General features: G+C 42.2%; 1 protein-coding gene, 1 long non-coding RNA gene and 2 gene segments (V, D, J or C); 3 read left to right on the top strand and 1 right to left on the bottom strand.

The window, feature by feature from the left end:
- Window positions 1-3,625: 3,625 nt before the first annotated feature.
- LOC117455500 (Ig kappa-b4 chain C region-like) lies at window positions 3,626-4,974 on the top strand. The segment is given in 2 exon segments: window positions 3,626-3,707; window positions 4,498-4,974. A coding segment is annotated over 1 exon segment (258 nt).
- An 8,505-nt stretch (window positions 4,975-13,479) lies between these two features.
- Window positions 13,480-15,263, top strand: LOC117455221 (Ig kappa-b4 chain C region-like). The segment is given in 2 exon segments: window positions 13,480-13,580; window positions 14,736-15,263. A coding segment is annotated over 1 exon segment (273 nt).
- A 2,678-nt stretch (window positions 15,264-17,941) lies between these two features.
- hivep1 (HIVEP zinc finger 1) lies at window positions 17,942-105,095 on the bottom strand. 4 transcript variants are annotated; one of them, XM_034094084.1, is made up of 9 exons: window positions 104,994-105,095; window positions 102,577-102,701; window positions 34,489-34,542; window positions 23,282-29,067; window positions 23,053-23,186; window positions 22,753-22,928; window positions 21,879-21,980; window positions 20,445-20,974; window positions 17,942-19,615 (listed from the first exon to the last, which is right to left on the bottom strand). In XM_034094084.1, the coding sequence occupies exons 2-9, from the start codon at window positions 102,614-102,616 to the stop codon at window positions 18,560-18,562; spliced, it is 7,878 nt and encodes a 2,625-aa protein (XP_033949975.1). In that variant the 5' UTR covers window positions 102,617-102,701; window positions 104,994-105,095; the 3' UTR covers window positions 17,942-18,559. The 4 variants fall into 4 exon arrangements, with proteins under 4 accessions (XP_033949975.1, XP_033949977.1, XP_033949976.1 ...); XM_034094086.2 differs by lacking the exon at window positions 104,994-105,095 and adding an exon at window positions 104,678-104,911; XM_034094085.1 differs by lacking the exon at window positions 104,994-105,095 and adding an exon at window positions 103,925-104,063.
- Window positions 105,096-123,497: 18,402 nt separating this feature from the next.
- On the top strand, window positions 123,498-125,793 carry LOC139434755 (uncharacterized). The gene is made up of 5 exons (XR_011644059.1): window positions 123,498-123,722; window positions 123,999-124,191; window positions 124,515-124,622; window positions 125,279-125,405; window positions 125,488-125,793. It is a non-coding gene; the product is annotated as an uncharacterized lncRNA (long non-coding RNA).
- The last annotated feature ends 18,386 nt before the right edge of the window (window positions 125,794-144,179 follow it).

Genomic DNA, 144,179 nt, shown 5'->3' on the forward strand with positions numbered 1-144,179 from the left:
TCACTGTTTCCTGTTTCACTCCATAATGGGCTCTCAAAGATTACTATGTCCAACACAAGTTCATTTGGTTCACACAAAGCAGCAAGTTGAGCCTGTTGGTGAGAATATTTTAAAGTGTAGAAATATATGTTGTTTAGCACACGTGAAAGAAACAAAGGTTATTGATACAGATTGTTAAAAGGTTTCACACCAGAATACAAATCCAGCGTTGCAAGTTTTCTTATACAGTAGCTACTTTAATTTACATGATTCATTTTGACAAAAATGTAAAGTCTGATGTCGGCAATTCGTCCTTTTTGTAAATCTAAAAGGAGAGTGGCATCAGACAGAATGATGTCTTTAACGGCTGATCACATTATGGTCATTAAGATGAAACAAGGCAGTTTTATATGATGTGAAGATGAATATCATTGGTGGGGAATATAATTGTATGATGAATATACTCAGAGAAGATAGCTGAGATGCTGATGCTTTTCTTTCATCTCCATAAAGTTGTATTATTAAAATTCTCAGAAGCTCCTTTTTCCTCATCTGTTCAAATGTACTGTCTGAAATAGGGCGAACACTTTAGATCAGACTGTTGAGCAGCATGAAGTGTTGGATTCACATCTGTTGTTTACCGTTTACATTATTTGTTAAGTTGAATCCCAATGTGCTTCAAGCTAAGCTGGAGATGATCATTTACAGATTGATTCGTCCATTTAAACTGTGTCTCTCCATTTCTTCTTTACTTTCACAGCCATCACTCACTGAAATGTCCAAAGGACTGTTACATCAACTTTGACCGGCTCTTTGAAAAGCTCTCATGTAACAGCTTGGTTTGTATTCATGGCTCCACATTAAATAGAGAATCCAGTTTAAGATACTTGGGATCCCTTTTAGAGCTCTGCATGGTCAGACAGCCTCCTTTATCTCTGACCTCCTACAGGGCTGTATCACTAGGAGGTCAGGAACGTCTCATGATCAGGGCTTGCTGGATTTACCTCACTACAGACTTTAAAGTGAAGGAACCTTTGATTTGAAGTCTGGTCTTTTGATCTTTGGGAGTCACTCCAGTTAGACAGAAGTGAACACTGTTCAAAAAAGAAGCTCCCAGAGCACTGGAGCATGGTGCTGCTGATGCAAAGTGTCTCTCTATGGAAAAGATTATACCTGGATTATTGATCACGAGGAAGAAGATAAGGAAGATGGACCTCCCCTGGGGAAAATTCTGTTTCCTCTCTGTTTTCTGTTTTCACACACACACACACACACACACACACACACACACACACACACACACACACACACACACACACACACACACACACACACACACACACACGCACACGCGCACACACACACACACACACACACACACACACACACACACACACACACACACACACACTACTACTCCTTTGAGTGAACAGGTAAAGGAGTTTTTATGTACAAATGACATCCTGTCTAAACATCAGTCAGGCTTCAGAAAGAAACACAGCACCATCACTGCCACAATGAAAGTGGTGAATGACATTACTACTATTTTAGATAATAAGCAGAGTTGTGCAGCTCTGTTTATTGACCTTTCCAAAGCGTTTGATACCGTCGATCATTGCATCTTAAAGCAGAGGCTACTCAGTATTGGCCTATCCAGCCTTGCAGTGGGGTGGTTTGTGAACTACCTCTCTGAAAGGTCCCAATGTGTTCATTTAGATGGACTGTCTTCTGAGTGGTTAAACATGTCTAATGGTGTACCACAAGGTTCTGTTTTAGGACCACTTTTATTCTCCATATATATTAACAGCGTAGGTGATAATGTGGATGAAGCTACTTTACATTTTTATGCGGATGATACTGTGATGTATTGTGCAGGTCCCTCCATTAAAGAGGCTGTTGTTAAATTACAGGCTGTTTTTAACACTATTCAGACTCAGCTCTCTGAATTAAAGCTTCTTTTAAATGTGGATAAAACCAAGGTAATGCTCTTTTCAAAAGCAAAAAAGAGACCAGAGCCTGTTTTAGATATTGTAACTACGCAAGGAACAAAACTTGAAGTTGTTGCCTGTTACAAATACCTTGGTATCTGGCTTGATGATTGTCTCTCTTTTAAACTTCATGTCAATAACCTGCTTAAAAGGCTGAGGGTTAGGCTAGGGTTCTTTATCAGAAACAAGTCCTGTTTCTCGCTTGAGGCCAGGAAAAGGCTCTGTGACCTTTTGACCTGTGCTGGACTATGGGGATCTGATGTATATGAATGCACCTGCCCATTGCCTGGTCAAGTTAGATGCTGCGTATCACAGCGCACTGAGATTTGTGACAAACTGTAAAGCATTAACCCATCACTGTACCCTGTATGCAAGGGCTGGTTTGCTTTCACTAACTGTACGGAGGCTCAGTCACTGGTACATTTTTATATACAAAGCCATGTTAGGGAAACTTCCATCTTACAGAAAATTGTAAGTGTCTACTGCCTGAGATCGAATGCTGTGGTTTTATTAAATGTGCCAACTGCTAGGACTTAGGGAAGACAGCTATTAGATGCGCAGCTCCTCTGTCTTGGAATAGTCTGCAAATTAAATGGAAACTGAACAATCTGGTGCCACTAAATGTTTTTAAAGCTCGGTTGGATACTAATCAATCGGAAGCTATTGGTACCTGTTTATGTGGATAGTTATGTAAATGATGCTGTCTGATGTCCTTTTGTTGTTCTGTTTATGTTTTTATGTTTCATGTGGAACTACTTGAGCAGGTCTCCCTTGAAAAAGAGATCAATGATCTCAATGGAATTTATCTGTATAAATAAAGGTTTGAAATTAAATGAAATGACTACAAGTACATAGGAACATACAGGAACATGTGCCAGGGATCACATGGGGGTTCGGTGCCCTGCTCAAGGGCACTGCCGTCCGGAATGGGTCAGGGGTCAGGGCTCACTTGTTCTTTCCAAAAAGTATTTTTCAATTTCATATAATTCACTCTCACTCAAATCAAAACTCTCTTCCTCCACCACAATCTAAAATAAAGCTTTATAAAATGACATTGATTTACATTTTGCCCGTTTGATTAGAGAGTTTTTCTTTAGAAATTGCGTGATTATATGTACTTCATTCAATATTTGTATTTTGCTTTTTAAATGTATAACAGCTCACACAAAAAGATTCAATACTTTTTTTGTGAATTTGTTTTAAAAAATGTAAGCAGTTATTATATAAACTGGGTAAACTGTGGATGTGTTTGGTGAGTTTGTTTGTGTCAAAGTCAGAGAGCCGTGTCTCTACAGTGAGAGGTTTTTGTACGGCGGCTCAATGACTTTGTATCACTGTGGTACACGTTCGGTGGAGGAACCAGACTGGATGTTGGAAGTAAGTCAAATGTTCATTTATAAGAGAAATTTCTCTTTTGTTGTACTTTTTATTTAGCAAAGATAAATAGTTGCCTCTCCATGTCATTGTATACATTCTTCTCAAATATTTTGCACTGAGAGGCTAACTTTACTCCAGCAAAACACTTTTAAATGTTTTCATGAGAGTTAAACATTGAACAGAAAATACATCCTTATTTCCTCCTTTAATGGTGAAGTAGCATCTTGAGGGCTGGTAGGTTTAGTTCAGTGAGTCAAAGTCAGAGAGCCGTGTCTCTACAGCGAGAGCTTTTTGTACGGCGGCTCAATGACTTTGTATCACTGTGGTTGACTTTTGGAGGAGGAACCAGACTGGATGTTGGAAGTAAGTTTCTGCACAAAAACTAAATATGATGTTAAGAGACGTTTTAATTCTGTGTTGGAATATTTGAGAGATAGATTTTTTTTAATTGTAACTTTTAAGTATATTAGTATTCACTTTTGTATTTCTCTTCATCTTTGAGCTTAAGTCGGAGAAGCTTTTCTTGAAATGTCTTTACACATTCCAAACATAATGTCATTTAAACAGCTTGGAATGTGAAAATATGAAACTGCTCATTTTTCCTTAACTTATTCTTATTTTTCCATCTCGGTTCTCCCTTCTGTTCTCAAATAAATTACGAATACAGTTTTTTATAAACAGTTGAACAGAGTAAAGATAACGATGGATATTAAAAAACGTGTTGAATTATTTCAGACATTATTCTAAAGTTTGTAAAACTGTGATTGAGATTCACATTGAGCACAATTGATTGCTCCATTTCCTGTATTTGTTCATTTATCTACTAAATAATTGAATAATGGTTTGTAGAGTTCAGGTTTTGGATGATTTGAACAACAACTACTTAAAATGTGTCCTAATGTTGTACTTTATTCCCAGTGTAGTCTGACATATTTCAGGTGATTCTGTGTGAAGTGTCTCTGTGCTGATTTGCATGAGAGGCTTCTTGAAGGGAAGTGAAACAATGTGTGAGTGAGAGACTGATGGAGCAGAACCAACATCTGACAGAAAGTCCTTAAAGGAGAAACGCTCTCACAGTAAAGGTGTCCCAGTGTCTGCTGGTTGATTGACAGCTGTGTGCTCCCTGTCCTCAAATCTGATTGGTGTATCCTAGGTGATGTCCGTCCCACCCTGACGGTGCTGCCCCCCTCCACAGAAGAGCTGCAGCAGGGGAAGGCCACGCTCATGTGCCTGGCCAACAAGGGCTTCCCCTCAGACTGGAGTCTGGCCTGGAAGGTGGACGGCAGCAGCAGCAGCAGCAGCTGGGAGGAGAGCAGGAGCCCCGGGGTGCTGGAGAAGGACGCCCACTACAGCTGGAGCAGCACCCTGAGGCTCCCTGCAGACCAGTGGAGGAAGGCGCGCTCTGTGACCTGTGAGGCCACCCAGGGCTCCCAGACTCCGCTCTCAGAGACACTGAGGAGAGACCAGTGTTCCCAGTCCTGAGCTGACTCACTGGGACTCTGCTTCCTCTCTCTCACTGCTCTCAGTCTGCTCTCTGGCTCTCAGGACATGTTTCAACATCTACCTGTTTTTGCTTTGTCGATGGTTTCAACATTTTAAAATAATAAAGATAAATGTGTGTATTTTAAAAGTGGTATGTCTTCTGATTCCCTTTCTCTAAAATATTATATAAAAGGAACCTCATTCACTTTAATTCACAAAAGATTCATCCTAGTTTTATATTTGTTAATCAAGATTGGTACCAATAACCATAGCATGAACATTTTAATGGTAAACCACAAAGCTCTCTCTCATCACTAATGTTAGAGTAAATCCATGTGTGATGTTCATGTGTTGTTAAACTTTACCTTGAATATATTCTCAAAATCTAAATCAAAAATATTTCCAGGGTTATAAATAAAAAGCAGTAAATGATCTGCATAAAGTTAAATAACATGAATCTAAATTGATATTTTACCTATCTAGATGAAACATTACATACAGTACTACAGTCTCTGTCTTTTAGCAGAATTAAAACGTTGATTTTTTCGGTACTCGAATTGAAACTAATATTATACTAAAACAAAGCTCCTATCGTCTTTTCCTAACCACTACTCCATGACGTCTGAGGGAAACGTCAGCGAGTTAATGAATAGTGGTTTTTATGGTGCTGTTTTATGATTTATGAACCTGGACAACAGTGAAAAATATATTATTCATTAGGTTGTAATTTAAGTATAAACGTAAATTGAAACTTGTTGTTGCTCACATGTATTAATCCAGATGAATCCTAATACGGATGATTCAACCCAGTCTCACGGCATTTCGTGTTCACCAACACGATTTTTAATCTATTGATTCGTGTTCACCAACACGATTTGCCCCTTTTTTTTAGTGTTGCACAGCACGATTTTAAAAGCAATGTATTTCTACTGCCTGCAGCACGTCTTTTTCTCCGGTCGGGTCGTGGGAGACCGGAAGCTGTGTGGTTCATAAACACATGTTCTTACTCAATATCAAGCCACAATTATTGCTTTTATTTTAAATCGTATAATTTCGGACTTTTGTTGCCGTCTGTGAGGAAAATAAATGGGGCTCAGACAATAAATGGGGCTCAGAGCCTCAGAATACGGATATCTGTATTTTTAAATATTTTTTTCCTTCTAATTCGTTATTCTTTTCAAAATAACACACTGTTATTTACTCACCAATAACACACAATTATCCTTGCTTTTATTTATTGGTTTAATTCCATAATCTCGGGCTTTTTTGGCGTCCGTCAGTAACTGAATTTCAAAATAAAAATAACCGGAAACAGACGTAGGCCTATAAGGGACATTTCGAGCATCATTGCGATTGTCAACATTTCTGAGTTTAGGATGGCCGAAGACACTACACTACCCATAATCCCCAGCTATCGTTTAGGACTACAGTCCCCGTAAGGTTAAGCAGAGCGTCAAACAGCTGTGGAATGGAATGGAACGAAACCACGCCAGACTATCCAAAACTGGAATCGAACACCCCCCCAGAACTACACATGCTGGCTATTGTGTTTCGCAAAATGTTCTATGGGACGTCTCTACTGAACGTATTCGTTTTTCCCACAATTAGAAGTTGCCAGTATTAAACACATTGGTGTTATCAAATGTAAAACATATAATTAATAAATGGGTGAAAATCGCTTGTGTCCATAATGCGCAGCATTAATATATACCCACATGACAGCTCATTGTTACTTTGTAATTCTACTCCACTACAATTCAGAGGTTAACCTGGTATTTTTACTCCACTGCATTTATTTGAGTTACTTTGCAGATTCTGATTAATTATGTGAAATATAAACAACCCTTAAATCAGACTTTAGTTACACCTGAGTAAAATTCAGGGAAGGTGATTGTCAAGTGCCAACAACCAGGAGAGATATTTGATTGTTGGTGCTTGAGAAGACTAAACATGTATCTGCAATTGACATGAATGGAAACGAGTAATAAAGTATATTCATTACTCGTTATTCTCTACTAATAGTTAATTAAAGACTGTATATTATGGCTATTTTGCACATCCCTTTCAATATTTCAAGATTTTCAAAGGTTTATTGACATATCATACACACAACTACGGTGTAGTTATGCAATGAATGAAACACTTGGGTCACAGGTTCCTCAACAGTGCATTACAAGACATCTATCAATATGTGTGTACCTCCACCATTAAACATATTCATATTCTGCACATTTCTTATGCTATCTACATACATAAGAGTATAATTCACATAATATCAGTTAAAATAAGTGCTTCAACATAGTTGACATTGCAGGAAAGCAATATATTAGACGTTAAGTACTTTGTCAGGCTTAATATTTATCTGTAGATAGATACCCCCAACGTTTTTTTCTTATTTAAAAGAAGACCTTAATCTGTTATTTAATGTTTAAATAAAGGTTAATTCGTTTTTCTGTTTTGCACCTCCTCCTATTAATATCTGTGTACATCCTGCACTAAACTGTTTTATTGTAGAGATCACTTATAGTATCTTCTTGATTTTTTATATTCTATATTTCTATCACAGACCTTCTACTTTCCCCCTATGAAAGTATGTACTCTTCATATTTGTATTCAAATAATATTTGATGAAAAAAATATTAACAAGTACATTATTGTTTTTATGTGTTATATTATAACTAGGGCTGTCAAACGATTAACATTTTTAATCAGATTAATCACAGTTTAAAATTAATTAATCATGATTAATCACCATTCGAACTATGTCCAAAATATGCCATTTATTTATGTATATTGTTGTGGGAATGGAAAGATAAATGAAAGCAGGCGGATATATCCATTTAACATACAGTATGTATGTTTATTATAACATTTTTCTGCATGTCAAAATGAAAGACAACCCACACACCTATCAATCATCAAACCGTGGGGTCTTAATTCATTACGTGTTGATTTCTATCAACGGGGGAGTACTTCAGGAAAGTCGACAGAGGGGGGGGGGGGGGGGGGCGCGCTAGTGGAGTACTTCGTGACCACAGAGTGTGAACGTTGTGCTCAGCTGTTTTAGCGCAGTTCTCCAGTGATGGGGGGGAGTCTCCCTCCGCAGCCGGTTGGCGTAGTTTTGGCACAGTTCCGTTGTACAGACCGACGTTAACAGCAGCCCTGTCTGTGCACACGGAGACCGACTCTGTCGTCCGGTGATCTAACCGCCTTCTGGAAAAGCTTCACAAGTACGTCGGTACGCAAATGCGCTTTGTGACACAAGTGACGGTACGCATTTCAGATTACGCACATAACCTGCGTACCAGTTATGTGTACCCCTGTACCAGAGCCATATTATTACTATTATATGGCTCTGCCCTGTACTACAGCAAGAGTATTCTCCGTCGGGACTTCCTGCAACAACACCACGCCGTTATCAAAGATGTTCTATTGAGAAGACGATCACTATGTGACAAAAGTTTTCAAAACCGTGGCTACTGAAATCAATCTTACTAACTGCTGTCTGTGCAATTTACTCCGCGCGAGTTGGCAGACTTTATTTTGCTTTCTTTAACATCATTTTTCATGGTGGGGCTAAGCCATTTCTTGGTATGGGTGTAGCCTACCCCAGCCATACCCTGGCGCTGCCACTGGTGGCACGTATGGGGCGGGCCATTCTGCACATGCGTTAAATGCGTTAAATATTTTAACGCAATTAATTCAAAAAATTAATTACCGCCGTTAACGCGATAATTTTGACAGCACTAATTATAACACATAAAAACAATAATTCAATAACGTGCTTTAACCACTAGGCGGTGCACACAAGGTACACACAGCCATAATAACTTTGTATTATTAGTGTAGGACACGTTTTATTCATGCTTTCACATAATTTTACAGCATATTGCTATACTATTTCAGACTCAGTATTTACATTCTTACATTCAAAGAAAATCAGTAATATCTTTAAAAACTACAGTCCTTTTATATCAGCTGTGCACCGTTATGGTGTAAATTTAACCTATCTGTGAATTAGATCAAATGTAAAAGTCAGCCGAATTAGTGTTGATACTGCAAGGAGACGTATTGTGTGAAGAGAAATTGAAGATGTTGTTTAATTGTTGATATATTTATGATCCACGTCAAGTATTCAGTTTCGGCGCCATTTCTTCCAGTTTTTCCAAAGGTCTTCTCATCAGGGCTCTATAAATAAAGAACTACGGCAGATCTGTAATATACAATGCAGCCGAACCGTGTATTACAATGCCGTTATGTGATGACTTTCAAAGAGAAAAGCAAGAACACTCGGAATTAAGTATTATTTTATTCTTTTAAAATGTTTTCCGGATTTTATATCATATAAACACCAAATCCCAGCATGCATTGCGGCTAAAACATCCAATAAGCGGGCTTAAAGCCATAGCTGAGGATCTTGGGTAATCGTTCGAAATGCCTACGTCTGTTTCCGTTTTTTTTTATTTTGAAATTCAGTTCCTGACGGACGCCAAAAAAGCCAGAGATTATGGAATTAAACCAATAAATAAAAGCAAGGATAATTGAGTGTTATTGGTGAGTAAATAACAGTGTGTTATTTTGAAAAGCATAACAAATTAGAAGGAAAAAAAGATTGAAAAAATACAGATTTCAGTATCCTGAGGCTCTGAGCCCCATTTATTTTCCTCACAGACGGCAACAAAAGTCTGAAATTATACGATTTCAAATAAAAGCAATAACTGTGGCTTGATATTGAGTAAGAACATGTTTTTATGAACCACACAGCTTCCGGTCTTCCTCGACCCGACCGGAGAAAAAGACGTGCTGCAGCCTGCAGGCACGAAACACGTTACCAGTAGAAATACATTGCTTTTAAAATCGTGCTGTGCAACACGAAAAAAAGGGGCAAATCGTGTTGGTGAACACGAATCAATAGATTACAAATCGTGTTGGTGAACACGAAATGCCGTGAGACTGGGTTGGATGATTGTATGAATATATTTTTAAGTAAATACAATTGTATTTATTATAAACTTGTTAGGCCACAATCTACCACTGTGTATATCACCAATCAAACGTGTTTGATAACGTTTAAGAACCCTCAACTCCGTAAAGACTGAGAAATGTTGACTTTATTTGATAATTTTACAGTTATAAAGTGACATTCATATTTTGTCTTTTGATTATTATAGTGTTGAACGTTCAAAAGCAATCCCTTGGGCAAGTTACAATATAACTTGTAAAATGTTTAATAAGCACCGTAACTTTCATGATATTTAGTTCTCGGTCACTGTCGGTTGTTTCCGTGAACGGCCGAATGTTGTGTCCAGGTTAATGTCGCGGCCGCAAGGTATTGTGGGACAACCTTTTCTGCTTTCCTTTCCTAAAGGAGTGTTTCCTAATCAAAGGAATGTTTCCTAAAGCTAAAGCCTTATGTTGTTAAATTAATGTACACTGAACTGTAAAACAACTTACCACTATTTACCTCTGTCAAGGATCTGATTAGAAGGATTGACTATACAGTGACGCGTCCTAAAACCCGGAAGTAAACTCCTTCCGGTTCCTTCGACAAAAAGCAATGCAATTTCTCCATAGGATTTTGGAAAATAGCTCGAAATAAGTTCTGTGGTTGACACAGATTTAAGAGACAGATCAGACAGCCGGATAATATCCACATGTCTACATACATTTATAATTTTCTAATCATAAATCTATCGATTAGATTTCAAGCAAACATGAAAAATTACAAATGAAGCATTCACTAAATATTTCTAAATGAATCTATATTAATGTATTGATTATCGGTCCAAATGTTAATTAGAATATACATTTGAATGGGACGGCATTAAAGAGTGGTAATTAAAGCTTTTAGCAAACTTATAATTACTCACAAACAACAAACAACAACAAATTACCTTAATAATAGCAATTGTTTGCAGGCTGAAAGTGTTATTTTGTTATTAGTTTAAAATTGTATATTAATCAAACATATATATATTTTTTTATTTCTATGCAGCTGTTCATTCAGATCACTTCCTCTTTATTTGAGGAGGTTTTTGTACGACGTTGTATCACTGTGTGAACGGGAAGCTGCTACCCTGCTGACAATAATAATCTCCTGCATCTACAGTCTGAACTCCAGTGACGGTGAGAGTGAAGACAGTCCCAGATCCACTTCCACTGAAACGATTTGAAACTCCAGACTGAAGATTTGTAGCAGAATAAACCAAGAGTTTAGGAGCTTCTCCAGGTTTCTGAAGGTACCAGTTAAGGTAAGTACTAACACTTGTACTGGCTGTGCATTTGATAGAAAGAGTCTGTCCTGGAACAACAGACAGAGATCCAGGAGACTGAGTCAGGAGGACTTCTCCTGATGAATCTGGAAAACATGAAAACAGCAGAAGGGTTATTGAGACAAACAGCGTGGAGAAAGATGATCAACACCCAAACAGAAGAGCATCCTCTCTTTAACATGGAGACCAGATGGAAGAAGGTGCATGCTGCTTGTCTCAGTGCTTCTCCATCACAGCAGATCATCATGTTGGGGAACCTGGTTGCATCCTGAAGCAAAGTTTTCAGAAGAGAGTCTCACCCTGAACAAGGAGCCCCAGGGTGGCCAGCAGTAGAGTCAGTGACATCATCATTGTGCTGCCGGCGTGTCAGTGGCTCTGAAAGGTCTGGACAGCCGCTGATCACCTCTGGCCTCTTAACGTCTGGGAGCAGAGAGGCAGGACCCATATGCAAACACACAGAGTCAGTGAAGTGTAGCTGTCCTCAAACAGCATGGTGTTCCCCCTCAGTGCTGACAGCATTCACTGTTTCCTGTTTCACTCCATAATGGGCTCTCAAAGATGACTATGTCGAATACAAGTTCATTTGGTTCACACAAAGCAGCAAGTTGAGCCTGTTGGTGAGAATATTTTAAAGTGTAGAAATATATGTTGTTTAGCACACGTGAAAGAAACAAAGGTTATTGATACAGATTGTTAAAAGGTTTCACACCAGAATACAAATCCAGCGTTGCAAGTTTTCTTATACAGTAGCTACTTTAATTTACATGATTCATTTTGACAAAAATGTAAAGTCTGATGTCGGCAATTCGTCCTTTTTGTAAATCTAAAAGGAGAGTGGCATCAGACAGAATACTTTCTTTAACGGCTGATCACATTATGGTCATTAAGATGAAACAAGGCAGTTTTATATGATGTGAAGATGAATATCATTGGTGGGGAATATAATTGTATGATGAATATACTCAGAGAAGATACCTGAGATGCTGATGCTTTTCTTTCATCTCCATAAAGTTGTATTATTAAAATTCTCAGAAGCTCCTTTTTCCTCATCTGTTCAAATGTACTGTCTGAAATAGGGCGAACACTTTAGATCAGACTGTTGAGCAGCATGAAGTGTTGGATTCACATCTGTTGTTTACCGTTTACATTATTTGTTAAGTTGAATCCCAATGTGCTTCAAGCTAAGCTGGAGAGGATCATTTACAGATTGATTCGTCCATTTAAACTGTGTCTCTCCATTTCTTCTTTACTTTCACAGCCATCACTCACTGAAATGTCCAAAGGACTGTTACAGGAACTTTGACCGGCTCTTTGAAAAGCTCTCATGTAACAGCTTGGTTTGTATTCATGGCTCCACATTAAATAAAGAATCCAGTTTAAGATACTTGGGATCCCTTTTAGAGCTCTGCATGGTCAGACAGCCTCCTTTATCTCTGACCTCCTACAGGGCTGTATCACTAGGAGGTCAGGAACGTCTCATGATCAGGGCTTGCTGGATTTACCTCACTACAGACTTTAAAGTGAAGGAACCTTTGATTTGAAGTCTGGTACTTTTGATCTTTGGGAGTCACTCCAGTTAGACAGAAGTGAACACTGTTCAAAAAGAAGCTCCCAGAGCACTGGAGCATGGTGCTGCTGATGCAAAGTGTCTCTCTATGGAAAAGCTCTGACTGACTCCAACAGGGACCTGGATTACTGATCACGAGGAAGAAGAGAAAGAAGATGGATCCTCCCCTGGAGAACAATTCTGTTTCCTCTCTGTTTTCCGTACACACACACACACACACACACACACACACACACACACACACACACACACACACACACACACACACACACACACACACACACACACACACACACACGCACGCACACACACACACACACACACACACACACACACACACACACACACACACACACACACACACACACACACACACACACACACATTACAAGTACATAGTGACATACAGGAACATGTGCCAGGGAGCACATGGGGGTTTGGTGCCCTGCTCAAGGGCACTGCCGCCCGGAATGGGTCAGGGCTAACTTGTTCTTTCCAAAGAGTATTTTTCTATTTCATATAATTCACTCCCACTCAAATCAAAGCTCTCTTCCTCCACAACAATCTAAAATAAAGCTTTATAAAATGACAATGATTTACATTTTGCCCGATTGATTAGAGAGTTTTTCTTAAAGAAATTGCGTAATTATATGTACTTAATTAAATATTTGTATTTTGCTTTTTAAATGTATAACAGCTCACAAAAAAAGATTCAATACTTTTTTTGTGAATTTGTTTTAAAAAATGTAAGCAGTTATTATATAAACTGGGTAAACTGTGGATGTGTTTGGTGAGTTTGTTTGTGTCAAAGTCAGAGAGCCGTGTCTCTACAGTGAGAGGTTTTTGTACGGCGGCTCAATGACTTTGTATCACTGTGGTACACGTTCGGTGGAGGAACCAGACTGGAGTTTGGAAGTAAGTCAAATGTTAATTTATAAGAGAAATGTCTCTTTTGTTGTACTTTTTATTTAGCAAACTAAGAGAAATAGTTGGCTCTCCGTGTCTTTTTATAAATTCTTCTCAAATATTTTGCACTGAGAGGCTAACTTTACTCCAGCAAAAGACGTTTAAATGTTTTCATGAGAGTTAAACAAAAAATACATCCTTATTTCCTCCTTTAGTGGTGAAGTAGCATCTTGAGGGCTGGTAGGTTTAGTTCAGTGTGTCAAAGTCAGAGAGCCGTGTCTCTACAGCGAGAGGTTTTTGTACGGCGGCTCAATGACTTTGTATCACTGTGGTTGACTTTTGGAGGAGGAACCAGACTGGATGTTGGAAGTAAGTTTCTGCACAAAAACTAAATATGATGTTAAGAGACGTTTCAATTCTGTGATAGAGTGTTTCAGAGATAGATTTATATTATTTTAATTGTAACTTTTAAGTATATTAGTATTCACTTTAGTATTTCTCTTCATCTTTGAGCTTAAGTCGGAGAAGCTTTTCTTGAAATGTCTTTACACATTCCAAACATAATGTCATTTAAACAGCTTGGAATGTGAAAATATGAAACTGCTGATTTTTCCTTAACTTATTCTTATTTTTCCATCTCGGTTCTCCCTTCTGTTCTCAAATAAATTACGAATACAGTTTTTTATAAACAGTTGAACAGAGTAAAGATAACGATGGATATAAAAAAATGTGTTGAATTATTTCAGACATTATTCTAAAGTCTGTAAAACTGTGATTGAGATTCACATTGAGCACAATTGATTGCTCCATTTCCTGTATTTGTTCATTTATCCACTAAATAATTGAATAATGGTTTGTAGAGTTCAGGTTTTGGATGATTTGAACAACAACTACTTACAATGTGTCCTAATGTTGTCCTTTATTTCCAGTGTAGTCTGACATATTTCAGGTGATTCTGTGTGAAGTGTCTCTGTGCTGATTTGCATGAGAGGCTTCTTAAAGGGAAGTGAAACAATGTGTGAGTGAGAGACTGATGGAGCAGAACCAACATCTGACAGAAAGTCCTTAAAGGAGAAACGCTCTCACAGTAAAGGTGTCCCAGTGTCTGCTGGTTGATTGACAGCTGTGTGCTCCCTGTCCTCTAATCTGATTGGTGTCTCCTAGGTGATGTCCGTCCCACCCTGACGGTGCTGCCCCCCTCCGCAGAAGAGCTGCAGCAGGGGAAGGCCACGCTCATGTGCCTGGCCAACAAGGGCTTCCCCTCAGACTGGAGTCTGGCCTGGAAGGTGGACGGCAGCAGCAGCAGCAGCAGCAGCAGCAGCAGCAGCTGGGAGGAGAGCAGGAGCCCCGGGGTGCTGGAGAAGGACGCCCACTACAGCTGGAGCAGCACCCTGAGGCTCCCTGCAGACCAGTGGAGGAAGGCGCGCTCTGTGACCTGTGAGGCCACCCAGGGCTCCCAGACTCCGCTCTCAGAGACACTGAGGAGAGACCAGTGTTCCCAGTCCTGATCTGACTCACTGGGACTCTGCTTCCTCTCTCACACTGCTCTCAGTCTGCTCTCTGGCCCTGGCTCTCTCTCTTCATCATTCATGATCAATTTTAATCAAATTCAATGATTGCAATACTTCAATTGTCATTATTGTAATTATGTGTATGCCATTAAAAAAATAAAGCAAATTAAATGTAAAATAATCAATGGACTTTTTTTATAGAAACCTTTGCTTTATCCCACATGTTAGAAATACAAGCTTTTAACAAATGTAGGATCTTACTCGTGGTTTTATTAATCCACTTTTGAATCACATCATCTGTTGCCATTTATCCACCGTTTGAGGCTATTTTCACCGAGCTAAGCTAAACAACTACATCAATATATTGGTTATAAAATGTTATTCTCTTTTGCAAAACAACATGCTATCTGGCGCCCTCTTCTGGTTAGTAAAACAGTCATAGTATAGTATGTTGAAAATATTGTAAAGTCATTAAAGTACGTTCTAAATGTAATTGATATGATTTATATAAGTATAAGGACAATTCCATGACAAATGTCATATGTCATAACAAGTACAAATATTGTATTCCATTAAAAAACATTGTTATTGTATGAAATGAAAAGTCACATTTCAAAAGAAATCCAATTATAGTTCGTCAAAACATTAATATAAAAGTCTACAAAGTGTTTGGATAAATGTGAAAATTATACTATAGTATGTCAAAAATATTTTTAAAAAACATAATCGGAAGTCAATCACAGAGTATAATTAGTTTACCGAAAATATCAGACGAAAAATATGCAAAAAACGACATAGTATAGCATTTCAAAAATAAGCTTAAAAACAACATTGTTCAGTTTGTCGAAAATATCATAAAAAAGGTTATGTCATAAATGTAAACAGTTTTAGAAAAAGTATAGTAATCTGTACATTTGCAGAATTTTTTTTTAGTTTTAATGTGTCAGAAAATAAGACATAGTACGTTTGACATTTCAGAGAAAACTACATACATGTTGAAAAGATGCAACATATATATATAGTCGACAGCAAAAATAAATAGATATAAAAAAGAAAAAATGCATGTCAAAAACGTTGCAAAGACGAAACAGAATAGTATCTAAAAAATATATGTTGAGTATGTCGAACATTTATTATTACAGGTCTCCCTTGAAAAAGAGATCGATAATCTCAATGGGACCACCTGGTTAAATAAAGGTTTAATACAATTAGAAAAAAAGTATACATGGTATATAATGTCAAACGTTTTAGAAAAAACTGCATAGTATAGTTAGTCGTACATTTGCAGAAAAAAGGTTTAAAAAATGTGATAGTATGTAAAAAAGTCACACTATGTCTTGAATATCAGAATAAACAACATAGTGTAGTATGGTGAAGATATTACAAACAATGTCATTGTGAAGTAAGTCAAAATGATCATGAACAAAAGTCATAGTGTATAGAATTTTGAAAGAATAATTTGTCAGAAAACAGTATAATATGATTATCTCATTATTGTGGACATTTACCCTCAGCTGGTTGAACCATGCAGCTGTGATGTGTGACTGGAGACTCTTGGTTTGCTCTTCACTTCAGCGGCCTGCAGTTTGTTCTGTCAGCACTAGCAGCTGTTGTCCTCTAGGGGTCTCTGTGGGCTTTGCAATAGCTTAAGCCTTACACCCACTGCCAGCCCTGCGGGGGAGGGGGCCTACTGTATCGAGAGGGATGAGTCACCCTCTGAAAGCTCTGAACACAGGAGGATATCACGGTAAAGCCTCTTGTGATTAGAGGGAACTTTCCCTCATTAAGGCCAGGTTGCTATGTTTGGTTCTGCTCCTCAGAGGCGCATTCTCCCTTCTTCAAAAATAAAATAAAACCCCCAAATAGAATCATTCATTAATCTGTGCCTCTTGTTTGAATGGCAGATAGTGATTTTTAATGAAGCGGTATTATTGTGAGGATGAGAGGATCCCGAGGTTGTTCCCTGAAGGATTTAGAGTGAATGATCTTCGCTAGTCACACTTTATTCCGGCTGCAATTAATATTATAGATTTATCTATAATAGATCTATAAATTGTTACCCAAACCCTGAGATGATGTTCTTAATCTTAATGTGTAGCTTTGTCCACAACACAAAAGGTATTCCGTTTATGAAACTGAAATATTCACATTTATGACGCTGTAATATGGTCATTTTGATATTGTTGTTTATTTAATTTCATTCAAACCTATACATTGATTATCCAACGAGCTGGCTTTTAGTCTAAACATAGACAACTTATCAATATCTCTTTGCTGCTACCCTTTATAATCATGATGATGATGATGAATATGCAGAAGTTTGGGGTTTTCAGATTGTACACAGCCGCTGCAGGTGAACACATTTTAGCTATATTAATATATCTGATTAAGTGTAGAGTTATCCGTCTTTTAACAAAAACAAATCTTAAAAATCTATCCAAAAATCTATAATCATAAATCGACCCAAATTATGGCTGCTTGGTTGCAGATCTTTTAGTCAAAAACATTTCTACTGTATGTATTTATTTAATTAAAACACAAAATATAAAATACTTTAATACTTCTCCTTTCATCCTATTTTTTTATTCTGGAAAATATCAGCAATAGTTATGAACAGAGATATTTTCAAATGCGTGTACTCATAATTATAAAAGCAGTAAGAACAATATTTACATTTAAGAAGCTGAAGCCGGTGATTTATTTTGTGCTGATTTTGTTTAAAATATTGGTAAATTATTTAAAATGGTTGCCGATACATTTTCTGTAGATATTTCATTGTTGCAGATCCATTTCTGATCAATCTGAAATGAGAAATGTGGCCCCCACAATATTAAATGTGAAATGTAATAAACAGCAAAATTGATAAAAAACACTTTATATAAAAACAAATATGGCGAGATGATATGTCAAAAGTACAGTGAAGAAACTTTAATGTTGTAAACAAATTTTTACTGATACAGTTAAGAATATTGATACAGCAATGTAAAGCTACCATAATGCACATACCTATGGACTTATGAATCACAATGGGCACTAGATGGATTTTAATAAATAGTTGAACACAACATCTGTACACAGAAACATTGCCCCATAATCCATAGAAATGTACATATACCAGTACAACATTTATAATTCCATACATTTACGAATGACAAACAAAATTGATATCCTCCATTTTTTGCCTCTCCTTACTTCTATTTGTTCAAATAAACACAAGCAACTACTGAATTTATAAGGAATTATGTACAGGTTCCTAAACAAGAAACTCCATAAAAGGCACAATTGTCTATACAACATTTACAACAAAAAAATGATTGGTCATTATTATAATTATATGATTGCACATACAATATGAATGTCAGCATCTGTGCTTTGAAAGGTGATTTGCAACAAAACAAACCCCTGAAAGTGTTTTCAGTCTTACAAAGTGACAAGAATTACAAAAAGAGAACAAGAAGAGCTTTCCACGTTGGGGTTTCAGGTGGCAATGACCAGTCTGTCTTCATCATCACTGGACACCTCATTATAGTCATCGATGACCTTCTGCCAGCTGGTCACTGGCGGAGGTCGTGGAGGTGCAAGATCACTAGCTCCCTCTACGGGCGACTCCTTACCACCTCTGGTCTGAGGAGCTGGTGAGCGCTGCTGCCGTGGGGACTTAACCCTTTCTTGCCTCTCGTCAGTCTGTGTGAGCTCTGCTCTGCTGCCGGGGGTCGCCCCTGGACAGCTGCTGCCCTTAAGAGGGGCGGGTTGTGACGCATGCATGCAGCCCCGCTCACCTCGAGATGGGTGTTCTCCCGGAGCTCCGGGGCTGCCCTGCCAGTCTGAGAGCCCAGGGAGAGGACTGAGGCTGGAGAGAGGGCTGAGAGAAGGAATGAGGGCAGGCAGGGCGATGTTAACGAACTGCAGACCTGGGACGTGTGTCTGGGGGCCGGTGCTGCTGTGGGAAGTGGGGTTGGCAGTTAAAACCTGCAGCCCCAGGGTGGCATTGAGGGTGAGCCCTTGCTGGGACATTAGCTGGGTGGATGCCAGGCCTGTGTTGGTCAGCCCCATGAGGTTTAGTGTCTCCAGACCTAAGGGCTGTATGGTTTGAGCCTGCAGGCCGGTGACCTGCCCCAAGGGGAAGCAGGGCAACACACTGCTGATTGGCTGGGTTGACTGGCCCTCTGGATGGTGAGGAGTGATGGGAGCTGGTAACGGGCTTGTGTTTCTGTGAATGACGCTCACTGCGGGGATGGTGAGCTGGACGGGGCCGGCCTGGATTGGTACAAAGGTGGAGTAAGCTGCCAGGCCAGCGGGCACCAGCTGGATCCCCCCAACTGGGACCATGCTGTAAGAGGAGTAGGAGGGCTGTTGGGAGTGCAGGGGCAGGTGGCTGAACAGGTGCGTCTGGGTCTGTGTTCCGTATGTTTGGGATAGACTCTGTGGGCGAAAGTGCATGAGACCTTGAGAGCCATAAGAGGAAGTCTGAGTGCCCCGGTCCACAGGAAAGCCCGATTCACTGGCAACAGCAGGAGGAGCAGAGGAGGCGTCCTGTTCAAAAGAGAGAAAGTTTAATATTTGGCTTAATTGTGGCTTAATTGAGGTATAAGTGATTAAAGAATTTGTTTGGATTTTTTCTAAATGTGGTTGTTTGAGGTTCTAATCCATATTCAGTGTATGGCCTACAGTAAATTGTGGTTGAGAACCCCGAGTTTGGAGAAACAAACGTAAGTGTAGCTTTGCTAAATTCTGAAAATCCTCACCGATTGACCTTGCTGTCAGACCACCCTTTCCGACGGGGAGCAAAAGTCGCTACAGCGCTCTATTCAAAGCCACCAAACCCCATTTAAATAACATGAATGTTACCTCGCGGAACAAGGTAACAAGATCAAAGACATTTTCGGTATTTCTTTTTACTAGGTTTCTTTCTTTGCCAAATTCAGTGTTTTCTTCTTCCTGACACTTGTCAATTGTTCTATTGGATTATGCTTTTTGTATTCTTTTCAACCTAAAATGATCATTTAATTCAGATGTCTGAACAGAAATGAACGGTATCCTGATATTAGGGCTAATGAACATGTTTACCCTGCTGGTAGTCCTTTTCCCCCCAACTCCTCTCAGGACCTACTGTCGCTTATACACTGCCCTTGGACCTCATTAAACCCCACTTTATAAATAAAAAACAGCCCTTTTTTATGAAATTGCATTCCCACCAAACCTTATCAGAATGCATACAAATATTCACCTTTTTTCAAGGCATTCACAGAAGCTTTGTAGAAGTGCCGCTCATGCAGGACTAAACGTAAGGGTATGGATAGGAAAGAAAGGAGGTGGGTGGAGAGCGGTGACGAGAGACACGATGAAAATACATGGGTCTCACCTGGCCTATCTTGGAGCCCTTGCTTGGCACTGGGGGACTAGGGGGGACATCAAAGTCAGGGTAGTCGATGGACATCTGCCTGCATGGCGACATCGGGCTCATCATGTGCACTGAGTCTGTGTCTGAGGTGTAGGAGTCTGATGTGATGGCAACAGGCGGAGGAGAGTAAGGGAGTGGCACTGAGCTGCAGCAGGACCCGGAGATGGATATATGCTTGCTCAGGGACACAGGGCTCATCATGGGGACAGAGTCTGATGTGGTGTGGGATTCAGGAGCGGGAGGCCGGGAGAGAGATAGGGAGATTGAGCTGATTGACATCTGGGCTAGGAGGTTGCTAGGAGGGACCTCGGCCTCCTTGGATGGGATGTGCTGAGGGCTGGCAGAGACGGATGGGTTGGTAGAAAGGCCAGACTCTGCCTGGCTGTCCTCCTCTTCCTCCTCGTTGTCATCATTGTCATCATCATCAGCACCGTCGGAGTCGTCACCATCGGAATCCTGTCGGTCGGCACTGCTCACTTGACTCCGGTCTCCTGCAGATGAGAGAATATGTAAGGTGGAAGACTATTCTTGGGTGGATTTACAGCACATATGAGTCATCATTTGAGTTGTTCTGAAAGAAAAGAAGCTATTTGGTATTTCTCCCCAAAATCTCCCTTGGAATATCAATTACTTCCTGTGGTACCTTGAAATTGTGGGGAAAATGTCACATTTGTATGTAAATGCACCCCTTATTGGATTCTTTATTCAGTATATAGGCAGACAAAACAAAAGTTAGCATTTTTAATTCAAGGTTACACAAGTGTGAGTAATTTATTCGCATATTTAGTTATTTTGGAGGTAAATTATCCCTTTATTTTTTCTTTATCATGGAGGTTTTTTTCACACAGTTAGAAAAATCCACCGCAATTCAGCGATGTTTCGAGCTGCTGCTGCAGTGCTGCACACCCGACACCACCACACGCCCCTGAGCTACATCGCAGGCAGAGGAGGAAAAACAAATATGCTCTTAAGAGACTGAGACCATAGAATGCTTTCCGGCAGCTCCTCTTTCTCTTTTTTCTAAAATTAGACGCAGCAATTTCCTCTTTCTAAACGCTGTGCATGCCGCCCACATGCGCTTTTAGTTAACAGAGGAAGAAGCTGCATTTAGAATTTCTAATTAGACCATGGTGAAGCTATCGATCGACATGGGCATGGCAAAACAACACAAGCGAGAGACACAAACTGTGTTTTATATCTCATACCACGGACAGGGGAACTATTTAAAGAAGGGCAATCCTGTTGTTTGACACTAAAGCAAATGGGGTAAACAAGTGTATTAAGGCAAGTTTATAACCGTAAAATATCACAGAAATTATTTCATTTGGTTCAGTGAGCTTTTGAGCATACAACAATCGGTATGTATCTCCTTTACAGATAAGCACTGTACAGTACCTGAGTCCTCTGCATCCTGATCATCAATGAGACCTGCAGGAACCCCCATCTCCATGCATTTCTTACTGTGGGCCTTGGATTTCATGTGCTTGGTCAGATTTCCTGCAAGAGGAGAGACAGGAAGATCTTACAGCTGGGTAGAGCTCGAACAATAGCACAGAAGGAGTTTATGTAAGAGAATGCGGTCTTTGGGCAAGCTGTACATACAGTACAGGGTGAGTAGCTGATAAAGACATTTTGAAATGAACGTGGGTTGCTCTGACATCGAGTACTGTTCTGCAGTGTGGCGTGGGTAGGCAAGTTCGATAGCAAACGGTGAATCATAGTGTCTTGGTTTGAGAGATGGTAAAACACTATCGTTAAATGTATAAAAGGGAAAGTTAAAATAACAGTTTAGGGAAATAACAATATACCGTCTCAAATGGGAATTGTGAGGAGACTAATTGTATGTTTAGATATACATTTTTTGTATTCATGTTAGCATGTTCATGAGGTTATATATGTACTCACTCAGTAATGTAGAACCACATCAAGTGCACTATATTAAAATTCAATAAAAGTAGGTTTAGAAAAATCCCATAGATGGTAAACATCTGACTATTACATGTATTGTACTTTATTCACATGAATTGAGAATACATTCAGAATTATTATATTGTATTATGTATTTGTTTGATTTTCCAGAATTTCGATACTGATATAGGTTCTGAGACTTTCATACCTCTTCGTTGCATTTAAGAAAGACAATTAATAAAGGAGATCAAACTTTTAGGTTGATGGGTTAATCGATAAAAGCATCTTTATCATATTATTACATATATATACACAAGTAAAGGAGCAGTGGCTTTAAACTGAATATCTGCTGACGTCTCACCTTTTGTCTTGAAGGAGAAATTGCAGTGGACACAGTGGTATGGCCGGACATCAGAGTGGGTGCGGATGTGTTTGCGTAGCATGCTTGGCTTCTTGCAGCGGATCCCACATTCCTCACAAATGTATTTACCGCGTCCACGCCCACGTACGTAAATATATTCTTCATTAGATTTGTATCTGGGGGTTGCAAAAGTACCAAGGATTACACATAAAACCAAGCAACTAACATTTCTTATTGCTGTATAATATAAAGTTAATTGTCAAATAATTTGAAAAACAATGTTTTGTTATTCAATCATACCCGCCATCGAATATTTTGACCCGTCTTGGTTCTGTTTTAGATGTTGCTTCTTTTTCTGAGTCGTTGCTGGCCTGAGATTCTGGTAGCACTTTACTTCTGGTTTCAACTGATAAAGACTTCTGGATTATTGGTACCTGCAGAAAGAGAAAAGTCATTGATTTCTTTTATTTAAGAAACACGGTAGCAAAATAAGAGAATCTAAAATAATAAAACTTGGAATAGTTCTTACCCTGGGCATGACATCCTTCAGCTTGGTTGAGTAAGACAAGATGTCAGATTTCCCGCTAGTTTTTATGGCCGAGGTGTAGTGTATTTTCTTGGATGTCTGCTTGGAGTCAAACAGAGACATGAGCACCTTGGTGGGCAACCCAAGTGGGTTATGGTTGTTGGGGCTGACAGTCCAGACAGCATATGCTGAAGTCTTCAGGTCAGTCTGTGGAACATGAAGAGGTTTCCTCTTCATCAAGAAACACCATGTGAAAGTGGTAGCAGTTTTCAGGCTGGGAAAAGACAGGCGATGACTGTCTTTTGTGTTAACCACAGACACAGATGTGGTCAGTTTCACCTGACCACCGTGGAAGCTGGAGGGCCTTATCAGGCATTTAGCAGGAGTCCATCTTTGTTCCTCAGCTTTCTCTTGAGGCTTCAGAGTGATATTCGCTGGGATGGAGGTTCGCTGGCCACCAGTCGTAGTATTCAGGGCAGGACCAGCCTCCTCATGAATAACAGTGGTTTTGTCTTTATTCAGTCCAACACTGTCAGGTGACATAGGCTTAACATCATCAGTAGCCTGTGAGTCTTTCTCCCCATTTGTTTTGTCCTGCAGCAGAGGTGGGGCCTCCGTTTCAATGGGACTGTCCACCGGTTCAGTTGTGCAAACCTGCCTAACAAGTGTTAGCTTCCGTTGCCGGGTAACCTCTGACATCTTGGAATTAAGATAATTGACTGACCTACCATCGGTTAGGCAGGCCACACCATGCTCATCCTTAGCCCGCTTTTGGTGCTTTTCCATGTAGATGTCCAAGCTGTTGGCCGGTGACAGCATTCGTTTACTGGAGGCAGTGGGTTCCTGCTGCGGGCATAGAGTCACTGATGCCAGTTTCTGTGTGCAATGCAAGGACCCAAGAGAAGGTGCTCGTTCTCCAGCATTTTTATGTGTGCTAACTATTTGAGTTTTAGAGGCATCCTTCTTTGCAGTTGTTACAGCATGAGTATCACTCTCTACACTGTGAGTGGATGAGAGGCAACTCTTATTGGACAAAGGGGGCGGATGATGAATCTGCTCATGAGTTATAAGGATCTGTGGCAACGGTATAGCACCAGCATGGGTCTGATCAAATGTGGCCCTGTGCTGTTCAACTGACAAAACAACAGCCTGTGTCTTAATCTCAGAGGCTTGTTGCTTGGGTTGACCAATGTATACATTTTGGAGTACATCTGTCGACTTTGTAATGCTCATAATTGGATTGGCAATGGGTATTGCTAAAAGTGGCATGGCTGTCTGAGTTCCCTGTGTGCTGGAGAATGGAAATGTTTGGCTTGCTCTCAGAGAGGGACACTGCAATTGGTATTTGGGCACAAAACTTTTATTTTCTTCAGAGTCGGCTGGTTTGTTTGGGATATTTTCCCGACAGACTAAGATCTGGCTCAACGGCTGTTGTAATTTATGGCATATTTGAACCCTTGATGTTTGGTGCCAAGGGTGTGGAAGGCCGTGGACTTGAGGCTGCTGAGTTGGGCTACCCAAATGAATACTTTGCACCACTTGCTCATTATTTTGCAAAGGTGCTTCTCCAGGATGCAAGACAAAAGGCTGAGCCATGATGCGCCTATTGGCAATGTGAATCTGCTGGGGTCTATTCTGAGTTAAAGAGCTAGCATTTGTAATGGGAGGTTTATCTAGAGGTAAGACAGCTTTTCGAACAGGTTGCTGACTTTCAGGGCTAATCTTTAAAGACATTTGGCGAACTAATGGCCCCCGTCTTCTTTCAATAAGTGGCACCTGGGTAACATGGGAGATTTGTCCAATTTTATGCTGGCCAGCAGGTGAAAGAGATCTCCTAGGAGATACATTGCCACAGTCAAACGACTTGCTACGGTATTCAGAGGAAATCTCCACAGAGGGTTGAGTACAAGTAATTTGTTCAGATACGGCACGCCTCATCATTCCAGGCACACCAAGGGTGTTGAAGGCTGTTGGCAAACCTTGAGAAGGCTCTGTGATTTTGCTGACACACTCCCCTCTAGAAGGGCTCTCTGACCTAGATGGCTCATCTCTTTCAAAAGAGGCAGATATGCTGGAACAACGAGAAAGACTACTGTCCCTGCTGAGGCTTCGCGATAGGCTGGACTCAAAACTGGATTCACCTGAGGAGTGTTCCATTTGAGCTAGACGAATCCTTTTCTTTTTTGGCGGGAGTTTCTCTGCTGGTACTTTGGACAAGCTCTCACTTCTCTGAGGCCAATTGAACTGATCATGAGGCTTTTCTGCTGGCTCAGTAGTCTGCGTGTCATGATCTCTGTCGGGTTCCTCTGTGACCAGAATCTCAGGAACTTGAATGTTATTTTGCCGAACCAGACGAGACTGATGGACAGGAGTAGAGTTTTCAACAACTGCTACTACTGCACCAACAGTGCATTGTTCCTTCATTTGTTTTCCATAGTCAACACTCTTGGAATTAGACATTTGGTCATGGTAGCCATCAGATGAAACATTTGTTATTGGATCTGTTTTGTGCTTGTTGAGGGGATCCTTCTCAATATCAACAGGAGAGGCCCTGTCAATAGATTCAGTCTCAAATGAATTTGGTCGGCTTAGAGAGTTTGTGTGTCTAATGACAGAAGTACCACTGCCCTGCCTTTGCAAGTCTCCTTTAGTAGAAGTGATGATTTGGGTTTCTCGAATTGGTGACAGTCTGGAATCTAAAGTGTTAATACCTCTTGCTATGAGCTGAATCTGAGGTAGCTTTGACTGGTTATTTTTGGGCTGTATGTCTACTATTACAGCATGCTGAGAAAAAGTCTGACTTGCCAGAGCTGTTGGTAGCTCAAAACTAACTGAACAAGGTGGATTGGTGTCAGTAGGAGATTGATCATCCTCATCTCCAACACTTTTCATTTTCCTTCTCTTCCTAATAGATGTCTGATGATCAAGTATTCCTGAGCCGCTAGTTGATCTGGGGACTATAGGCTGCATTATGTTACCATGAAAAACATCTTGATCAGCTTCTTTAACTGGGATTGGCTTGTTTTTTGGACCATGAAGCTCAGAGCAGTAGAATTTCTTGTGAGTTTCAAAATTCTCTAACTTTCTGTACCGATTACGACATGTTTCACATTCATACATTGTGCCTTTATTTTGTTGAGGCTTTCTGTTTCTGTCTTGACTGTGCTCGAAAGATCTGCTTCTTTGTATCAGCTCTATGGAACTGCTTTGACCATGATAGCCCTCATCCATGGAGCGAACAGTAGGGAGGGCATGCCCCTCACTTGTGGAAAAGTCCTCAACTGCTACTTGTCTGACTAAGGTACGAGAATGTATTGCTTGATTTGGGGTTGATGGGGCTGATGAAAATACATCATCACTATAAGAACTAATTTTGTCGTCAACTGACTGACAAATTCGCAGAGGGTGGGGGAGGGGGGCAACGTTAAGGGGAAGAGCCGAGTGCCCTGGTGTAGTAGGCATTGAGTTACTTCTTGTTATTGGCAAACAATCCATTGGCGGGTATTGGGAAGGTACAGAGAGGAGAAATACTGGCTTTGATTTATCTGTGGGAGTGAAGGGAGACTTGGGAATATCTGAGCTTGAACTTGACCTTCTTCCCATTGGTTTGAGATCAAACTGAAAAGAGTCTTTAAATATGTAAGATTTAGGAGAGTCTATGCTACCTCTCCTTGACAGAGATGTCCTCCTTGGCTTTACACTGTCCAGTTGCTTGTTGTCAACCACTGCCTCATTATCAGATATTAACTTTGAAATGCGTTCTTCAAGAGAGAGTGCCCTGACTTCTAATGGTGGACGCATCTGTCCTTCCGTTGCACGTGGCTTTTGCTCATTTGCTACATGCATTACTGTTGCAACCACAGGAGGGACATTGGGAAGAGTATTCTTCCCAATGTCGATGTCCACCGGTGGAGTTATCTTAACAAATGGGCTGGGTGGACTCATTGCCTGGTCAGCACTTTCAGAACGTGAGAAGTAGCCAGAATCGGTACTTCCCAAACTGCGAGGGCTTAGTAGACATTTGATCTGCTGCTGTTGTGAAAAGTCTGTTGCTTGTTGCCTCTGAAGCTGAGCGTGTCCACCTAACAGGGGAGACTTGCACTGGTGGTCTTCATCTTCACTCACAGTATCCAGTGAAAGATTTGTACCGTCCACCTCTTTGAGCGATGACAGGACTGTGATGCTTGATCTCATGTTGGCTATCTGGAACTCTCGTTGCCGTTGTAAGGCTGCTTGCTCAGGTGCTGCACATGTGACTCTTGGGCTATCTGCCCTCAGAGGGGAGACATTAACTGGGTATACAACAACTTTTGGAAGTGAAGCTGTTACTTTGGGCTCATGTGCCCTCTCACTGGAAGTCTGTTGAAATGACTCGAACAAAGCCGAGTCCTCCTCCCCGTGGCTTGCTTGGGTTGTACCTGCACTCTGTAAACTATTTTCGGACAAAGCTGCCACACTGCTCTGTGACGAGTCAGGGTCCAAGTCTGCAGTGCTACCATCCTCATCACTGTCCCCACTGTCTTCCGCCTCCGAATGTGTCCCTAGGGCTTTGTCAGATTCTTGAGAGAGCGAGCCACCTCCAGATTCAGAGCGTGCAATGAGACCCAGTTTTATAGCATGAGCGTGTGATTTCTTGTGCTTGTACAGGTTGCTCTTAGTTTTGAAAGAAAAGCCACAAGTAACACAGGGGTATGGCCTTTCTCCTGTGTGAGACCTGATGTGTTTGAGCAGCACGCTGGGTTTTGCACATGCCCGACTACAGTATTCACACACATACTTTCCGGGCTTCTTAAGCTTCTGGTCCTTGGAAACCTGGTCAGCACCAAAGTTCATCACAGTGGTCATCTGGAATTGGTTGCTGCCAGGCGTGACTGGGACCTGAATGGTGCTGGGAACTGTTGCTGAAAGGGACTGGCATGTGTGAACAACTGGTGGTTGGCTTTGTGGCAACGCATTAGAGCCTGAGGGAACAGGTGCATGGGTAATAGTGGAGGGTCCAGTATTAAAGCTCAAGTGCAAGCTGGGCTTTTCCGGATTTGAAGCAACAGGCATAAAATGCGGTGTAGCAAGTGGAGAGGACTGCATTGGAGTACCCTGTGTAGATGTCTGCACATTTCCCTGTATTGGTGCTGCAATGCCAATAAAGTTCCCTTGCTTATCAATATAATAAGTCTGCATATGGGAAGGTTGGCTCTGGACAGCAATATTAACTGCTGGCATTGTTGTTAAATCACCACTATATTGGGCATTAAGGATGGAAGGTTTTTCAATGGCTGTGACTTGCAAGGAGCTTTTCCTCTCAGCCAGTGTACTAAAGTCAGGCTCCATGGCCTGAAGTAGAACATCAAGCGAAGCACTGCTGTGGTAAGGATCTCCTTCAAAGCTGGGGTCTCTGCTGGTGCTGTCTTTGGATTGAGACACTTTAATCAACGAGCTCCCTACACCATCAACAGGCTCAAGCGATGAAGGCCTAGATGATGTTTCTTCCTGTTTTAGCTTTTCAGTGTCAGTGGAAGATGACCCCTTGTGAAGGGATGCTGCAACAGGTTGGGCATATTGTGGTTCTTTGTTCCCACCTGGCGATGCTGAAGGATCGTGGGAAGGACTGTTCGAGGAAGAGCAACAAGAAGAAGGCGTAGTTTCCTTTGACGATGTTTCAGGTGTTTTCAACTGCAGTGGCTTCTTCACGGGAGATTTTGGAATTTTCTCTAGCCGATTCTCTGCAACAACCTTTTTCCTCTTCAGGCCTTTTATATTATCTGCATTTCTCCGACTGCTTTCAGATATCCCTGTGGAAGAAAAAGACAAAGTTGGTTCAACATCATCTTTCTACAAACTTTTTCCAACAAATACGATATAGGCAGACTAAGCTCAAAACTCCCAAAGAGATAATGAATAATAATTCCTGTGCTGAGTTGTTGAAATGTCCTTATTATCTTCTGAAACCAATAACATTTAATTAAAAACTAGAGAGTGAGTATAAATCTAACATAATGTTTTTTATATGGGGATCAACATTTTTTTTAAATTGAATTTAAAAATAGTGCCTTTTTCCAAAAGACCGCCCAGCACTTAAAGGGAAGGAATGCTCATGACACGCATTTTTAAATAATTATCATCCGATAAAACAGACCAGTCTCTGCCAGTCTTTTTTTTAAACATTTTTTATCCGATGACGTTATCAGTGATTTTAAACTGATTAATTCAAGCGGTGGACAATCAACCCTGTGGGCGGCGCCATTTTACCGGAAGTGACGTAAACTATGCGTTTGGTGTCGAGGACAAATTGATGTTCATGTTATTTACTCTAGTTACTCTCTCAATTCTATAGAAATATGCCTCATTGTATCGCAAAACATTGCCACAATTCGGATTGGAACAATCCACGGAATGCTCGGTTCCATCTATTGCCAACGGGTAAGCGTAGGAAGTACGTTCGGAGGCAGTGGCTAGCGAAATGTGCTCGGCCCGAACCGAAAGATCCACAGGCGCATGTATGCAGCGAACATTTCAAGTTTCCGGACTACTACTCTGAGAGTATGATGAAACATAAAATGGGATTTATTAAACGAGATGCAGTGCCATCGGTCTTTCTGGTGTCATCACCGACCAGGACACCAGTTCGGCCAGTTGAGAAATCGCCCTCTGCAAGTGTGAAGCGACGGAGGACCAGAAGTAGTGCTAGGAGTAAGAATAAGGTATGTTATGGCGCATTTCCATTGCCGCGGGTAGCCCCGTTTAAACGTCCTTTAGCGTCCAGGCCAGGCCAGTTTTTGGTGGCCTTTCCATATAGCGTAGTACCGGCTAGCGGGTACTTTTCCCCAGTTTTTCCGGCCCCATAAAATCGTAGTTCTAGGGCCAGGGACAACGAGTCTGAGTATGCTAAACTAGAGAGAGAATCGCTAGCAAGGGTGGTACTACATGCATACATATCTAGTAATCAAAATCATTGTATCTACTAAGTAGGCCTACATTGGGGTTGTATTGTTTGCCTTTTTAGAAAACTTTATTTTATATTATTTGGGCAGTACATTATATACACAATTGTATTGTTTGCCTGTAGTTGGCCTTTTAATTAATAAAATATTTGAATTTGAAGTTTTGTAGATAGGGATCTTTTGGAATGATCTAGTCTTTGTAATTGTCCGGCGACGTTTCTCAGACTGTCCAGACTGCTTTAATTCTCTAGCTTAAATCAGTAAATGTTCTAAAATGTTTGCTGGGGACCTGACAATACATTAGCAGACAGGAATGTCAGTATTGCCATCATTTAGACGAGTCCGAACTCAAATACTCCGCCATGTTTTCGTGTGTTTACAAAGTGAACGCATGGATGACGTCACGACCATCACGTGACTATTGAAAATGGCCAAAATGGCAGCTGCCTGACGGAATATACAGGTTTGAATAAAAAAGAGCTATAAAATCATTATTTACCGGGGAATATCGCAGATTTCTGCAGGGTATGGTTTAAACATAATGTTTCACTAAATACTGAAGTTTTGATTAATTATCTAATGAGTGGAGCATTCCTTTAACAAAGGTATGGCATATATTGTTCATCTCTCATATTGAATTATATCTTTATAATACTTTTTTTAAACATGATTTTTTACTATGTAAAGACAAACTTAAAGATAAAAAGCATAACCTTCTCATTGAATTTCTGAATTTTTTTTGTAAAGTTGAACACCTTTAATCCTTATTTTTATCGTTATACTTAAAGTGGACCTATCATGCTATATTTGAAAAATATATTGTAGGGCCATACCTTCAGTATATAAAACATGTCTGTGAAGGTTTTTTTTCAAAATACCAAACAGATCCTGCATTTTAGCCATGCCTCATTTCGCTCTATTTGCTCTTTTCCAGCCCTGTTTTTGCAAGGGCTGATTCTGTGACGTAGCTTTAATGCAAATTAGCTGCAGCTGACCACGCCCCCCCTGCAGGAGAGGGGAGCGTGCTCTGATCAGCGGCTGGGCTCTCAGAAGAGGGGGAGGAAAAGAGAGGCTCCGTCCTCCGTGTACTATTCTTATATGATTATATAGAGTCGTTATTCATTTGTTTTAAGTAAGGGATAATGTGCAGCGACGCGGTCATTATGGGGAAAAGAACACCGACAGGCTGATCAGGAGTCCGACACGAAGCGGAGGGATCTTGATCTTCTTATTCTCCGTCCTCCGTGTATTGTTCTTATATGATTATATAGAGTCTTTATTCATTTGTTTTAAAGCTCAATAAATAACGAAGAAGACCGGCACTTTTCTAATTTTGTCCGGAAGATTTAAACTTTAACGGACATGTTGACCAGTGAGAAAAAATCTAACTGAAACTCTGCCGCACGGTCCCCTCGTCCCTTGGAAGAGGCGGAGAGGTGGGCGTTTGTCATCTGCTGGTGGACTACCGGAGAGCAGCAGGAGCAAACGTTTGCCTCGGGGAGGGAGAAAAAGAGCCAGAGCGTCCACAGCGGAGAATAAACAGAAGGGCAACCATGCGCGGGAAGTCTTCTTTGCTGCTTTTGTGGCAGGACTACAGTGCCACTTACAGGCCTGGCATATGTACTACAGCGTCTCCAGCTCTTTCGAGCGGTCTCGTGTGAACAACACTATTCCGGGCTGATGTGATGTCAGCTCGGATGGAATCTGTATCCGCGCGTTGCAGCCCCATTTTTAAAAGATTTGGGTACGGAGGAAAAGAGAGAGGGTTGTATTTTCTGACACTTGGTGAGTTCCCTGGAACACCGGGGACACATATTCATGTATAAAAGACATACAAAAGTGCATTTTGCATGATAGGTCCACTTGAACTTCTATTGTTAAAATTGGATCAAAATGTATTTAATAATTAAGACACATCATCCTTACTTTTTATTTATTTTCCGTTTGACTAACAGCACAGAGGCCCTCGCTTCATTACATGACATTGTTGACGTACGGAGGCTCCTCTGATCAGAAGTCCTTTCAAAACTGCATTCCAATTATAAAGTAGTATGTTTTTTTAAAATGGCGCACCCATACCATGCTGCCCCATTCGTCGGGTTGGCCCAGCATAATGATTCAGACATGTGTTTTTAAGGACATGTTGCATAAGGTTTTAACAGTGCCCTGTCACAGTTTCCTGGCTTGTGTAGGTATTTCCCAAGATGCGGTCAGGGTTCTTCCAAGGTCTCCAGTATAATTAGATTGAGGAACGCCTCGTCTTTACATAAATTAATCCATTCTCTACACAAACATGCAACTGTTTTAAAGCAGCAAACAACCAATATAACACACATTTAAAGCAAACCCTGTGATCTTTGATAACTCGTTTTAAAAAGAAAAACATTTGTATTAATTCATTCTGAAAAACGTGGGAGAAGGATTTATTTTCCTATCAGAGCTAAGCAAGTCTGAAAAAGAAGATGCCAGGAATTCCCCATGAATCTTCAATCATAAAAAGTACTTCAGTGCTTCCCATACATTGATTCATTTGTGGCGGGCCGCCACAATTAAATATGGTCCACCACAAATAGATCTCATAAAATAAAAAATAAATGAAAATGTTTTTTTTTTTGGTGGTCTAATGGATGGTGAGGTGGGCTGATGATCGGAAGGTTGCGAGTTCAAACCTCGCATTTATGTTGTTATTTGAGAGGGGGCGGGGGGTGGATGCGTGGGCCACCCGAATAGGTTAAGGGGCCTTTGGCTTTTCTGACGGGGTGCGGTGCCCCCACAAATAGAATCAAATTCTCTTGGAAACACTGTACTTCATAAACAAACTACATGTGTTGCTTTAACTTCTATCGTCAGATAAACAAAAAAAACATAAAATCAACAAATTCCCTCTTCTCTGATATAAGTGTAACTCCATTCTCTAATTAGTGAATAACAATATGAAGTTCGGGAAATTTAATGTAAAATCAAAACCGTGCCTGAAAGATTAAGCGAGAAAGGGCTACTGAAAGAATTAACCTCTTTTTTAAAAGCGGTTTTCAAAGGGATTAACCTTTTACTGGCAGGCCTTGAGAGAGGATTGAGATATTCTTATTTGTGCTACTTTCTATTTGGAGTCTCCACCCAATCTCAATTACAGTGGGTGATATAACCAAAGCTTGCACGTCCTTCGTATAGCCTGTTTTTCTTTGAGTAAGATGTTGCAGTGATATGTTTCACTAAGCTTGTACAGACATCATGAAGCTGCTTGGGTTTGAAAAAACTGGCTGTTAATTTAGTTACATAACAACCAACTTGACAACATAAAAACATCTATAAAGCAATGCAATATCTGTGAAGCAAATATTATCTGCAGTGTTATCATTTAACTTTCTGCACAAAATCAATGCCAAAAAATAAACACAAATATATTTTAAAAGGTCTGCCACAACAAGTCTAAAAACGTTGCTATATTAAATATTAGTGAAATTCAACTTTGATCTTGCACATAGTTTTACTGAAACAGAACAAAATCAAGGGAGATGGCTACTGCAAAGATCCAGATGCTACACAGCAACTAACTGTTATTATTAACTTTACTAATGTGTCAATTTAGCATTCTTTAAAGGGTGAAATACAAAAATCAATATAGAGTCCAGGACCTTTTTGATTAACCAATACTACAATACAATACTTGTGTCTTGCACAACTAACAAAAAAACGTTTTGGCTAGGGAATTACATTTATTTATTTTGTGCTTTTACTGAAAAGCCTATTTGTATTCCTTTTAAACAACCAGGTGATGAAAAACAAAACAAAAACATCTTTTGTATGAAAAAAACTACTTTTACTTACATTTACTTTATCAATCAATCAATCAATCAATCAATCAATCAATCAATCAATCAATCAATCAATCAATCAATCAATCAATCAATCAATCAATCAATCAATCAATCAATCAATGTTTATTTATATAGCCCAATATCACAAATGTTACATTTGTCTCAGTGGTCTTCACAGTGTGTACAGAATATCAGTATGACAATACGACACCCTCTGTCCTTAGACCCTCACATCGTACAAGGAAAAACTTCCAAAGAAAACCCAGTTTAAAGGGTAAAATGGGAGAAACCTCAGGGAGAGCAGCAGAGGAGGGATCCCTCTCCCAGGACGGACAGACGTGCAATAGATGCCGTGTGTAAATTGAAAAGATAATACATTTGCAACATAGGTAGTCCAAATGTTTGGAAATGCAGTACTTTAAATTGTTTAGTCATGAAATAGAGCATATCTTACCTTTCTGTGAGCCTTTGGGGTCTTTAAGTTCTTTCTGTGCCTCTTCAATTTTATCTGTAAAACAAGAAGAGAAACCATTTTCAGCACAGATGCACACAGACTCTTGCTGAACAGCGAAGGCAGCGCAGAATGTAACCAATGATACTGGGGATGCTTTCCACAAGGCTGTAGCAGGGTGAAGGTCTCTCAAATGAAAAACAGATATTCTTCCATAGCTGAGAGAGAGATTCCATTATGGAAAGTTCTGTAATTATGAGGGGGGGGGCAAGCCCTGTGTGCACACACAATAACACAAGCATGCACGCACACCCACGTACAGAAGTAACAGTGTGAGTAAGTATGAAATGCAGGTTAAAGTTAGCAAACTAGTCACTATGGAGGGTTCGTTTGAGCGCTAACCCACAGATTAATTTGCATATTTAAATGCCATTTACTTCCCTCGGGGGAAATTCTTCCATACTTCACAATCATCACCCACAATCCAGCAGGTGAAGAACTTGTTTCTGTACAAACCATACGGACGTGTGGGAGGTGACGCAGTATTCAGTGTGTGTTACTGCAATCAATATTTTTTATTCAGTTCAATGTTCACATTTATTTCTTTTTTTAAACTTGAAAATAATACTAAAACTTATTTAATTTTTTCATTTAAATAATGAAACATGCCATTTGTTGTGTTTTAGTAGTACTCTGGAAGGAGCATAAATAGCAGAACTCAGCACACTTACATTTTTTCTCAAATTCTGCAGCCATACCAGGTGCAAACTGTTATTAGTTTGTTGTTACAATAAAGAAAAACGTTTTCCTCACAATTACTTATTCATCGTCTAGTATGTGAAACATATTCAGCTCACCACAAGCTTTGTTTCCTGTTAACTGCATTAAATATTCAGGTTGATGTGCAAAGAAATCCACAAAATCTAGCCAATCTTTTTGTATGAATCCGTAAAAACAAACACACTGCACGCGATACAGTACGTCTTCATCACACTCAGAGGAAAAAGGGTGCTTACTAAAGAAGCCCTGCATGTCTCTGCCTCCTCCAACCATGGAAACTCAAAGGACAAATAAACCCTCTGTGGCTTCTCTGCCCTGCACATGACATTACAGTGCATGACGAGTCCTCGAGGACCAACGGTAACAATTTAGTCGAAGATTGCACAAACGTTAATGGAGGGTGAAAGAGGATGTTCTTCTGTGGTTCCCAAAAATCACAGAGCGATGCCGGGAATACTCGGAGGAGGGGGTGGACCCGAGCGGGCCAAGGAAGAGGTCAGTAGATTATGTCATCATATGTGTGTGTATGTGTTACTATAGTCACACCCTTCCCCATCTCTCTCTGTATCCCAGGCACACACCACAGATTGCATAATGCGTCCCCACCCCTCCCTGTGCTGCCGTGGAGCAAAACAAAGGCACCTGCCAGCAGAAACACAGCAACCGAGGCTCGTGAGGAGAGGGCAGAGTGTTTGTTTATGTTTTTGACGGAGAACGTTTGTTTATCGGGATCTATTTACATATACATGTTCATGTGAAAGCCCTTCAACAGAAGGAATCAGGTAGGTTGTGTTGTCCTGGCAGCGAAACACAGAGGATCCCGAAGCTCCCCTCGTAGTTTCCACGGCTCAACCTCACAGCTTCCTCAAGAAAATATCCGTTATTGCAAAACCGATTTGAGATAATACATGGTTATTTTAGTGGTTACAAGATTTGGAGGTGGATTTTCTACGAGCTAATGCTACATTAGTTGCACAGATTGACACACATGGCTTGTATTAGACCCACAGCCGCGGTCGATTACGGACAAACACAATTCCTATTAGCGGTTGTGTGCGGTAGGAGACTCGAGTGTAAGCTATCATAGATCGGATTGCTTTTCTTACGTAACAAGCCACAAAGAAGACCCCTCATGCTGAATGACATGGCATGGAAAATAACAAGAACAACCTAAATCAGTGGAAAGGGACAAGGCCGCCACAGAAAAGGAAAAAAATATATATTCCATGCACAGTGCCGCAGTTATTAAGACAGCAGGGAATGATTATAGGGTCGGTCATATTCCCTCATTATAGCTGTTGGGGTTTCTCATGGTGATATTACACTACATATTTTACTATGGAGGCGGTTAGACTCATGAAATCTGTGTAATTGTAGTGTAAGCACATGTCGCCGCTTTTGAAAACATGAGCACATGGATAAAAAACATGAGCATGACATTTGAGGGAAAACACAGTAGAGGGATACTAAACACAAGAAAGATCAGAGCTTAATGCTAAACTGTTTACAAGTGTGGTCTTGAACAAAAGAGGAGGACTTAATTGTGTACCGCAGACAAATTCCAATGCAAATGACACACAAATAAAAACATGAACATTGCCAGAGGGGTTTGAGACAGCTGTAAGCAAAACGCAAAGGAAGCGTCTCACTGTCGTTCATAATTCAGTAGAAAAAGAGTCACTAGTGTTACTGAACCATGTGCGTCTTACTTTATTCAGGAAAGAGATTCTGACCCTCCTTCTTACGTCCTTTATCTACCTGGAGATCCCAATAACTCTCATAATGTGTCGCTGCTCGTCCTACAAACGTGAGAGCCGAACAAAAATCTAAATTGCAGATAGAGGTTCATCTCAAGGTGGCCAACTCGTGATATGTGCAACGTGACATCCTGGGATGAGAGAGGATGAAGCTGGGAGGGGCCGGAGTGGGTTGGTACACGTCCATTAAGGCAGAGTTTGTGGGCAAGGGAGTCAGTCTCCTCGCTGGTCGCTGTCATGACAACCGCACATCTTTAATGCAACCCCCCCTCCACCTCCCTCCCTGCATCTTCCAGCCCACTCCTCTCTGCACTGCAGAGGATGGAATGTGATTATTTGCGCCCTGAGGGCCAAAGTCACGGCACAGGAAAACGTGCACGCTTTTAAATGCTGACGCTCGGGGTCGCACAGTGGGAGGGAATCCCATCTCAACTCCATTAAGGTTTCTGACAGACAATTATCAGTGAAGACGTAGCAGCAGGTTCAAACACATGCTGGAGCGCCAACCTGCCTCTAAGATGGAGCTGTTAAACCAAACTACTTTACAACATTACAGAGGGGGCAACTTTACGTACAGAAACAGCACAACTGCATTTCCCTGGCATTCCCCCCGAGCCCCCTTCTGCCAGTTGGCCGACAACCACCAGGCTCCACACACTCTCCTCCCCTCGCTGCCAGCCTTTAACACATTCATATTTTTCCTCGACAGCCTGCCCTGCTGGGCCTCAACATGCCAAATGGTGGCAATCAACAGCAGCTTTCCGTCCATATGCACAGCGTTCACGTGTTTCAGATGGCAGCCCCCCCCCCCCCCCCTGTCGGCAGGGCTCCAGCTTTGCCTGCTAGAAGCGAAGATGTATGTTTGAGGAGGGGGGAAGGACAAGTTGTTTTGCAAAAACAGCATCTGTGAGGGTTGAGGTGTCATCAGTATGCGCGACACTACGCCAGTTTACTGAACAATGCTGGTGGACCACAGCGCGGGCAGACGGCCTCCACCGGGGATCATGATGCAAATCATATTTTGGAAGAACATATTTACCGTCTAAGGATGAACAGCAGGTGCTAAGTGGAAACACAAAAGGTGAATGGGTTGAAAATGTAATTAATATCAACATGGCATCCCCAAGTTCCAAGTGTTTTTAATTATATGTTTAAATATGGAAAATAGTCCCCTTCTCAAAAAATAAGTGCTAATTTGCAAACGTCTTCAGAACATACATCTAAACATTGGATGAAGGATTTTAGATAAAGAGTTTTGTACACCTCTTTGTATCACTCAAAAAATACTCAAAAAATACTATCAAAAGCCATAACAACTCTAATCAATGTTCCCTTATTTTGAGGGAAAATATGTTTTATAAATCAGGCTATAAATAATAAATGAAGGCCTTTGTGAAGACAATCAGAAGATATTGAAGGTAACGGGCACGGTTCCCATTACCTTCAATATCTTCTAAAGATCATATGGTCGCGGCCATGTGCTAGTTAGCACAGCGGGCCGGGTTTGAATCAGACCCCCTGTCCTTTACTGCTCGTCATTTCCTCTCTCCCTATTTCCTATCCATCTATCTCTAGGCAAAATAAGCCAAAAAAAGAATCTTAAAAAAAAGGAAAAGAGAAAGGTATGAAACTGGAAAGTTTGTTGCTACTAAAGATGAGATTTCAGGCTCAGAGCATGAGAAAGAGACTCCTTTGAGACAACAGACTGTTAGATATGTATTGTCAAACTCCATACATTTTGCAGGACAAAGAAAGGGGGGACATCTTTTCTAAAGATATCAGCTTGTAAATTCTCCCCTGATTACTTGTATTAATGAGGCATATTCTAAAGCTGACCAGTGCATTTAGGAAGAATCACAAATAGACAAAGTAAGTCAAATAAACAACTAACTGCGTATTTTCTATACTTTCCACTAGTCTGAAAGAAAACGTGATAAAAGGTTCATATTATGCACATTTTCTGGTTCATATTTGTATTTTTTGTCTCTACTGTGACATTTATTTATTTTCCTCATACTGCCTGTGCTGCAGCACCTCTTTTCACCCTCTGTCTAAAACCAGAGCCCAGTCTGCTCTGATTGGTTAGCTGACCTGCTCAGTTGTGATTAGTCAACCCATTAAAGATGTCCCTCCCCTTAGCCTATCACTTACGAATCGTTGGAGCGCTAGTCAATAGAAGCGTGAGTGTTATATAGTGATGCCACTATGTAACGGAAGTAAATAAAGGACAATGGAAGCGTTTCAGGCATGGGGGGAGTGTGTGGGAGAGAAAATCCTTCAGGAGGGAATTCTGGGATTTTAGCCTTTGCAGACCATTTACATGCACAAACACCTACAGTATAACACACTACAGGAAAGGGACACCACAACAAGTCCTTTTAAGGAAGCAAAATAGCACAACTAGGGCTGTCAGTCGATTAAAATATGTAATCGCATGATGTCCATGGTTAATCACCATTAATTGCAAATTAATCGCACATTTTGTATCTGTTCTAAATGTACCTTAGAGCAATATTTTTTAAGTTTTTAACACTCTTATCAACATATGAGTGGACAAATATGCTTAATGCAAATGTTTGTTTATTATCATTGGAACAATGACAACTATTCTCCTGAATATTTTCAATACAACAACCTGGAACCTCTCTCTCTCTTCACTCTCTCCCAACCCCGTCTACTTCTTTGCACTGAGCCAGTGGCGGCGCCAGAGATTTTCTCTAGGGGGTGCTGTGGGGTAGCTTGATGTTTCATAGAGGGTGCTCAAACATTAAGGGTTTCCCATTAATGCACCAGCGCTACAGTTGAATTTTCTACTGCAACACTCCCCACACGCACACACAGTGCACCCGCGACTGTTACAATGAAGGCTCGATAATCAGCTCACGGCATATAGGTGTAAGCAGGGGTAAAGTGATATTTTTACAAGTGGGGGGTGGACCTCACCTCCTCTAGGAGGGTCCTTACCTCCTCTAGTGGGGTCCGGGGGCATGTTTTCCCGGGAAGATTTTTTTTAAATATTGAAGTTAAAAGCATCAATCTGGTGCACTTTGAGAGCAAGATTAAGAGATCTATGGATACATCTCTCAACACCCATATGAAATAGAACTGTAAACAGATTTTCTAGTTCTTTACAGATATTTTACAAATCACTCCCCTTTTAAAACAAACCGTTTGAGACCCACTGAGATAACTAGACTAAAGTTAACTATCTAAACACTGAGAGTCCTTTACTTCACCTGAGCTGAGGTTATCTGAGACTCTCAGTCTGACAGGAGATAGTTCTCCCTCCTGCTTGTTGTTGAAAAAGCTCCTTATCCAGGGCTGCCAACATTTGAGTTCAGCTTGGAGTGAGATTTTTTTTTTGGTGAACTGAAAAAAGAAACGTTCATGTGTACAGTGTTACAAATGTATTGAACATGTACAAACTAGGGTTTCCCATTCATGTACCAGGCGCTACAGTGGAATACGCACATACACAGTGTACCCGCGACTCTTACAATGAATGCTCGTTAATCAGCTCACAGCATATCAAATAGCATATAGGTGTAAGCAGAGGTAAAGTGCTATTTTATAAGTGGGGGGGGGGGTCCTCACCTCCTCTAGGGGGGTCCGGGGGCATGCTCTCGGGAAGATTTTTTTTTTAAATATTGAAGTTAAATGCATCAACCTGCACTTTGAGAGCAAAATTAATTTATGGTAAACAGATTTTCTTTTTCTTTATGGATATTTTACAAATCACTCACCTTTTAAACTGTATTCTTGTTTTATTGTTATATAGTATTTCATAACTGTTTTTCATTTATTCTCATAAATGGTGACCAAAACGTTTGAGACCCACTGAGATAACTAGACTTAAACACTCAGAGAGTCCCTTACCTCACTGAGCTGTAGTTATCTCTCTCAGTCTGACAGGAGAGAGCTCTCCCTCTCATTGTTTTAGAAACAGCTCATAATATCCGTTAGCGCAGCTAGCTAACCAGATGCTAACAACAACAATACAAATAGTGAGTTTGGTAGAAATATACTGTATAATAGTAAAGTTATTTAAGATGAAGCCATTATTGAAGATTTTACATTATAAATATTCCCCAAAAGTATTCAAAAGCATATTCTTCCAAACTCCTTGCTGTACTCATCTCTTTCGACTCCACTTCGAGCGATAGAATGACTAACAAAGAACTGCTAACAGAGCACTTATATACTAATAAAGGACTGGCTTATCTAAAGCCAGTTGAGTAGCACTTGAAATGATTGGCTCTATGAAACCTGATGTACTTATATGATTCTGTTTTCCTCAAGGTTGTGTCTTCCTGGTCAAATGTACTTATTGTAAGTCGCTTTGGATAAAAGCGTCAGCTAAATGCAAAGTAATGTAATGTAGTATGACACACAGGAGACTATTGATGTGTGTAGTGAGTTTGGTAGTAATACGCTGTATAATAGTGATTGAATATTATTGTATTCTCTTTTTTCGGAGTTGCACTTTGCAGACTGTCCCTGAGCATTCATTTCTTCTCCGGCTGCAGATAGAGACCAATGTAATGTGTCCAGCTCGGAGGACGGCGCGTATTGGCTTTTTTTGATCAAAATGTGATTGTAGTTCGTTGTCAACCTTACCACGGTACTTAGGAGACGTCATTGTGTCTGAATAACGTTTTGTTCATGAGTTATTGATCCATGAAATCAGAATCTCCCAATATCGTTCTAACTTTACTGAACTAAGCCACAAGAACGTCCCATTTCGTAGACCGCTCGGTTTGCTGTTCCTTCACTTTATTTGTATATTTATATACATTTATTTTGGACGAAAACTTAGCGTGAGGAAAGGCAAGTCTGGCGTGAGTGCGTGAGATATGGGTTAATTGCGTGACTTTCACCCTCAATGCGTGAGTGTTGGCAGCCCTGCCTTATATCCATTAGCTTGGCTAGCTAGCACCAGATGCTAACCACAACGATCTCCAGTAGATACCCACCGGTGCGCGAGCTCTCTCTCTCGTTCGCGCACGCACACAAAATGGCTCGTGCCACACACACACAGAGCAGAGCTTGAATGAAACACAGAGACCCAGAAGTAAGCTACTTGTACTCACGAGGCTATGCTATTATGTGCAGAATCCCTCTCGCTTTCAAGTGGTTTTGATTGAGTGTCCACGACTAAAAAACGATACATTTTTCACTTCGCTGTTAGAAAATAATTTGGCGCTCTAGCTAACAGGAAGTCAATCAAGTGTCACAAAGTAATTTAGCCTATGGGTAGGTCAAACATCGAATGGGTGCTGGCCATTGGCCTAATCATATCACCTGTGTTGGCTTTATGTTTTTGGTAAACAAATGTGTCTGTTTCACTGATTTTCATTGATGTAATCAATAATTTTTCTAATTTAATAAAAATAATAATAATTTTCGGGGGGAAAAAAACACATATTTCTTGGGGGTGCTTAGGGGGTGCTTTGGCAATCCTGGGGGGTGCTTCAATCATGCGCTGTGATGTGCAGTCGACACGTTGGATGCGATCCGAATTATCTCCCACCATCCAACTAACAACAACGTCAAGCCTTTGGGCTAAAACTACGGGTGGGCCGAGGACAAATACACATGCGTTAATCACACGTTAAAATAATTAGTGGTGTTAAAAAAAAATTGCGTTAACTAGGGCTGAACGATTAATCGATTTTAAATCGAAATCGCGATTTTAAATGATGCGATTAGCAAATCGCGAAGCCTGCGATTTTTTTTAACATGTTTTTTTTTTTACAATCTTTTTTTTTTTTTTACAATTTTTTTTTTCTTTCTTGTGTGTCAGTCATCCACACCAATCAGAAGTGCTGTGCTCCACATGTACTAGCCATTTGTAATCAATCAGAAGCGGCCCATGATAGAAGGTGATAGACAGATTGATCCAATCACCTGCCAAGTGAATTTGAAAGTACCTGCCCTTTCCAAATGGCTTCCAATGGAGCTCTCCTAGATGGTTTGGTGAAACAAACCATCTGAGTCAGGTTAGTAATGCTCCATCACATGTTTCCATTACAGTGAATCTTAAACTGAAGCTTGACTTTAAAGCAACCCAACGGAAGTTTCATGTAAGTTTAGTTCTTTCACTCGTAGCTGCGAAGGTGCTAGAGACGGGAGTACGTTCATACGACCTTCCTTGCCGGAGTTATGGCCGCATTTTACAATAAACTTACGTTGGGTCGCTTAAAAATAAATCGCTTAAAAATCGCAATTCAATTTTTTCCCAAAATCGTGCAGCCCTAGCGTTAAAGCTTTATTAATGCGTCATTAACTCGTTAACTTGACAGCCCTAAGCATAACATATACAATTGACCAGTGGATGAAAACACATTTTGTGAGTCTCTTTGCGTGGAGCCAGTAGTGGATATAACAAACCAACGTACCGAAGTTGATGTCTGGACTGCACAGTATAGCAAACTAAACAAAGGCAGTGTTTGGAGAGGGAGAGGAGGAGGAGATGCATCAGCAGGCTGAACATGACGAGATGGGAGCTGGCAGTTGCCCCCTTCTTCCCTGTCACTGTGTGGGGGGGAGATGGATATTATGTAACTCAAGCACCTCAACCAGCCTGCTGCACACGCACCAACATCAAACACACCCTCGCAGTGGCTGATGCATTCTTAGAACGATCACTAACAAGGAGTTTTTCCAGTTAACAAAGCCAGATGGAAACCTACGTCTACACAGGACATGATAAGTTAAATGTTGCTAATTGTTTGTCATTCTTTGGGAAACATGTGCAGACATTGCCTGGTTCCATATTCCAGATTTTGGAGGATTGACCACTTTTCGCCCTAAGCGATAGTCAACGGAAATGTTTTAGGGTTTGGTGGATAAAAATGACCTTGAGGGTATTTTCAACTTGTAGAGCCTGGCAGATTACTCAATATTCAAAGAAAATCTACTTGCACTGTTCATCAGAGCTTAAGCAACTAGTTGGATAAACAGTTAGTTATTTGACATTTTAATCATCTGCAAAAATAATTTAGGTCATTTTCAATCAAAAGTGTAACGCTTTGGTTTTGCATATGATGCTTCTCAGATAAAACAGGACATTTAAAGCCATATCAGGTTCTGGGAGCTTATTTTTCAGCCAAAGACGTTTAAATGTGTTTGCTATAACTGAACACAGATGGAGTTTAAACAATACATCACAAGAAGTAGTATTAATCTGCAACTGTTTTGATGTTGATTAATTGCTTAATTATTTACTCTTTTTTGACAGTAAATGTAATCTTTATTGGCTTGAAATGAAGAACAAGCAATCTATTATGCTGAGCTTGGAACTTTTGATGGGACTTTTAAATACGCCAACAATCTATGATAATAGGTAGTATCCAGATTAATCCAGAGCTGTTTTAACTTCTTTGTTCCTTCATATAATTACAGTTTTATATAACATGTAAAAGCAACAAGCTTCCCTTTCTTTGAGAGTGATTCATCATCAGTGTCACTCACCGAAAAAATGCAATCAGTCTTGTATGACGAGATTACTATTATTAAAAGGAAGACGTCTCCTCCTTTAATAGTCACAATAACAGCTGGGAGGTGTGTGAACTTTGCATAATACCCTGTCACCTTTGAGAGGAAAGTGTGTTTATCTTATTTTAGCTTTTTCTTCCTGCGGCCTGTGGAGGACACGCAGCATTTCTGCAGCCCTCAGCAGCCGACCCATGCAATAATTGGCCATAAGGGTGACCGTCAGCATCTGACACATTCTTCATCCTCACGGACACGCCCGTACAGAGAGACGGCCTTCAGGGAGAAGAACCGGTCTGAGAGCAGACACCCACAAGTGCTACAGGAAATCCCGCGGACAGACGATGATGCAGAGCAGAGGAATCCCCCCCCCCCCACCATACCGTGAGAGTGTCCCATTACCCTGCAGTCTATCATCATCAGCTGGCTGAGAGGGGAGAGCAAAGTGACTTCCTTCCCTCTCCTTCCTCACATTAGCCGGACTGAGTGAATCGCTCTATCAAATGTAATTGACACAAAAGGACGGAGGAGAGGATGAAGGATAAAGAGGGTGTAGAGGTGAAGAAATGGGCCGATAGCGAACAAGAGCATTTCGGTAATAGACTTTGTGTTAAGGTTACATCATTCATGCATCACAACAGCCTAGTTTGAACTCTAAAGTGTGGTTGTAGCTTAAAAAAAAGGTCCCAGAGACATTACCGAACAAACGTAGCTAATTTAGGGTGTTTAAATGGTGCGACTTCAATCTGAGTAACCTATTAATAATGTATTTTATCTGGAAAAAAACGTCATAAGCTAGTTAAAGTTTCTTAAGGGTTAGGGTTGTGAATGTGTTTTGGCTTTTCTATGTTACATGTTGCTGTACGTTTAATATCTTTAGTTAGTAGTTTAGTTTTTGGTCAAATAAAACCCTGTCAAAATTGAGACAGCATTTTCCAAATAATGAAGTCTGTCTCCACTTTTCTTCAGGGCAGGTAACGTGCGTGTTTGTCCAACCAACAGTCCAAACTAGATATTCCACTTTAGAAACGTTAGGCATGTTTGGCATATTGATAAATAACTTAAACAATTTAATTTCCAACTTAGTTAAGGATTTAAATAAGGCTTTATATTCTTCCTTTTTTGTGATTTCAATAAAACTTAATTTGTTTTCTTCAGTTTTTTTTTATTTACCGTTTTGTTGCATTTTGTTATGTATCTAATTGAAAGACACAATGACAAAAGAAGCTAGCATTGAACGTCTCCTTATGTCATTAATTGTTATTGTTTCTCATTAATAGTGTTGCAAATTTAAAAAAAAGTATTTGGTTGACAAGTTCTTTCGGAGTGTTATGACAACATGTCAATATGAAAAAGAACGTAATAGTAACATGAATATATCAAACTAAGTATGTTTATTGATGAGGCAACCATTACTAAAAACGATGCTGCATCTATATAGCATTTAAAAATAAAGCCTTTGAACTGAATGGAGAAAGAGGAAGAGGAAGAGGAGGGTTCGGTGTACCTTAGGACTTAAACAAAGCGTTCAAAGAAATCTTGCTCTCTCTCTCTCCAGCCTGCAGATCAGCTGCTGACTGCTGAGCATGAAGGCGAAGGGAGGCTGCAGCTGAGCTTGTTTACATGCAGCATGATGAATGGAGTATGGGCAGGTACGAGTTAAAAAAACACATTCTGCCTTAACTAGAGCTTCGAGGCGAGGCAACCTTTTAATAATGTATGCCTATAAACGGGCTGAGATGCCGATCGTGTACACAAGAACAAGAACAAATGTGGATTTACTTGCTTGAGATCCATTTTCCATAATAATAATAATAATAATAATAGAGGACATGTTTGGAGGAAAGGCCTGGACCCTTCCCTTGTAATAATTTGTGACAAAGCTGCAAACACCAAGTCGACAACTGAAATATTGATCAGACGCAGACAAAGACAGTGGTTTGGTATCTGTACAGTACTGCTGCCCCCACGTGAAACTGTAGGTGGAAGAAGCAGCAGTCTGAAGGCCACTGATCATTGGGACTGCGTGGGCACCCTTGCGAAACATTGTTATAAAAAGAACACTACTGGGTGGGTGTGTGTGTGTGTGTGTGTGTGTGTGTGTGTGTGTGTGTGTGTGTGTGTGTGTGTGTGTGTGTGTGTGTGTGTGTGTGTGTGTGTGTGTGTGTGTGTGTGTGTGTGTGTGTGTGTGTGTGTGTGGGGGGGGGGGGGGGGTTTAATGGTGCAGGCGGGGATGAACATGAATATTACCTCTTCGATCTTTTTCACAACAAACACACACAGACACACATTCCCCCCAAAAATCTGCCTGCACCAAAATAGAAGAGCAGGAGCCAGACTCTGAACACAACACAGAGAGAAGCTACAGCCAAGAAGCACAAACTAATTATGTCCTTCCTTTGGCAGTAAGAAATCATGAAAGGTGTGAAGCCTGTAAAGCTTGTTTTATTTAGGATGTAGTAAAGTAAATCACAAGCTGCCTAGGAGAATCTGGATTCTGCAGCTAACAATTATCTTCACCAGGGCAGTGCCCGTTTGGGATGTGCTTGTTTTTTTAAGTCAGTCTTTGCATGCATTTACAGGCGGAACGGGGTTTCACTGTTTTCTGCACAACTGCTGATCCAAATAGTTTCATAGCAACAGTTTCAGCAAGACACAAGTGATCAGTCCAAGGCTTGGAGACATAATCGAGAGATAGAAATGTTCACCTGTATATTTTACGTATTTTATCTACCAAAAAAATCTGTTCAATTGTACAATTTAGTTTGTTTTCACACCTTTACCTTGCCATCAGAGTGGGGACTGAAGCCAACATTTCAAATAACTTGTGCTTGCCTTTTTTAAACATAAATAAATATATATATATATATATATAGGCCTACTCTTATTCCTTTTACCTTTGCTGCTGTATCGCTGTCAAGTTCCCTGCTGCTGCACGAATAAAGCAATTCTGATTCTGGTTATCTATGTTTTCTATGAACCACCAGACTCCATTGACAAAAGCTGCGTTTTGACACACAGAAGTCCCTGGTCTAGTACAGCCTGTTTTTGTCAATGGAGTCTTCAAAGTGAACCCAGATAACTTCTTCCAGTGCCCTTCGAAAATGACTGTTTGACAGCACAGTCATTTGTTTGGATTGTGAAACAACATCAGAAATGTGTGAGAAATGCTCATCAGTTACGGCCTACTGCCCCAAATAATTCAATTCGCAAGTGAGAACAAAGAAAAACAACACATTTAAACATTTGGGAAGCAGTTCTAAGTAGTCACATATGAAATGTAGTGAAGAAGAAGAAGAAAATGTGGAGAAAATTGGAAAAACTGAAATATAAAGAACTATTTGTTAGAACATTTTCCTATGAAAATTAGCGATGAAATCATCTTTACAACTCTCCTACACTACTGCACTATAAAAGGTCCTAAATGGACTGGGAGCAACTTATCACCTCATATTCCTGTCTTTTTGAGCCTAACTGTTTCAGATAAGACATAAACACAGTCGCTGAAATTCACCAGCAAGTCCTCGACTGTACACAAACACCCACTTCTTTCTTTCTTAGCAGAGGCAACAAAAAGTGGAAGTAAAACAAGCTGCACGTCAAACTTTATCCAGTCAGCATCTCGAGTTCCCTTCTTGCTTGAAAAATTAACACTACTGACGGCCAGTGTTGACGGGCCTCGTGGGACAGGAAGCATGTTTCAGTCGTCTCCGTTCGAAAAACAAGTTTTGCAAACATACAGTAAGCTCTGTACAGTATGTCAATGATTAAGGAGGAGGCGGAGGGAGAAAGGAGGTCACATGCAGCTACGACTGTATTTAATAATCATGGTGATTAGGTGCGAAATGAATATTTGTCATTGGTTTATATCTTTGTGTTTCTGTTTCTTTGTGACACCCGGATACCCTAGCACTTCTTCAATACCACTTAAATGTAAAAGGTAGCATATTTGAGAAAATCTAATATAATTTTTTCAATTTTGAAACAACTTTGTGATTCCGTTTGTTCAGTAAGATTGTGTGAAACGATGAAAAGCTCCGAACAGATACTAAATGGAACTTGGGTGAAATTGTATATATATATATATATATATATATATATATATATATATACAATCTTGTTTAATTGGCAAATTTGAAGTCATTGTTTGAGTTTTTAGGAAAAACATTTACTCAATTTATTTAGAGATATAGATGAGAAGATCAATACTACATGTTCCCAAAAATGGAGCTAGCATCAGTTAGCTTAGCATTAAGACAGCAAACAGGTGGAATCACTTAGCCTGTCTCTGGTCAAAGGTACAAAACCAGCCTATCAGCACCTCTAAAGCTCACTGATAAACACTCCGTATTTATTAGTAGGAATTTAACTTGAAAAGACATTCCAGAAACCTACTTGTGATCAACAATAAGATGGACTACAAACAAACCACAATAAAAACAGAACCTCCTTTGCGGAGATAACATAAACCTAGGGCAGCCTGTGCCCCACATGGATTGTCAAATCAAAACTAAAAGCAGCGCTATCTTTAGTTTAAGGAACTGAAGTCTAAAAACACGCTCGGGTCCCGAAAGACCCACGGCCTGCTTTTTGTCGTTTACCGTGGCGCTACGGTTGACTGACGGCATGCTGACTGCTTCCTGTGTTGTGTCGTTCACCTTGACATCCCACTCAGTCTCACAAGAGCGGAGTTGTTTTTGCTGTGGACTTATAGTACGAGTCAAAAAACACGTCGAATGAAGAACATTTCTGCACCTGACACTGACATATTGTTCAGCACAGAACAAACTTAAAAATAGTAACTAATGCAGGGTGTTTTAACATGTCTATAGGACAAAATGTTTATTTCTTACCCTGCTGATGTTTCATGGAACAAACACTGAGGAGCTCCTTTTGTTCGAAGGCAACAAGTGCACACACACTCCAGTGTAAACACAAGTGTGTGTGTGTGTGTGTGTGTGTGTGTGTGTGTGTGTGTGTGTGTGTGTGTGCGTGTGTGTGTGTGTGTGTTTCCGCCCTATCAGCTGTGGCTGCGCGGGGCGTTTTCCTCTGAATAAAGTGACGAGGAGGGGAATTCCTGTAAGACCCAGGAAGAGAGAGGGGGGAGGGGTGAGGAGGGGAGGGCCTGCCCAAACAGAGCAGTCTGGGTGACGTCACTTAAACCGGCTCTGGCTCGCTCCAGGGGATCCTTCCCTTCGCTCTCCCTCCCTCTTTCCGTGTGTGTCAGAGGGGGAGGAATTTAGTGTGCCCTGCCAACTGCTGGTTGCCCAACAGCTTACTCACGGGTGAGGAGGACTTCCTTCTCTTCATCCTATCACTCTCTTTCTGTTCCCTCTAAATAATGAGGTTACATTTTAGAGTTGTATAGTTGTGTTAAAGCTGCGGTAATCAACAGAACATTTAAAGGCAACTATTTTGATGTCTTTTTTCTATTTTATGTAACTTTAAACTAAATAATAAGCAGGACATTTAAGATCATCATATTTCACTTTTTCTGACATCATTTATGGCACTTGGTTGCTACTTTTTGATGTCTTCGATAACTTTCCTCATGGAATACATATAAATATAACTGGACTGCATTAGTGTAAATAGCCAAGTAACAATAAGTCACAATAAGCATTTCAACTGGAAAAATGAACATGCTTTTACTTACCTATCTTTAGTTTTTAAAATGTCCATCTTTGATTAATAATTAAGTGGTTAATTTGATCCAAATTTGATTTCATGAGAAGAAGTAGAGTTTCCCATGCCATGCCTTAAAAAACCCAAACAAAGGGAGAGGAGGAAATCCGTGTTTAAAAGGATTCACCCTGCTCAGGGCAGACAGCCTGACAGCCGACAAGAGTTAGGCAAACACGACTAGCCGGCTGTTAAATGACAGAAGCATCTCCCTTGTCTGTTTGTTTAACCTCACTGTACTGGAAAAAAAGAGAAAGCAGCCTCTGCTTTACTTTTGTCTTGTCATTACTGGGATTTCTGAGGGTTTGGCCGCAAAAGAGGTTCAGAAAATCTGATTAATGTTTACCCAGGTCCAACAATAAACAAGCGTGACCCAGCAGTTTGTGCAGTGTCATCGCTGATGTACGGAAGACAAATAGTTCACGGGCAAAGACCTCCAAAATCAACATCGTACTCTGTAATTAGGCCGGCTAAAGCAACAGCATAGAGTTGGGGAAAAAATAAGCACCGAGTCACTGAGTCGGCCTTTACTGTTTTTAAAAATGACCTAAGGAGGGATCACTGTGCAAACACTGGCCCATAAGTGTTGGTGTGGAGAGCAGTGGAGGACACGACGCCTCATCCCTGTGGGAACATGTGAGATAATCACAGCTGAGCTGGGGATAATGCTCCAGGGCCTGAATGAAGTAATCCAGCTAGTATCCTCTAATACTCTGCCCTCTGTGTGTTAAAGAAGTCTCAATACATGCACATCCTCAGTCTGCTTGAAAATAGCTAAGAATTGAATTGTTTTTGTTATCCTTTGCATACAACCAGACGCCCACACTGACCCCTTCCTACTCTGAATACCAAACTGAAACCGATCCAAAACCACGTGGGGAGGAACCATGAAAAACAAACTCAGCGTTAGACTCTATTCAGAAAGTTGCTCCATAACCTTCTCTCACTTGGCGTAGAGTCGCGATTAGAACCGCTTTCAGGCAAACACAAAGGCCACATTCAGATGCTCTCTTGTTGGGAGTTTTTGGCCGAAAAGTAACTAACTTAACTTTTATCAAAATGTCAAACTGATGTCTGAAAACAGCATGTTCAAGTTCAAGTCTGAGATACATGTACTAGAGAGTTCAAACTCTGGACACTTTGGAAAAATAACATTATTGTATGTGCAATATTAGTTTTTACTATCAAATGCAATAACCATTAATAATCATGAGCAATATTACCTTTTACTAACATGTGAAATGTTACCTTTACACATCATGTGCTATACGGATTTTCAATATCATGTGCAATATTACGTTTTTATTTTAACTGATTCATCTTCACCTTTGTTCTTAAGGTACTGGTGTTACATTTGAGACACTTTATTTATTATCCTTTGTTTTCTTTCCTTCATGTACTACAATATGTATATTATATAATAATATATCAGTCCCATGGGTGGAATATTTTTTTGCTTTATGAACTATTAACCCGTTAAGCCCCATGCCTGTTTTTCAGGTTTCAGGCTCGAAAATGACATGCCCAGAACAAATGACTATATCTTCACTTCTAAAAAGGGGTAAATTAATAATTTATTTTCTCAAAGCAATGATACACCTGTGAATTTGATGTAGAAAAGTCAGAATCAATATAGATGTAAATTCAGATTGCACATAGTAAACATTTTTTAATTATGGTGTCCGTCCAAAGAAAAAACATTACTTATAGTGAAAACCACCCTTGAATGATGGGATAGTAGACAAAAATCTTTAGGAATCCAAACTATAACATATAATAAGTTCCCTGTATCAAGATTGATGCAAAACAATTGAAATTTGAACTTTAAAAAAAAAAAAACACTTCTGGGGTCATTTGGGTGTATTTGCCATATCTCTGGAACGGATCGGTCAATGTTGGTGTTTGAAACCACTTTTGAACCGTTAGAGCCATTAGAATCAAGGGGGAGTTCCTAAATCCATCTAAACATTACCATTGGTGAATGAGAGTGATGCGCAGCCAGCATGCCCAAAACCGGAAGTTGGGTTACAGCTCTCATACACTCTATATGAAAACTACTCTTATTGAAAAAAGATGTATGATGGATTATCAGTAATCATTTCAAAGTGACACAGAGACATTGGATTAACCTTCAGCAGCGTAAGCGTAAGACGTATTTGCCGCTTTGGCCCTGCAAAGTGAAGTAGTAAGTTGTCTTTCCTGGCCTCTTTTGGTCCCACAGTGAGGATATTATACCATTGGAATCTGTGGAATCTCAGCTTTCATATGTTATCTTGTTTGTGCAGATGAAGTATAGAAGATCGCTACCGTAAGTTATGTGTTAAGTGCGTTAGCACTCTTTTGCTTAGTGCTAATTCAGACGCTGGGCGTTAGAGTTGTGTTTTGTTTCGGTAAAAATGGTTCATATCGTCAGTTAGCTGAGTTTCTTCCCGTTAAGTGGGTATGACACATTAATAGGTTGTTAAATGTTAAGAAGCCCTGAGACACAGTATTACGGGCGGGGGCTATGGGGCTTAACAGGTTAAGTATATTTCACTTATGATATGTCTTTACTACTAGAGTTATTGCAGGAGTATGGTGCATTAAATGTTGGTCCTTGGTTAATGAATACATCCAAATACTTACACTGCTGCTACAATTCCAGAGAAGCCAGCACACGGCCACTTACCATCGGAGACACATTTATAACTCTGAGGCATTGACGCAACTGTGAGTCCAATCAGAGGAATCTAACACAATGCTGGCCAACAAGTTTAATCCGGTTGACAGATGTTGCTCTCATATCTCCGGATCTAATCACAGTGCCATCCTCGCTATGGAGGAGAGACTATTACAGCCGCTGAGCCTTCAAAGAAAAGAGACAACTCTTGATTAGATCTTAGATGAGTGCAGCGAGAGGCAGCGGGTGTAACAAAAGGCAGAGAGCCCATACAGGAAATAAGGATCTAAGAGGCATGTGAGGTCATTGATCACATAAAGAAAGCAGCAGGATCCTGCTCAGGATCAGCTTCTGGGTCTTGGCTGCCTCTCTTCTCCACCGTCTCCCTTCGCCTTTCTGCTGCTTCCATTGCCAAACAGCCGTCAGCCTCTCCTCCATCCGCTGCCTCCCACTGCTTGAGCCTCAGGGGGAGGAGCTGAGATGTTAATGAGGGCTGTTGTGATGGCTGTAAGTGTATGTGAAGTGTTGTGAAAGGAAACATGTGAGACGTGTTAACAGCATGAAACCCATTATGATTTCATTTAAACAAATGTCCTTTTTGCCTAGATTGTAGAATAATGACACAACGTCGGGCTGTACCTCGTTAATGTCCGAATCTTTTTTAATGATTAGACAAGCGGCAGCTATTTTAATATTCAGCTTATTGTCATACTGTAGATAGTATTACAGCGTGTTTTTACAGAGGGTTTCTGTAACATGTTTATTTTCTAGTTGAATTTGTTAACACAGCTATATCTAACTAGTTACTGTCCAACAGTGTTGTTTGAGTGTGTTGTTGCATTGTGTTGTTGCATTGTGTTGTTGCTGTGTGCTGATGCAGTGTGTTGTTGCATTGTGGTGTTGCTGTGTGCTGATGCAGTGTGTTGTTGCATTGTGTTGTTGCTGTGTGTTGTTGCTGTGATGTGATGCAGCGTATGCTATCGGTGTGTTGTTGCATTATGTTTCTGTTATTCAGTACATTGTTGCAGTGTGTTGCCACTGTGTGCTGTTGCAGTGTGTTTATCTCCTATAGTGTATTGTTGCAGTGTGTTGTTACAGTATGTTCTTATATTGTGTTACATTGTGTTGCTACAGTGTGCTGTGTGTTGCTACAGTGTGTTGCTACTGTGTGTTGCCACAGTGTGTTGCTACAGTGTGCTGTGTGTTGCTACAGTGTGTTGCTACAGTGTGTTGCTACAGTGTGCTGTGTGTTGCTCCAGTGTGTTGCTACAGTGTGCTGTGTGTTGCTACAGTGTGTTGTGTGTTGCTACAGTGTGTTGTGTGTTGCTACAGTGTGTTGTGTGTTGCTACAGTGTGCTGTGTGTTGCTACAGTGTGTTGCTACAGTGTGCTGTGTGTTGCTACAGTGTGTTGTGTGTTGCTACAGTGTGTTGTGTGTTGCTACAGTGTGTTGTGTGTTGCTACAGTGTGCTGTGTGTTGCTACAGTGTGTTGCTACAGTGTGTTGTGTGTTGCTACAGTGTGTTGTGTGTTGCTACAGTGTGTTGCTACAGTGTACTGTGTGTTGCTACAGTGTGTTGCTACAGTGTACTGTGTGTTGCTACAGTGTGTTGCTACAGTGTGCTGTGTGTTGCTACAGTGTGTTGTGCGTTGCTACAGTGTGTTGCTACAGTTTGTTGCTATAGTGTGTTGCTACAGTGTGTTGCTACAGTGTGTTGCTACAGTTTGTTGCTATAGTGTGTTGCTACAGTGTGCTGTGTGTTGCTACAGTGTGCTGTGTGTTGCTACAGTGTGTTGTGTGTTGCTACAGTGTGTTGTGTGTTGCAACAGTTTGTTGCTACAGTGTGTTGCTACAGTGTGCTGTGTGTTGCTACAGTGTGTTGTGTGTTGCTACAGTGTGTTGTGTGTTGCTACAGTGTGCTGTGTGTTGCTACAGTGTGTTGTGTGTTGCTACAGTGTGTTGTGTGTTGCTACAGTGTGTTGTGTGTTGCTTCAGTGTGCTGTGTGTTGCTACAGTCTGTTGTGTGTTGCTACAGTGTGTTGTGTGGTGCTACAGTGTGCTGTGTGTTGCTACAGTGTGTTGTGTGTTGCTACAGTGTGTTGTGTGGTGCAACAGTGTGCTGTGTGTTGCTATAGTGTGTTGTGTGTTGCTACAGTGTGTTGTGTGTTGCTACAGTGTGTTGCTACAGTGTGTTGTGTGGTGCAACAGTGTGCTGTGTGTTGCTACAGTGTGCTGTGTGTTGCTACAGTGTGTTGTGTGGTGCAACAGTGTGTTGTGTGGTGCAACAGTGTGCTGTGTGTTGCTACAGTGTGTTGCTACAGTGTGTTGCTACAGTGTGTTGTGTGGTGCAACAGTGTGCTGTGTGTTGCTACAGTGTGTTGTGTGTTGCTACAGTGTGTTGTGTGTTGCTACAGTGTGCTGTGTGTTGCTACAGTCTGTTGTGTGTTGCTACAGTGTGTTGTGTGGTGCTACAGTGTGCTGTGTGTTGCTACAGTGTGTTGTGTGTTGCTACAGTGTGTTGTGTGGTGCAACAGTGTGCTGTGTGTTGCTATAGTGTGTTGTGTGTTGCTACAGTGTGTTGTGTGTTGCTACAGTGTGTTGCTACAGTGTGTTGTGTGGTGCAACAGTGTGCTGTGTGTTGCTACAGTGTTCTGTGTGTTGCTACAGTGTGTTGTGTGGTGCAACAGTGTGTTGTGTGGTGCAACAGTGTGCTGTGTGTTGCTACAGTGTGTTGCTACAGTGTGTTGCTACAGTGTGTTGTGTGGTGCTACAGTGTGCTGTGTGTTGCTACAGTTTGTTGCTACAGTGTGCTGTGTGTTGTTACAGTTTGTTGCTACAGTGTGCTGTATGTTGCTACAGTGTGTTGTGTGTTGCTACAGTGTGTTGTGTGTTGCTACAGTGTGTTGCTACAGTGTGCTGTGTGTTGCTACAGTGTGGTGTGTGTTGCTACAGTGTGTTGTGTGTTGCTACAGTTTGTTGCTACAGTGTGTTGCCACTGTGTGCTGTTGCAGTGTGTTTATCTCCTATAGTGTATTGTTGCAGTGTGTTGTTACAGTATGTTCTTATATTGTGTTACATTGTGTTGCTACAGTGTGCTGTGTGTTGCTACAGTGTGTTGCTACTGTGTGTTGCCACAGTGTGTTGCTACAGTGTGCTGTGTGTTGCTACAGTGTGTTGCTACAGTGTGTTGCTACAGTGTGTTGCTACAGTGTGCCGTGTGTTGCTCCAGTGTGTGTTGTGTGTTGCTACAGTGTGCTGTGTGTTGCTACAGTGTGTTTCTACAGTGTGATGTGTGTTGCTACAGTGTGCTGTGTGTTGCTACAGTGTGTTGCTACAGTGTGCTGTGTGTTGCTACAGTGTGTTGTGTGTTGCTACAGTGTGGTGTGTGTTGCTAGAGTGTGTTGTGTGTTGCTACAGTGTGTTGTGTGTTGCTACAGTGTGCTGTGTGTTGCTACGGTGTGTTGCTACAGTGTGTTGTGTGTTGCTACAGTGTGTTGCTACAGTGTGTTGCTACAGTGTGTTGCTACAGTGTGCTGTGTGTTGCTACAGTGTGTTGTGTGTTGCTACAGTGTGTTGTGTGTTGCTACAGTGTGTTGCTACAGTGTGTTGTGTGTTGCTACTGTGTGTTGCTACAGTGTGTTGCTACAGTGTGCTGTGTGTTGCTACAGTGTGTTGCTACAGTGTGTTGCTACAGTGTGTTGTGTGTTGCTACAGTGTGTTGCTACAGTGTGTTGTGTGTTGCTACAGTGTGCTGTGTGTTGCTACAGTGTGTTGCTACAGTGTGTTGCTACAGTGTGCTGTGTGTTGCTACAGTGTGTTGCTACAGTGTGCTGTGTGTTGCAACAGTTTGTTGCTACAGTGTGTTGTGTGTTGCTACAGTGTGCTGTGTGTTGCTACAGTGTGTTGTGTGTTGCTACAGTGTGCTGTGTGTTGCTACAGTGTGTTGTGTGGTGCTACAGTGTGATGTGTGTTGCTACAGTGTGTTGCTACAGTGTGCTTTGTGTTGCTACAGTGTGCTGCTACAGTGTGTTGCTACTGTGTGTTGTGTGTTGCTACAGTGTGTTGCTACAGTTTGTTGCTACAGTGTGCTGTGTGTTGTTAAAGTGTGTTGCTACAGTGTGCTGTGTGTTGCAACAGTTTGTTGCTACAGTGTGTTGCTACAGTGTGCTGTGTGTTGCTACAGTGTGCTGTGTGTTGCTACAGTGTGTTGTGTGTTGCTACAGTGTGTTGTGTGGTGCTACAGTGTGCTGTGTGTTGCTACAGTGTGTTGCTACAGTGTGCTTTGTGTTGCTACAGTGTGCTGCTACAGTGTGTTGCTACTGTGTGTTGTGTGTTGCTACAGTGTGTTGCTACAGTGTGTTGTTAAAGTTTGTTGCTACAGTGTGCTGTGTGTTGCTACCGTTTGTTGCTACAGTGTGTTGCTACTGTGTGTTGTGTGTTGCTACAGTGTGTTGCTACAGTTTGTTGCTACAGTGTGCTGTGTGTTGCTACCGTTTGTTGCTACAGTGTGTTGCTACTGTGTGTTGCTACAGTTTGTTGTTACAGTTTGTTGCTACAGTGTGCTGTGTGTTGTTACAGTGTGTTGCTACAGTGTGTTGCTACAGTTTGTTGCTACAGTGTGTTGCTACAGTGTGCTGTGTGTTGCTACAGTTTGTTGCTACAGTGTGTTGCTACAGTGTGTTGCTACCGTTTGTTGCTACAGTGTGCTGTGTGTTGCTACAGTGTGTTGTGTGTTGCTACAGTTTGTTGCTACAGTGTGTTGCTACAGTGTGTTGCTACAGTGTGCTGTGTGTTGCTACAGTTTGTTGCTATAGTGTGTTGTGTGTTGCTACAGTGTGTTGCTACAGTGTGTTGCTACAGTGTGTTGTGTGTTGCTACAGTGTGTTGCTACAGATTGTTGCTACAGTGGGCTGTGTGTTGCTACAGTGTGTTGTGTGTTGCTACAGTGTGTTGTGTGTTGCTACAGTGTGTTGCTACAGTGTGTTGTGTGTTGCTACAGTGTGTTGCTACAGTGTGCAGTGTGTTGCTACAGTGTGTTGCTACAGTGTGCTGTGTGTTGCTACAGTTTGTTGCTATAGTGTGCTGTGTGTTGCTACAGTGTGTTGTGTGTTGCTACAGTGTGTTGCTACAGTGTGTTGTGTGTTGCTACAGTGTGTTGTGTGTTGCTACAGTGTGTTGCTACAGTGTGTTGTGTTCTACAGTGTGTTGCTACTGTGGTTGTGTGTTGCTACAGTGTGTTGCTACAGTTTGTTGCTACAGTGTGATGTTTGTTACAGTGTGCTGTGTGTTGTTACAGTTTGTTGCTACAGTGTGCTGTGGTGTTGCTACAGTGTTTGTGTGTTGCTACAGTTTGTTGCTACAGTGTGTTGTGTGTTGCTACAGTGTGTTGTGTGTTGCTACAGTGTGCTGTGTGTTGCTACATTGTGTTGTGTGGTGCTACAGTGTGCTGTGTGTTGCTACAGTGTGTTGCTACAGTGTGTTGTGTGTTGCTACAGTGTGTTGTGTGTTGCTACAGTGTGTTGCTACAGTGTGTTGTGTGTTGCTACAGTGTGTTGCTACAGTGTGTTGCTACAGTGTGTTGTGTGTTGCTACAGTGTGTTGCTACAGTTTGTTGCTACAGTGGGCTGTGTGTTGCTACAGTGTGTTGTGTGTTGCTACAGTGTGTTGCTACAGTGTGTTGTGTGTTGCTACAGTGTGTTGCTACACTGTGTTGCTACAGTGTGTTGTGTGTTGCTACAGTGTGTTGCTACAGTGTGCTGTGTGTTGCTACAGTGTGTTGCTACAGTGTGTTGCTACAGTGTGCTGTGTGTTGCTACAGTGTGTTGCTACAGTGTGTTGTGTGTTGCTACAGTGTGTTGTGTGTTGCTACAGTGTGTTGCTACAGTGTGTTGTGTGTTGCTACAGTGTGTTGATACAGTGTGTTGTGTGTTGCTACAGTGTGTTGCTACAGTGTGTTGTGTGTTGCTACAGTGTGTTGCTACAGTGTGTTGCTAGAGTGTGTTGTGTGTTGCTACAGTGTGTTGTGTGTTGCTACAGTGTGCTGTGTGTTGCTACAGTGTGTTGTGTGGTGCTACAGTGTGCTGTGTGTTGCTACAGTGGGTTGCTACAGTATGCTGTGTGTTGCTACAGTGTGTTGCTACAGTTTGTTGCTACAGTGTGCTGTGTGTTGCTACAGTGTGTTGCTACAGTGTGCTGTGTGTTGCTACAGTGTGTTGCTACATTGTGCTGTGTGTTGCTACAGTGTGTTGCTACAGTTTGTTGCTACAGTGTGCTGTGTGTTGCTACAGTGTGTTGCTACAGTGTGCTGTGTGTTGCTACAGTGTGTTGCTACATTGTGCTGTGTGTTGCTACAGTGTGTTGCTACAGTGTGCTGTGTGTTGCTACAGTGTGTTGCTACAGTGTGTTGCTACAGTGTGCTGTGTTTTGCTACAGTGTGTTGTGTGTTGCTACAGTGTGCTGTGTGTTGCTACAGTGTGTTGCTACTGTGTGTTGTGTGTTGCTACAGTGTGTTGCTACAGTTTGTTGCTACAGTGTGCTGTGTGTTGCTACAGTGTGTTGTGTGTTGCTACAGTTTGTTGCTACAGTGTGTTGTGTGTTGCTACAGTGTGTTGCTACAGTGTGTTGCTACAGTGTGTTGCTACAGTGTGTTGCTACAGTGTACTGTGTGTTGCTACAGTGTGCAGTGTGTTGCTACAGTGTGTTGCTACAGTGTGCTGTGTGTTGCTACAGTGTGTTGCTACAGTTTGTTGCTACAGTGTGTTGCTACAGTGTGTTGCTACAGTGTGCTGTGTGTTGCTACAGTGTGTTGCTACAGTGTGTTGTGTGTTGCTACAGTGTGCTGTGTGTTGCGACAGTTTGCTGTGTGTTGCTACATTGTGCTGTGTGTTGCTACATTTTGTTGCTACAGTGTGTTGTGTGTTGCTACAGTTTGTTGCTACAGTGTGCTGTGTGTTGCTACAGTGTGTTGCTAAAGTGTGTTGCTACAGTGTGTTGCTACAGTGTGTTGTGTGTTGCTACAATGTGTTGTGTGTTGCTACAGTGTGTTGCTACAGTGTGTTGTGTGTTGCTACAGTGTGCAGTGTGTTGCTACAGTGTGTTGCTACAGTGTGCTGTGTGTTGCTACAGTTTGTTGCTATAGTGTGTTGTGTGTTGCTACAGTGTGTTGTGTGTTGCTACAGTGTGTTGTGTGTTGCTACAGTGTGTTGTGTGTTGCTACAGTGTGTTGCTACAGTGTGTTGTGTGTTGCTACAGTGTGTTGCTACAGTGTGTTGCTACAGTGTGTTGTGTGTTGCTACAGTGTGTTGCTACAGTTTGTTGCTACAGTGGGCTGTGTGTTGCTACAGTGTGTTGTGTGTTGCTACAGTGTGTTGCTACAGTGTGGTGTGTGTTGCTACAGTGTGTTGCTATAGTGTGTTGCTACAGTGTGTTGTGTGTTGCTACAGTGTGTTGCTACAGTGTGCTGTGTGTTGCTACAGTGTGTTGCTACAGTGTGTTGCTACAGTGTGCTGTGTGTTGCTACAGTGTGTTGCTACCGTGTGTTGTGTGTTGCTACAGTGTGTTGTGTGTTGCTACAGTGTGTTGCTACAGTGTGTTGTGTGTTGCTACAGTGTGTTGCTACAGTGTGTTGTGTGTTGCTACAGTGTGTTGCTACAGTGTGTTGTGTGTTGCTACAGTGTGTTGCTACAGTGTGTTGCTAGAGTGTGTTGTGTGTTGCTACAGTGTGTTGTGTGTTGCTACAGTGTGCTGTGTGTTGCTACAGTGTGTTGTGTGGTGCTACAGTGTGCTGTGTGTTGCTACAGTGGGTTGCTACAGTGTGCTGTGTGTTGCTACAGTGTGTTGCTACAGTTTGTTGCTACAGTGTGCTGTGTGTTGCTACAGTGTGTTGCTACAGTGTGCTGTGTGTTGCTACAGTGTGTTGCTACATTGTGCTGTGTGTTGCTACAGTGTGTTGCTACAGTTTGTTGCTACAGTGTGCTGTGTGTTGCTACAGTGTGTTGCTACAGTGTGCTGTGTGTTGCTACAGTGTGTTGCTACATTGTGCTGTGTGTTGCTACAGTGTGTTGCTACAGTGTGCTGTGTGTTGCTACAGTGTGTTGCTACAGTGTGTTGCTACAGTGTGTTGCTACAGTGTGCTGTGTGTTGCTACAGTGTGTTGTGTGTTGCTACAGTGTGCTGTGTGTTGCTACAGTGTGTTGCTACTGTGTGTTGTGTGTTACTACAGTGTGTTGCTACAGTTTGTTGCTACAGTGTGATGTTTGTTGCTACAGTGTGCTGTGTGTTGTTACAGTTTGTTGCTACAGTGTGCTGTGTGTTGCTACAGTGTGTTGTGTGTTGCTACAGTTTGTTGCTACAGTGTGTTGTGTGTTGCTACAGTGTGTTGTGTGTTGCTACAGTGTGCTGTGTGTTGCTACATTGTGTTGTGTGGTGCTACAGTGTGCTGTGTGTTGCTACAGTGGGTTGCTACAGTGTGCTGTGTGTTGCTACAGTGTGTTGCTACAGTTTGTTGCTACAGTGTGCTGTGTGTTGCTACAGTGTGTTGCTACAGTGTGCTGTGTGTTGCTACAGTGTGTTGCTACATTGTGCTGTGTGTTGCTACAGTGTGTTGCTACAGTTTGTTGCTACAGTGTGCTGTGTGTTGCTACAGTGTGCTGTGTGTTGCTACAGTGTGTTGCTACATTGTGCTGTGTGTTGCTACAGTGTGTTGCTACAGTGTGCTGTGTGTTGCTACAGTGTGTTGCTACAGTGTGTTGCTACAGTGTGTTGCTACAGTGTGCTGTGTGTTGCTACAGTGTGTTGTGTGTTGCTACAGTGTGCTGTGTGTTGCTACAGTGTGTTGCTACTGTGTGTTGTGTGTTGCTACAGTGTGTTGCTACAGTTTGTTGCTACAGTGTGATGTTTGTTGCTACAGTGTGCTGTGTGTTGTTACAGTTTGTTGCTACAGTGTGCTGTGTGTTGCTACAGTGTGTTGTGTGTTGCTACAGTTTGTTGCTACAGTGTGTTGTGTGTTGCTACAGTGTGTTGCTACAGTGTGCTGTGTGTTGCTACAGTGTGCAGTGTGTTGCTACAGTGTGTTGCTACAGTGTGTTGCTACAGTTTGTTGCTACAGTGTGTTGCTACAGTTTGTTGCTACAGTGTGTTGCTACAGTGTGCTGTGTGTTGCTACAATGTGTTGCTACAGTGTGCTGTGTGTTGCTACAGTGTGTTGTGTGTTGCTACAGTGTGCTGTGTGTTGTGACAGTGTGCTGTGTGTTGCTACATTTTGTTGCTACAGTGTGTTGTGTGTTGCTACAGTTTGTTGCTACGGTGTGTTGCTACAGTGTGCTGTGTGTTGCTACAGTGTGTTGCTACAGTGTGTTGCTACAGTTTGTTGCTACAGTGTGCAGTGTTTCTCCTGCAGGGCGTGGCCAGCCCTGCAGACTCCCACAGGGCTTCCCTGCAGCTGCTCTGAGGTTCTTTCTGGTTTCTCTCCCTGTGGAGCTGCAACCAATTATTATTTTCATTACCGATTAATCTGCAGAATTAGTACATCCATTGTTTGGTCTGAAAATGTCGGATAATGAAGAACACCTGTTGGCATTTTTTAAATCCCAAATTGATGTCACCAAATTAATTATGTTGTCCAATCGATCAACCAGAAACCTCAATTCATCGATTAACTATCACATTTACGTGGAAGAAAAACAGGTTCCCAAAGTCTGGCGAACAAGACTGATAATCTTTAGCAGTTTGTATTCTGGGAATTACAGAAAGGTAATAGCAACGTTTGACCTTTGTTAGGGTTCTGATGGATACTGCCGCATGGATACTCTTCCTCCGTGCTGTTATTTTTGCCACCCACCTCCACGACATTCACTGCTGATACTCTGCGCTTTCCTCTGCCATCAGCAGAAGGTAGCGTTACATAACCACACGGAGCACAAGAGACATGTCGTTCCCTCATTGCCTTTTTATGTTTCTCCTCCTCCTCTGCATCCTCAATTACCCTACCTTGTCTTCCCTTTCTTTTCCTCCCTTTCTGCCTCTTGCCATCATTATCACCCTCTTTTTATTCACATTTTCTCCTTCTCTATCTTTTCAGCTTCCACCGCCCACTCCCGTCTCTTCTGTTTTCATCAAATCAGAGTTAAAAACAGTAAGGAAATGGTAGTCAAAAACATGTTTGTGTCTTATAAAAAACAAATGCTCTATTTACATGTTCAACCATGACTGTGGGAAACAGTATTTCGATCTTTCTGTGTGTACAAACATATTTTGAGATTGACAATAAAGTTGACTTTGACTTTGTATGGAAGCCCAAGAATACTAATGCTAGTCCCAATTAGGGTTGCAACTAGCGATCATTATCTTAATTTATTTATCATTTGGCCATCAAAACACCCATTACAACTTCCTAACCCTAGATAATTGAATCTTGTTTTATTGATCTGCAGCCCAAAACACAAGATTTTCAGTTTATAATAATGTAAGACAAACAGAAGCAGCTGATGCACAGCTAATTTTGACATTTAGGACCATCACATTTTGAGTATTTTTGCTTAAAAATGACTCAAAGAATCAGTCAAGCAACCAACAACAAATCTGTTTTTGCACGATTATAGTCAAGTTTCCATCCAAATTTAGCAACAATTCTAACCAAATACCAGAAAATTGGCAAAACTAAATAAGGACGTAAGACCAGTTTCATTTACTGCTGTTACTTGGTTCTATTTCGTCCCTACTGACCGCCAGAGGCGGTGCTTTAGCACTGGATATGTCCATCGCGCGCATGCGCAGCTCGAGTACCAATAACAACAAAGTCACCTGTGACCCACGTGACACCGGCTATATCAGCCGGTGTCGTCAGAGGATCTGTTCCTTTTCATCTTCTCGCTGCGCGAGGGTACCGTGGCTACGTTTTCGTAGCCTACAGCGTTCAGGCTTGAACGTTTGATCGGAGGGATTTCTCTGCAAACAGCTGGCCGCGTGAAGCTTCGCGACTGACAGTCGGAGCTACGGGTCGTTAGACGCGTCCTCCAGGAGCTGCGCCGGCTGTGCAGAGCCTCGACAGACAGGTTTGTGTCAGCTTGTTGCTAGTGATGGCTGTGTTTCCACACCCGCTCCCAGCCAAGTTGTCCTGATTACCGTCTTATTGTTTGTGGCTTAGACTTTCTGGTGACGACAGTGTTCCCGCTTCCTCTCCCATAAAGTTGCCCTTATGCTCTTTTGAAAGTTCTGCTTGTGGCGTTGTGCCCGAGCTATCATTAGCATTTGAGTCCCAGCTTTGGCTGCGTCCCTCATTCGATTTAGTATGGAAAGCCAAGAGTGTCATACTTTAAACCCGTTTTTCGTTTAGATGCAGAAAGTAAGGTAAGTACTTTCTATTTTCTAGAAGCTATTATCTGGTCTTAACATTTGTGTTCTGACTTGGTCGCTTGATTGTTAGCAGCAGCCGCTTGGCTAACACCTTGCTGTTGAGCTTAACTATTAACTCAGGGCAGTGCTCCCGCTCCCTGTAGCATAGGGTTTGATTGCAGTAGCGCTAGTTCGTTGTATTACTGCTCCTAGTACTAGACTCCTAGCACTAGGATGATATGCAGAGAACATCTTCACGACGGGTGCTGTGTGCTCGGCATGTGCGGTTACTACTGTAACCAGACACGGTTCTATGCGGGCTGTTCTCTTTCTTAGAAGCTAATTATCTGGTCTTAACATTGTGTTCTGACTTGGTTGCTTGATTGTTAGCAGCAGCCGCTTGGCTAACACCTTGCATGTACGGTTAAGCTTCATTATTTAACTCAGCCGGTGAGGGCAGTGCTCTCGCTGCTGCTCCCGGTAAACGCATGGTATGGTTGCAGTAGCGCTATATCGTGGTATTTACTGCTCCTAGTACTAGACTCCTAGCACTAGGACGATATGCAGAGAACAATCTTCACTGTGTGTGCTGTGTGCTCTGCATGTATGGCCATTAAGGAGGATTTCATCCTCCCAATATTATATTGTCTAGTGGGCAGCCGTTGGCTGACACTTTTAGGCACCGGCCACAGTTACTATTGTAACTAAGGTGCTAAGCCGTAAGTACTGGCCATAATTAGTACTGTAACTACGGTTCCAAGCTGTGTAAGTACTGGCCATAGTTAATACTGTAACTACGGGGTTAAGCCGTAAGTACTGGCCATAGTTACTACTGTAACTACGGTTCCAAGCCGTGCACGTACTGGCCATAGGCAATACCGTAACTACGGCTCTATGCCGTGTAATGGCCATAGTTACTACTGTAACTACGGTTCTAAACCATGTAAGTACTGGCCATAGTTACTACTGTAACTACGGTTCCAAGCCGTGCAAGTACTGGCCAGAGTTACTACTGTAACTACGGCTCTATGCTGTGTAAGTATCCAAGCCGTGCAAGTACTGGCCAGAGTTACGACTGTAACGACGGTGCTAAGCCGTGTAAGTACTGGCCATAGTTACTACTGTAACTACGGTTAGATGCCGTGTGAGCCCTGGCCATGGTTACTGCTGTAACTACGGCTTTGTGCTATTCTATTCTTTAGAAGCTAGTTATCTGGTCTTAAACATGTGTGTTATTTGACTTGATCTCGCTTGATCGTTAGCAGCAGCCGCTCGGCTAACGTCTTGCGTATACTGTTAGCTTCTTTATTTTACCCAGCTAGGTGAAGGCAGTGCGCTCGCTCCCGCTCCCTCTACCGGTAATGCGGATGTAGCTACATCCCTTTTTCTGTTCGGCGAGTAGTAGCACCGCTCTACTCTTCCCGTTCAGCAGGTAGCCGGTGAAGGCTGTGTTCCAGCTCCCAGTTACACTGCATCTGGCGTTCGACTCTAACTTAACCAGTGAAGACAGTTCTCGCCCCCACTCCTGGTAGACGCTAAACGGCCTCGTTTTTCCGTTAAGCAGGTAGCCAGTGAAGGCTGTGTTCCCGCACCCGCTCCCGGTTACACTGCATCTGGCATTCGTCTCTAACTCAACCAGTGAAGGCAGTTCTCGCCCCCACTCCTGGTAGACACCAAACCGCCTTGTTTTTTCTGTTAAGCAGGTAGCTGGTGAAGGCTGTGTTCCCGCACCCGCTCCCGGTTACGCTGCATCTGGCATTCGTCTCTAACTCGACCAGTGAAGGCAGTGTTCTCGCCCCCGCTCCTGGTAGACGCGGAACTGCCTTGTTTCTCCGTTAAGCAGGTAGCCGGTGAAGGCTGTGTTCCCGCACCCGCTCCCGGTTACACTGCATCTGGCATTCGTCTCTAACTCAACCAGTGAAGGCAGTTCTCGCCCCCGCTCCTGGTAGACGCCAAACTGCCTTGTTTTTCTGTTAAGCAGGTAGCTGGTGAAGGCTGTGTTCCCGCACCCGATCCCGGTTACACTGCATCTGGCATTCGTCTCTAACTCAACCAGTGAAGGCAGTTCTTGCCCCCGCTCCTGGTAGACGCCAAACTGCCTTGTTTTTCTGTTAAGCAGGTAGCTGGTGAAGGCTGTGTTCCCGCACCCGCTCCCGGTTACGCTGCATCTGGCATTCGTCTCTAACTCAACCAGTGAAGGCAGTGTTCTCGCCCCCACTCCTGGTAGACGCTAAACTGCCTTGTTTATTCTGTTAAGCAGGTAGCTGGTGAAGGCTGCGTTCCCGCACCCGCTCCCGGTTACGCTGCATCTGGCATTCGTCTTAATTTAACCAGTGAAGGCAGTGTTCTCGCCCCCGCTCCTGGTAGACGCTAAACTGCCTGGTTCCGTTAAGCAGGTAGCTGGTGAAGGCTGTGTTCCCGCTCCCGGTTACGCTGCATCTGGCACTCGCCTCTAGCTCAGCCAGTGAAGGCAGTGTTTTCGCCCCCGCTCTTGGTAAACTGCCTTATTTACTAATCCAGCTAGGTGAAGGCAGTGATCCCGCTCCCGCTCCCTCTGCTGTAACGTGGGTGTAATTACATCCCTCTTTCTGTTCGGCGAGTAGCAGCAACGCTCTACTCTTTCCATTAAGCAGGTAGCTGGTGAAGGCGTGTTCCCGCACCCGCTCCCGGCTACGCTGCATCTGGCTACCCACAGAATGGTTCATTCATGTAGCGCCTGTAGGGTTTCTCTTGAGCCCGAGGACGGCCACGACCGCTGCCCCTCCTGCCTCGGCCGCTTCTGGCGGTCAGTGGGGACGAAATTCGAGCATCTGAGGGAGGTTCTCACGGTAAACACCTGCATGAGCTGTAGCTGCATGCCTCGGGTGCTCAGAGTGGCTCGAATCACTGAGGTGGAACGTCTGGCAGCAGCCAACAGACACCTCTCCTTGTCACGTACTCCTCCAGATCAATTCGGCATAATTAGTACTGTAACTACGGTTCCAAGCTGTGTAAGTACTGGCCATAGTTAATACTGTAACTACGGGGTTAAGCCGTAAGTACTGGCCATAGTTACTACTGTAACTACGGTTCCAAGCCGTGCACGTACTGGCCATAGGCAATACCGTAACTACGGCTCTATGCCGTGTAATGGCCATAGTTACTACTGTAACTACGGTTCTAAACCATGTAAGTACTGGCCATAGTTACTACTGTAACTACGGTTCCAAGCCGTGCAAGTACTGGCCAGAGTTACTACTGTAACTACGGCTCTATGCTGTGTAAGTATCCAAGCCGTGCAAGTACTGGCCAGAGTTACGACTGTAACGACGGTGCTAAGCCGTGTAAGTACTGGCCATAGTTACTACTGTAACTACGGTTAGATGCCGTGTGAGCCCTGGCCATGGTTACTGCTGTAACTACGGCTTTGTGCTATTCTATTCTTTAGAAGCTAGTTATCTGGTCTTAAACATGTGTGTTATTTGACTTGATCTCGCTTGATCGTTAGCAGCAGCCGCTCGGCTAACGTCTTGCGTATACTGTTAGCTTCTTTATTTTACCCAGCTAGGTGAAGGCAGTGCGCTCGCTCCCGCTCCCTCTACCGGTAATGCGGATGTAGCTACATCCCTTTTTCTGTTCGGCGAGTAGTAGCACCGCTCTACTCTTCCCGTTCAGCAGGTAGCCGGTGAAGGCTGTGTTCCAGCTCCCAGTTACACTGCATCTGGCGTTCGACTCTAACTTAACCAGTGAAGACAGTTCTCGCCCCCACTCCTGGTAGACGCTAAACGGCCTCGTTTTTCCGTTAAGCAGGTAGCCAGTGAAGGCTGTGTTCCCGCACCCGCTCCCGGTTACACTGCATCTGGCATTCGTCTCTAACTCAACCAGTGAAGGCAGTTCTCGCCCCCACTCCTGGTAGACACCAAACCGCCTTGTTTTTTCTGTTAAGCAGGTAGCTGGTGAAGGCTGTGTTCCCGCACCCGCTCCCGGTTACGCTGCATCTGGCATTCGTCTCTAACTCGACCAGTGAAGGCAGTGTTCTCGCCCCCGCTCCTGGTAGACGCGGAACTGCCTTGTTTCTCCGTTAAGCAGGTAGCCGGTGAAGGCTGTGTTCCCGCACCCGCTCCCGGTTACACTGCATCTGGCATTCGTCTCTAACTCAACCAGTGAAGGCAGTTCTCGCCCCCGCTCCTGGTAGACGCCAAACTGCCTTGTTTTTCTGTTAAGCAGGTAGCTGGTGAAGGCTGTGTTCCCGCACCCGATCCCGGTTACACTGCATCTGGCATTCGTCTCTAACTCAACCAGTGAAGGCAGTTCTTGCCCCCGCTCCTGGTAGACGCCAAACTGCCTTGTTTTTCTGTTAAGCAGGTAGCTGGTGAAGGCTGTGTTCCCGCACCCGCTCCCGGTTACGCTGCATCTGGCATTCGTCTCTAACTCAACCAGTGAAGGCAGTGTTCTCGCCCCCACTCCTGGTAGACGCTAAACTGCCTTGTTTATTCTGTTAAGCAGGTAGCTGGTGAAGGCTGCGTTCCCGCACCCGCTCCCGGTTACGCTGCATCTGGCATTCGTCTTAATTTAACCAGTGAAGGCAGTGTTCTCGCCCCCGCTCCTGGTAGACGCTAAACTGCCTGGTTCCGTTAAGCAGGTAGCTGGTGAAGGCTGTGTTCCCGCTCCCGGTTACGCTGCATCTGGCACTCGCCTCTAGCTCAGCCAGTGAAGGCAGTGTTTTCGCCCCCGCTCTTGGTAAACTGCCTTATTTACTAATCCAGCTAGGTGAAGGCAGTGATCCCGCTCCCGCTCCCTCTGCTGTAACGTGGGTGTAATTACATCCCTCTTTCTGTTCGGCGAGTAGCAGCAACGCTCTACTCTTTCCATTAAGCAGGTAGCTGGTGAAGGCGTGTTCCCGCACCCGCTCCCGGCTACGCTGCATCTGGCTACCCACAGAATGGTTCATTCATGTAGCGCCTGTAGGGTTTCTCTTGAGCCCGAGGACGGCCACGACCGCTGCCCCTCCTGCCTCGGCCGCTTCTGGCGGTCAGTGGGGACGAAATTCGAGCATCTGAGGGAGGTTCTCACGGTAAACACCTGCATGAGCTGTAGCTGCATGCCTCGGGTGCTCAGAGTGGCTCGAATCACTGAGGTGGAACGTCTGGCAGCAGCCAACAGACACCTCTCCTTGTCACGTACTCCTCCAGATCAATTCGGCCGTTCCCGGCGACTTGAGGGAGCGATGGCTTTGTGTGCTCCCCCCAATAGAAGGACTAGAAATAGGCTGTCCTCTAAAGTGGATCGGCTAGCTGCCGATAGGGGCATGATGAAGTCGCCTCTTGGCCCTTCAGCCTGGGCCCGGTGTAGGGGCTGCTAACCCCCCCCCCCCCCTCCTTTGGTGGGCGCCCCTCCTTCGGTTGGCGCCCCTCCTTCGGCTGACGCACCTCCTCCGGTTGACGGAGAGTCCTCCGTCGCGGACCAGTCGAGCCAGGGGAGCTGTTTAGATCAGCTGCCCTCGGAGGCACTGGAGTGTGCCGCCCAAGCTAGGCAGACCAGGCAGCAGCACTCGGGTCCTCGCAGACCTGTGCCCACTCCCAGCAGGCCCAGGGGCCGCTCTAGCAGCCGCACTCAGCCGCTGGATTACAGGGGTGGTCTGCAGAGGTCTTAGCGGCCCACTCAACCGCCTCCCAATGACTTTCGTGCCCCATGTCGCCCGCCTTCCAGGCGGCCTCGTGCCCCAGAGCCTGACCGGAACCCCCCAAGAGGCTCCAGGGTCCGGGGGGCTGGGCTCTGAAATCCCGGGGGTGGTCGGCAGCTGCTTTCCCAGCAGCAGCTCAGTTTCTGGGCAGTCTGTACTTCCGTCCCTTGGGTGGTTTTCACCTTAACCCAGGGGTACGGACCGCAGCTCCGGCCCCTAGCCTTCGGCTGGGTCTAATTGACAGTCGTCAGCGATCCGGCAGGGGCCCTACCTCTGGGCCAAGAGTTGTCCGTCCTTTTGTCCAAGGACACAATTAACCCAGTAAGACCCTCTGCTTAGCCAGGGGGTTCTACTCGGCATACTTTCTCGTGAGCAAGAAAGTCGGCGGATTTCGCCCGATCTTGGACCTCAGAGGAATCAACAGATTCCTGAAGGTGCTGCCATTCTATATGCTGACTACTGCATACGCACAGGTGGAGTGGTTCCCAACCGAGGGATGCCTACTTCCACGTGGGCCGGGCAAGAGGGTGCCTTATATTCAGTTCCTCTGGCCCTTGGGCAGACTGGCAGCTGCCTCGGCCGCTGGGCCCTTAGGCCCGCTGTCGTTGTGCCCCATGCAGATGTGGCTGAACAGCCTTCACTTGGACGCCAAGTGGCACAGGCACAGTGAAGTCAGGGTGTCGCAGCATTGCTCCACTCTCCGTCACGCTGGAGGGGCAGGGCCTATCTCTGGTAGGCGTGCCCATGGGCGCCATCCCATCCCGCCAGGAGACCATCACCATAGGTGCATGTCTCTCAGGGTGGGGTGCAGTGCGGCAGGGCAGGACCGTTCAGGGTCAGTGGTCTGCCCAGCAGAGTGCGCGCCGGGTCAACGTGCTAGAGCTTCGGGCCGTGCAGCTTGCACTCACGCACTTTCTACCCCAACTGGGGGGCAAGAATGTGCGTGTTCCTTGGGGACAGCATGTACATTGTTGCTTAGACAACAGTCCCTTCTAGATAGTGGACGTTCTCACTCCACTCTGAATTTATGTGGCTGCGATTCTGCCCGACATGTTCGGGTCGACGGCGCCACGGCGGGGTGCCACAGGTCGGTGTCCCTCTTTATGAGAGGGGCTTTACGGCAGCGTCCCCCTTGCAACCCGAGGGCTCCGGCTTGGGACCTGCCCTTGCTGCCGGATGCCCTATCACCTCCTCCCTTCGAGCCCCTGGCCCAGGTGGGGCTTAGGTGGCTGCCCACAAAGGCAGCATTTCTGCTTGCCATAGCCTCAGGGAAGTGAGTCGGGGAGTTGCATGTCCTCTCCATAAACAATACATGCCCGAGGTGGGACTCTCATGCGTTGCCCTTTGGGCAAATGTGGCATTCCCGCCCGGGGTCCTTCCACAAACTCACTTCAATCAGCCTGCCCAGCTGGCACGCTTTGACATTCAGGAGTACGGCACATCGAAGTTGCTGTGCCCGGGGGGTGCCCAAAGGGCGTATATCAAGGCTACTGCCTGTATACGGCAGGAGGAGCAACTCTTGAGTTTGCCCTGGCGGCACTAAAGGAGGTTAGGCCCTCTAACCAGTGGCTTCCCCACTGGGTTGTCGATACCATCTCACAGGCTTACGGGGCCAGTGGTCGCCCCCTGCCACCAGGCTGAGATGCCACTCTACAAGGAGCATCTCAACATATTGGGCTGCCCTGAGAGGGGTGCCCCTGGAGACCATCTGCGCCGCGGCGTCGTGGGCGTCTTCTGGCACATTCTCCAGTTGTCATCAGGTCAATGTCGCCACTCCCCATTCTTTGGGCGTGGTCCTTTTGCCGAGCTCCGCTGCTTCCAGTGGTGAGCAAGGGCTTGGATTCTTCATGACATTGTTGGTATAGGTCATCCAGTGCTAAAGCACCGCCTCTGGCGGTCAGTAGGGACGAAATAGAACGATAGTTACGGCTGTAACTACGGTTCTATGAGTCCCGGATGACCGCCAGAGTTCCCTGTCACTCAGAATTCTTGTGTGCTCGCGAGAAGATTCGGGGAACAGATCCTCTGACAATACCGGCTGATATAGCCGGTGTCACGTGGGTCACAGGTGACTTTGTTGTTATTGGTACTCGAGCTGCGCATGCGCGCGCGATGGACATATCCAGTGCTAAAGCACCGCCTCTGGCGGTCATCCGGGACTCATAGAACCGTAGTTACAGCCGTAACTATCGTTATATATTGATGGTTGGTTCATCGAGATAAACAGTTTGTGGTGCTTAAAAAAGGACGTAATGAGATGACATGATTCATTATTAGTATGGCTTTCATGTTTGTCGTTCTTTTTTTCTTCTGGTGCTTACACTCAAATGTAAATTGAAATGTCCAAAAAACCAGGTGAACGGAAACTTAATCAGGAAATGAGAAGGAAGGGAAATCCTGCAGAAACGGAAGATTAACCCCATGCTGTGGTGGATCCTTCCAGGAAAGCTAACAAGATGACGCATTTAAAAACGGCGTAATGAAATTAGAGCAAGAAAAAGACAAAGGGGAACAAATTAAGGAAAAGAATGCTTACAAATGAATACAGCGATGAGTTCATTCACGGCTGACCTCATTGTGTTTCTTCTCGGTAATAGCTACATCTGCACATAGCTGGGGGGGGGGGGTTGCTAAGGGAGTCTGATGATCTCATGGTGTGTTGGAGAAGATGTCAGAAGTGTCTAAGTTCAGCTCTGCTCTATCTCTGGAACTGTTGCATAACACAAGCAGCTCATCCACAGGCTTATCCTGTCCTCATGTTGTACGTCAGCAGCCAGGAGGACGGACACGCCGCCGCAGAGGAGCGCTTGTTAGTGCCGGAGGGGTTAGAGAGCCGCGGAGCCGTGAACGCCTTGACTGCCACTGATGTTAGAAGAAGTGATGTAACTAGGAAATGCAGTGGATGGGCAGCCAGAAACTTTTTCGCAGTCACAATAACATCTTTATGACGAAAACCTCCATAGAAACCTGTACTTTATGACTTTGAGGGGTAAGGTTTTCTGTTGACTTCAAAATGGCCAAACAATTCATGGTTTTAATATTTCAAATATGATCATTTACAGCCGTTTTCTCTATTACATTACATATACATCAAGTTCTCTGATGTTAGGTCTTCTTTCAAGATTTTTGAGGGCGTCATTTTAAGGTGCACTTTTTAAATAATTTAAAAGACACTTTTGGCAGATTATTCAGAAAATTGTCCATCCCGATCCATAAAATGGATTTTGCCTCATCACAGCAGGGTCAACCCCTCTATGAACCAACACAAAAAAAAACAAGAAAAGCAGGAAGTGGAACAATAACAAACTTTGTCATAATTAAGAGGAAAATAAATGTTGTCCTGACATGGCAAGTGAAAGAGAGGAGGATCGTCAGACAAAAAACTGAGGAATACATCGAGGAATAACAAAAAACAAAGGCGAGCTCTCGCAGCACAATACCTGTTAGAGGCAGGAGTGAACCAAAGAAAGTCGACACTTTCTTGAGAGTAGCTGCTGCCGCCTGCGTTTCCCTCCCGGACTCAGTTGAGCTTACGGGGGAACACCTGACATTCCCGACACAGACTTTCCCAACCAATAACCGCTGACATTCCTGTGCCTCTCTGTCTCCCAGAAAAAAAGACAAAAAAGAAAGAAATGCCACTGCAGAGCGGAAAGCCGAGTCTAGCCGCCGTCTGTCCTCAAACACTTACACACAGCTGTGTCGCTGTGCTTTCACTTCTCACTTCTGCCTGTATTCTCCACTGTCAGTGTAGCAACGATTCTTCCTCCCTGCCTGCCTTTGTGTTCCTTCTCCCTCCCTCCCTCCCTTTCTCTCCTCTCCTCGCCTTCCTTTAAAAATATAAAATAAATCCCTACGCTAAATCAGGGAAAGCCCTCCCTGTAAGCGCTGACTTCCCCGAGCCGAGCAGCGGTGCTCTCTCCTTCTGTAAGGAAGCTAAACAAAGCAGGATGGAGGCTTTGGAAACAGCAGTAATTCCTCTGTAACTCACAGGCACACTGTCAACATCAGATTAGCAGCTAACCTACTTGTGGCGTACAACCTCCCACCCCCCCGCAGAGCCTATAAATACTCATCCATCCTTTCTGTGCATTGATCCCATCAGGCAAGCAGACGAGCAAGGGGAGAGCCGCGACGGAGAAACTAATGAAGGCGCTAATGGGAAGAAAGTGTGACGCAGAGGGTTAACATGCACCTGAACGCACCACAACTTCCAGATCATAACACAGACAAGAGATGAAGCAGAACAAGTACAAGACACGTTTATGCTGGGGATGTTTACTTTGATTATTGCTTTATCTGCAGATTATTTTAAATCATAAATCAATTACAAATCTAGCCTTGTATTATTTTGTTTGACTAACAGTAAGAAACAATAATTGTGGCAATTACATGAACACAGCTATTTTAATAATTGATGAATAGCTAGTATACTCATAATTTCAACTCTTCATTTGTCCATTTTATCAGGTACATCTGTCCAATCTAGTTTGTAATGTTGAAGTAGAATTCCTGTGACTCAAATTGGTATAACCTTGGTATAAAACGCCTCAAAACAGGTATTGTAGTCACTGGTATGGGCTGAAAAAAAAAGAAATAATGCCGTGTTTTGACACGTATTGTCTAAAATGTGAATACAACGACAAACAGAATGTCCCTGTTTAACCAAGTAGTCGTTTTTGTACAAGAAACAAAAGATGAGTAAATCTAAAATGACATCAAATAGTGAAAATGTTGCGAGATCTTCACATTTAACATTTTGTCAGTTATAAATAATGAAATGGTTTGATTAAGAAAAGGAAAAGTGTTACATCGGGGGTAATGTGTTTAATTTATTTCCAAGAAGAACATATACGAATCTGCTATTGACAATACTCCCTCTAAAAGATTTTATATTTTTGTTTGGATGTAATTTAACTGATCAAATATATATAATAATGAGTGTGCTTTAGAGGAGCTGGTGGAGTTGGATTTTCAAACGTAGGACCGAGCAAAACTAGCAACTGTTTCCAGCTAGCTCAATGCTAAGCTAATCACCTCGTAGCTGTAGCTGAGTAAGGTGTTCTAATTATCGTACTCTCAGAACGAAAGTCCTTTAAACAATTTTTAAAACTGCTGTGCTTTACTTTTCTGTCTCTATCAGCACGACAGGTGTTGGGGAATAATTTGCTTAGGTATTCAACCTTTGACACAGTTCATCGTTTTCTCCCTTCACTGTCTCTTTTCCCATGGCATAGGTCTACGGCCTTGGGTATTGCTGCTATCTCTCTTGAGGAGGGGCAGCTTGGGCGCATTGTTGTTGCCAGCTTATGACCGAGCACAAGCTGACATTAGATAGTTTATTGTTCAGGGACATCTAGAGGCCCTTCTTTTATCTGGAGCGTAGGTTCCCTGGCACACATTATTTTCCATGGACGACAGCTCTAGTTAGATTCAGGGTCCATATTTGTTTAGTCTCGCTGATAAAGAATGTTGATTATTACACTCTGAACTAGTTAAAACCTCGAGCTACAGAAGAGTTCTTCAGAATTGATTATGGCATCTCAACCCTGTGGTCAACTCGTGGCTTGTGATATGTCGTGTGAATTCTCCGGCTGAAACTCCAAATAAACCGTCAGTGTTTGCCATCAAAGCTCCAGCTCTCCTTGTATCTCTCTGAGTTCTGTCTCCAATTGCTTCAGAAGTTTCCCCCACAACAGGTGAGGGTTCACTTTGTCTTTATTGCTCAAGGCTGATAATAACACACACAACTGTCAGACACACACCTGCACACACGCTAAGACTCACTGTTAGTTATGCCTTTCACCTAGGAAATATGAAGAATTGTGGCTGTAATGAAATGTTTGTATTCCATTTAACAAGGCGCACCTGAACCAGAGTCACACTCGCCCTGCAGGTTCTCCCACACACACCCCCTTACAGTCTCTCCTGGCGGTAGCTTCCTTATTTATTTTAATATTAATGTGTTTTGGAGAAGAGGGCAGCTTCGCTTAGTGCTATGAATTGAAATCCCCAAGAAAGTTAAAACATTTAACCAGAGGATTTTTAAACCTTCCAGCTCTGCTTGAGGAGGGAAATGGCTCAGAATTCCCCAGTCTCTCCCGACGTGAGGCATTGGGAGCGCAGACCCCCCCCCCCCAAATATCTCTCCCCATGGCAACAGCGGCTAAAGGAAGAGACGGCCCGTGTTACGCAAGAGGATGAAGCTTTGCCAGCAGACGGGCTCCTCCTCCTCCTCCTCCTCCTCCTCCTCCTCCTCCTCCTCCTCCTCCTCCTCCTCCTCCTCCTCCCTATATTTTCACAGCCTCCCTATTAACCCTCCTTATATTTGTCCCTATTGCTCTCCTAACCTGACATCATTCCCCTTCTCTTTCACACCCTTAACTCTGGCGCTCTGCCATCTTCCCTCATCCTCATCTGCTACTTTTCCCCCCTTTTCATTTTCCCTTTTCGCCCTCTCCACCGGTCTTTCTCGGAGGCATTTATCTTTGTCTGTGGCCGAAGAAGCACCGTATCGCTGCTGCTGCTGCTGCTTCTGCTGCACGGCTGAGAGGATTTCCATTTAAAACAAAAGGAGCTATTTCTACAGTCAACTGACCCAATGGCTGGATGGACGCTCCATGTGACCGCTTGACCCTGCTGAGGAAAGCAGAGCGCAGGTTCGACATTGGAAAGCCTCCGTCAAAAATGTTAGCAGGCTTCATCATTTTTAAGACTTCTAAGATCATTTTAATGCCACATAAACTGAAATGTTATCACAATCATTTTAGCGAAAATGCCAAAGTATGAAGTACAAGAAAATGTCTCATATCTCAGTATTTTCCAGCGGTGTATAACAATCATTTATGATGATAAAATGTATTTATTGTAACTATAGGCTGCAGAAAAAGGATAGATGAATCAATTAAAAATTATTGATGAAAGTTAATTAAAGTTTTTCGACAGCCATTCAGCTTCCTACTGTCAAACAGTGGAAACTGGCACATGATTTTGATTTAGTTTTGGTCTTTTGATGAAAATGTATATGTATATATATATATATATATATATATATATATATATATATATATATATATATACCGTTTTTTGATATCCATAAGAAAACAATTGTGGATCAATGAATCTTTTCTTTCAAGAACATCAACGTTACATGAGATATTTTGGTCAGTGCAGGATTGTTTTACTGGTTAAAAAATATGTATTAATTGAATCGGAGTGAAAAATAGTTTGGAATATTTTTTTGTCAACAGAATGGACACTGTCGGTACGAGTTGATTCTGTGTACAGGACTTCCCATTGTTACGAACGCCCAATAGTCCAAAAATGTTTTGCCATTGGACCAAAAGCCCGATATCCTGTAAACAGGGTATATGCAGGAATCCTGAAGTCAAATGTAATCCCTTTTAAGACCTTTTTTTAAAGACCCTTTCCATACATTTTAAGACCTCATCGCCACTTTGAGTTTTAACCGGTTACATTGGCGACACACTTTACCTCACATTTACTAAGCGCTTTGAGCACCAGGAAAAGCGGTTTATAAATGTAATGTATTGTTATTATTACTATATACAGTATATATGTATATATGTATTGATTGTCCTTCCTCCTTTTCTTCCCACCATTTGGATGCAAACTTGCATTTCCCCATAACGATGTTGGTTAGCAACCGGCGTAAACGGAGCTTTGCGCGCTATCAAGCAGTGAGCGTGCAATGTCCTGTTCAGATGACGTCAAACCCAACGGGATGCCATCAATAAACTCCACAGAATCACACTACACACCTACGCCATGATTACATTCAGGCAGACTGTAGAACACAACCTCTTTGGACAATTTATATACTTATTGAAAACAAGCTACAAAATGTAATACCTTGGAAAATGCCATTTAATACTTTTTAATAGCCTTAATTTTCACTAAATTGATTTATCAACTTTTAATACTTTTTAAGACCCCGCGGACACCCTGGTAAACAAATGCCAATTGCTCCATAAAATAAACACTCTTCCTTCTAAATACTATGCAGAATGACAGCAACACACTTTGGCTTAACAGGTATTTGTTTGCTCCATTTAGAGACCTGATATATTTGATTCCCAAATTCGCATTATAGTTGTTAGAATCAACATTTCTGAGACCTGACCAATATGCAAGCTGACAATGTTGTCTCCCTTCAAAGTGTACAGTATCTGTTGTTGCAAACTAGTTTCAGGGAGAAAGAGTTCAGGGTTTCCTGGATGATCCATCACACAACTGTCACTACTGTCCTCACGATGGCCGTCAAGCTCCTGACCTTGCTCTAAATATGTGTGTGTGTGTGTGTGTGTGTGTAGTGTCTTTTAAATATTGACCTGACCTCACTGACCCCAATCAACCATCCTGATGACTCACACTTGGTGTCGGCTTTCAATCTTTCACCATCGACCCGCTGGAGTCCAAGGGGTCCTGGGCAGCCAAGGACAAACTCCTCACCCCTTACACTGACAGACTCTTCAGGGCATACACAACTCACTTCCTCCCACTCCTCCTCCGCATCCTCGCGCAGTCAATACCTGACCAACACACAAACCGCACTGATGAAAGATCACATTTCCTGCTGATGACAAGGCAACACAACAAAGAGCTTATGAATGAACGGGCTTCATGATATGGAGGAGGGGTTTTCTTAAAGAGGCCCTACAGAGGAAAGTTGTTTGCTGACACGCGAAGGGTCCGCTGAATCCTGTAAAACGCCCACAGTGGTGAGTTATATCGCTTCCAGCCCCATTATTCAGCGTCCTGCTTTCTGCTGACGGACTACTGAAGCCTGCTAGCCCGAGACTGAGTGAACGTTCACATGAATGTAGTAGGATTTTATAAAAAGGCAAAGCTCTTGCACAGCTGCTTGTGTTAAAGGGGCTTTATTAGGATTTGTTCTTTTACTGTTGTGTGTTGTATAGGATTGTGTGCATGTAAATGGTCTGCAAAGGCTGAATCCCATATTCCCCCCCTGCCTGAAACGCCTCCATAGGACTCCTTCGTTTTCTTCGGTAACATAGTGACATCATTATGTAACACTTGCGCTTCTTCTTCAAATAGCTAGAACTCCAACACATTTTACGTGATTGGTTTAGGGGCGGAACATCTCTAAGCATTTGACCAATCACAACAGCGCCGCAGAGCTAACCAATCAGAGCAGACTGGGCTCTGGTTTCAGACAGAGGGTGAAAAGAGGCGTTGCAGCACAGTATGAGAAAAATAAAGACCTTTTTTAACATTAAAACATGGAGAGGCACATGATACAAATACGAACCTGAACATTTGCTTAATAGGGCACCTTTAATAAAAAAAGAAAGGTGGTTTGTTATTTATTTCAAGTGTTGCTCGAACTAATATCTGATTTACAATCAAACCAATTCGTAATTGTTTTCCTCATTCCTCGTCATTTATCAATCAAATTAAGTCCAACACTTAGTTTCTCAAGATGCGCTGTGTCTTTCAGATTTATAACATTGTGAACTGAATATTATTCGATTTTTTACTTTTGGTCAAATATTCAAACATTTGAAATGTCACTTAAACACTTAGGCCTGGGCAATATTTTGATATTTAATTAATATTGTGATATGAAAGTAGATATTGTCTTGGATATCATAATATTCAAGGTTTGTCTTTTCCTGGTTTTAAAGGTTGCTATACATACGTGATGTGTTTTCCCCAATTTATAAGACTTAATGTTTTCTTAATTGTAATTACCCACAAGGTCACAAAATCCACATTATGCAGACGAGATGTTTTTGTAGCACCACTATCAGAAACTATTGTCACAGCAGTGTTGTACAAACAAACACAGAATATGCTCCACCGCGCACCACAGAATGGTTTCTGCAATTTGCTCTAATCATTGCAAATTGCTTGTTTTGCTGCTAAATGCAGAGCAATTCTTCAGGTGTTCCCTCTGATCTGCTCCACAGATCACCAAGTGTTTAAGGGGGAGGAGGACCAAAAAAGAGTGCTTAAAGAATCAGCGAGGTGAGGTGAAAGGATGATCTCTACTGGAGCAGAGAAGTGATGTGTGGTTGTTGTTTCTTTTTAAACAAATTAACACGTCTCCCAACAGTAAAGCGGGGGCTGTTTTATTTTGTCGCCTATAAGCAAGTTTCTGTTCACACAAGGCTTGAGAGTCTTCCCCCCTCCTGACGCATTTGACCCCACACGGCTGTGCTCTGATTGGCCCATGTGCTGCAGCGATGATGGCAGGCCTCCCACACAGCAGCAGAGAAAGTGTCAGTGTTGATAAATAAAGCCCACGGCATGACCTTAAGGAAGCCACACGGCTCACCTCCGCCTCCTCGCCCACCTGCCCTCAAACATCAGCAGAGACACTCCTGACTAGACTGACAAAAGCAAAACATTAACATGATCTATGATCTTAAATGTAACGCGTTTTAATCGCTGAAGAAAAAAAAATCACACCACGTCCCAGATGCTGTGAGAAGAATTAAGACGCTGACATTGATTTAATTATGACCTATTATGTCGCTGCAGCAAACTGCTCCCATTAATGCTAATAGCAGCAAAGCTTCAAAACATATATGTAAGGGAAATCAGAGTCAGCAGCTCTTCTAACAGCCTTATGAATCAATGCATGATGTGAACGCAGCCCTGACTGGAAGGATGACGAGCAGAGAGCAGAGAGCGGGGATTCACAGAGGAGCTTTTGTACCAGCGAGGAATGTCTGAGAGTTCCTCGAGGCTTGTTACTGACAGGAGGGGGAAAAGCAGAAACAAACTGACATGCACATATTCAGCCATTTTATTCCTCAAACCTCACCGCCAGGTAAACCGGTTGAATTGACAGAATTGTTTCCAACTCCTTCTCTTTGGAGCGGTTTTCGACCCTGAAAAGCGTTCTCAGACAGCCTGACTTTGGATACAGCCCTTGACTTAAAACCCATCTTTAAATGTAAAATACATAACGTAGCTAGCTTCATCCAGCTAGAAACGTGTTCGCTTTTATTGTAGAGTTTTCAATTATGAATAGTGTTGACACTCAGCAGAAATGTGTGTATCGATAAAATAAGAATGCAAGTTCAGCGGAACTGACTTAGTGACTAAAACATGATAAGCACGAAGCATACGACTAAAACGTTCCAGTCAATCCAAGTATTGATTATTAGTGAGCTATGAAATGTCATTAAAACTTTTGAAAAGTGCCCATCAAAGTGTCCCATAGCTCAAACATTCTGTTTACAATGATGTATGACAAACATAAGAAGCTCAAAATAGAGAATGTTCTTTTCACAATTTACGTAAAGAAATGACTCGCTGTCAATGGAAACATTGTTTCAGCTCAAGGGAAAACAAATTATCCTTATTGAAGAATTTTATAAAATAAGAATTGGCTTTTGCAGAGATTTTGGAAGGTGGTCCATATTTCTTTTTGAGTGTTTACCAACAAATATTTCATGAACAATGATATTGAAGACTCAGGTATCAATATCAGATTGATGTATTAGGTGCATGTATTTCACCATTCTTAAATCTGTCTATTGTCGGACTTTACAATTATAAAAATACAAACTTTCCCTGCTTTCTACCATTTGCTGTGTATCCCTGCCAGCTCTACTTTTACCAGTTTCCTGAACGCCCCAAAACCAAGAGTGCTTTCAGCCCTCCTTCGTCTCTGCACACTCGTAGGAGGTTCCAGCAGTCGGACACAAGGAACAGCACCTGCAGACCGAGCCTCATGCTGCTCTGTTTCCCTGGCAACCCCTACATCGGGCTTGCGTTTGCAAACCATTAAGCAATGCCAGCTCTGAACACACACACACACACACACACACATGCAGCTGCACACACACACACACAGAAACAAGCGCCCCCACACAACATCCCTTTTAAGGGTTTCCGGCATGCAGACTTTTCTTTTTCCAAAGCTTTTTTTATTTTATTTTTAAACTCCTGCAAGTTAACTGGCGTCACATTCTCTCTTCCCCCCCCCCCCCCCCCCCCGAATCATAAAAAAGGACCCCCTGAGTATGAGCAGCCCCTCGTCGAACAGAGGCAGGTTCTGTAAGGGCATTTCTCTGCAGATGACATACATCCTCTCCGCCCCTCATGAGCACGTTCCCAAATAATGTGACATCCAGCCTCGACATCGCTCCGGTGTCGAGAGAATTTCTTCCACTATTCTGAGTCTCTGTGCTGACGTGAGCAGAGGCATAGGCCCCCACCCTGTTTTTCCCCCCGTTCCTCGTCATTCACGCTCACCTCTGTGAGTTGCCAACATCAATGCTACTCAAAAAAGTTTCCAGGAAGTGGCTCCGCGGGCAACAAAAGCTCACCTGTGGAGGGAAAAGGTACTAACAAGAAGGAGAAGGTCAACGTTCGTTAGCTCCAATTTAAATCTGCTCGCCTGAGCCCTTCACTAACCCGCCAGTTTGAAAAGTTTAAGCCCAATTATTGGATTGATTGGGCTGCGGTTCTAGTTCTCGTTACACACACACGCGAGGCTGTAAACAGTCAGGTCATCTGTCTTCAGGGGGTCGTACGTAACTGGCTGAGTGGGTGGTGACACACGCACACACAAACAACTGGCTCAGCTGTGGACGTCTGCACAGCGACAGGTAAACAGGCTTTGGCAGGCTGCTAATGAATGATGCCTTGATCATTTGTAGAACATTTTGTCTCACAAGAAAATGCATCTCTGCCTCCACAGAGAGACGCTCGCAGCACAAGATGAGAAGGTGCACAATTTAACGAATGAACACGAAAAACACACACACACAAGACCTTTTCTGCACAGGCAGGCGGGTGGTGTTAGCTGTGGTATTAGTCACCAACGTCTGATAAACAGGCAGAGTTTTGACAGACATTCAAACTGAGAGTCTGCACGCAGCAAAGGGTTACAGCTGAGGTGGGAGGAGGAAACACAGGAGTTGGATAGAATTAAAATAGTTTTAATTTGTCTTGAGTGATAGTAAACTGAAGTTTGTTGGCTTTAAGACAATTATCAGGTAGATGCTTTTTTTAGAATCTAAAATGGAGATATTTTTGAGTTGCAGGGTAGAAAAACAGTCTTGGATTGTGTAGCTATCCAATCACTGCGCAAAAGCCAAAGTTTTAAGTAACTACAATAAATTAAATATGATAATTTGATCTAAATATCTATTATTACAAAGAAAGGAAAGGAATCATGGAAATATCTAAGGTTTTCTTGAAAGTTGAATCAAATCTATGAAAAAAAATATTTTCGGATGAATTGTTATCAATTTCCTAACAATCAGATTATGAATTAACCATGGTCTGATTCCTATAATGCAACAAAAAACATATACTAGAAGTTTTGTCTCTTCAACATCTTATTAAGTAAAAATAAGAAAAAGGCCATTTCCAATTAAATTATATAAACTGTTGTTCTTCTATAACTAACATCATTACTTGTATTTTCTGAATTCACAATGAGCACATAAACATTTGACCTGCAGTTACAAACATCAACAAGCTGCCATTGGAAACGCTACAATATGAGCCAGCTTACAGATTGGTTTCCTCTAAAGCAGATGTTGCCAGGTGTTTGGGTGGTGTGTGTCTTTACAGCCGCTGAGTACTGGTTACCCTGAAGGCTAGTCTGTAACGGAGGGACCGCCCTCCACTTAGCAAAAGGCCCGTGGTTATGAGAAACACCAGCATTTGCGGGACACACCTCGCAATTAAGAGTCCCTGATAATCACATTTTCCGCCATCAAAAAATGTATTTTGCAGAACTCCTGAACCATGAAAGCCAGCACATAGTGAAAAAGGATTAAAGTATATGCATTTTCCCTCCATTAAGAAGAAGGAATAGACATTAACCTACATTTTGGGATGACAAAGTGAGCTTTTTTTTTTACCAGATTAAATTTCATTCACACAAAATATGACCATAACAATTCTTCCCTCCCCACCCAAGCGCTGCCTCTCTGAATTAGCGGTAACCCCAGAGAAGCTTTCACTTTAACAAACAGACATCCCTGAACTGGTTTCTGCCCGTCTGTTGTAGTTACTGTTGCTAAAACCCCGGTTTATTCCTACCTCTGGGAGAGAAGTTCCCTTTGTGTGAATCTCGCTGCGTTCGAACACACACTGTAATTTAAAAGGGACCGTACGGAAACACTGGTTTGGCTGCCTAAGCATGACACAACATGTAAAAATCCATTTGCTCAGACCAAGATGTTAACTCTTTCTTTGCTCCTCCTCTTTTTGTCGCTGCTTTTAATTGAACTATTCATATCTTAAACTGCACTGTAACTTTTATCCATGTACTTTTTCTTGTAATGTTTAATTGAACTATTCATATTTTAGTCTGCACTGTAACTTTTATCCATGTATTTTTCCTTAATGTTTATTTTATTAGCTTTTCTTTTTTAATGCTTAATGCCTTTCATTTTTTTTTGTAAAGCACTTTGAATTGCCTTGCGTTGAAAAGTGCTATATAAATAAACTTGCCTTGCCTTGCCTTGAGGCATTTAAACTGGCAATATACAAGTTAAATGGTCATTATTAGGGATGCTCCGATCGATCGGCCGCCGATCAATATCGGCTGATACTCACTCTCTGCCGATCAATCGGTGCTCTCTAAAAATGCCGATCGCGAGAGCCGATCGCATGACGTAAAATGATGACGTAAAATACATGACACTTTTCTCTGTGCGCGGCCAAACAAGCTCGCCAAAATGGCTTCACCAGTCTGCCAGTATTTTAAGGTGTCCGAAAAAGACAGTAAAATAGCGGTATGCAACGTGTGTGTGAAGCAGAAATCCTGCAGCTCCGCCCGCTGTGACGGACCGGTGAGCGGAGCAACACACACTAAGAGTTAGACCTAACACACTTAGCTATTTTATCTACCTCTGGAACAAGCTAAACTAGTTATACATATATTTATTCTTCACTGTCGGGTCACTCATTACTGGATCAGTGAGCTGCATGAGACGATACTGACGGGCTGTCAGGAGAGAGAGAGAGAGAGAGAGAGAGAGAGAGAGAGAGAGAGAGAGAGAGAGAGAGAGAGAGAGAGAGAGAGAGAGAGAGAGAGCGCTTCTGCTCATTTCTCCCGTGTTATTATCCAAAGTGAATGTAAATTGAATAATGTACTTCATTTGAATTTAATAATTATGTTGGTTGTTGTTTGTGGAAGCTCCAGTGAATGAGCCCCATTAACTAAGTTTTAAACATCACTTTAAATGGAAGATCCCCATAGGCCCCGCCCACCCGATCGGATCGACGATCAGAATCGGCCGATACTGATTCCGGCGATCGGCCCCAAAATTGGCGATTGGAGCATCCCTAGTCATTATGAAGTAAACATTGATTGTAAAATATTTTTAAAATGACATACACTAATTTACATATCATTAGCTTGAAGCTAAGTGGTTGTGTCGATTGCAACAAAGCAGAGACTGCATTTACTACAAACATACAAAATAACGTACAAAGTAACAACGTACAAAGTAACAACGTACAAAGTAACAATGTACAAAGTAACAACGTACAAAGTTACGAACAAAGTCACGTACAAAGTTACGTACAAAGTCACGTACAAAGTCAAGTACAAAGTCACGTACAAAGTCACGTACAAAGTCACATACAAAGTCACGTACGGCGATGATTCACTGTCTGTCTTCTAGTGTATAAAGCCAATGTTTGCTGAAGAGGTGATGCAGTACGCAGGGAACCCTGACTATGGGTCTGACGGTGGGATTCAAAAGGAATAGGAAAGGAACTTAATGTTAGGTTTAAGACAAAGCACACAACCTCGGCTAAGTGCAGACAGGAAAACCATCACACACCTCTCTGACCTTCATTTTGAGACACTTCGGAGGGTTAAATGAACTTCAGAAAAGCCTGAATCACGAAGCTTTAAAAGCAACAAAAACAATTATCTCATCTCTCCGTATAGCTCTAGTGTAATGCCGATTATTCTGAACCTGGATATTGAACCACAGTCAGCGCTGAGGTCACCAGCACAGCTGATTATTAACAGGAAACTGTCATTTTGTTGCAAATTACTGAGTTGGTGACAAAATAAAAATAAATCTGAACAGCATTCATCCTTTCACATTTTGGCTTGTGAAGGCAATTTTGCGCCTGCTTAAAGCACAATAAATCCACCAAACATGAATCAGCCATCAGTGCTAATGTAATAAAACACACAGGCTTTATTTCGGTGCATAAACATCCCTGTCAGCACAGTGAAGGATGTTGGAGTGATGAGAAACTCCGTCTCCCGGCTTTGTAGGGTAAACATTTTCCACCTTGTTAAATGTACCCCCTTTCACTGCAGTTGTTCACCATTTATCACACAGTGTGTGCTCCACTAAAGACCTGTGGGGCTCTGGTGTGAGGAGCCTTTTTATAAGACGTGAGGAATGCAAGAGTCAGTTCTATAAACACTGGTGTTGCTAACAAGTCTGGGCATTTTCACGGGCACACCGACGGATGAAATCCACACAAAGCCACTGAAGGCACCGTCTGCATGAAGACACCGTTTAATATCACAATGTGAAAATACTCCACCACGAGTAAAAAACCTGCATTCAAAACATTACTAAAAGTATTATCAGCAAACTTAAAGCATGAAAAAAAGTACTAATGGTGCAGTTAAATGTGTACTGGCTATTGGTTTTATTATATACAAAGATATTGGATTAATATTACTACATCAATTATTTGCATGTTGTTTTTTCATAATGTAATTGGTGCTAAAATACTGTTGGGTAGATATTCTGCAGCCTTGCATCATATTCTTTAAGATAATAATATGAATGCAGATTTGTTGCTGTCCTGTGAGAACCAAGTACATCTAAAAGTCGACGTTTCTCAAAACAGCCCTGCCTTCAGCTCTGCGATGATGCATTTTCCAGAGTTTCTTTAGTTTAAGAATAAGGAGACTTATCATAATTCACATAGAGTAATCCATCGATATGTTACAAACAATCTCCTTCAAAAGTGCAATCTGAAATAAACCATACCAGACTCTGAGAGAGAGAGAGAGAGAGAGAGAGGTCACATTTTTCCATTGCAACTAACTAACTAGGCCACACATCCTACAGCACGCTGCACAACAGTGACTTCATTTGAACTTAAGGCACGCTCAAACACTTTAGCTATCCTTTGGGATCAACACAGTTAAGTGTGCACCATAGGAAAAACAATTATTTCATGCATTTACCTTAGGAACGTTAAGTATTTCGTTTTTCCATTCTCTTTCATTGTCTTTAAAACACTTGCTTACTCCAACCAAGTCATTAAAGGGACCCTGTAGTGCTTATTTTCAGGTCCAGATTTGTATTTTGTGTCTTTATATGAAATGTTTACATGGTTTAATTTTCAAAAGCTCTTTATTTGTCTCATACTGCCTGTGCTGCATCAGCTCTTTTCACCCTCTGTCTGAAACCAGAGCCCAGTCTGCTCTGATTGGTTAGCTGGCCGGCTCTGTTGTGATTGATCAACTGCTTAGAGTTGTGCCCCCCCCTTAGCCTATCATGTATAATTTGTTGGAGCGTAAGCCAATAGAAGCTGGAGTGTTAAGTAGTGATGTCACTATGTTACGGAAGTAAACAAAGGAGTCCAATGGAGGCATTGAGGCAGAGGGGGAGTGTGTGAGAGTGAAACTCCCTCTGGATTTTTAGTAATAGCAGTATTACAGTAAGTAGCAAGAAAACAAAAAGTAAAACTATGAAAAAGCACAATAATGCAGTGAAGAAGACTTCAGTGAGAAACAGAAAGTCTCTCAGGATGAACTATAAACTTACTTTTTGTTTGTTTTTTCACAGTTCCTACTGTAAACATAGAGAAAGAGTAATATCTCATGACTTCACAGTTTGCCTGACAGAAGTGAGTATTGTGTGTATTTCTGCTGCAGTTCACAGAGAGTGTGTCTGGAGGGGAAACTACTTTGTATCCCTGCTTAGAGACCAGCTGTTTGACAAAAAGTAAACAAAGACAAGAGGCTGGAGTTCCTAACTTCCTGCGTTGTTGCCCACAATCTGCGTCATAGGACACACAAACACGGCAGCACATGAACTATACACTGACGAGCCTCTGGCAGGTTGGAATCAGAGCATTTACTGCAAAACGTCTGTTCGGTTCATAAAACATCAGTGAAATTAAATTATAAGGGAGTGAAACTGGTTCCCACTGTGTCTATTTAACCTTGATCGCCTTTTGAAATTAAGTTGTTAAGTTTTATGAATGAATCTCACAAATGTCCCTCTAGGGTAAATGACTCATTGAGTGCCTGTAAGTGTTTTTCTTTCTTTGTTTGCCCTAGGTCATAAAATAAAGCTTATAAATGTGATTCCCTTTGTTACGATCCAGATACAAATAAAGCAAGGAATGTTCTCGCTAAGTTCCTCTCTGTCGTTTGTATCGATCTGTTGCTGTGTTTCAACATAAGAGTTTACATAGGACAGATTTCTTACTAGGGCAGGTGTTAAACCAATATTGGGATTTAGCAACTTTCAGCAAAAATCGTATTATGATTGATGATAGAAAAAAACTTTTTGAAGATTTTGACAAATTACTTTTATCCAAATGAATGAATCCAGGCAGGCTATAGATACAAACTTTTGTAATTTATTTTGAACATATGAGGGGTCGGTGGTCAAGTTATGCTTTGGTGCTTTCGACATGACTTTTTATATGAGTATTTAGTGATTTTGCATTAATTTGCTAATTATGTGTATAAATATCATGATAATAATAATAATACATGTAATTTATATAGCGCTTCTCATCTGCCAAGATAAATCTCGAAGCGCTTGATGATGTTCGTATTAACCCTTTTCTGCCCAATTAAGTATATCAGTCTGTGAATAACCCATCACATTTAATATATAAAATGAATACATTTATGATGTCATGGTTAAATAAAATGAAAGATACCAATTCAATGTTTATTTAAAACAGGGGTGGGGAACCTTTTTCCTCTCAAGGGCCATTTCAATTTTTTCAACATCCTCCGAGGGCCGTACAAATGATTGACCTCTGCTTAAAAAAACAAAAATCACAGCCCATTAATTTGGCCTTTCTTTCATGCTGTGCAAAGAAAAAGCAACCTCTTAATCCAGATATCTTACCATGACTCACACATTCACGTACACGGTTGTGGCATGACCACCAAAACAGAAAGATATGGACACAAGATGTGTGCAAATGTATTTAGTTTCCTATCTATGTGAACAAGATTTAAGTGGGGGGGACCTAACCTCCTCTGGGGGTTGGGGGCATGCTCCCCCGGGAAGTTTTTATTTTTATTTTTAAATGTTGAAGTTAAAAGCATCAATCTGGTGCACTTTGAGAGCAACATTAAGAGTTCTATTTCGTCCCTACTGACCGCCAGAGGCGGTGCTTTAGCACTGGATATGTCCATCGCGCGCATGCGCAGCTCGAGTACCAATAACAACAAAGTCACCTGTGACCCACGTGACACCGGCTATATCAGCCGGTGTCGTCAGAGGATCTGTTCCTTTCATCTTCTCGCTGCGCGAGGGTACTGTGGCTACATTTTTGTAGCCTACAACGTTCAGGTTTGAACGTTTGATCTGAGGGATTTCTCTGCAAGCAGCTGGCCGTGTGCAGCTTCGCGACTGACAGTCGGAGCTACGGGTCGTAACGCGTCCTCCAGGAGCTGTGGCCGGCTGTGCGCTGTGCAGAGCCTCGACAGACAGGTTTGTGTCAGCTTGTTGCTGGTGATGGCTGTGTTCCTGCACCCTCTCCCAGCCAAGTTGTCCTGATTACCGTCTTGTTTTTTGTGGCTTAGACTTTCTGGTGACGACAGTGTTCCCGCTTCCTCTCCCATAAAGTTGCCCTTATGCTCTTTTGAAAGTTCTGCTTGTGGCGTTGTGCCCGAGCTATCGGGACTCAGCTGGGCATTGAGTCCCAGCTTTGGCTGCGTCCCTCATTCAATTTAGTATGGAAGCCCAGAGGGTCATACTTTAAACCCGTTTTTCGTTTAGATGCAGAAAGTAAGGTAAGTACTTTCTATTTCTTAGAAGCTATTATCTGGTCTTAACATTTGTGTTCTGACTTGGTCGCTTGATTGTTAGCAGCAGCCGCTTGGCTAACACCTTGCTGTTGAGCTTAACTATTAACTCAGGGCAGTGCTCCCGCTCCCGGTAGCATAGGGTTTGATTGCAGTAGCGCTAGATCGTTGTATTACTGCTCCTAGTACTAGACTCCTAGCACTAGGATGATATGCAGAGAACATCTTCACGGTGGGTGCTGTGTGCTCTGCATGTGCTGTTACTACTGTAACCAGGCACGGTTCTATGCGGGCTGTTCTCTTTCTTAGAAGCTAATTATCTGGTCTTAACATTGTGTTCTGACTTGGTTGCTTGATTGTTAGCAGCAGCCGCTTGGCTAACACCTTGCATGTACGGTTAAGCTTCATTATTTAACTCAGCCGGTGAGGGCAGTGCTCTCGCTCCCGCTCCCGGTAAACGCATGGTATGGTTGCAGTAGCGCTATATCGTTGTATTTACTGCTCCTAGTACTAGACTCCTAGCACTAGGACGATATGCAGAGATCAATGTTCACTGTGTGTGCTGTGTGCTCTGTATGTATGGCCATTAAAGAGGATTTCATCCTCCCAATATTATATTGTCTAGTGGGCAGCCGTTGGCTGACACTTTTAGGCACCGGCCACAGTTACTATTGTAACTAAGGTTCTAAGCCGTAAGTACTGGCCATAATTACTACTGTAACTACGGTGCCAAGCCGTGTAAGTACTGGCCATAGTCAATACCGTTTATTAATCCAGCCAGGTGAAGGCAGTGCTCTCGCTCTCGCTCCCGCTCCCTCTGCCGGTAACGTGGGTGTAATTACATCCCTCTTTCTGTTCGGCGAGTAGCAGCAACGCTCTACTCTTTCCATTAAGCAGGTAGCTGGTGAAGGCTGTGTTCCCGCACCCGCTCCCGGCTACGCTGCATCTGGCTACCTACAGAATGGTTCATTCATGTAGCGCCTGTATGGCTTCTCTTGAGCCCGAGGACGGCCACGACCGCTGCCCCTCCTGCCTCGGGCCGCCTCTGGCGGTCAGTGGGGACAAAATTCGAGCATCTGAGGGAGGTTCTCACGGTAAACGCCTGCATGAGCTGTAGCTGCATGCCTCGGGTGCTCACAGTGGCTAGAATCACTGAGGTGGAACGTCTGGCAGCAGCCAACAGACACCTCTCCTTGTCACATCCTCCTCCAGATCAATTTGGCCGTTCCCGGCGACTTGAGGGAGCGAAGGCTATGTGTGCTCCCCCCAATAGAAGGACTAGAAACAGGCTGTCCTCTAAAGTGGATCGGCTAGCTGCCGATAGGGGCATGATGAAGTGCCCTTCAGCCTGGGCCCGGTGTAGGGGCTGCTAGCGGGCCGCCTGTCCCCCCCCCCCCCCTTCGGTTGGGGTGTAGCGTACCAGTCGAGCCAGGGGAGCTGTTTAGGTCAGCTGCCCTGGAGACACTGGAGCGTGCCGCCCAAGCTAGGCAGACCAGGCAGCAGCACTCGGGTCCTCGCAGACCTGTGCCCACTCCCAGCAGGCCCAGGGGCTGCTCTAGCAGCCGCACTCAGCCGGATTACAGGGGTGGTCTGCAGAGGTCTTAGCGGCCCACTCAACCGCCTCCCAATGACTTTCGTGCCCCATGTCGCCTGCCTTCCAGGCGGCCTCATGCCCCAGAGCCTTACCGGAGCCCCCCAAGAGGCTCCAGGGTCCGGGGGGCTGGGCCCTTAAATCCCGGGGGTGGTCGGCGGCTGCTTTCCCAGCAGCAGCTCAGTTTCTGGGCAGTCTGTACTTCCGTCCCTTGGGTGGTTGTCACCTTAACCCAGGGGTACGGACCGCAGCTCCGGCCCCTAGCCTTCGGCTGGGTCTAATTGACAGTCGTCAGCGATCCGGCAGGGGCCCTACCTCTGGGCCAAGAGTTGTCCGTCCTTCTGTCCAAGGACGCAATCAACCCAGTAAGACCCTCTGCTTAGCCAGGGGGTTCTACTCGGCATACTTTCTCGTGAGCAAGAAAGTCGGCGGATTTCGCCCGATCTTGGACCTCAGAGGAATCAACAGATTCCTGAAGGTGCTGCCATTCTATATGCTGACTACTGCATACGCACAGGTGGAGTGGTTCTCAACCGAGGGATGCCTACTTCCACGTGGGCCGGGCAAGAGGGTGCCTTATATTCAGTTCCTCCGGCCTTTGGGCAGACTGGCAGCTGCCTCGGCCGCTGGGCCCTTAGGCCCGCTGTCGTTGCGCCCCATGCAGATGTGGCTGAATAGCCTTCACTTGGACGCCAAGTGGCACAGGCACAGGGAAGTCAGGGTGTCGCAGCATTGCTCCACTCTCTGTCACGCTGGAGGGGCCTATCTCCTGGTAGGCGTGCCCATGGGCGCCATCCCATCCCGCCAGGAGACCATCACCATAGGTGCATGCCTCTCAGGATGGGGTGCAGTGCGGCAGGGCAGGACCGTTCAGTGTCAGCAGTCTGCCCAGCAGAGTGCGCGCCAGGTCAACGTGCTAGAGCTTCGGGCCGTGCAGCTTGCACTCACGCACTTTCTACCCCAACTGGGGAGCAAAAATGTGCGTGTTCCTTGGGGACAGCATGTACATTGTTGCTTAGACAACAGTCCCTTCTAGATAGTGGACGTTCTCACTCCACTCTGAATTTATGTGGCTGCGATTTCTGCCCGACATGTTCGGGTCGACGGCGCCACGGCGGGGTGCCACAGGTCGGTGTCCCTCTTTATGAGAGGGGCTTTACGGCAGCGTCCCCCTTGCACCACGAGGGCTCCGGCTTGGGACCTGCCCTTGCTGCCGGATGCCCCATCATCTACCTATGTTGCAAATGTATTATCTTTTCAATTTACCCACGGCATCTATTGCACGTCTGTCCGTCCTGGGAGAGGGATCCCTCCTCTGTTGCTCTCCCTGAGGTTTCTCCCATTTTTCCCTTTAAACTGGGTTTTCTTCGGAAGTTTTTCCTTGTACGATGTGAGGGTCTAAGGACAGAGGGTGTCATATTGTCATACTGATATTCTGTACACACTGTGAAGACCACTGAGACAAATGTAACATTTGTGATATTGGGCTATATAAATAAACATTGATTGATTGATTGATTGATTGATTGATTGATTGATTGATTGATTGATCTCCTCCCTTCGAGCCCCTGGCCCGGGTGGGGCTTAGGTGGCTGCCCACGAAGGCAGCATTTCTGCTTGCCATAGCCTCAGGGAAGCGAGTCGGGGAGTTGCATGTCCTCTCCATAAACAATACATGCCCGAGGTGAGACTCTCAGGCGTTGCCCTTTGGGCAAATGTGGCATTCCCGCCCGGGGTCCTTCCACAAACCCACTTCAGTCAGCCTGCCCAGCTGGCACGCTTTGACATTCAGGAGTACGGCACGTCGAAGTTGCTGTGCCCTGGGGGTGCCCAAAGGGCGTATATCAAGGCTACTGCCTGTATACGGCAGGAGGAGCAACTCTTGATTTTGCCCTGGCGGCACTAAAGGAGGTTAGGCCCTCTAACCAGTGGCTGCCCCACTGGGTTGTCGATACCATCTCACAGGCTTACGGGGCCAGTGGCCGCCCCCTGCCATCAGGCTGAGATGTCAGTCTACAAGGAGCATCTCAACATATTGGGCTGCCCTGAGAGGGGTGCCCCTGGAGACCATCTGCGCCGCGGCTTCGTGGGCGTCTTCTGGCACATTCTCCAGTTGTCATCAGGTCAATGTCGCCACTCCCCATTCTTTGGGCGTGGTCCTTTTGCCGAGCTCCGCTGCTTCCAGTGGTGAGCAAGGGCTTGGATTCTTCATGACATTGTTGGTATAAGTCATCCAGTGCTAAAGCACCGCCTCTGGCGGTCAGTAGGGACGAAATAGAACGATAGTTACGGCTGTAACTACGGTCCTATGAGTCCCGGATGACCGCCAGAGTTCCCTGTCACTCAGAATTCTTGTGTGCTCGGGAGAAGATTCGGGGAACAGATCCTCTGACGACACCGGCTGATAAAGCCGGTGTCACGTGGGTCACAGGTGACTTTGTTGTTATTGGTACTCGAGCTGCGCATGCGCGCGATGGACATATCCAGTGCTAAAGCACCGTCTATGGCGGTCATCCGGGACTCATAGAACCGTAGTTACAGCCGTAACTATCGATCTATGGATACATCTCTCAACATCCATCCAAACAGAACTGTAAAACAGATTTTCTTTTTCTTTATGGATGTTTTACAAATCACTCTCCTTTCAAACTGTATTCTTGTTTATTAATAACAACTTGTTTTATTGTCATATAGTATTTTATACCCGTTTACTTTATTCTCTTATTTTATCATCTATAATGATCATATAAAGATGTGCCTTTACCTCACTGGTTGTAGAAAAAGCTTCTTATATTCGTTAGCATAGCTAGTTAACAAGATGCTAATAACAACAAAGTTATTGACTGTATGATCAGTATGACAGATGAACAGATCGCCACTGGGCTTACAACCAGGGGCGGACTGGCCATTGGGAATACCGGGAGTTTTCCCGGTGGGCCGGTAATGTGCGGGTTTGGCAGGGAAACAGGGTTCAGGGGGAGTGGCTGTACCCGTAGGATAGAAAAGGGGGAAGTGACGTCTGACTCAGAGGTCGTGAGAACGTGTTGCCCACATTCTGTTACTGAGTTTAGGCTAGTTAGCTAGCAGGTTTATTGTTTTGGGTGCAGTCACTTTTGCCTCCACTTGCTGTTCAAATAAATGTTGAAAGATTGATGCATTTAACTCTACTAACTAAACAAATCTTCCCGTGGGAGCATGCCCCCGGACCCCCCTAGAGGAGGTTAGGTCCACCACCTGCCCACACCCCCTGTTAAATTGTCTCATCCACATTGAGGATGCTTCCTACTGTACGCCCATGTTTTATTCCATGTGTCAAGTCAGGCAAATTGGGTCCAAATGTTATTGCATCAATGATCTGTTAACATTAAAATCACTAAATATATGCTGTAACTATTTTTCTCTAGGCAACTCAAGGGCTCAGGTAATGTGATTACTATATGAATAATGGTCCATAGGGTTTTTTGTTAAGTAACATACTTTCGTCGCAGGCCGGCCGATACATGCCGAACATTAAGTGGGCCTGTCTGTCAATTAATCCCCGGGCCACTTTTTCCCCCCAGTCCGCCCCTGCTTACAACTAAAGACACAGCCACGTAAAAACTGCGGAATGTGTACGACTCCTTATGGGTACTGCAATTTTTGAAGTGCCGGAGCAGCGTTCTGGTGCTCTCCGTCAGCACTACACCCCTGTCAGACGAGACATATACCACGTGATGACACGTTAGGCTCGTGTTGTGTTCAAGGACCCTGACCTTGGCCAGGAAAAACAGGCACTCCCTTGTTTAATTCTTTTGCGGTCTAGATCTCTTTAATTTTTTTCTTTTTTGCGTGTGTTTATAAATTACCTCGAGGGCCGTACCAAATGGTCTCGCAGGCCGTATACGGCCCGGGGGCCGGAGGTTCCCCAGCCCTGATTTAAAAGCTGACAAGTTGAAACTTTATCCTCAGGAATTCAATGGTTGAGTCATCGTTGGAATACCTTTTTAGGCAGGAGTGGAAAACTGTTTCCAATGCTCCTTTTCTTTTGTTTTGTGGGTGAAGTATCACTTTTATTTGTTTACAGTCAATACGATAAGAAAAGAGAAACTCGAAGAATGTGGAAGAGGTCAGGAAGCCGTGTGCTTATGAGATAGACCTACAATCAACCTACAAAATATAATTAAGCCTCGATAAACTTTAAGATGTTTATAGGAAGTGTTTATTCATTTCCTAAGGTATTGGGTCTGACATTTAACTAAGATGAATTACCACAGTCAGCCGGGGTCGAGACAGTGGTAATAAAACAATTAATTCGTTGTGTCCCACAACAGGACAAACTTTGTGAAATAAAGCCAAAAGGGAATTTTTTTAAGTGGTTTTCTTTCCTACCAGAGTCAGACTGCTGCCAAGCCTCTGAGGCAGGAGTGACCCGAGAAGAGCCAAGCTTCCCGTCATCCAGCCGAAACTCTGAATACTGAATTAAATACCCTGTGTGTATCTTTGTGAGATTAATTACTGCTTGGTTATGAAGCAATACAGAAAAAAAGTCTAATTTTGCTTCGAGCCCAGACTTTTAAAGCTACTCTTGGGCATTAATACTCATAATGTGATGGCTTTAGGGCAGTGTGAGGTGCGATCCAAGGAAAATACATTCTCCACAGCAGAGTTTAAGCATGTGATAGCATGCCACGCCATTATCGTTTCCTGTCTGATGAAGGAAAAGGCTTGCGTGCAGGAGGAGAGGTGAGTAACTCAGTCAGAAGGCAAAACAAGAAGCCAAACAAAATGTCTCAACAAGTAATCTGAGGAGGAGGAAGTGAGCGGGTACTCCCCCACAGCATGTTGACTAGAACTAGAACTGGGGATGCCAAGTTACGAGTCACCAAAAACAAGCTGTACAGAATTCAAATATAGATTTGCTGTTGCGATTTACACACAGGCTTTGTAGGAACATGCCTGGGGCCTCCTTGAAAACATAAATGCCAACAGGTTGTTTTTTTTAACGTTGTAGGCGAAATACATATTTTTACGGATCAGAACATTTCATACATATAAAAAAGGGGTTTATGAAGAGAGAAAAAATTGCTACAAAAAGGCACAAAACAAGTTAAACAACTACAACACAATGCATAAAACAACTGATCTGGGGTTCTTGCTCTGATGTCACATTATCAGTCCATGACTTCTTAAATGTACAAATAGTAGTTACTTATCTATTTATTTACTTATTAGAATATTTTTTACAATAAATAGGCAATGTATTTCTTAATATTGGCCTACTGTTTTTAATTGTTGAGAATAACAGTTTTAAAAGGAAATCTTGACACATTTTTTCGATCCAATTTGTTATTATAATTAAAGAGATTAAAGAGGCACTAATTTTTTTATGTTTTTTTCCCATTTCCTTTAGGGTGTTATATAGGTTTTTGTGCAGTTAAATGGTCTGCAAATGCTAAAATCCCAGAGTTACCTCCAGAGGGAGTTTCTCTCCCACACACTCCCCCGCTGCCTGAAATGCCTTGATTCCTTTGTTTACGTTCATGACATAGTGACATCACTATGTAACATCTGCGTTCTTATTGGCTAGCGCACCAACACATTGTTCGTGATAAGCATTAAACATGTCACAGTAGCGGCACAAAATACAAATATGAACTTAAAAAAAGAGCATAATAGGTCTCATTTAAGTGAAATGTGTAAATGTTAATTGAACAGATATCAGCAACATCACTTATGAATGACCTTTAAAAATAAAGCCATTAAGTCTGCGAGAAGAACTCACCAGCCATTTCAATATTTGGATAAATATGTTAATTAGATGGATACAAATGTGTCTTAACACATTTTTTATTACTTTTATAAATGTGCCCCTTGTTCTTCACCTGCCCTTGAATTAAGGATGTTCAATTCCAATCAAATTGCTATCATTTATACTCTTTACACGTACCGATCTTTTCCCTTTAAGTACAAAAACACCAAAACACTGCAGCAACCCGCAGCTCTGTTGTCTGCATCGTGAGAAACAGTGAGAGAGCAGTCGCCATTAAAAATAGAATCAAGTAACATTTGGCCGCTGTCTCTATCATCCTCTATTGGATGATGTACTGTTCTAAAACTTAATTATTTATGTTGTTTGGCCAAGTAATCTTAATGGAGGGAAAAAAAAGGAAGTGTTTGTATGATAAATAAACAGAGGGACGGACATGAGGAGATCTGCCATGTGGATCTGCTGCTGGGGAATGGCAGAGATGCACATTTTCACACCCAGCATGGAACACTGCAGATTTGTAGATCTGTGAACTGCAAACGTCTGTTGACACAGAAATCTGTCAATTCTCAACATAACATGAAATCTTTCAAGCCAATTGATGTTCTGTGTTAGCTTGGGAAGATGCTGCAACTTCACTCTCAGCCCTGTTATCTTTAATATGAACTATGATTGCATTTTCTTTGCTGCACGGGGATGCATCTCATCTCAAAAGATATCTCATTTTCTCACACTGCGACACATTCATTCTCACCACACACTGTTTGAAAAAATACTTTGTCTACTACACGTTGGTCTCATCAGATACGAGCCAATATCATCGGCACTGAGGGAAATCAAATGTAAACTATGCAGCCACTGACTCTTTCTTTCCCACACAATCCCCCCCCCCCTGCCTGAAACGCCTCCATTGGACTCATGTGTTTACTTCTCTAACATATTGACTTCACTTTGTAACACTCGTGCTTGAAATGGCTAGCACTCCAACACATTGTACATGATAGTCTAAGGAGCTGGACATCTGGAGGCAGTTGACCAATCACAACAGAGCTGGCCAGCTAACCAATCAGAGCAGACCCATAAATGAACAGACTTATAATTGTTAGTAAGTTGCATCGAAAGATTATTACTCATTCACCATGGAGGCGTGTGAGAAAAAGAACATTTTCTTCAAGAGTTCAAGAAGGTAAAGGGGTGAGTAATGGATTTCCAAAAGAGAATGTTGTGGGTGAAGTATCACCCACAAGATTACACTCAATACAATAAGAAAAGAGAAACTAGAAGAATGTGGAAGAGGTCAGGAAGCCGTGTGCTTATGAGATAGACCAGGGATGCCCAACCAGTCGATCGCGATCGACCAGATTCCCAGTCGATCGCGAGATGTGTCTAAAAATAGAACAATATTCTGTTTTATCGTTAATGTCCTATAACATAATCTTCCTGTGCCAGAAAAATGCACTTGAACGCATCAAAGCTTTGTGATTGGCCGGCGTGACCCCATATTGCGCTGACGTTGTCCGTGTTAACAGGAGTGCAGTCCGCACACACACAAGACCGCAATTATGGCAGAAGCAAAAAAGCCCAACATATATAATTTTCACTCCGAGTGGGAGGATGATTATTTTTGTATCTATTCCAATTCAAAGTCCATCTGTCTCATCTGCAATGCGAGCGTGGCTTTATCGAAGAAGGGTAATTTAGGAGCGGCATTTCAAAACAGTGCACAAACGCTACGAGACGGAATTCCCTCCTAATTCTGCCCTACGCTCCCAAAAGGGGAGGGGCCTGAAAGGACAGCTAAATGCACGAGAGGGGTCTGCCTGCAGACCTCCACTCTCAGGACAGTTCCGGTGCAGACCTCCACTCTCAGGACACCTCCACGCTAAGAATTCCAAAATAAAATCACCACTATCAGTACAGTGCCACTTTCCAAACAGGAAATGCACGCAAATACAAAATAAAATCGGATCGTGACGGATCGTGACACTTATTATATACATATGTATATATATAGATATATACGGACACCTTGTATTGTTGTTACTATCAGTACAGCCGCAGCGCCACTTTCCAACAGAAAATGCACGCAAATACAAAATAAAATCGTACTGACACTTATTATCTATATATATCTATATATATATAGATATATATTTATATAAATACGACATCTTGTATTTTAGTTACACCCGCTAGACAACAGTGGACGGTTCGAGAAACAACCGTGTTTGCCGGGTGCACCGCGGCGGAGGTGGGGAGGTTCCAGCTGGGAACCTTCACCCCGTTGCGGGACCCCTGGACGGTGCGTCTTGGTGACGCTTCATATCGGCCGGCCCGGGAAGGAAGAGACACGCAGAGTGGGGGAAGTCCCCCACCCCAACGCAGCACACCCTCCCGGCCATCAGAGTCGAACCCACAGTTCGGAGGAACCGACCGCCAGAGCACCGGCACTAGGCCGGGCCGGCGCGGAGGCCCTCCGACAGTGGGTCGCGTTTGCCATTCGATCAGTGAGAGGAGAGGAGAAAAATGCATCAAAAATTGTCAAAATCCGTTAATATATGGATGAGTGGGGGGACACACACCCGAGACCAGGAAAATAGGCACTCGTGAGGCGGGCCGAGTCCCCTGTCAACTCCCGTTACATTCCTCCATGGTGTCATTTGAGCGGGGGGGTCAAAAGGGCTTGACCCAAAGTGCACGGTGGGCGGACTCATCACCTCCGTGATGAGTCTCCATTGTGATTTGAAAACTTCCATCAAACGAGTCCCTCGGTGAGCGGGGGGGAAAAAAGCATCAGAATCGTCACTTCCTGTACTGACAGTGGAGGTGTCCTGAGAGTGGAGGTCTGCACCGGAACTGTCCTGAGAGTGGAGGTCTGCAGGCAGGCTCCCATGAAATGCACAGCAGTCCATTTTCACCAGGCCCAACAACAAGAGCAAGGCTGCTCCAGAGCATCTTATCGTGTCAGTCACGTTCTTGCGAAACAAATGAAGTCTTTCAAAGATGGCGAAGTTGTGAAAGAATCATTCCTGGAGGCTGCCGACGCGCTTTTGGGGGACAGTAAAAATAACAGTAGCATTTCAACAGGTTTTTGATATAATAAAAACTCAAGTTAGATACTGTTATTAATCAGCTGTAAGTTTTAGTTTGTTTGAACTTATTAATTATAATTATTGTACAAAATGGTCTAAGAATGCAAACTTAAATTGATTATAGTCTATTATCAATTCAGGTTAAGAAACTAGTGTTGCTTGCATCCTATTTTAAAAGGCATTTCTTTTTATACTCTACTAAAAGGCAATAAAAAAGGGTTTGAATCTATTAATGTTGTCTCTTTTATTGCACTTTGGCAGCAGATTCCTGTGTAGCTTCAGATCTGAGTTGTCTTATTAGTAAGCCTAATTTATACTTTTGTAGCAACACTATTTTTATATAATGGCAAAGAAAGGGTTCAGAGTCTTTTCTTTTTTTCCTGTGTCATATGTGGCAGCACTGTTCAATGTCTCTTGAAAACATTACCCACTGTAGTGACGTGTGAATAAACTCCAACTCTGTTGTGTAACTTCAGTTAAATACTTGTATGTGTGTAGATTAGAAAGAGGTAAGATAAAGGATAGTATTTTATGAAGTATTAATCGTACAAAGGTCAGTTTTATACAAGTAGAAGTGTGTATTCACCTGGTAGTAGGCTGTCAGTAATGGCTACGCCTCTCTATTTGGACTGGTAGATCTCGGCAGACTGGCAACTTTAAAAGGAGCTCTCGGTTCAAAAAAGGTTGGGCACCCCTGAGATAGACCTACAACCAACCTATAAAATATAATTAAGCCTTGATAAACGTTAAGATGTTTATAGGAAGTGTTTAATATTCATTCAGTTAGGGTTAACCAATCAGAGCAGACTGGGCTCTGGTTTCAGACAGAGGGTGAAAAAAGGTGCTGCAGCACAAGCAGTATGAGAAAAATAAACTGCTTCGAACCTTAAAGCCATATCATGTCATAGTAGAGGCACAAAATAAAAATATGAACCTGAAAATAAACATTATAGGGCCCCTTTAAGAGAAACTCGCTTTTAGCAGATAAAAGTATAAACAGCTTTTACTGTCGCACATTCATCATTCTGCGCAGTGAAGGTCACATTAAATTACAGTAGCAAAAAGGAAAGCACAGTTTGGATTAAAGAAAAGTATGTCCATCCAATCGGATAATGTTGAATTAAGAGAGAAATCTGCCTCTTCTCTTCCTAAACCTCAGGTCTCCCTTGAAAAAGAGATCTATGATCTCAATGGGACCAATCTGGTTAAATAAAGGTTTGAAATGAAATGAAATGAAATAGTTTAAGTTTGAATCGGGGAACCAATCCAAACCATGTTTACTCACTTAATCAAACAAACAGCCACCACTTTTGGAGGGAACGCTGGTTGACTCCAACAAAAGGAGCAACTCCAGTGGAAACGGTTTGGTTACACAGCTAAAGGTCAGATATACAACAGGGCAGAGTCACGTGCAGTGTGAGAACCCTCTCTTGCAGGAAGAAGCAACAATTGAGGAAAGAAAAGTCAAAGATCACATGATCATCGCTGTCCTATGAATACATGCATCTGCCCTGCTGTCAGCTTAATGCTCTTTGATCAGATAGTGGATCTTTCATTTTGGCAGCGATATTTTTACATAAAATGTAGTATTTTCCTCCAATTCCTCCTAGTTTGAAACACTTAATACAACAAATAATTGTCTTATAATCAACTGGGGATGTTTCGAGGCGATATTTAATGGTTATTAAAAATAATCGTTTTTTGTGCAAAATGTATAGAATGTTACAATACATCTTTAAAGCAACATTATGTAAGTGTTTTATCACAAGAAAATATATTCTAGGTCACTCATCGACCAATGTTAACTGTGAGTGAACTGCACTCGTTGTCGTATAAAAATACTGTATTATGTTGCTTTAAAGGTCGTTTCTGCTACTCTGAACTAGAACATCTCCACTTCAGTAGAACTAACATAAAATAAATTCCTATCTCTATTTTGAAGGTTTTTTACAGCGGCCTTTGTCCTCGTCTTTTGAGATATATAGGTTTCAATGGAAAGCAACAATGAAGGTTTTCTCAGTATGTTATCATTATGCCATGAATGGATCATGTAATCATTTTAAAGCTTTATCACCAAACCGGACCATCTACTCTTACCAAGAACTGTATCCATGACTCAAATCTTTCCGTATTTTACTCATGGGATGGAAATAATCACAATATTTTGAGCCAAACATCTCAGACCAACATGATTTAGACACAACTGAGCAGTTCCTCTTTATGCTTTGAAAAAAAACAAAACAAGAGAAGCATCAGCTGACAGGAAACGCAGCAGCCAGCAGTGTGAACTCACCTTTTAAGTTTTTCGGGTTGTTTTGCTTGGTGCGCGGCATCTTTTCCGCCCTCAGTTCACAGGTGCATCATGGGGAATGTTGGACCTTGAGAGGAGCTGACTCCTATTCCACAGTGTGGGTACATCTACAGAAAACACACACATATATATTGAGTCAGAATCAGCTAAACATGAGCTCCACAGATCAATAAGGCACTTTGCTTGGCCTTGTAGAGTCCTCCGCTCTCACTAGGCAGCCGAAGACGAAGCGGATGGAGTTTATTCCATGAACAGGTGCCCCAAACACGGCTGGACCTTTCATTTCAGGCCTCTGAGCCACTGTGTAATAATGTGCAGTGTGGTTCAAGCTACTGTCAGTGGGAGGAGGTGTGAATAAGTTCCCCTCATATCAATATAACCTCTGCAGCAGCTGCCATCTGCCACTCTGATCTCACACAAAAGGCAGAGAGGTGGAGGATCGCCTGTTTGTTGGGGAAATGTCTGACATGGCAGCGGCTGATACCCGCTCCTCACGTTGATGAATGTCAGCGCGGATGACGAATGATGCAAACAATCAGGTCCTGTGTGTGCCGGTGATGAGCCCTCGGGGCAGCTGGACGGCCACACAGAGGTCACTATCTGTGTGTGGACGTTAGATCACCGCAGAAAGTCACAACATCAAGAGACTGAGCCCACCTCTCACAGGGGGGGTGTTGTTTTCATTCTGATGCCCTTTCACAAAATGTAAGATCAAAAGCTTGATATAGGTTGAATGGTGATTCTGTGTTAGGTGGTTAAATGTTACCAAACCCAGCAGAAGGTTTTGTATGCCCCACGATGCGCAGACAATCTCTCCTCTCCTCTGGATAGACACAATCATAACATCATGAATAAAAGACCTCATTAATCATATTTAAAAAGCTCTCCCTTTCCCTTGCATCACCTCCAACATGTCCCCATGTAACACCTCCACCAGGAGCAATGCACGTTTCAGAGCAGCAGTGGTCCAGGAATCAGCCTTTGTTTCCCTCCACACCGATATTACATAACACTTACTACAACTGGATGATGGTTTTTTTGCTCCATACAGTTACATGTGGCGCTGGCGCAATGACATCATCTCACTGTGGATTTTCGGTTATATAGAGTCGTGTGTGTGTGTGTGTGTGTGTGTGTGTGTGTGTGTGTGTGTGTGTGTGTGTGTGTGTGTGTGTGTGTGGTGTGTGTGTGTGTGTGTGTGTGTGTGTGTGTGTGTGTGTGTGTGTGGTGTGTGTGTGTGTGTGTGTGTGTGTGTGTGTGTGTGTGTGTGTGTGTGTGTGTGTGCAGCAGGTCGCTTGAAAAAAAAACCGTAACATAAGGTGCGTCTCACCTGCGATGCACGGTTTGGTTTCAGTCCAGGATAGACGGAGCGGACGCTGAGGCGGAGGAGAGGAACCTGCACTTGTTCTCTGGCGTGTCTGTCAGTCCGTCTGCGTGCTTCTGTGTGAGAGCGTGCGCGCCAGTGTGTGTTCGTGTGTACGTGTGTGTGCAGATATTTGGGGAAACACCCTGATAGGGAAAAAACAAAACATTGGTGGTTCAAGCGCTGCGCTGTAACGGCTGTAACGCTATGTCTTTAACACAGGCGGGCTGGAATGCACTAACAGGTGACTAATGATGATTTCCGTTCACACCTGAGGATCTACAGGAGGTGTGTTATGTAAATAACGGAGAGTTATTGGCGATGTTATAATTAATACAATTATCATTAAAAAATGTAATTTTAAAGTGATGCACAGATTATTTTTGTGTGCAAGGGTCGCCTACTTCACCAATCAAACGCAGCAGGGTGAAAGGAATAATTGGGATTTAAGTGCATGCAATGAAGTCAGCAAAAACAATGCGTGGGAATAGCGTGTTTTGTGCCTGTTGCAACACGTGAACGCCCTGTAAGAGAGGGAGGAGCCAGGGAAAACCCCTCGCCGTCTAGCTGCAACAGCGCTCGAATGGGACACTTCCCCCTTATATCCAACAAAACCCCGCCGCGGCCAAAAACCTCACACACATGCCCATGTATCACAACACTGGCCATGGCAGTGAACACATGAACACAGTGCAGGGACGGAAATAGCTTGTGGCTTACCTACAGTGCAACAAAGAGCGCTGCGTAGACCGGGGAGCTCAAGTTGTCTCCTCCCAGAGCACGGTTTGCTGCAGGAGTCCCAAACAACACTGCGCCAAAAAAGACAGCACCTGCCTCTTCCTGACACTTAACAGAGCCTGTAAAGTTCACAGCAGGCTGAAACCGGACAGAGCGATAGAAGCATGTCCGACTCTCTCAGGCTGCAGCTACCGACAGCGACCTATATCACATTGACAGAACCCCGCTCAGGCAGCGGCTCCAGCGGCAAAAAGACACAGGGAAACAATCAAGCGCACTCAAAATGTGTAATACTCACAGGTGCAGGGTTGAAACACACCTTTAGTGTAAGGAGGAGGAGGAAGAGGGGGGGTACAGCTCTGTATTTTCTCCCTTCACCTTCTCTCTCACTTTCTATTGCAGGAAACAGACAGGCCCTCTGACGTCATCGGGGGGTCCCGTCTCCGCCTCCCAGCTACGGGGTGTCCTCGCCGTGCAGCAGGGGGGTCACGACGGCCGCTCCACCACCGCAAGGCCGATGACAGTGAAGCCAACATTCAAAGGTGGAAGTAAATGTAATAAGTACAGTAGCCGATTTAAGTATAATTTTGTAGTATTTGTGCAATACTTAGAATCTTCTTGTATGTCTCTTTCTACTATGAATACACCACAGTTCAGAGGAATATATATTGTACATTTTACTACGTGTACTGTTTATTTGACAGCTTAACAATTTTGCACAGAAAAAATATTATGATTGGGAAGGAAAGTTTTTCTTGTAAAAGATATATAAGTTGATTTTCACTTTAATTATTTTGATAATTTCAAAAGTAAATATGTGTACTATTGGTTGCAAGCAACCAATGTGAAAGTGTCACTTCATACACTGGGTAATTGTGAGGGGATTTCTTACTATTTCTACCAACAACACACACTCTCAATCGAATAGTCCAGAAAATACTAAGCAGTAAGCACCTTATGCATCAATAATTGTGAGTTCCAGTCTGGTACAACATGGCTCCACTTGTGCTATTCTTCAACCAACTGCAACAGTAGGCCTACCATCCAGTAAAATGGAAGCATACAACTTAGGCTACTTATTTAATAGTATTTGCTAGATTTGTAGCCTACTAGTGGTTATTAATTAAAATACGTGAGTAGGCCAATTTCAACCGTATTATTCCGTATTTGTGAGGCTCCACCACCTCCTCTTCTCGCGGTAGAATTGTATTATCGACTTTGGTCGCTTCTGGAGGATACGGAGCTCGAGTTGTTTGTCGTAGCCCCCCTTGGTGGACCCCCACCCACCCTCTCTTCTGCACATACTTTAGGACTGACGGTTTTTCCCGGAGGTTCCTTGTTGTCAGGTCACGTTGTGCCCCTCCGCCACTACCGACCGGGCTTTCCCATGTACAAACCCGCAAGCGGGCTCATAACACAGGGCCTTTCTGCTATAGGACCTGTAAGGTAGGCTATATCAAATCTGGATACAAGGTGGCCGTTGCTACAAATCAAATAAATACATGTTGATACTATTCAAATGAAATATTAGTTTATGAGGTCTGTCTTCCGAAATGACCAATGTTCTTGACCTGTAATCTTCACCAGCCTGGCCTTATTAATAGTGTTTAAAGAAGATAGATAGCCTTATTCAGGTGGATTGGGGTTCCCCAAGTAGCCTATAGGTTACGAAAACAATACAATTATGTTTACTTTTAACAACGAATAGTTCAATCCACTGGTGAATTTGATAGCCTCCTAAGTGGAACTACAAATATAGGACTTTTTTTCTACATTGAACAGTTAGACTGAAGGATTATTCTGTAATTTAACATAAACCACGTTTAGCATCAAAAACCTTGAGGCAGGGAAAGATCTGGGTTCAATCTAAAAAAAATTGTGCATATGTTACCTTTTAAGTATTTTTTATTTTTTATAAATAAGGCAAAGATATGTTTCGGTGCAAAGGCATGTTTTGATGTAAGATCATGCATGCATGCCTTTCCTATGGTCCAGGGGCGGACTGGGAGGAAAAAGTGGCCCAGAGGATTAATTGACAGACAGGCCACTTAATGCGCGGCATGTTATCGGCCGGCAGGTGATTGAAAGTATGTTACTTAACAAAAAAACCTATGCATTTAATGTTATTTTGGACCATTATTCATATAGTAATCCACATTACCTGAGCCCTTGAGTTGCCTAGAGCAAAATAGTTACAGCATATATTTAGTGATTTTAATGTTAACAGATCACAATAACATTTGGACCCAATTTGCCTAACTTGACGCATGGAATAAAACATGAGCGTAGGAAGCATCTTCAATGTGGGGGTGAGACAATTAACAGGGTGTGTGGGCAGGTGGTGGACCTCACCTCCTCTATGGGGGGTCCGGGGGCATGCTCCCCCGGGAAGATTTTTTTTTTTAAATGTTGAAGTTTAAATGCATCAATCTGGTGCACGTTGAGAGCAAAATTAGGGACTAAATCTATGGATACATCTCTCAACACCCATATGAACAGATTTACTTTTTCTTTCAACATTTATTTGAACAGCAAGTGGAGGCAAAAGTGACTGCACCCAAAACAATAAACCTAAACTCAGTAACAGAATGTGGGCAAACACGTTCTCACGACCTCTGAGTCAGACGTCACTTCCCCCTTTTCTATCCTACGGGTACAGCCACACCCCTTGAACCAGTTTCCCTGCCACCGGAACACTTACAAATGTGGGCTGGTAGGATTTAGGTAAGGAAAAAAAAAACTAAAAAGGGAGTGGCCGGAACACTTACAAATGTGGGCCGGTAATATTTAGGCAAAAACACGTGGGTTTGCTATCCTGGCTCCAAAATGGTGAATGAGCTCCCCATTGAAATCAGGACCGCAGAAAGCTTTACACACCTTCCGGCGCAGACTGAAAACTCATCTCTTTCGACTCCACTTCGAGCGATAGAATGACTAACAAAGAACTGCTAACAGAGCACTTATATACTAATAAAGGACTGGCTTATCTAAAGCCAGTTGAGTAGCACTTGAAACGATTGGCTCTTTGAAACCTGATGTTCGTATATGATTCTGTTTCTTCAAGGTTGTGTCTTCCTGGTCGAATGTACTTATTGTAAGTCGCTTTGGATAAAAGCGTCAGCTAAATGCAATGTAATGTAATGTAATGTAATGCAAAGAAAAAATATATAAATATAATTTGTGGCCCTCCGGCCCACGCACAGCACCGGCCCACCGGGAAAACTCCCGGTATTCCCAATGGCCAGTCCCGCCCCTGCTATTGGTCCCACTATGTTTTAAATAGAACACATGCATAAATCCTCCTTCTCCTCACTACCACAATTTTGCGTTGTATGTTGCGATAGATATGCCCTTGATTTATTCACCTTTTAATTTGTGTCCGTTTGTCTTCATTCAAAATCTATAACACAATTTAAATGGAAAAAAAAAATAAATTAGGTGAATATGGCATTATTTGTCAGGAAGGGGTTTATATTTGTACAATGTACCGAGACAATACGTTTAATACAACTACAGAAAACTATGATGGGATGACTCCAGATATGAAGCCAAATCATATCTTCAAACTCAGCATTCAATTGAATTGTAAACTTTGACTACATCTTAAATAATCTTATCTGGAATGGCTTCAAAATGGCTTCTCAGGTAGTTTTTGCCACAGCAGATGTCTCCAGGATCACATTTTGCCATGATGACACACACAAGACTGACAAAGTGAAAACAGTAAGCGTCTCTGTTGTGGCTGGTAATAAATACAAACATAATAAAAGTGTCTACGAGCAGCTGGTTTGCCATTGGTTACCTATCCACAAAAGGTATTTAGACACTTGACTTTCAACTTAATTCGCATTAAGTGACTTAACTTTCCGGCTCTATTTGTGAGGAAGCCTTGCTAACTTACAGTCAACAACCAGTCTAATTACAAACACTAAACACCAGTGAACTGAAATGATCAAACATAACATCTCTAACCCATTTTGATTCTCAAACATAGGCATATAGAATATACTAGCACTATAAGTAAAGGAAAGGACGAAGCTAATGTCATTTGGCAGACTAGCTAGCAATGAGCTATGTGGCACATTGTAAACGGCTTGAGAAGTACCTACCATTATACGTTCGTAGATAGCCCTAATGGAAAGTGTGAAACATGTTCTTCAGTATATTCATCAACAAAGGGTTAGCAGGGCAGGTTTGGTTAGTCAACTGTCAATTAAAAAAGGAGGCTAAAGGAGCTAGCTAGTTAACCCAAGTGAAGAAATGTGTTCTCCCTCTAAAAGTCAAATAGTATTTCCCAATTATGCTAGAGATCAAGCTACATCAATTATATTGTATAAAATAAGCCAATTATTATTATTTTTTGATCAGGCTAAATTTCACTGTGTATGCTGTGTAGTGCTGCGTACCTGGACTCACATTCAGGATCAGGTCGGACTCAAGTCCAGAGGTTCAGGTTCAGGTCCGGACTTATAAGTCCGGACCTGAACCCATGTCTTGTGTCAAGTTGTGTGAGTAACTAAAGTGAACTTATTGTGAGCTAATTATCAATTTAAAATTAACAATAATCAACTCAAATTCAAACTCAGGTTTATTGTGCTCCCATCTAACTTGTGTCCACATTTCTCTACAAAGTACAAATGTAGAAAAAACACTTTTTGCCACTTAGTCTACAAATGACTTATGACAGCAACTACAGTGAACTACTACAAAGTTCAAACATTTATTTCATTTACCAAACTAAAGTAACCAAACAGTCCCTGAGCTGACTGAGCCTAAATCCCTAAAACGTTGCTGAAAGGTAGAGTGTAGAGAGACTATACGCATTACACTGTTACCTACTATACAGTATAGGCTAAACTGTAGTGACTGTACAGTCAGAGTGTACTGTACTGTCTGTACTCTACATGTGTACATTATACAGTACATACTACATACATAGTGATGTACATACATACTGTTAGAAATTAAAATCAATGTTGATATGGCGTAATTTTGAATTAAATACACTATTTAATTTAAATCAGTTTTATTCTGAAAAAACCGGAAGTTCACACTATTAACTTAACTAATACTTTTATTCTGAAAATTCTTCACTTCCGGTTAGCATTAGCATGTGGCGAAAGGCTACGTTTTCAAACCGTGAATCGAAGGTGAAATGACATGTGGTTGTACACTGAGCACACTGGGATTAGCACTCATTTATTGACGCTGAATAACGTTTATCAGGGAATGTTTAAATAACAACAGACACCAGAATATACGTAAGTGCTAGTTTTTGTGCGAGTCCAAGTACCGGTTCCCGACGTTCCGGTTTTAACCGGACTTGAACCGAAACTTTTTACAAGTCCAGTACCGGTTCTAACAACTGATCTGGGGTTCTTGCTCTGATGTCACATTATCAGTCCATGACTTCTTAAATGTACAAATAGTAGTTACTTATCTATTTATTTACTTATTAGAATATTTTTTACAATAAATAGGCAATGTATTTCTTAATATTGGCCTACTGTTTTTAATTGTTGAGAATAACAGTTTTAAAAGGAAATCTTGACACATTTTTTCGATCCAATTTGTTATTATAATTAAAGAGATTAAAGAGGCACTAATTTTTTTATGTTTTTTTCCCATTTCCTTTAGGGTGTTATATAGGTTTTTGTGCAGTTAAATGGTCTGCAAATGCTAAAATCCCAGAGTTACCTCCAGAGGGAGTTTCTCTCCCACACACTCCCCCGCTGCCTGAAATGCCTTGATTCCTTTGTTTACGTTCATGACATAGTGACATCACTATGTAACATCTGCGTTCTTATTGGCTAGCGCACCAACACATTGTTCGTGATAAGCATTAAACATGTCACAGTAGCGGCACAAAATACAAATATGAACTTAAAAAAAGAGCATAATAGGTCTCATTTAAGTGAAATGTGTAAATGTTAATTGAACAGATATCAGCAACATCACTTATGAATGACCTTTAAAAATAAAGCCATTAAGTCTGCGAGAAGAACTCACCAGCCATTTCAATATTTGGATAAATATGTTAATTAGATGGATACAAATGTGTCTTAACACATTTTTTATTACTTTTATAAATGTGCCCCTTGTTCTTCACCTGCCCTTGAATTAAGGATGTTCAATTCCAATCAAATTGCTATCATTTATACTCTTTACACGTACCGATCTTTTCCCTTTAAGTACAAAAACACCAAAACACTGCAGCAACCCGCAGCTCTGTTGTCTGCATCGTGAGAAACAGTGAGAGAGCAGTCGCCATTAAAAATAGAATCAAGTAACATTTGGCCGCTGTCTCTATCATCCTCTATTGGATGATGTACTGTTCTAAAACTTAATTATTTATGTTGTTTGGCCAAGTAATCTTAATGGAGGGAAAAAAAAGGAAGTGTTTGTATGATAAATAAACAGAGGGACGGACATGAGGAGATCTGCCATGTGGATCTGCTGCTGGGGAATGGCAGAGATGCACATTTTCACACCCAGCATGGAACACTGCAGATTTGTAGATCTGTGAACTGCAAACGTCTGTTGACACGGAAATCTGTCAATTCTCAACATAACATGAAATCTTTCAAGCCAATTGATGTTCTGTGTTAGCTTGGGAAGATGCTGCAACTTCACTCTCAGCCCTGTTATCTTTAATATGAACTATGATTGCATTTTCTTTGCTGCACGGGGATGCATCTCATCTCAAAAGATATCTCATTTTCTCACACTGCGACACATTCATTCTCACCACACACTGTTTGAAAAAATACTTTGTCTACTACACGTTGGTCTCATCAGATACGAGCCAATATCATCGGCACTGAGGGAAATCAAATGTAAACTATGCAGCCACTGACTCTTTCTTTCCCACACAATCCCCCCCCCCCTGCCTGAAACGCCTCCATTGGACTCATGTGTTTACTTCTCTAACATAATGACTTCACTTTGTAACACTCGTGCTTGAAATGGCTAGCACTCCAACACATTGTACATGATAGTCTAAGGAGCTGGACATCTGGAGGCAGTTGACCAATCACAACAGAGCTGGCCAGCTAACCAATCAGAGCAGACCCATAAATGAACAGACTTATAATTGTTAGTAAGTTGCATCGAAAGATTATTACTCATTCACCATGGAGGCGTGTGAGAAAAAGAACATTTTCTTCAAGAGTTCAAGAAGGTAAAGGGGTGAGTAATGGATTTCCAAAAGAGAATGTTGTGGGTGAAGTATCACCCACAAGATTACACTCAATACAATAAGAAAAGAGAAACTAGAAGAATGTGGAAGAGGTCAGGAAGCCGTGTGCTTATGAGATAGACCAGGGATGCCCAACCAGTCGATCGCGATCGACCAGATTCCCAGTCGATCGCGAGATGTGTCTAAAAATAGAACAATATTCTGTTTTATCGTTAATGTCCTAAACATAATCTTCCTGTGCCAGAAAAATGCACTTGAACGCATCAAAGCTTTGTGATTGGCCGGCGTGACCCCATATTGCGCTGACGTTGTCCGTGTTAACAGGAGTGCAGTCCGCACACACACAAGACCGCAATTATGGCAGAAGCAAAAAAGCCCAACATATAATTTTCACTCCGAGTGGGAGGATGATTATTTTTGTATCTATTCCAATTCAAAGTCCATCTGTCTCATCTGCAATGCGAGCGTGGCTTTATCGAAGAAGGGTAATTTAGGAGCGGCATTTCAAAACAGTGCACAAACGCTACGAGACGGAATTCCCTCCTAATTCTGCCCTACGCTCCCAAAAGGGGAGGGGCCTGAAAGGACAGCTAAATGCACGAGAGGGGTCTGCCTGCAGACCTCCACTCTCAGGACAGTTCCGGTGCAGACCTCCACTCTCAGGACACCTCCACGCTAAGAATTCCAAAATAAAATCACCACTATCAGTACAGTGCCACTTTCCAAACAGGAAATGCACGCAAATACAAAATAAAATCGGATCGTGACGGATCGTGACACTTATTATATACATATGTATATATATAGATATATACGGACACCTTGTATTGTTGTTACTATCAGTACAGCCGCAGCGCCACTTTCCAACAGAAAATGCACGCAAATACAAAATAAAATCGTACTGACACTTATTATCTATATATATCTATATATATTAGATATATTTATATAAATACGACATCTTGTATTTTAGTTACACCCGCTAGACAACAGTGGACGGTTCGAGAAACAACCGTGTTTGCCGGGTGCACCGCGGCGGAGGTGGGGAGGTTCCAGCTGGGAACCTTCACCCCGTTGCGGGACCCCTGGACGGTGCGTCTTGGTGACGCTTCATATCGGCCGGCCCGGGAAGGAAGAGACACGCAGAGTGGGGGAAGTCCCCCACCCCAACGCAGCACACCCTCCCGGCCATCAGAGTCGAACCCACAGTTCGGAGGAACCGACCGCCAGAGCACCGGCACTAGGCCGGGCCGGCGCGGAGGCCCTCCGACAGTGGGTCGCGTTTGCCATTCGATCAGTGAGAGGAGAGGAGAAAAATGCATCAAAAATTGTCAAAATCCGTTAATATATGGATGAGTGGGGGGACACACACCCGAGACCAGGAAAATAGGCACTCGTGAGGCGGGCCGAGTCCCCTGTCAACTCCCGTTACATTCCTCCATGGTGTCATTTGAGGGGGGGGTCAAAAGGGCTTGACCCAAAGTGCACGGTGGGCGGACTCATCACCTCCGTGATGAGTCTCCATTGTGATTTGAAAACTTCCATCAAACGAGTCCCTCGGTGAGCGGGGGGGAAAAAAGCATCAGAATCGTCACTTCCTGTACTGACAGTGGAGGTGTCCTGAGAGTGGAGGTCTGCACCGGAACTGTCCTGAGGTGGAGGTCTGCAGGCAGGCTCCCATGAAATGCACAGCAGTCCATTTTCACCAGGCCCAACAACAAGAGCAAGGCTGCTCCAGAGCATCTTATCGTGTCAGTCACGTTCTTGCGAAACAAATGAAGTCTTTCAAAGATGGCGAAGTTGTGAAAGAATCATTCCTGGAGGCTGCCGACGCGCTTTTGGGGGACAGTAAAAATAACAGTAGCATTTCAACAGGTTTTTGATATAATAAAAACTCAAGTTAGATACTGTTATTAATCAGCTGTAAGTTTTAGTTTGTTTGAACTTATTAATTATAATTATTGTACAAAATGGTCTAAGAATGCAAACTTAAATTGATTATAGTCTATTATCAATTCAGGTTAAGAAACTAGTGTTGCTTGCATCCTATTTTAAAAGGCATTTCTTTTTATTACTCTACTAAAAGGCAATAAAAAAGGGTTTGAATCTATTAATGTTGTCTCTTTTATTGCACTTTGGCAGCAGATTCCTGTGTAGCTTCAGATCTGAGTTGTCTTATTAGTAAGCCTAATTTATACTTTTGTAGCAACACTATTTTTATATAATGGCAAAGAAAGGGTTCAGAGGTCTTTCTTTTTTTCCTGTGTCATATGTGGCAGCACTGTTCAATGTCTCTTGAAAACATTACCCACTGTAGTGACGTGTGAATAAACTCCAACTCTGTAGTGTAACTTCAGTTAAATACTTGTAGATTAGAAAGAGGTGAGATAAAGGATCTGCAGTACTTTATGAAGTACTCATCGTACAAAGGTCAGTTCTATTCGAGTAGAAGTGTGTATTCACCGGGCAGCAGGCTGTCCGTAACTATGTGGGCCGGTAGATCTCGGCAGACTGGCAGCTTTGAAGCAGCTCTCGGTTCAGAACAGGTTGGGCGCCCCTGAGATAGACCTACAACCAACCTATAAAATATAATTAAGCCTTGATAAACGTTAAGATGTTTATAGGAAGTGTTTAATATTCATTCAGTTAGGGTTAACCAATCAGAGCAGACTGGGCTCTGGTTTCAGACAGAGGGTGAAAAAGGTGCTGCAGCACAAGCAGTATGAGAAAAATAAACTGCTTCGAACCTTAAAGCCATATCATGTCATAGTAGAGGCACAAAATAAAAATATGAACCTGAAAATAAACAGTTATAGGGCCCCTTTAAGAGAAACTCGCTTTTAGCAGATAAAAGTATAAACAAGCTTTTTACTGTCGCACATTCATTCATTCTGCGCAGTGAAGGTCACATTAAATTACAGTAGCAAAAAGGAAAGCACAGTTTGGATTAAAGAAAAGTATGTCCATCCAATCGGATAGATGTTGAATTAAGAGAGAAATCTGCCTCTTCTCTTCCTAAACCTCAGGTCTCCCTTGAAAAAGAGATCTATGATCTCAATGGGACCAATCTGGTTAAATAAGGTTTGAAATGAAATGAACTGAAATAGTTTAAGTTTGAATCGGGGAACCAATCCAAACCATGTTTACTCACTTAATCAAACAAACAGCCACCACTTTTGGAGGGAACGCTGGTTGACTCCAACAAAGGAGCAAACTCCAGTGGAAACGGTTTGGTTACACAGCTAAAGGTCAGATATACAACAGGGCAGAGTCACGTGCAGTGTGAGAACCCTCTCTTGCAGGAAGAAGCAACAATTGAGGAAAGAAAAGTCAAAGATCACATGATCATCGCTGTCCTATGAATACATGCATCTGCCCTGCTGTCAGCTTAATGCTCTTTGATCAGATAGTGGATCTTTCATTTTGGCAGCGATATTTTTACATAAAATGTAGTATTTTCCTCCAATTCCTCCTAGTTTGAAACACTTAATACAACAAATAATTGTCTTATAATCAACTGGGGATGTTTCGAGGCGATATTTAATGGTTATTAAAAATAATCGTTTTTTGTGCAAAATGTATAGAATGTTACAATACATCTTTAAAGCAACATTTGTAAGTGTTTTATCACAAGAAAATATATTCTAGGTCACTCATCGACCAATGTTAACTGTGAGTGAACTGCACTCGTTGTCGTATAAAAAATACTGTATTATGTTGCTTTAAAGGTCGTTTCTGCTACTCTGAACTAGAACATCTCCACTTCAGTAGAACTAACATAAAATAAATTCCTATCTCTATTTTGAAGGTTTTTACAGCGGCCTTGTCCTCGTCTTTTGAGATATATAGGTTTCAATGGAAAGCAACAATGAAGGTTTTCTCAGTATGTTATCATTATGCCATGAATGGATCATGTAATCATTTTAAAGCTTTATCACCAAACCGGACCATCTACTCTTACCAAGAACTGTATCCATGACTCAAATCTTTCCGTATTTTACTCATGGGATGGAAATAATCACAATATTTTGAGCCAAACATCTCAGACCAACATGATTTAGACACAACTGAGCAGTTCCTCTTTATGCTTTGAAAAAAAACAAAACAAGAGAAGCATCAGCTGACAGGAAACGCAGCAGCCAGCAGTGTGAACTCACCTTTAAGTTTTTCGGGTTGTTTTGCTTGGTGCGCGGCATCTTTTCCGCCCTCAGTTCACAGGTGCATCATGGGGAATGTTGGACCTTGAGAGGAGCTGACTCCTATTCCACAGTGTGGGTACATCTACAGAAAACACACACATATATATTGAGTCAGAATCAGCTAAACATGAGCTCCACAGATCAATAAGGCACTTTGCTTGGCCTTGTAGAGTCCTCCGCTCTCACTAGGCAGCCGAAGACGAAGCGGATGGAGTTTATTCCATGAACAGGTGCCCCAAACACGGCTGGACCTTTCATTTCAGGCCTCTGAGCCACTGTGTAATAATGTGCAGTGTGGTTCAAGCTACTGTCAGTGGGAGGAGGTGTGAATAAGTTCCCCTCATATCAATATAACCTCTGCAGCAGCTGCCATCTGCCACTCTGATCTCACACAAAAGGCAGAGAGGTGGAGGATCGCCTGTTTGTTGGGGGAAATGTCTGACATGGCAGCGGCTGATACCCGCTCCTCACGTTGATGAATGTCAGCGCGGATGACGAATGATGCAAACAATCAGGTCCTGTGTGTGCCGGTGATGAGCGCTCGGGGCAGCTGGACGGCCACACAGAGGTCACTATCTGTGTGTGGACGTTAGATCACCGCAGAAAGTCACAACATCAAGAGACTGAGCCCACCTCTCACAGGGGGGGTGTTGTTTTCATTCTGATGCCCTTTCACAAAATGTAAGATCAAAAGCTTGATATAGGTTGAATGGTGATTCTGTGTTAGGTGGTTAAATGTTACAAACCCAGCAGAAGGTTTTGTATGCCCCACGATGCGCAGACAATCTCTCCTCTCCTCTGGATAGACACAATCATAACATCATGAATAAAGACCTCATTAATCATATTTAAAAAGCTCTCCCTTTCCCTTGCATCACCTCCAACATGTCCCCATGTAACACCTCCACCAGGAGCAATGCACGTTTCAGAGCAGCAGTGGTCCAGGAATCAGCCTTTGTTTCCCTCCACACCGATATTACATAACACTTACTACAACTGGATGATGGTTTTTTTGCTCCATACAGTTACATGTGGCGCTGGCGCAATGACATCATCTCACTGTGGATTTTCGGTTATATAGAGTCGTGTGTGTGTGTGTGGTGTGTGTGTGTGTGTGTGTGTGTTGTGTGTGGTGTGTGTGTGTGTGTGTTGTGTGTGTGTGTGTGTGTGTGTGTGTGTGTGTGTGTGTGTGTGTGTGTGTGTGTGTGTGTGTGTGTGTGTGTGTGTGTGTGTGTGTGTGTGTGTGTGTGGTGTGCAGCAGGTCGCTTGAAAAAAAAACCGTAACATAAGGTGCGTCTCACCTGCGATGCACGGTTTGGTTTCAGTCCAGGATAGACGGAGCGGACGCTGAGGCGGAGGAGAGGAACCTGCACTTGTTCTCTGGCGTGTCTGTCAGTCCGTCTGCGTGCTTCTGTGTGAGAGCGTGCGCGCCAGTGTGTGTTCGTGTGTACGTGTGTGTGCAGATATTTGGGGAAACACCCTGATAGGGAAAAAACAAAACATTGGTGGTTCAAGCGCTGCGCTGTAACGGCTGTAACGCTATGTCTTTAACACAGGCGGGCTGGAATGCACTAACAGGTGACTAATGATGATTTCCGTTCACACCTGAGGATCTACAGGAGGTGTGTTATGTAAATAACGGAGAGTTATTGGCGATGTTATAATTAATACAATTATCATTAAAAAATGTAATTTTAAAGTGATGCACAGATTATTTTTGTGTGCAAGGGTCGCCTACTTCACCAATCAAACGCAGCAGGGTGAAAAGGGAATAATTGGGATTTAAGTGCATGCAATGAAGTCAGCAAAAACAATGCGTGGGAATAGCGTGTTTTGTGCCTGTTGCAACACGTGAACGCCCTGTAAGAGAGGGAGGAGCCAGGGAAAACCCCTCGCCGTCTAGCTGCAACAGCGCTCGAATGGGACACTTCCCCTTATATCCAACAAAACCCCGCCGCGGCCAAAAACCTCACACACATGCCCATGTATCACAACACTGGCCATGGCAGTGAACACATGAACACAGTGCAGGGACGGAAATAGCTTGTGGCTTACCTACAGTGCAACAAAGAGCGCTGCGTAGACCGGGGAGCTCAAGTTGTCTCCTCCCAGAGCACGGTTTGCTGCAGGAGTCCCAAACAACACTGCGCCAAAAAAGACAGCACCTGCCTCTTCCTGACACTTAACAGAGCCTGTAAAGTTCACAGCAGGCTGAAACCGGACAGAGCGATAGAAGCATGTCCGACTCTCTCAGGCTGCAGCTACCGACAGCGACCTATATCACATTGACAGAACCCCGCTCAGGCAGCGGCTCCAGCGGCAAAAAGACACAGGGAAACAAATCAAGCGCACTCAAAATGTGTAATACTCACAGGTGCAGGGTTGAAACACACCTTTAGTGTAAGGAGGAGGAGGAAGAGGGGGGGTACAGCTCTGTATTTTCTCCCTTCACCTTCTCTCTCACTTTCTATTGCAGGAAACAGACAGGCCCTCTGACGTCATCGGGGGTCCCGTCTCCGCCTCCCAGCTACGGGGTGTCCTCGCCGTGCAGCAGGGGGGTCACGACGGCCGCTCCACCACCGCAAGGCCGATGACAGTGAAGCCAACATTCAAAGGTGGAAGTAAATGTAATAAGTACAGTAGCCGATTTAAGTATAATTTTGTAGTATTTGTGCAATACTTAGAATCTTCTTTGTATGTCTCTTTCTACTATGAATACACCACAGTTCAGAGGAATATATATTGTACATTTTACTACGTGTACTGTTTATTTGACAGCTTAACAATTTTGCACAGAAAAAATATTATGATTGGGAAGGAAAGTTTTTCTTGTAAAAGATATATAAGTTGATTTTCACTTTAATTATTTTGATAATTTCAAAAGTAAATATGTGTACTATTGGTTGCAAGCAACCAATGTGAAAGTGTCACTTCATACACTGGGTAATTGTGAGGGGATTTCTTACTATTTCTACCAACAACACACACTCTCAATCGAATAGTCCAGAAAATACTAAGCAGTAAGCACCTTATGCATCAATAATTGTGAGTTCCAGTCTGGTACAACATGGCTCCACTTGTGCTATTCTTCAACCAACTGCAACAGTAGGCCTACCATCCAGTAAAATGGAAGCATACAACTTAGGCTACTTATTTAATAGTATTTGCTAGATTTGTAGCCTACTAGTGGTTATTAATTAAAATACGTGAGTAGGCCAATTTCAACCGTATTATTCCGTATTTGTGAGGCTCCACCACCTCCTCTTCTCGCGGTAGAATTGTATTATCGACTTTGGTCGCTTCTGGAGGATACGGAGCTCGAGTTGTTTGTCGTAGCCCCCCTTGGTGGACCCCCACCCACCCTCTCTTCTGCACATACTTTAGGACTGACGGTTTTCCCGGAGGTTCCTTGTTGTCAGGTCACGTTGTGCCCCTCCGCCACTACCGACCGGGCTTTCCCATGTACAAACCCGCAGCGGGCTCATAACACAGGGCCTTTCTGCTATAGGACCTGTAAGGTAGGCTATATCAAATCTGGATACAAGGTGGCCGTTGCTACAAATCAAATAAATACATGTTGATACTATTCAAATGAAATATTAGTTTATGAGGTCTGTCTTCCGAAATGACCAATGTTCTTGACCTGTAATCTTCACCAGCCTGGCCTTATTAATAGTGTTTAAAGAAGATAGATAGCCTTATTCAGGTGGATTGGGGTTCCCCAAGTAGCCTATAGGTTACGAAAACAATACAATTATGTTTACTTTTAACAACGAATAGTTCAATCCACTGGTGAATTTGATAGCCTCCTAAGTGGAACTACAAATATAGGACTTTTTTTCTACATTGAACAGTTAGACTGAAGGATTATTCTGTAATTTAACATAAACACGTTTAGCATCAAAAACCTTGAGGCAGGGAAAGATCTGGGTTCAATCTAAAAAAAATTGTGCATATGTTACCTTTTAAGTATTTTTTTATTTTTTATAAATAAAGGCAAAGATATGTTTCGGTGCAAAGCATGTTTTGATGTAAGATCATGCATGCATGCTTTCCTATGGTCCAGGGGCGGACTGGGAGGAAAAAGTGGCCCGAGGATTAATTGACAGACAGGCCCACTTAATGCGCGGCATGTATCGGCCGGCAGGTGATGAAAGTATGTTACTTAACAAAAAAACCTATGCATTTAATGTTATTTTGGACCATTATTCATATAGTAATCACATTACCTGAGCCCTTGAGTTGCCTAGAGCAAAATAGTTACAGCATATATTTAGTGATTTTAATGTTAACAGATCACAATAACATTTGGACCCAATTTGCCTAACTTGACGCATGGAATAAAACATGAGCGTAGGAAGCATCTTCAATGTGGGTGAGACAATTTAACAGGGTGTGTGGGCAGGTGGTGGACCTCACCTCCTCTATGGGGGGTCCGGGGGCATGCTCCCCCGGGAAGATTTTTTTTTTTAAATGTTGAAGTTAAATGCATCAATCTGGTGCACGTTGAGAGCAAAATTAGGGACTAAATCTATGGATACATCTCTCAACACCCATATGAACAGATTTACTTTTTCTTTCAACATTTATTTGAACAGCAAGTGGAGGCAAAAGTGACTGCACCCAAAACAATAAACCTAAACTCAGTAACAGAATGTGGGCAACACGTTCTCACGACCTCTGAGTCAGACGTCACTTCCCCCTTTTCTATCCTACGGGTACAGCCACACCCCTTGAACCCAGTTTCCCTGCCACCGGAACACTTACAAATGTGGGCTGGTAGGATTTAGGTAAGGAAAAAAAAACTAAAAAGGGAGTGGCCGGAACACTTACAAATGTGGGCCGGTAATATTTAGGCAAAAACACGTGGGTTTGCTATCCTGGCTCCAAAATGGTGGAATGAGCTCCCCATTGAAATCAGGACCGCAGAAAGCTTACACACCTTCCGGCGCAGACTGAAAACTCATCTCTTTCGACTCCACTTCGAGCGATAGAATGACTAACAAAGAACTGCTAACAGAGCACTTATATACTAATAAAGGACTGGCTTATCTAAAGCCAGTTGAGTAGCACTTGAAACGATTGGCTCTTTGAAACCTGATGTTCTTATATGATTCTGTTTTCTTCAAGGTTGTGTCTTCCTGGTCGAATGTACTTATTGTAAGTCGCTTTGGATAAAAGCGTCAGCTAAATGCAATGTAATGTAATGTAATGTAATGCAAAGAAAAAATATATAAATATATATTTGTGGCCCTCCGGCCCACGCACAGCACCGGCCCACCGGGAAAACTCCCGGTATTCCCAATGGCCAGTCCGCCCCTGCTATGGTCCCACTATGTTTTAAATAGAACACATGCATAAATCCTCCTTCTCCTCACTACCACAATTTTGCGTTGTATGTGCGATAGATATGCCCTTGATTTATTCACCTTTTAATTTGTGTCCGTTTGTCTTCATTCAAAATCTATAACACAATTTAAATGGAAAATAAAAAATAAATTAGGTGAATATGGCATATTATTTGTCAGGAAGGGGTTTATATTTGTACAATGTACCGAGACAATACGTTTAATACAACTACAGAAAACTATGATGGGATGACTCCAGATATGAAGCCAAATCATATCTTCAAACTCAGCATTCAATTGAATTGTAAACTTTGACTACATCTTAAATAATCTTATCTGGAATGGCTTCAAAATGGCTTCTCAGGTAGTTTTTGCCACAGCAGATGTCTCCAGGATCACATTTTGCCATGATGACACACACAAAGACTGACAAAGTGAAAACAGTAAGCGTCTCTGTTGTGGCTGGTAATAAATACAAACATAATAAAAGTGTCTACGAGCAGCTGGTTTGCCATTGGTTACCTATCCACAAAAGGTATTTAGACACTTGACTTTCAACTTAATTCGCATTAAGTGACTTAACTTTCCGGCTCTATTTGTGAGGAAGCCTTGCTAACTTACAGTCAACAACCAGTCTAATTACAAACACTAAACACCAGTGAACTGAAATGATCAAACATAACATCTCTAACCCATTTTGATTCTCAAACATAGGCATATAGAATATACTAGCACTATAAGTAAAGGAAAGGACGAAGCTAATGTCATTTGGCAGACTAGCTAGCAATGAGCTATGTGGCACATTGTAAACGGCTTGAGAAGTACCTACCATTATACGTTCGTAGATAGCCCTAATGGAAAGTGTGAAACATGTTCTTCAGTATATTCATCAACAAAGGGTTAGCAGGGCAGGTTTGGTTAGTCAACTGTCAATTAAAAAAGGAGGCTAAAGGAGCTAGCTAGTTAACCCAAGTGAAGAAATGTGTTCTCCCTCTAAAAAGTCAAATAGTATTTCCCAATTATGCTAGAGATCAAGCTACATCAATTATATTGTATAAAATAAGCCAATTATTATTATTTTTTGATCAGGCTAAATTTCACTGTGTATGCTGTGTAGTGCTGCGTACCTGGACTCACATTCAGGATCAGGTCCGGACTCAAGTCCAGAGGTTCAGGTTCAGGTCCGGACTTATAAGTCCGGACCTGAACCCATGTCTTGTGTCAAGTTGTGTGAGTAACTAAAGTGAACTTATTGTGAGCTAATTATCAATTTAAAATTAACAATAATCAACTCAAATTCAAACTCATCAGGTTTATTGTGCTCCCATCTAACTTGTGTCCACATTTCTCTACAAAGTACAAATGTAGAAAAAACACTTTTTGCCACTTAGTCTACAAATGACTTATGACAGCAACTACAGTGAACTACTACAAAGTTCAAACATTTATTTCATTTACCAAACTAAAGTAACCAAACAGTCCCTGAGCTGACTGAGCCTAAATCCCTAAAACGTTGCTGAAAGGTAGAGTGTAGAGTAGACTATACGCATTACACTGTTACCTACTATACAGTATAGGCTAAACTGTAGTGACTGTACAGTCAGAGTGTACTGTACTGTCTGTACTCTACATGTGTACATTATACAGTACATACTACATACATAGTGATGTACATACATACTGTTAGAAATTAAAATCAATGTTGATATGGCGTAATTTTGAATTAAATACACTATTTAATTTAAATCAGTTTTATTCTGAAAAAACCGGAAGTTCACACTATTAACTTAACTAATACTTTTATTCTGAAAATTCTTCACTTCCGGTTAGCATTAGCATGTGGCGAAAGGCTACGTTTTCAAACCGTGAATCGAAGGTGAAATGACATGTGATGTTGTACACTGAGCACACTGGGATTAGCACTCATTTATTGACGCTGAATAACGTTTATCAGGGAATGTTTAAATAACAACAGACACCAGAATATACGTAAGTGCTAGTTTTTGTGCGAGTCCAAGTACCGGTTCCCGACGTTCCGGTTTTAACCGGACTTGAACCGAAACTTTTTACAAGTCCAGTACCGGTTCCATAGACATATAAAGAGTAGACGCCGCATTGGCTGCTGGGGCGCAAGAAATACGGCCGCCATCTTGGACCGGTCATCCTACAGACATTCTACCCATAGACAGCAGAGGTTTCAAGATGCCAGAGCACTGTGCAGCATATTGCTGTGCAAATCGGCGGACGATTGCGAACAGGGGTCGGGGGATTACTTTTCACAAGTAAGATTCAACATTATAATTGGTTGTATTTTGTAAATAGAATATTATTGTACTGTATTGATGTCCGCCAGCGAAATCGTAGCCAGCAAACATTATGTTCATGGCCAACTGAGACTTTATAAATCGCTGCTGTAACAAGTGAATGTCCCCGTTGTGGGATGAATACAGTAAAATCTAATCTAATCTATCTAGGAAGAAGAAGGAAGAAAATAAGCTTGACCTCCTTCTTAAAATGTTTTTGTGTTGACTCTCAAATCTCCCGTTTTTATTTTGAAGGTTTCCCAAAGACAAAGATATGAGAAAGAAGTGGGAAGTTGCTTTGAGGAGGGAAGGGTTCACTGCAAGCGAGTCATCCGTGATTTGCAGTGAGCATTGTAAGCAGGACGAGTTTGACAGGACAGGACAGATTGTCCGACTCAGAGATGGTGTTATTCCCTCCATCTTCAGCTTCCCGGTTCACCTCCAAAGAGTAGGTGTATCATCATACGGTTATTAGCATTCATAAATGTAAATATTCTATTATCAATAACAGGGCAGGGGGGGTGTGTGTGTGTGTGTGTGTGTGTGTGTGTGTGTGTGTGTGTGTGTGTGTGTGTGTGTGTGTGTGTGTGTGTGTGTGTGTGTGTGTGTGTGTGTGTGTGTGTGTGTGTGTGTGTGTGTGTGTGTGTGTGTGTGTGTGTGTGTGTGTGTGTGTGTGTGTGTGTGTGTGTGTGTGTGTGTGTGTGTGTGTGTGTGTGTGTGTGTGTGTGTGTGTGTGTGTGTGTGTGTGTGTATTCTGCTTTTTCATTTTAGCCAGAAAAGGGCAGGACTACGTCTACTTCCAGAAAAGCTGAAGAGAGCCTGTCTGTGGCCCCTCAGGACGACCCAGAAGCTTCACACTCACAACCTCAGCCTAATGATGTGAGTATTTCTATTTTCAACATCATATCATAATGGTCCTAGACAAAGTCAAATCTCATCTCTCTTGTTTGCTGCCACTCATATTAAACACACTCACAAATAAACACATACACACACAATTGAAGACATGTTGAACATGCATTCCTGGCACACACACACACACACACACACACACACACACACACACACACACACACACACACGCATGATGCTGGCAGTGGCTTTGACAGGTGATGACTATAAGAAAGAATGTGGGCCATACTCTAGTTGTGTCAAAGTGTTGTGTGTGAAGTGAAACATCACTCAAACCATGTTCATCCCTCTTTCTACTGGGATCATAGCGATGTCTCGCCTGCTTCTCCTACTGCTCTTAAGGCCAGACTCAATGAAGCTTTAGCAAGAGTGGAGAGTCTCGAGCGAGAGAGGAAGAATGCCATGGCTAGAGAAAAGAGGGCAGAGACCACAGTGAGGACTCTTTTGGGGGATTTGAGGGAAAAGAACCTCATTAATGAAGAACTCAAAGAGGCTTGATTTCTACTCAGGGAAGATGAAAGTAGCACTTTGAGATTCATGTACATCTTACTCTTACACTCTTTATTAAACTCCTTTGTTATTATATGAAGGGGACTTATTAATTTTTTCTCATACAATTTCAGATCTTCAAATAGACTTGAAGGCAAAGCAGGGCCATGAGTACTCCAAGGACCACAGAGAATGTGCCCTCACACTCCATCTACATGGTCCAAAGACATACAAATACCTCAGAGAGACTACAACAAAAAGGTAGTCTTAATGTTGTTCAATTTCATTTTTGGAAATTACGGTTGCAAGTACGTTAAATAGCTACTTCTCAATTTTTTTACAGGTGGCTGTGTTCGGTGGATGGCAAGCCTGGCCTGAACAAGATGATGCTGGATATGCTGGAGAGAAGATGCCAGGACGACCAGGCTAAATATGGATGTGTTGCACTCATGTTGGATGCCATGGCCATCAGAAAACATGTGCAATATAATCCACATAACCAGTCAATGTCTGCTTTTGTAGACATGGGTGATGGAAACAATGAGACCGATGCTGCTACTGAGGCTCTTGTGTTCATGGTGGTTGGCCTACACGGACATTGGAAGGCTCCCATTGCATATTACCTGACGAAGTCTTTGTCACCTGAAACACAAAGGGTCCTAATCTAAATCTAAAATCTAATCTAATCTATCTAGGAAGAAGAAGGAAGAAAATAAGCTTGACCTCCTTCTTAAAATGTTTTTGTGTTGACTCTCAAATCTCCCGTTTTTATTTTGATGGTTTCCCAAAGACAAAGATATGAGAAAGAGGTTCTCAGTCATGCTTTGGAGGAGCCGCATGCACGGGGCATTCGGGTGTCATGAGCAACTTTGTGTAAATATGGTTTGGGCGGGGTGGTGTCATGTTCTTGTGTTTAACTTGAACATTTAAATTTTTTATATAGATGTAGAAGTACATTTTCATTTTTTATGACATAGATATTCATTTTTACTGATATATAACTTCTGTCTATGTATAATGTATTATTGTTTCTTCATTTTTCAACTTATTAAAATAGCTGAGTATAGGCCTACACAATATGCTTCTCTATCATATATAGACCATTAGTGTTTTTTTATGTGTGTGTGTGTATATATTATATATCGTGTGTCTTTTGCAAAATACCTATCATACATAACATAGGCTATCAAATACCAGAATATTCTATTGCTGTTAAGCCTACTATGAATATTAAAATACGCCGAATCATGTGTCCGGTATCATGCCTACATATATGACGTTTGCAGAAAAACAAGCATATCTGCCTTCTCAGGCATACCGGGAAGAAATGTTTGAACATTTTGAAGTAAAATGCTTCAATCTGGTGCACACGCAGAATTACTAGAGACTAGATCTAGGGGGTACAACTCTAAACACCCATATGAAAAAGATCGGTTTACATTTTAATAATTAAATAACAAATAGCCTACATGTAACGCATTTTATTTGTGTTGTTCATTCATATCTTATTTTACTATTTTATTTATGCATATGTTTTTATCTCTCCAGTTTAAAACGATGTGTCTGGTTTACTGTCCTATAGTATACATTGGAATGATTTCAAACCTGTTTTATCCCAATCATTATAAAAGAGTGCCTTGGAAATATGTGTTTACATAAATTGTGATCAAAACGTTTGAGACCCACTGAGATAACTTAGACTAAAGTGAACTATTTAAACCCTCAGAGTCCTTTACCTCACTGAGCTGTAGTTATCAGCCTCTCAGTATGACTGGAGAGGACTCTCCCTCCACATCATTGTAGAAACATCTTCTTCTTATATCCATCAGAGCAGCTAGCACCAGATGCTAATAACAACAGCGCCCTCCCTTTCTCCCTAGCTCCCTCGCACTTTGGCTGTGAGCTGCGGTTGCCAGATAAGCCAACATCCCCCATTTTAATCACTTGCAGCGCCCATCGTACAGGGCAAATGAAACGTGTAGCCGGGGTGAAAAGGGTGTTACATTTACTTAATTATGAATGTTGTTACATCAAGGCTGAAAATTAGGATGAGCACCAACGGTCAAAACATTTTCTCCCAGAGCTGGCAGCGCAGCGCTTCCACAGATCTGGCGCCCTAGGCGAACATCTATAACGCCAGTGCAACGGGCCGGCCCTGGTCTCAGGTTACACTGTAGGAAATGTCCCGCCCCGCTGCAGTCATGCAGTAGGCTACGGAGAGCGGCGAGAAACATTTCCTCAGGAATCGAAAAGCGGAACCGAAATTCACATTTCTAAATGATGCCGTTGGAATCGAAATGTTGGAACCGGTTCCGAACCGGAACCGGTTCTCGGTACCCAACCCTATTTATATGTCTATGACCGGTTCGGCTTGCCGGTGTTGTGTCACATATTGCCTCCCCGTCATGAAATGCCCCCCATGTCACGGGAACGCGCATTTCTAAATGATACGTTTACGCCTCTAAATGACACGTTTACACCTTAAAAAGATGTTTAAAACGAAAAGTAAACGTTCAGGGTTTTTATTAATGGTAATATTCAGACTGTGAGTTGTTTAGTGGTAGCTCATAGTCTGATTCTTATGGTTTAACTTTCGCTCCGTATTTGAGATGTCGAAATTCATTCGTCACTTCCTTTTCAGTTTTTGTTTTTTTTAATCTTTTTTTTATCATTATTGTTACGTCCTGTCTGTATAAACGTGCTTTAAAATGTATTGTTTAATTTTACATAGTTGTCATCTAATAATCAAAATATGTTTACAAATGTTACATAGTCTTTGTCAGCATATTATTATATACGCTATGCGTACAAAATAAAAGTGTGACATTCATGAAACTTGCTCCATTTATTGGTGCCAGTCCTAGAACCATACCCTGAAAAATACTTGAGGGTGGGATTCATAGAAACCTCTTTTTTTGGGGGGGGGGGCATTTTATGACAGGCCTGGCCATCACGATATGCCCCCCCTTGCTATCTTACAAAATAAAAGTGTGACATTCCTGAAACTTGCTCCATTTATTGGTGCCAGTCCTAGAACCATACCCTGAAAAATACTTGAGGGTGGGATTCATAGAAACCTCTTTTTTTTGGGGGGGGGGAATTTTATGACAGGCCTGGCCATCACGATATGCCCCCCCTTGCTATCTTACAAAATAAAAGTGTGACATTCCTGAAACTTGCTCCATTTATTGGTGCCAGTCCTAGAACCATAGAATGTTAGTGGGAAATACATTAGAGATATTCTATTATCATAAAAAAAATCCCATAATGCATACCTTACATAACAAGTATTTATTGTTTTCTCAGATTTGCTGTGACATTTGTCAGCGGTGGTACCACCACCAATGTGTACAAAGGCCTCCAGTGGATCAACCGTACTCGTGCCCTGGATGCACATAATGCCCTGAAGGGACGATCATTAACCCACTGTCATTGCAACCAATACAACTATTGTTTGGCCTGTCATAAAATGCCCCCACCTCAAAAGATGTTTCTATGAATCCCACCGTCAAGCATTTTTCAGGGTATGGTTCTAGGACTGGCACCAATAAATGGAGCAAGTTTCAGGAATGTCACACTTTTATTTTGTAAGATAGCAAGGGGGGGCATATCGTGATGGCCAGGCCTGTCATAAAATTCCCCCCCCCCCCCCCAAAAGAGGTTTCTATGAATCCCACCGTCAAGCATTTTTCAGGGTATGGTTCTAGGACTGGCACCAATAAATGGAGCAAGTTTCAGGAATGTCACACTTTTATTTTGTAAGATAGCAAGGGGGGGCATATCGTGATGGCCAGGCCTGTCATAAAATCCCCCCCCCCCCCAAAAGAGGTTTCTATGAATCCCACCATCAAGCATTTTTCAGGGTATGGTTCTAGGACTGGCACCAATAAATGGAGCAAGTTTCAGGAATGTCACACTTTTATTTTGGAAGATAGCAAGGGGGGGCATATCGTGATGGCCAGGCCTGTCATAAAATGCCCCCCCCCCCCAAAAGAGGTTTCTATGAATCCCACCGTCAAGCATTTTTCAGGGTATGGTTCTAGGACTGGCACCAATAAATGGAGCAAGTTTCAGGAATGTCACACTTTTATTTTGGAAGATAGCAAGGGGGGGCATATCGTGATGGCCAGGCCTGTCATAAAATGCCCCCCCCCCCCCAAAAAAAGAGGTTTCTATGAATCCCACCCTCAAGCATTTTTCAGGGTATGGTTCTAGGACTGGCACCAATAAATGGAGCAAGTTTCATGAATGTCACACTTTTATTTTGTACGCATAGCGTATATAATAATATGCTGACAAAGACTATGTAACATTTGTAAACATATTTTGATTATTAGATGACAACTATGTAAAATTAAACAATACATTTTAAAGCATGTTTATACAGACAGGACGTAACAATAATGATAAAAAAAAAGATTAAAAAAAACAAAAACTGAAAAGGAAGTGACGAATGAATTTCGACATCTCAAATACGGAGCGAAAGTTAAACCATAAGAATCAGACTATGAGCTACCACTAAACAACTCACAGTCTGAATATTACCATTAATAAAAACCCTGAACGTTTACTTTTCGTTTTAAACATCTTTTTAAGGTGTAAACCTATGGTGTAAACGTGTCATTTAGAGGCGTAAACGTATCATTTAGAAATGCGCGTTCCCGTGACAAGGGGGGCATTTCATGACGGGGAGGCAATATGTGACACAACACCGGTACGCAGCACTAATGCTGTGTGCTGTGTGTGACCATTAAAGAGGGTTTCATCCCTCCCAATCATATTATATTCTATCTATTGAAAACTAGCCGACAATAAAATATATAAAGGGTCTAACTGCTTGATTAAAATGATCTTTTGTGATCACACTCTTGAACTTGTTTTCCCTGCAGTGATACAGTAACTAATATTTTCCACAGTAGCTTAGCTTAACCCTTAGATGCATAAGTGGGTCTTTTTTGACCTGGTGAGGTGGTTTTCTTGAAGTATCTTTGTAATTACATTTTTTTTATTATTTCATATTCCAGAAATTCCTCAAAAAAGATGTTTTGGATATCATGCCATTCAAATTTTAAATTTAAATTTTAAGAAATTGTAGTTTTTGTATTACTACCCCAAGCTTCCATAAGTGGGTCAAAAATGACCTGCATGCATTTTCTATGGGATCTTATGGGAACCTTTGATTCTTATCACCTGTTGCTGTCAGGAATACATTCACTGTAGACCACACAGACTACATCACAAGTGACACCTCTTGGGAAGATTATTTTACACAGCAAGATCTGATACCTGTCAGTGTAATAATAATAATAATAATAATAATAATAATAATACATTATTATTTGTATAGGGCTTTTCAAGGACTCAAAATCGCTTTACAATATAAGGGAAGGTTAGGGTGGGGGGTATAGGACTATCAAACGTGATCAACCGGCATGGATTGATGGGGGGTGGGCTATGAGTAGACAAGAGGAGAAGAGATGAGTTTTGAAAAGGGACTGGAATACTGTGAGGGTCTCAGAATAGCGGAGATCTTTGCATCAATATGTTCCAAACGTTTTTTTTCAAAATGTAAAAAAAATGTCTAAAATTATAAATAGTGAAAAATTAAATATAAAATATTTCTAGGGTGAACCAAAAATATATAATACTAAATATTATACAAGTGATTTTTCTTAACCAAAATGGCATAAAACACATTATTCTAATACGGGTCCTTTTTGACCCACTTATGGAAGAGTGTAGTCACTCGTGCATCTAAGGGTTAAGGAACTCTAGGCTGAAAGTATGGAGGGAAATTTGCTAAATAAACTTGTGAAAATGACAGTCTATGGAAAATATCATGAAACTAGGCCACCCCATAATGCAATATTTTCACAGCTCACTCAGTCAAGAAAGGTCTGTCACACAGATTTGTTTTGCAACTGCATGTTGTAATAAGTGGATTGTAGTTAATATTTTATTGTATTTAATGATATTTTCCTTTAATTATTGATATCTTCATGTCATTGGCAGCAGCAAACATGGGTTGCCTGGGTGAATTGGTGTGTAGTGCCAAGAAGACACATTGTTATTTATGTCCTATGTCTGAGGTCCTTTCGCTACGGCCACTGAGATTGTGTTGGTCCAGCTATGACACATCACGGACAGGAAAGGTCATGCTATTTTTACCATATACGTCTAGAAATAGCTTTTAAATCAATGCGTAAGTAAATGGAAAGTTTTCACCCATCAACCATGTGAAGAATTATTCTAGCAGTGACATCAGAAAGCAGGATCATTAGGACGTAATTTACCCACTACTTCTTCTCTTAAATAAGCTAATTGTTATTGAATGTAGTGCTTTTCAGAACAATTATGACTCAGATTACTGAACTAAACGTTGTAGCTCAATCAAAGTTGTATACAGTTTGTATCAGCCAAAGAAACTTGCCACTGTGAGACGAACCTACCCATTAATAAGTGATTGTGTGACAGCCGCCCACCTTCATATCACAGGCTTCCTGCAGACTGCAGAGTGGGACTCCTGGCTCAGTCAAGCTTTATGACTCACCTGTTTCAACTGCTTAACTTAAAATAGCACATTTGAATAGTGGAACTTTTTGTTTTCTTTCTGTCTTTTGTCAGCCAGCAATCTGAACATTGATGCAGTTTTTCTGTCCATTTGGGGATTTTTTTTGCATGAATAAATATGAGTTGTTGATTTCTTCATGCATGTTAATATCTTCAGTTTTATTTAAAATATAATAGAGATTTTTTCGACAATTAAAAATAATCTTAGGTGGAAACAGAGGCTTCTTATTTCCTCTGAGAATGAGACATGAGGCTTTTATTTTTTGCATTGACTACTGTCTGCACACCCACAAAAAATGTACAGGTTTTTGGTTTTTCAGTGCAGGATGAAAAAGGCAAGGAGGGGGAGGGAGTGTGTGTGCGTGTTTGTGATGTGAAAACCTTTTTACATAACCACATTTTTCCTGAGAAGACAGCTTGTTTGGTTTTAGCTATTGCAATGCCAGAGTCGAACAAATGTTTATTAACTGAACCCTCAGCTGCCATTCTGTTATCCAAAGTCAATACGACCGACAATCAAATCTGAGTTTCTTGTGGTTTTAGCTGGATTAGATCCATTTATCTTTAAGGTTCAGCAAAAATGTGGTTTTGCAATGGAATGAAAGTGTGAAATTAAGTCTGTAAAGGGAGAGAAAGGTCTTCCCTTTCACACAGCTGTCAAAAGAAGCAGGCGACTTAATGCTAACGTTCATCGCTTTTGTCAGCTGAAAAGATACTTACCAGTTTAACTGATTTTATAAAGTGCAGCTAGCTAGTGTCGGTTTGCAGCTGACTGTACCTCGTGAATCTAATATAGTCACGCTGTTTCCCCAATGTTCTTTACTTGCAGTACCAAAGACACTTGTATGCTTGTTGTTTCGATCTCTGTAGGACAGATGCTACATGAAGTTGGATTACTGATTAGTCTGATGCTTCTCCTGAGGTTCTTCTTTTTGTTTCCCCTGTTAAAAATATATTTTAGAAGCGTTTCCTCATACAAATTGAGTGTCATAGTACCAAATTACATTTTTAAAGCCCAATATCACAGGTTAAAAACGTGCAACATCCTTTACCGCTTACAGCACCCTTTGAACTCAGACCCATGCAGTGGACATGTCAAATACACCCCCCTGTTAAAACATGAACAGGGGAAAAATGTAAGACATCTCACAGAGAGCAACTGAGAGGGACCCCCGTCCAAGAACTGACAGACATGCAATAGACGTCATGTTGATAGAATAAACAACAATTACATCAAAAACACTCTGGGCAGCGCCAAGTTAGTAACATGCATTGTGAGATGGTTTGTATGATTGTTGACCTTCTTGAAGCAAATTGGTAATTGATGATAATTGGTGTAAAAAACATTTACTAGATATTACAGATAATACAAGTCAGCTCACAGACTCCCCAATCTCCTCCATATCAGTTAGACTTTTGTCAGTGCATAAACATAATCACAGTTATATTAAATAAGGGGACTTCCTCAACTGCCCCCACAGCAGTATAGTGAATGGCAGCAGGCTATTAATATCCTGGAGTGGTTACAGAAAATAAGCACAGCTGCCAGCAGAACTGTCCTCTGAACAATAGCCTCTTATGTGAAGGCACTGCTGTTTGTGTCCTTCTGTAACTGATGTTCACGGGGGTTCTTGTGCTGTTTGTCTATCTTTGTATCAAAAATAGATATTTATTGAATGCAACCTTGCAAAGAAAGACAGTGTTCACGAGGGAATGCCTGAGTGTCCTATTTCTCTTGGCACACAGTGGATAAAGATTGATGTTGCCGAAGTATTTATAGTGTAGGGTGGCGTCCTTTCATCCCTTTATTTTCTTTCCTCTGTACTCTTCCTATTGATGCATATTTGCAAGGAACTGGCCATAAACACCCCATATAAATACGGTACAATGGTTTTGACACCCAAGCTGTCCTGTAGAGATAAGCTCTACCTTATACACATCACACCGTACAGCTTTCCCTTTAAACCACATTAAAGAATCCAGTAGCAGAGTGCCACAAACTATATTTCAGGATTTTCAATTAGATGTACCATGCATGGTTGTAACATGTAACTTATGAGGCTTTATTGTCCACTGCTGTCAGTGTAATTTGTATCCATAAAGGGTGTTTTTTTTATATCATCAATGCAACAAAGGGTTTATAGAAATATACTTTTAAAGGCAAAACTGTTTGAGAAAAATATCTGTTTCTGTAAATTCTCCTCAGCGCTGATAGAAGACATTTCTGGGTGCTTTGTTTACCCCGCACCATATGATGTTACATAACCAAGGCTGTTGCCGTGGAAACGCAAAGACTCCACCCCTCGCCCAACCACTCTTAGATGCTCATACATATAAACACACACACACAGCTCAGGCAACAGGACTCTCTGTGACCACATGTCTTGACTGGTTGATTTAACGCTTGCTGATATTTCTATTAATGAGATAGCCCCTCTCTGGCATCCTGGAAATGTTTTCCCTCAGATATATTTGACAGTGTCCATGAGAGGAAACATCTCCGCTATCATGATTTCAGTGGTGAACCGTGTCTATCACAACTGGACCTTCTGTAGACACACACACACACCGCCCCCCCCCGGCGTTATAATGTCCGTCTTTTCACCGAATTGTCGTCTTGAAAAGGGTACTCACAACAATTCCGCAACAACTTCATCTTCACCTGTTGCACTTGCCATTTCAACGTTAAAAACAATAAAACGGCATGAATTGCTTCATCGCATTCATCTCCTTTGTCTCGAGCCAGTGAACTACCGGGCCTCCTAGAGTACCCTGGCACCGAGGGAAACTCTGAAAGAATACGCCCATTGGCTATAAATCAATTTTCATTTCATTTCATTTCAAACCTTTATTTAATCAGATTGGTCCCTTGAGATCATAGATCTCTTTTTCAAGGGAGACCTCCAATATGACAATATATGATTGGTTGATCAAACTGTCAGTCCAAATGTACGCTCTCATTCAGTGCAACGGCCAGGGCATTCTATCAAGGATATAGAATACCTTGGTTGAAGGATATAGAGTGGCAAAGTCACGCCCATTTACTTCCGCCATTGGACCTTATTTCTGAAAAATTATGTATTGAAGTCAATGGAGAGAGAAAACGTATCTTTCGATCCCGTTTGAATTGTGCCATGAATTACACATATTATGTTTGTCAATCTTAAAAAATCATTTCCATGTCAAAAAAGTCACAGTTTGTCTTAAAACTGTTGAAATATAAGACTATGAAAAATACGCAACTAGAAAGACTACAAATCCCAGAATCCCGGTCCAAGAGCCAGCATGCAGCTGGCTCTTACGGAACCGACTAACTCTCCTTTTGTGTATGTACAGCTCTCAACATGCCCAGACTTGTAGTGATTTTCACCCATTTTAATACTTTTCACTTCATTCTGAAAGAAAGAAGTGAAATGTGCTAACGTGACGGCCATCTTGGTGTGTCCTGCGAGACGGGAGATGTAGTTCATTGAGCGCTTCACACAAAAAAATGTGTTACTTCACAGTTTTACGACACATTTTTATTTTTTTGACTTGCAAAGTTATCTTTTAAATTGACAAACATCATATGTGTAATTCGTTGCACAATTCAAACGGGATCAAAAGATAATCTTTTTCTCTCCATTGTCTTGTGGTCCCATGGTGGTTCCCCGGAAGGGGAGGGACTTCGCCACTCTATTCTACCCAGAGACCCAGAACAAGATATGATTGGTTGCTTTCTTTTCTAACACAAAACCACTGAAAGGCGTAGTGCATGGTCCGAGAAGGACAAACAAATCAACGTAACACTGTAAAGATCCAACCCAGTCTCACAAAAAAACGTGTACTAACTTCGTTGGTCCACAACGTAGGACGTAGTATTTCTACAAAAACGCCTCTGAAATTGTAGGATCCCTACGTTTTTTTTCACCATTCATTTCCAATGGCTGCCGTCTATGTCACGTGATTTTCAAATTTCTCCCTGCAGAAAAAAAAAACATGGCCGAACTTAATTTTATTCTCGGTGGAAAATGCCTATTTTAAAGTTAGTTTGGCCATTAAAATGCGTTTTGATGTCATTTGATGCAAGAAATATGAGTTGTTATTTCAGATTATGTGTGCAGTGGATGTACATGATCTTTAGTTTGCTAGTTATTATGAAGATTACTTCAGGAAATTGTGTCTATACAATGTTTTCATTGTTACCAAGGTGGTTGCTAGGGACGCTGCTCTCGATATTATTTCTGTTATGTTGTGTAACTGTTTAATGGTGTTATCTTTATTGCTACCCCCTTCCCCGTCAACGTATAGTGTTGGTCCACAGCGCAAACTTATTAGTTTAACAAAATCTGCATCTAAAATTGTGGCATAGATACGTTATTTCCCCCTGTGCAATTCCAGTCTCACATCTGACATCACATCGTCATAAACAAATACCGGAAACAGACCGAAAACACTTTTTAAAAATAAAATAATACTTTATTCCGAGTGTGCTTGCTTTTCTCTTTGAAAGTCATCACATAACGGCATTGTAATGGTTCGGTTGCATTAAATATTACATATCTGCCGTAGTTCTCTATTTATAGAGCCCTGATGAGAAGACTTCTAGACAAACATGAGGAACTGCCGTCAACACTGAAAATGTGACGTGGATCATAAATATATTAGTAATTAAACAACATCTTACATTTCTTTTCACACAATACGTCTCCTTGCAGTATCAACACTAATTCAGCTGACTTTTATATTTGATCCAATTGGTAGATAGGCTGTATTTACACAACAAGTCCTCCAACTCATACGACCAAATGGGTCGATTGTTTAAGCCCTTATTACGACCAAATATGTCGTTTGTTCAAGCGCTTAATACGACCTATAATTACGTTTGAAAATTGTCGGCCTCGAGTGCTCCCGTTGAATGCAAACGTTACAGAGGGTTGTTTATTCACAAATAACCCTCTCTGTAAAATCCTAAATTGTAGGATAGTTTGGCCATTAAAACGCTTTATGATTAGATTTCTAGCGAGAAGTATATATTGTACTTTTAGAATCCACGTCCAGTCGATATGTAGGATCTATAGTTTGATAGATATTACGAAGATGATTTGAGGTTTCGTCAGGAGAACGTGTATATGCGGCAAGCTTCCATGTAAAGTTACGGGTTGAAAACAGTATTTCCGGTCTCGCCGTTTTCATAATAAAACCAATGATCAAAGAATTTAACAGTGATATCTGCACTACTCATCCACTAAAAAAACATCAGTTTATCCTAGTTAATTATACGACATTAATTGGTTTAAATTGTGTACAATGCTTTTGTGTTTTTCCCATAGGTTTTTCTCTTTCGATTCTGAGAGACACGTTTCTTTTTTCAGATGTTTTGATAGGCTAAAATCACGCCGCAATGCACGTCGGGATATGGTGTTTATGTGATATGAAATCGGAAAACATTAAAAAAAAAAATAATAATGCTTTATTCCGAGTGTTCTTGCTTTTCTCTTTGAAAGTCATCACATAACGGCTTTGTAATACACGGTTCGGCTGCATTAAATATTACATACCTGCCCTAGATATGTATTTATAGAGCCCTGATCTGAAGACCTTTTGACAAACTGGAAGAGATGCCGCCAAAACTGAATACGTGACGTGGACCATAAATATATCAACAATTAAACAACATCTTCCATTTCTTTTCACACAATACGTCTCCTTGCAGTATCAACACTAATTCGGCTGACTTTTATATTTGATCCAATTAGTAGATAGTCTGTATTTACACAGCTGACAGAAAGGGACTTTTTTGTAGTTTTTAAAGATATTACTGATTTTCTGAACTACCTTTCCAACTCCTCATGCAGTTGACTGTTACAGGTCTATACAGGTTCATGGTACAATGCATAAGCTTCACATCGAGAGACTGAAACTGTATTTTCCTTTACCGTTCTGTTTTAAACTCACAATAAAGTGAATAGTCATATTATGTACGATATTATTATGTTTTATTAACTAGACCACTGGTCTAAACCGCACCTCCTAGTGGTTAAAGCACGTTATTGAATGTAGTTGTTGAATAAGTTATATTTATTTAGTTATTGATGAAAACATTTAAATATTAAGAGTAGCCTACATACAAAATAGGGGTCAATGATAGAAATATAGAATGGAAAATATCTAGAAGATACTGTAGTGATCTCTACAATAAAACAGTTTAGTGCAGGACGTCCAAAGATATTAACAGGAGGATGTGCAAAACAGACAAACTGATAAGGCTGAATTTTACTCAGGTGTAACTAAAGTCTGATTTAAGGGTTGTTTATATTTCACATCATTAATCAGAATCTGCAAAGTAACACAAATAAATGTAGTAGAGTAAAAATACCAGGTTAACCTCTGAATTGTAGTGGAGTAGAACAAAGTAGTACATGCTGCTGTAACAAAAACATTTCCCAACTTGGGATCAATAAAGTATCTTATCTTAAGATGATCGATGGCTACTGCCATATTTGCTAAATGTGCATCTGAACCTTGACAAGTGCATGTTTCAGGCTTATCAATTAACAACAGACATAAGACCATAAGACACAGACATAAGACCAGCTGTCATGTGGTATTAATGCTGCCCATTATGGACACAAGCAATTTTCACCCATGTATTAATTATATGTTTTAAATTTGATAACACCAATGTGTTTCGTGTCCCCTAAACCTCCAGGGATGTATACAGTTTAATACTGGCAACTTCTAATTGTGGGAAATACGAAAACGTCTTTTAAAACTACATTTCCCAGTAGAGACGTGCCATAGAACATGTTGCGAAACACACAATAGCCAGCAAGTGTAATTCTGGGGGGGAGGGCCGGGCTGGACCCGTCCAAGTCCAGTTTTGGATAGTCTGGCGTGGTTCCATTCCATTTCAAAGAGCTTTGACGCTCATCGTAACCTTGACGCACTGCCACTCCAATATCCAATCACAGAGCTTGAGGGCTAATCACGGGGTTTGTAAAGCAAGGCGGATGTTGTAGTCCCAAACGATAGCTGGGGATTCTGGGTAGTGTAGTGTCTTCGGAAACTCTGTAGTGTCTAAACTCCGAAAAAACTATTTGTTTCTCCGAATCGAAGGTTAAAAACACAAAAGCATTGTACACAATTTAAACCAATCAATATTGTGTAATTAACAAGGATAAACTGATGTTTTTTAGTGGATGAGTAATGGAGATATCACTGCGTAAACTTCGAGACCGGAAATACTGTTTTCACCCACGCTAACTTTACATGGAAGTTGCCCCATATACAGTACACGTTCTCCTGGCGAGACCTCAAATCATGTTCGTATATCTATCAAACTGTAGATCCTACACATCCACTGGACGTGGATTATAAAAGTACAATATACACTTCTCGCTAGAAATCTAATAAAAAAGCATTTTAATGGCCAAACTATTCCACAATTTAGGATTTTCCAGAGAGGGTTATTTGTGAATAAACGACCCTCCGGAGCGTTTGCAATCGACAGGAGCATGTTGTTTCTTACACGACCACTAGAGGCGCTACACTTTAAAACGTGTCTCTGGGTCGTATTTAGCTGCTGAACAATCGACCTATATGGTCGTTTTTTGTAGGAGGACAGGCTGTATTTACACCATAAAGGTGCACAGCTGATATAAAGGGACACCTAGTGGTTAAAGCATGTTATAGAATTTCATTATTTTTATTATTAGATATTAATAGGATCCCTATAAAGTATATTCATTACTCGTTATTCTCTACTAATAGTTAATTAAAGACTGTATATAATGACTATTTTGCACATCCCTTTCAAGATTTCAAGATTTTCTAAGTTTTATTGACATATCATATAGGCCTACACAACTACGGTGTAGTTCTGCAATGAATGAAAAACTTGGGTTGCAGGTTCCTCAATAGTGCATTACAAGACATCTATCAATATTTGTGCATACCTCCAGCAATGTTAACTATGTTGAAGCACTTATTTGGGGTGGACCCGTTCAAATCCTGTTTTGGACAGTCTGCCGTGGTTCCATCCCATTTCAAGTGCTGTTCGACGCTCGGCGTAACCCTCGGAGCACACTCTCCAATCACAGAGCTTGAGGACTATCACGGGGTATCAAGCGAAGCGGAGAGAAGACTTACTTCCGGGTGTAATATTCTCTAAAGCAAATGAGCTGCTCCGACCCTCGGTCCTGACGGACTCCAACTTGTGTTTATTAATCAAACAAATAAATAAACACAAGGATAATGATGTGTTATTGTTGAGTAAATGGAGAATTGCACAGGGGAAAATAATGTATCTATGCCACAATTTTAGATGCGGATTTTGTTAAACTAATACGTTTGCGCTGTGGACCAACACTATACATTGACGGGGAAGGGGGTAGCAATACAGATAACACCATTAAACAGTTACACAACATAACAGAAATAATATCGATAGCAGCGTCCCTAGCAACCACCTTGGTAACAATGAAAACGTTGTATAGACACAATTTCTTGAAGTAATCTTCATAATAACTAGCAAACTAAAGATCATGTGCATCCACTGCACACATAATCTGAAATAACAACTCATATTTCTTGCATCAAATGACATCAAAACGCATTTTAATGGCCAAACTAACCTTAAAATAGGCATTTTCCACCGAGAATAAAACGAAGTTCGGCCATGTTTTTTTTTTTGAAGATCACGTGATCACGTGACATAGACGCCAGCCATTGGAATGAATGGTGAAAAAAAACGTAGGGATCTTACAATTTCAGAGGCGTTTTTGTAGAAATACTACATCCTAAGTTGTGGACCAACGTAGTTATTACACATTTTTTTATGAGACTGGGTTGAAAGATCAACAACACAGATACGATTGTCATTTATTCATTATATATATATATATATACATTTTATTTATATAATAAATTGATTTTTTTGTTTGTTTTATCTGAGTGTTCCAGGGTATTCTCTGAATACTGGATGATTTGCCCCGGTGTTTTTTGATAAACAAATTAAACATTCACCACATTGTATTACCTGTACTGAAACAATCCCGTTATTTATTCCCCATACATCAAAGCAGAGGCCACAAAAAAATAATGTGATGCAAGCTCTCGTCCAGCTTACGCAGTATAATGTACATGTTTTCAGTTGCTGAATGGCAAGAGTGTGAGTCAGTTTTCATTACTTTGAGTGAGCAATCAGCGCCACCAGTTGAATTCAAGGTCAGGGAGGCACTCCTGCCTTCCTGAGCCGCACAATAACAACCCCAGGCATCCCCGCACAAGACCTGTCTCTTTGTGTTGAAGGGTACAGCCCTGAGTACTCTGTCAGCTCCTGACACCATATTATAGCTCCATTCACACACCATCTGACAGTGCATCAAACCAGCTACTCTCTAGGTGGCAGAAATATAAGCTTTGGGCCTTCCCCCGCAGCAGTTTGTCTTCGAATTGATCAATTAAAAGTCAGGACGATTATTTTTCCCATCTCCAGTTGGAAAAAGCACAATAAAGCACTATTTGACGTGAATGCCAGTCACAAGATGTAGCATGTACAAAAGGCACTCTTAGAGGTAGAAATCCAAATCTGAAACTTGTCTTGTCACTTTAATCCAAACTTAAACATAACAACTATTAAATGGATTGCCATGAAATGTTGTACAGATATACATGGTCAGCAGATTATGAATCCTAGTGACCTTTTAGTTTTGTACAGACAGTAAAGGTTTTTAGAGGTTAAACTAAAATGATCTCCTGAAGTGTCCCCCATTGTCAACTTATGTAGTAATGACGTTTAAAAATATCTTGTCCCAGAGGAGGAACCTTGGATTTTTACAAGTTACAAGTTGTCCAATGCTATGATCAACTATAGACATTCTCATCAGCCTCAGTTATACTTTGTTCAGTATCAATCATCAAACCCCAGCATGCACTAAATATATAAAACATTATACCTGCCAAACATTAGCATTGGCATTTTGAGCATTGAGATGCTAGTTTAAAACACAACCACAGCTGATACAGTTTTAAATGGACTTCAGTAGTGTTTCCAAATAGCAAGGTCCAACTGATTTGCTTTTTTCTCAGCAAATTAAATCAGGTGTGGAAAAGGTATGTGTGTATAACCCGTTCACATATGAGTTGCATTTTTCAGTGCTAGAGAAAATGTTCTCATACATATAGAAGAAATCAAACGATAAACTCTCAAGGTCATGTAGAAGTCTTCAGGCATGGGATTTAAAAAAACAAAAACATTCCCAAAGCAGGCAGCTGGCACCAATCCAGAGATGCTTTTCCATTTTGTGTGTGTGTGTGTGTGTGTGTGTGTGTGTGTGTGTGTGTGTGTGTGTGTGTGTGTGTGTGTGTGTGTGTGTGTGTGTGTGTGTGTGTGTGTGTGTGTGTGTGTGTGTGTGTGTGTGTGTGTGTGTGTGTGTGTGTGTGTGTGTGTGTGTGTGTGTGTGTGTGTGTGTGTGTGTGTGTGTGTGTGTGTGTGTGTGTGTGTGTGTGTGTGTGTGAGCAGCCGTGGTTGCTGGCATCTGAGGGGAGAACATTTATTGGAATTCCCATGTTATCCATCATGGCCGTGCAGAGCGCCATGCAGTGAATTGTTTGACATTTATTTTATATGTAGATTTATTTGTGTTAATCTTATTGGCTAAAGCTGTAATCCACTCGAGCTAAAGCCACTTTTAAGGCACAACTTTAAACACTAAATCCACATGCTGTTCGATGCTTAATCAGTGGAGCAGAAGTTGAAAGATTGTAATCCCTGGTGAGGAAATCACTTTGCCAGCTTTGAACGCAGCACTTCTTCTCGGAAAGTAAAGCTGAGGTAAACATCGTTTCTGTTCCCCGATCAATCTCAGTGGCTCCATCTAGCTTTCTGTGCCCTGCAAAATTAGCCCTTAGGAAAGAAAATCCTTTTTTACTGTTCCCATGTGTCCCACATATTATCCGGAGGGGAAACAAATCAAATGTTACTTAAAACCACTCTATAAAGCATGGCCAACCTCCTTGCCCTGCGTTGATTCACTGCCACAGACTGCCAGTGGATTTTACTACAGTGCAGCTGAGTTTCCATTCAGCTGCAGACCAGGGTACCACACCGACTCTGAGCTGTGACGACATTTCCAGGGCATGGTTTGAGGGAGGCCAGACTTAAAAGTCCTGGATCCTGAAGGAGAGGAGTGTTTTAAGGGAGAAGCCCGGTGGTGAGTCAACATTTCCAGTGACATTACCACATAGGTGGAAAAATCCCTGCTGCTGGACTGCAGGCTGTGCTAATAAAGGAAAATGTGCTTATATGACAGTAAATATAAATTACGAGAGGAGAATTCAATAATTCCATTCCAGGGTGGAGTCGAACAGTAAAGTATTCTGTGTTATTGTTGCTAAAGAAATCTATAGCAATGCTTAAGAAACTATAACCATAGTTACCATTTTGACATGGTTTTTATTAGGATTTGTTTGTGAAATCCTTGCTAAATTACCTAATAATTGGTTCCAACTAATAGATTTTCCCCGGCTACAGAAATTATGTTAATTTAAGGCACAAAATAAACTTTTCAGGTCCAAAACATGAAGAAAATACACATGAACCCCAAGAAGACGGAAATATTATTGGCCACATTTCCAAGGCATGCTTAAAAATATTAAAATCCCAACATAAGTGTCACAGACTTTGTGCTCAGTACATAACTGGCTAGATCTACAATGGGTCCACAGGGCTAAAATCTAAAATCTGGAGTTTTATTATTACTAAATTAAAAGTTGCTTTATCCATAGCTTTTCAGTTGGCAACTGTGACAACTGGCAGTTAATAATTTAAAAAAATTATGAAAGTGTGGAACTGCACCACAGAAGACATGTGCAGCTGTGGATCAGTGCAGACAATGTCCCACCTACTGGAATGTGCCGATGCCCCCAGGTGCAGTCCAGAAGACCTGGCAGAACCTACCCCATCAGCTGTGGCCTGTGCCCGATACTGGCAGAACGACATCTGAGATTGCTACGGACTCGAAGAAGAGGATTTAAAAAAAATTCCTCTATAGATGCAAATGATAAACTTTACCTCCAATTAGCAGAACTAATATAGTTTCACATGAGATTGAACGTATGCTAACCTAGCCAATGCTAGGTGGTCTGAGATTATTAGCATAACGTTATTTAATTTGAGTGATATTTATCGTGAAATATTTTTAAGTGTTTTCAGGTGACATTATTGTTAAGCAGCATAATCAATTGTCAGGTTTGCTGTGATGACACAAATCCTCTGTAATTATTCCTAAACCAGTCATATGCTAGCAAGCTAATGCTAAGGCTTTGTCCGTTGCTCCCATTAGCTACATAACTTATGCCCAACAGTCTGTACAATATTCACTGACATTTCATCTTTATACAAGAACTAGCTTATGTGGTTCAACCCATTTTATTCCAGTAATGAGCAAAGATTCAAATTGATTACACTTGTTTGTGTTGGTT

The sequence above is a fragment of the Pseudochaenichthys georgianus genome, chromosome 11 (genome assembly GCF_902827115.2).
Source record: "Pseudochaenichthys georgianus chromosome 11, fPseGeo1.2, whole genome shotgun sequence".
In the NCBI taxonomy this organism is placed as follows: Eukaryota; Metazoa; Chordata; class Actinopteri; order Perciformes; family Channichthyidae; genus Pseudochaenichthys; species Pseudochaenichthys georgianus.

Excerpts from the sequence above, each read along its gene's own strand:
- hivep1 (XM_034094084.1), bottom strand. The coding sequence starts at position 102,616 with ATGCCGCGCACCAAGCAAAACAACCCGAAAAACTTAAAAG. Across the intron at positions 23,187-23,281 it reads TGAAGGATGTCATGCCCAGG|GTACCAATAATCCAGAAGTC; the intron begins GTAAGAACTATT and ends CTCTTTCTGCAG. Across the intron at positions 22,929-23,052 it reads GTCAAAATATTCGATGGCGG|ATACAAATCTAATGAAGAAT; the intron begins GTATGATTGAAT and ends TGCAACCCCCAG.